The sequence below is a fragment of the Eucyclogobius newberryi genome, unplaced genomic scaffold (assembly GCF_026437365.1).
Source record: "Eucyclogobius newberryi isolate DKJ021-1_F unplaced genomic scaffold, fEucNew1.0.hap1 SCAF_7, whole genome shotgun sequence".
Lineage (NCBI taxonomy): Eukaryota > Metazoa > Chordata > Actinopteri > Gobiiformes > Gobiidae > Eucyclogobius > Eucyclogobius newberryi.
Window position 1 is genome coordinate 25,049,417 of NW_027316389.1, and position 140,612 is coordinate 25,190,028.

The following is a 140,612-nucleotide window of genomic DNA, read 5'->3' on the forward strand; positions in this document are numbered from 1 at the left end:
AACATCAGCCGCGTGTCCATGGAAACTCTGCAGCAGCTGCCCACTCTCCACGTCCCACAATGCACAGGTTCCATCCCCGCTGGACGTCAAGATCTTTAACACAGGCAAGAGGAAATGGAATGCTCTTAACTAAAGGTAAACGTCAATACGGCTTTAAATTGAACGCGGATGTGTAAATGTCATGTGACCAGAGTCTGCACCGTAGAGAAAGTTACAGTTAAGGTAGAGACTACCAGGCTGTGATGTTTACATAGACATATGTAATTTAAGCCTAAAGAGAACAATTATTTGGGTTAGGGTTGTTCCAAAAATAGGCTAGTAAAATATTTAGAAAAATCACCGCCAGGAGATACTGTACATACAAGTATATTCTTTATGCCTGCCCCAAGCCAAAACAAACAAATCATGTTAGGGAAGGCATCTGGCCAAAAAGAAGAAGAAAAAACAAAAACAATTTAACAAAAGAAGTAACCTAGTGTAAGCCTATGATGTACAAAATGTATAGGCTAAATACTATCCCTGTTTATGGGTTATGGGTTAATTATTCCCCCCCTTGAATTGAACTAATTTTATACATATTTTTCCATCATCTAATTTTCCTGCTCCTAAACTTACCTGCATGTCAGAGTTGGTAAAGCTGCAGGCTGACAAATAGTTTGTGTGCATTGCCACGGATTTCTTCTTTGCAGCCAGGTTTTCATTTTTATCCAGGGAGAGAGGATACACGGAGCATTTGTTATCCAGGCCGCTGTATTAACACAGAAGCTCGTTATCTTAACAAACAGGAAGAAAGACAAACCAACACATTTAGGTGAGAATAGTATCACTCACCCACAAGCTACAGCACAGCCAGATGGGGCGTAGGCACAGGCCATCACCCATGTGCAGGGCATTGTCACCGCATGCTCCTAATAAACATCAAACAGAAATAAACAGGGCATTACAATGGATCATTAGGCAAAATTATACATTACAGTGAGATATCAACAGGAAACATGTAGGGTTTATCAAGTAAACAAAGAAACTATTTTATACATTATGTCCGCCGTGTAGCCTACAACTCAAACATTTAGTGTCAACCTATGAAAGTTCTTGTTTTCTTTGAGGGTATTGTAAATATACATTAATTTCAGTTTGCATTTTTAATAGTGTTAGTAAAAGCGTCTGTCTGCAGTCTCTGGTATTTTAAGAGTGTTGTTATTTGCATGGAAACAAATAGACTAAATCATATCACATAAAGGTTAGAGCAACAAAATGTTTCTCTGCAGTGCACATAAAGTTGTCCAAAGCAGCATATAATTACCTTGTTTGTGGTAAAAGCATCCCATACAATGACTTTTCCATCCTGTAGAAGAGACAATTGCATATAAAGTTTTTATGTGAAGGGCTACATTTAAAAAGTGCCTTTACTGCATTATAAATCTATGGAGGAGATACCTGAGAGGAGCTGACAATCCTCCTCTTGTCCTTACACCAGTCCATACACAGCACTTTGTTTCCATGTCCCTTCAGCGTCCTCCTGGTCTTCATCACAAACTGACCCAGACCATCAACTTTTTCAGCCACCTGATGTACTGCACACACAACATTTACATTATAATCTCCCTCTTGGTTATCATTCCAACATCATTAAGGATTAATCTGCAGGAGGGTCTATATAAACATGTTTAACTAATCTTCTACAAATCTGCCATGTCCTCAAGCAAACCCGAGACAGACTAAAGTTCAGGCCAGTTTACGTAATTTCTAAACATCTCCTACGACTGCTGCTCTGCTGAGATGTGATTGGCTGAAACAACTATCGAGGTAGAAGGATGGTGGCAGTGGGCTGTAAAATCCGAAGGCAAAAACACACACAACACAGGCGAAGACGAGAGTACATGAGTATCAAAACGTCACGCGTCACGTAAAATAGATCATTTACAGTCCAAGAAAGGTGAGCGTATTAGAAATGTGACGTGATTCGTCCCGCGATCGTAAGGCAGGGGCAAGCGAGGCCCTCTCCATTTTCAGCACTCACACTCGACATCGTGCAGCTTGGCTCTTTCCTCCTCCAGCTTCGACTTGAGCGTCTCCGACTCGCTTTTGAGGTGGGCCAGGGTCTCATTCACCTCATGTACCTCCTGTGTCGCCATTTCAGGGATTAGAGGGGATTTCATATATTTCCTTTGTGCAGACAGCGATCGGCAGCGAAAAGGCTTAAAGTGCAGCTAACAGCTGATGCTGCTGTCATGACGTCAGAGGGAGAGGATGCTGAGCGCGAGAGGGGCGGGGCCTGCATCAGCAGCAGCATCCCTCGTGCTCAGACTGCACCTGCTAATTATAGTCTTCTATAAACACACCGTGTGTGGCACGGAAACAAACAGCAACACTGACTGTGCGGGATCACATCGATGTGTTTGTAGTTTTACTCAATACAATCACAATATTTATTAAGAATTACAAAGCCAGAAATGTCAATAAAACTTGAATATTATGATAACCATTTTGTTGCCACAAATTGTTATTTATTTAAATACAATTCTTTCCAAAACTAAAACAACACACTTCCCCCTCAAATTGAAAAGAAAGCAAATATAATAGCACATTATTGCCACAGATAAAATTTTACATTAATACAATTTGGTATAGTGAGTTAGTTAATTAGCATCAGTCAATGTCAGTGTAGTGGCTGCTACATTTCACATAGTAAACAATTAGCAAAACACAATTTATTAGTAAGAAGCTTAATTAAAATGTGAGTGTACCTTTCTGTAAAATAGAACACAGTATTGTATTGTTCAAGATGTAAACATAAATGATAAAATATTTTCTAACATCCACTTTTGACAGGTCCAGAAGTTCCGTTCAGTCTCCGCCATTTTCTTTAACCATTTTACCAATTGTAGTGTAACAAATAAATAAGCTATATAAAATGTAAAATTGCTGTTGTAGTAAAAAGTTAAATGCGTGTTAAAAATCCCAAATGAAGGCTTTGTGGGACTTGCAGCAGCTCCAGAGCCTGTGTGGACGGGCAGAAAGGAAATGTGACCTGGAAACGGTAATCTGCATCCATCATCAGATGAGTCGAGCCCTCACAACGATCCTGGAGCAGAGACTAAAACAAAAAACAATTAACTTTCTCACTAAATACAAAACTAATATTATGCTTAACTTACTTGAACTTTTTTAACAAAAGATGGAGTAAGCCTTTTTTCAAAATCATCTATAGGTGTATAGGAATTTAAAATCTTCACAATCTACAGCAAGAAAAGAAAAAGAAAAAAAAGTCAAATTAAAAACTACCAAGAAGCAAATCATGCTAAGTTTGTAACCGTCTGTCCTAGTAAGACCAAAGATGTGAAGCAGAAGACAAAAAACTAGCATGTTTGAGAATGAGTTACCTGGACAGAGTTGAGCTCAGTGCATTTCTGAGAGATTTCACTAGCATCTTCATCTGTGGATTTGTTGACCTGCAGTAGCCACGCAGCCTGTGACAACGGCTTTAGAGTGTCCATAGCATTTGTGCTTTGGAGGTCTTTCTCCTTCAACCACTCTTCCAGATAGCTGATGTTACATCTAAGATATATACATATTTAAATTTAACAGCCTTCTTATTCAAAAATGTCTGCAGTGATGAGCTACGGATGGCACAATGCTATTTATATGACTGTAACATGGGAGGGAATAAACTTTTTTTTTTAAACTTGAGACATGCTGTTAATTAAATTAATTGAAGTGTTGAGGCCAACACACACTGGAGTCCACTGACCAGCCTGTTTGAAATAGGTTTAAAAAGCTTTCTTTACAGATTACAGGAAAAAGGAGAGAGAGCAAGGCTATGTGAGGAGAGGACATTCTCAGAGCAGAGACCTGTCAGCACTTACTGCAAAAGTACCAAAAGCATGTGTTTTCAGTTGCCAAATATTCAAGTTTCAATTATGGCGTAGGGTCAAGCGCTGCTGCCAGAAGGTAAGTTTGTGCATTATAGAAAATAATGGAGGTGTTTTTTATGCCATGCATCAAACATCTTGTCATGTATACCTTAAAAGGAAACACACACTAAGTAGCCCAGTGCATTTTACTAGATGCTCTGACCATTAATATTGAGGTCTGATTTTCACACCTGATTTGCATCCCTTTTCTGCAGGAGCACAAATCCTTCCGTAGCATCATGTTGTTGAGCGTAGCTGCTCCGATGATGAAGAACAGTTGTTTTGTGACCTGTCTGACAAGGTCCTGCTCCATGCCATGCTGTGTCATGGTGCTGTGGAAGTGATTGAGCTGTTGTATTATGGATGAGATGGTGTAGCTCTCAGTGTCCTCCTCGTACACACTGTTAGACCTCTTTCTCAGACCTGTCGGCTTCATGCTGGAAATGCCCTGTAAGCTCTCGTGCTCCAACATCCCGGGAACTGAGAGGAAAACAATACATTATAATTGCCTTTAAATTATTCTGAACTAGACAAGTAATAGAGAAATAGAACTCCAGCAGACACAGGCATCCCAGCAGTAGTACTATTGAAACATCATACTATTGTGTCAGTGATCCACACATGGGTCCAGCATAATATTTGACCCTTTGATGCCACATTGCTTTGTATTGGGTAATATAATTGTGTGTTTTATGCTATCTAGTACATACCAATAGTGGGAGCAAGAGCCATCTCCATGACAGAGATAAATTGATGGTAAATGTGAATTGCCAGGTCGCTGATGATCTGTCGATGCTCGGACAGGTCAAAATTCTGCAAGCAGTTCTTCGTCTGACGAGGAGTATTGTGTTTCATGAACTCCTGGATGAGATTATGAGGAAGCATGAGCTCTACTTAAAATATCAGGTAGAACAAAAGCAGAGTGGTGTGGTTATGCTGAGGTGATGGACACCTTTTCTCCGCTGTACTGCTTCAGACAGTTGAGCAGCAGATGTGTGTTGGAGAGCCAAAACGACATCAAGTCCAAATCCTTGTGGTAAGTCTGAAAGAGCAAAAAGATTTCAACATATAAATCACGCAAAAAGTGGTTGATACGTTTCCCTCTGTCCATTTCAGGCATTCAAATACACAAACAACATAAGTCCACTTCATCGTTAAATGATTTAGATGCAGTATATCCATTTATTGTTATTTACTGTACCAACAACTATACTATACTATAAATGCAGTGAAGCAGAAAGTTCTTACCATTATGACCTTCTTGACCCCACTGATGACCGAGTTCATTAAAGACTTGAGCTTTTCGTCATCGTTCAGGTAATCAGCGTAACGGACACACATGAACAAGATGAAGGCCGGCAGAGTGGGCAGCATGTTCACCACAACACCTTTAGGCTTCAGATCTATTTTATATCATGTCAAACAACAAACCAATAGTATGTGGTATCGGAAGTGAATTCTAAAACAAATGAACAGGAATCGAGATGAAACGTTACCTAAAATTATGTTTTGAATGAGTTTGGCTTCATGCTCCCTTTTGTATTCCAACATTCCCAAGTATTCTTTAGGAATAATTTGGAAAGATGCTTGCTTGGCTGTGAAAAAAACAGAAATACAATAAAGGAGGATTAATTTACAGCGCAAATTAAAATTTATAATCTACAAAATGTACCTTTTTGCATCAGTTCAAGGCTTTTTATTTGATTCCTTAGTTTCTTTATAAGTCTGTCCTTTTGGTCCAATTGCTCCTCATAATCCTGGAAAAAAGAGGGAATAAAAACCTCAATTACACTTTAGCACAAGTGCAAATACCGTAATAACATTTTACACATGAAAAGAAAAGATACGTCAGTAATAAAAAGAAACTTCTGACCAAAAACACACCATATTTTTAACAGTCAACCGGGTCGTCTCGTATCTCAGTCTGGTCTTGGCTTCGCTCTCCATCTGATGCAGCCTCTTCAAGTGATCATTTTCCTCTTTCAGCTCTTCAATTCTGTCCTCAAGGAACATCTTCGACTCTTCCACTTTCTCAGCTTTTTCTTCCAAAACCCTGAGAAATAAAAGCGATTGATTTAAACACGATCTCGATGAAAACAGAGGTGACGTGAAAGGTACCTGCACTTTGAACTTTCCTCCTGAATTTTCTTCTGAAATGCAACTGAAATTTCCTGGGTTTTGTCTTGCACATGACAAAAGAATACATTTACCATTAGTCACACAAAATCACCAAAATGATCTAAAGTATTACCACACCTTCCAAATCTCTACTCTTCTCTTCTACTTGTGCTTCAAGACCCTGCTTTTGCCTCTGTAGCTCGGATACTTGCAGTTTCAGCTCAGGGATAATCTAAAATAAAACAAAACAAATACAAGTAAAACAAAATACATGAAACCGCATTTCACATTCAGACTCACAAAGTTTTCGCTGCTGAGCCTGGACACTTCTTGGCAAATACTGTCATTGATGTTACTCTTTTCCTGAAACAGATTTTGCAACTTGCTGTTTTCATTTTGAAGATGATCCACTTTTAGCGTCAATCCCTCAACTTGTGTCTCATAGCTCTCCTTTTGCTCCCTCTGGTGGTTCTTATGAATCCTACACAAATAAAACAAGTTGACAGGAGAGTGCTGTTATGTTTACAAGAAAGAGGGGTCAAAGCTGTTATTGAACCTCGTAGCTTTCTGCAGGCCATCAAATGCTGTGATCAAGTCCTCGATTTCATAGATTTTTTCTGAATCATTGAGTGTCAGCCTGTGAAGAAATAATCATACAGGTTCAAATAATATTTATACAGTTTAAATGATATGAGTCGTACTCTTGTAACGTCGCCTCTTCCACCACTTCCCCGAGGAGCTGTCTTGTAAACTCATTCATTTTTCCTGCAAAAATTAAAGGGTTAGTAACTTACATCGAAGTACCTGCTGTGGTACATTTTTTTTTAACTAATAATGTTGAAGCTCGTTTATATTTAACAGGTTTTATGTAGTGGGGGGAAGTGGAATTCAAAGGTTTTGATTATGACATGGTTGTTGAGCTCGTCTGAGTATTTCAAAAAACAATTCTGTATAAACTCATAAATAAGGTTTTACACAGAACGGTTCAAAAGGAGACAACATATACAGTGATCAGCGGTTTGGTGGTTAAACAGTTCTGTGAATATGAAAGGCTCAGGGGACAAAGTACAGAGTGGTTTAAGGTGATGTATATGGAAGTGATAAAGAACTAACAGGCAAGCAAAGTCGGTCCTACCAGGTTCTAACGTGGTTAAAGTGTTTTACCTCGTGCTTGCTCAGACTGCTCCTTGATCTTTCGGTCCAGAGTGTTCCTCTGGTTCTGCAGACTGCTGACCTCACGACGGAGCTCAGGGATTATTTTGACGTGTTTGCTGAGCTGGACCACCTGCTCCTGGAGGTCAGCGTTTACCTGCAAACCCTCCTCCACCTTTCTCTCCAGCGCTGCTTTTTCCTCTCTCAATCTTCTCAATTCTTCTTTGAGCACTTCGACCTCTTTCTCATGATCCTGCTTCAAGAGCTCAGTAAAGTTTTCTGCAATTCTGGAAAGAACGATACCACAATGTTGAACACACTGCGCACATGGGATGAACTAGTATTACTTACTTTTTGAGTCTAGCTTCATTTTCTTTCTTTTCAAGGAGATTCCTTTTTATTTGATCAAAATGATCTGAAAATCAATTATATATTATATTATATTATATGTGTGTTTAGTGTTTTATAAAAAGTTGATAGCAGTGACAACAGTCAACTTTACCTTGAGCCTCTTTGGTGGAAATTTCAAATTCTTTTTCCAGCTTCTGTTTGTCAAGTGTTAATGTCTCTATTTTTACTTGTAACTCTGCAAAGGCCTGCAGCGAAAAAAATAAAAATTACCTTGGATATCAAGTAGCCTCTGTAATGCAGCTGTGACTTTCTAACAACAAAAAGCACTAACCTGGCGAACATCTTCTTTGGCTTTCTTTTCTTTTGCTTCCAGTGATGCCCTCTGGTTGTTGGACTTTTCCAGCTGAACCTCAATACTTTGAAGCCGATTCGTAGTCTGAGAATGTGTATTTGCCAAGGAAGTCAATTTCTCCACCAATCCATGGTTTTCTTTGTTCTGCACATTTAGAAATCAATTATACATGAAACTTAAACGAATTAACATTTACAATAAATTGTATCTTCACCTGTTCTTCCACTTTCTTCCTGAGTTGCTGCACTCTGTAGGAGAGCTGGACATTTTGCACCAGCCGACGCATGGTTTGAAAGCGTCTCCGTGCCAACCATGCTCTAGCATACTTCTGCAGAACCTGTGCTTTTTTGTCCTGCAACATCTGCAAGTAAAAGAGTATAATGACAATATAATTTGTGGTACAAAACACTCAAGTATAATAATAGTAAAAAGGGACAAACAGTCAAATACATTTCAGTTTCAAACTATCTACAGAAAGCAAACTTTAGAAAATGGAAAATAAATACTTAACTAAATAATTTATTACATGAATGAGTACACACTGGTGTCACAATACTAAAATCTCAAACTCAATTCTAATACTGAAGAATTCTTGATACCAAGGTTTTACAAAATAGACTATTTTTTTATACAAATTACCAGTAGTAATAGTTCTTTCCTTTTTAAACATTGTCTTATTCCATTTCTGATAAAACTCAGGAAATGTCACATTTTATATTGTTCATGTCATTTTGTTTTAGTATCGATACAGATTTTTTATACTTTTGACAACCTTAGTACACACCTTCTTGTAGCGCCTGCGAGCCAGCCAGCCACGAGTGAAGGCTTGAATAGTGACAGTGGCCAGTCGGATTAAATTAAAGATCTGCCTCACTCTGAAGCCTCTCCAGTGTCTCTGGATCACCATCACTGCCCAGCCCTGCTTCAGTGTCACAGCACTCACTGTTTTACTAAAAAAATATATTTTCAGACTCACCATGATCAATGCTTACATAATGTAGACGTTTAAATTCTTAATATAAACTGTCTCTAACCGTATTTTCCTCTGCCCTCTGAGATACTGCTGGAGGATAATGGCTGCCCCTCTCCAGCGCAAGTATTTCTGCCTCTGAATCCAGCCTCGGACATGTTTTTGGATCACAATGCATGATCCTCTCAGATGGTCCAGACGCAGCTTCTCCAAATAAGCCACTTGACCAGCTCTAAAGAAGATCTTAGTACGACCAAACTTGTATTGGTTTGAATCCTAAAGTGAAAACATTAATGTATCTCAATTTTTTTGTACTTGAATGTTGAGCACCTTTTGTTTTGTTTTTGACCAAACCACAATAAATAAAATCCTGAAGTGAAAAGAAAAGTTCCAAAATATATGTTTAAAATAATGGGATTTGTGTGAGAAAGTTACACAAAATCAAAAATAGAAACAAGTTCCATTTTTACACATTTTAAAGTAAGAAGACTGGTTCCCTAGAAATCCTACATTATGCACCACATTATGACGCACCACATTATGTAGCGCTCTGCCTAGAAATCTAATATGCAAAAAATATAAAGTTGACAAACCTGAATCAGTCGCTGTAAAACATTGATACAAGTTTGTTTTTTGTCACCAAGGCCTGTGTCCTGATGGCTCCTGAGAATACTATAGCGACTGTAAAACTCGATGTATGTCCACCTGGAAAAAGATATTGGCAACATGTCTGCAATTAGCAGGTTTCAATAGTTTATACAATGGTTAAGTATAAAATACAGTAAATACCTCGATGGGTAGCTTTGTGCACTAATGCGGATCGTTTCCAGGACTCCGCAGGCTCGCAGCTGCTGCACCACCCTCCCGCTGTCATATCTTGAAAAAGGTGCAAACTAATGCTAAATACAAGAAATGCCATTGTAACAACTGTAAGCAAATGACAGTAGTTACTTACTCAAAGGGAAGTTTTTCATCATTTGGCTTGATGCAGCGCACATAGTGCGGCGTTGTGGCATTGAGGGTTTCCATTAGTAATGAAAGAGAGCTACGGAACTGTATTGAAAACATATATTAATAGTTTTTTATAATAAGGAAACAGGATAAGACACACTTGGATACTTCAATGTGGTTTGTGATCAGAAGTAAAACACCATGTGTACCTAGTATTTGTGGCAACTGGTGTTGGTAAGAATATTCTGTAAATGTAATTACAGAAAACTGAACCTGTATTAAAAATGTATTTTGTAAAGTATTCAGTTACTTGGGCTGTCAAAAAACTAACTGTATTCTGAATACTTAAAATACTTTCCCATTGAATTGCATTACCTGGTATATTATGTGTGAAAACATTTGTTTCATCATTTGTTATGCATTTATAAGACAGGAGAACATGCACTCACTGTAAGAGCAGCATTTTCCATTTATCTTGCTAATTAAGTTGATGATCAAATGCCACATTCTTTTCCTCTCATTGTACAAAATTAACTGTATTTTGAATACCTGAGCTACTCAAAATTAGTATTCTGATTCCGTATTTTCGGTTCATGTAGTCGGTTACTTCCCAAAACTGGTGGCAACTGTGTAATACTGTACAGTACAAAATACATTCTCATTGGCCAGCGGTGGTAGAAGTGTTATCTGTTCAGCCTAAAAAGTATATTTGCTTACCTTATCTCCCACTGAGGTCCTGAGCTGTTTATTCATCGGTTTGACTCCAGGTCGAGCAGGACGCACTTTTACACCTTTATTGTTCACAGTGGCTTGATCCGTCTCTTGGAAAAAGGTGGCCAGAAAAGGAAACTGTTTGAAATGGACAAAAACATACTTGATATAGCGTGACATTTTTTTTATTTTTTTATTTTTAAGAGAATGTGTGGTTACCTTGCTATTTCTCACAATGTCAACGAGTTCTTCATACAAAGCATCTCTGTTCTTCTCAAGAAACCCACTACATTGGTATTCCACCTGGTACATGAGTCAGATGTGAACATTGTATCAAGGTTATGTAGATTTCTATGGCAAAAATAGGTCTCTAGCTCAGCATAATTGTGTATTCGGTTTGTTGCATGTGGTTATGTCATGTGTGATTAGTGCATAACTAAACAACATTGATTCACTATACCTTGTCTGCAAAATGTTGTATTATAAATGCTTCATTTCTGAACTTGGGCCTCTCAAACAGTGGGCTATGGTTTAAGTAGTTGTACAGCTTTTGGAGCCAGCTTTGGTCGGTGCCTTGAGGAAACTGCAAAATAGGCCATAACACTAAAGGATGTTGTTCAAACAAAACATAAATAGTAAAGCAAATTATTAAATATCTAACCAAGCATTCTTCATCAAGCAAATCAAGGATCCCCAATTTAGCTTCAATGAGGTCAATGACTGGCTGATTATCATAAAAATCTATTAATGTCCAAGGGATGTCCTCTTTCATGTACTCCTCCTGCTCCAGCTTGAACACGTGCTGTTGGAAAAAGATGAAATATTGACACATAGAATTTAATACAAATATTAATTCTAATGCAAAAAAAAGGAAATGTGTAATTACCAAGTTAAATTGCTGTTGAAGCTTCTCATTGGCGTAGTTGATACAAAATTGTTCAAAGCTGTTCATTTCGAATGTTTCAAATCTAAAAGGACAGAGTTTATGATTCAAATTGGACTACCCTACAAGGATGACTCTATTGTTTTACATACCCATAAATGTCCAAGACACCAACAAAAGCATGTTGTTTTCCGGGCACTTTCAGAGCTGTGTTGATTTTATTTATAATGCAGTCAAACAAATGAGCATAGATCTGCTTAGCGAGGGCATCCCTGGCATTTATGACACGTTTCTTTGGCAACGGCTTCACCACCGTCTCGGCCGCAAGAATGATCCTCCGATGGCACAACCAGCGAACCAGATCCACTGCGTTGACCTCCAGCAGCTCGCAAAACGCAGACAGGTGTGGGTCACTGGGCTGGGACAGGGAGGCATGAAAAGCACATTTTTAAAACAGCTTTGTACTTGTACAAAATCGTTGGACTAAAAGCGTTTACCAAATTGTATTGCCAGAATAAATATGTGTAAAGTGTGTAAAGACTTGTGTTAAATGTTTAGTACTATAGTGGAATTACTACAAAACTATATGTTAAACTAACTTTTTAAAATGGGAAAATGTATAACTAACACTGGGCAAAAGACAAAAAGACTCACAGGTATGGACGATTTGTCCTCTTCTGAGCCTCTTATTTCAACATTTCCCAAGTGTAAAATAGCTGCCAAAACTTTGAACACTTCTAACTGGAAATCTTCCTTCAATCCTGGACAGCCCAAAACACATTGGTGGAATTAAAGATGAAAGATTACAGTATTGTTACAGAATGATGCTTTATACCCAGCAAAGAGAATGTTCGACGGGTCTCCTCCATGTCCTTTTTATCATCCACTCCTTCAATACTGATGTCTCCGCCAATACACGTGTACTGGAACTCATCAGCACTCACTGTACAAGAGGGACCACTGTTACTACAAGGTACAAATATGCACATTATACACTGCAGATACAAAAGAGGCAAACGTACACAGCCTTAGGTGTTTGAAGTCCGGTAGCTTGGCACAGGAGCACAACTGGTAGAAAATGTGATAATTCCTCTCATTGTGTGCCTGAATTTTTTTTTAAAAATAAGAACATTTTGTTTGCACATCGCATTAAAATGTATAAAATGTCTACATTCAAGCACCTTGCAATACCTGAAAGACAACTCTGGATTTCTCAAGGAGATAGGTCCTCATATTCGCTCCAATGATGCGATACTTCCTGTCAAAACCAATCTCCGTGTATTTCCCAAAGCGGCTGCTGTTGTCATTCCTGGTTGTTTTGGCATTTCCTATTGCCTGAAAAAAACAAAACCAAACATATAACATTGTGCCGGTGACTGTGAAATAAACGCTCTAGAACACTCTCACCTCTGTTATTGGGTTAGAAGCCAGAACTTTGTCTTCAACTCGCGAATTACTGCCCGATTTACTCACAACTGCAAAGTACCTCATCGCAAATCGAGCAGACACAGTTTTACCTGCTCCTGACTCGCCACTGACAATTATAGACTGGTTCTTGTGATTTCTGAAACCAAAAAAACAATACAATAATTGTGTCAATCATTTCAGATACTACATGCCATTTGAACACACTTTTACCTGGCCATTTGCTTGTAGGCTTCTTCTGCTACAGCAAATATATGAGGGTCCATATCTCCCATGTTTTTGCCAGAGTACGCATGAATTATTGCATCTCTATAAACAGGAAGTTGTTTATAGGGATTTACAGCCACCAATATGATACCTGGCAACAAAGAAAACATCAGTCCTAAAAGTTCGACATAAGTAAATAGGCGTTAGGGTGTGGTTTATTTAATGTACCACAGTAGGTATAGATGATTTTGGATTCCACAAAGCGCACTTTGAGGTTGTGCAGGACAGCTGGCTCATGCAGGTAGCTGAGAGCTGTGAGGTCATTCTCTCCCACCAAGATGTCTGGGTTACGGAGAGGAGGGAGCTGAGGAGTGGATGGGTCCACTGCATAGTGAAGCTCCTGTCAAAGGAGTACACTATATTACAGCCCTCACATTTGTATTGCATTCAGAGGTGGTCAGTACTCAATTACATTTACAGAACTTTAAAAAAATATAATAATTCCTGAGCAGTTTCAAACACAATAATCTTTTGTGGCTCTTTCACCGCTCCTTCAGATATGACAAGTTGGTTTTTCACATGTTTTTGCCTGTCTTTTGAAAAGATATTGTTTATTGTTTTGTCCTTCATTAAATTGCATTCATGTTATAAATATAATTGTCTAAAAAAACTGTTTAAACTTATTAAAATGATATGATTTAATTGATTACACAACTGCTCAAATCATATTTAGGGCATCACAAACCTCTCTTCGCTTAACATTAAACATCCGTTTTAAGATAGAGATGCTCTTCACCAATTCACACTATGGAGGTATCCACAAACTATATCAGCCAGAACCAATTAAAAATCCATGTGTATACAAGTACGGTGGTTATGTTGTGGAATGGGTTAAGTTAGAACATGAACATTTGTTTGAATCTTATACAGTTTAAACAACTGTATAAGATTCAAAACTAATTTTCTTTTCCAGTACTTTAAAAAGTACTGTGAGGAGAGCGAGTGGATGAGGAGAGCGAGTGGATGAGGAGAGCGAGTGGATGAGGAGAGCGAGTGGATGAGGAGAGCGAGTAGAGGTTAGTGAGGGTCCGGGCCTGGCCTTGACTTGTGTTGATGTTTTGTTGTTGTATGTTGTTTTATGCTGTGGGTATTGTACAATACTACTGCTGTAGGTATAACTGCTGGAAATATGTGTTGTAAACTAAGTCATATGCAAGTTTGAACTAACTAACTAACAAAGTTACTCTTACAGTTAAAAGTGGCTTCCAAAAGTAATTTTCTGAACAACTACTGTACTCTGCATTTGACTTGAGTAATATTACTTTTACTCTCACACAAGTACATTTCTTGGCTCTCTAAAGCACCAAACGGAAAAAAATATTGACATACTGTGCCATCGTCAAGAAGCAACTCAAGTACTCTCTCTCCAAGATGAAAGTCCTTTCTGATTTCAGCTGACTTCCAAATCTCCTCTTCATTTGGGATCCAGACCCTGTTGTACTGAAAACATCACATGTAATACAACTGAGAATAAAGTTAGTTTTTTTTCCTACAATTTCAATGGCATAATCCTCGGTACAATAAATGTTTAAAGCATTCATATGGATCCAGCCAGTCCACATTCAGACACCTGTCGCTTCTCACAAAAGTTCCCATATGTTTCTGAAACTTTTCTCGCAACTTTCCCCTCAAACGCACATCGCTCTTACCTTCGTGTACAGTTCCAACAGGGACATGTTTGTGCATTTTAAGAGCGAGACTGTAGCCTACATTTGTCTGCTCACTATTTTCCAGGTCACTAACAATTTCGTGTACAAAAGTATCCAAACAAGGCCTGTCAAGTAACAAACTACCACAGGTGCACTTCCGCTTACTAAATCCCAAAATAGAAAGAGTAGAAAAATAAACTGGGAAACTATTCTTTGTGGGAGCTTTTATCAATATTTCAACTTATAACAGTCATGGTATAGTTCTTGTAAGACTTTTTTACAGATTGATTTGAGCTAAACTGCTGGTTCAGGAGACGCGATAATTGTCACGCTTTTGTTTTGAAAGAAATGAGTCTTTGTTTTGGTTTGTACTTCCGTGTATTTCGTTCACCTGTGCGGACTTTGTCGAAGCCCCGCCTCTACGTCTTGTGACAGCAGCTTGACTCAGAGTGCGTTTGATCAAGGCTCGTGTCGCCGATAGAAACCGGATGCAAACTTTCCTGTTATGTCTCAAGTGCTCTGGAAATGGGACCATCACATATACGGCTTTATTATGTAAACAGGAGGAATCACAGATGCATTAGTAGGTTTTATTGGCCCTATTTTTTAATAAATGCCTCATTGGAATAATAATAATAATAATAATAAATTTAGGGTAGTAAAACACATTTATAAACTGCCCGGTATTCCAACTAGACACTTCTTCAAACTTTATAAATGTTAATGTTTTAATAAATGAGTAACTTTACTTGAGGGAGATTCCAGACGTAATAAAACAGAACACACAAACAAATATCACAAATATCATTCCGTTTCATTACAAAATCTCATTTGAAAATGTAGCAATAAAACAGAATTCTTAAAATAATACAAGTGAAAAATAGACACCACACTACTATCAACAGTACACCGTTACACTACCCCTACTGTACAAACAGCAAAGCATCATAAAACAAAACTCAAATAAAGAGAAGACAAATTATCAGCAGTTGAATTGAAATTAAGGTAGTTTTGTTTCAGACACATTTCTAAAGTAACAGTCTAGATGCGTGTGAGAAAGCCCAGGTTGAGACTGGTGGGGATCTGAATAGCGTCAAAGGCCACAGAGGAAGCAGTGAATTGGATAGTAACGTTGAAAATCTTCTTTGTGTCCATCATCAAAGTGGGTGACTTGTCTCTGTCTTTCAGTAAATCCTACGGATAAAATAAAAATAAGTTATTCGGCTGGTGAAAATACATAAGAAACACAAACTCTTGGTACTTACTTTCATTTTGTCTATAAAGGAAGTTGACACTCGCTCTTCAAATTCAATAATTGGTGTGTACAATGTCAAAATCTTCACAATCTATGAAAAAAATAAAAAATAAAAGAAACACTGTTCAACCTCTTCAAAATAATAAATGTAAAAAATACATAACAAAACAGGTGAGGTAAAGTACAGCAAAAGCACAATTACTACTGCAGACCTGAGCTGGTGTGAGTTCAGTACACGTGTTGTAAACAGTCTGTGCGTCCTCTTCTGTCTTCTTATTGATCTGTAAAAGCTGTGCAGCCTGAACGAGGGGCTCCATCATCTCTTTTGCACCGCTGTCAGCCATATCCTTCTCAGCCAGCCACTCCTCCAGCTGCCAGACATTGTACCTGGAAACACCGAAAGTTGCATAGCCCTGTGATTTGATGGGCTAATACAGTATACAAGTTGAATTGACAGTACACCCTACATATAGGGCGCATATCAGGCAAGATTTATGATGTTGAGCACAAACGCTTTTTTCAATTTGTAAATATTGTGGCCCTGTCCATACAATGTTTCGTGTGCACTAACAGACCACGTAAAAATGGAGACTTAATTGGGATTAAACCTGAAAGTAAACCAGGACAAGACAGGTCTGTAGCGGGACCAAACCAAGTCTACACCAGGATTAAGATTGGCTCAAACCAGGAAAAATGTGATGATGTCATTGCTTTAATTCTATAGCAATTTTAGTGTCAAATTACCAAGGACATTTTCTGCTATTCTATCCTAATCACTGTTAGTCCCTGTAAATGTAATTTTTGACAACAAATTACATACTTCATACGCTGCCCTGTATGAAGCAGAAGCCACTTATGACACGATGCATGCAACAGGAGGCCTATTGCACGTTTTTGCAAAGCTGTTGTTGTAAAGACCTGACTTACATTTCAGTCATAACCATTTTAATCCCATAAACAATAAAGTGAAGTTTCACATTTCTGTATACCTGATCTGCAGTCCTTTACTCCAGGAGCACATGTCTTTGCGCAGCAGCAGGTGGTTGAGTGTGATGGCGCAGATGATGTAGAACTGCTGTCGGACCACCTGTTTGATGAGCGGTAGGTCCATGCCGTGCTGACTCATCGTGGAGAAGAAAAGGCTGAGTCGCTGTAGCAGAGCCTCCATTGAAGCCGTTCCATCTGTAGCACAACTAGTGCTCTTTTTCCTAAAACCAGTTGGTTTGGACCCGAGCACGCCCTGGACGTTCTCATGCTCCAGCATACCAGCAACTGTGTAAAAACATTTTTTTAAATTTACAGTACGCTTACCTGATCAGGTGCTATGTAATGCACCGTAACAACCTGTAATAGCATGTAACCAAGCTAACCAAAAGTTAAAGGTGGTATGGACAATTTTTTTCAGCAAATTTCTTTATCATATTTCCTCGTGGCGTGGATAAATCAATTGTCCTGCCACGTATCAATCATAAAACGCACCTATCGCTCACCTGCAGCCGCGTCAGGCTCGTCCCCACGTTTCCGCGTGCCTAAGCGCATGGATCTATCATAATATAGTTCCCTCAGTGTACGGGGCAAAATGAAGACAGAGAAAGACAGTTCGAGCTGATGCAGAAGTGGACAGAAATCTACGGGAGACGAGCAATGCGATGCGCTCCGTTGCGCTAATAAACAAACGCACGTGTGTGTTGTATCGGTCCGCACGGGGGAGTGCACATGCGCACTTCCGCCTGCGTTCTCAAATTGCCGAAAAATCGTCCACACTGCCTTTAATGTTTTAAAGTTGATTAAATTGTACTTAATGAGGTAGGGAAGATACAAACCAATAAGAGACTGCATTATATCCTCCATGCATTTGATGAGCTGGCGGTAGATCTGGATGGCGAGGTCCTCAAAAACCTGCTGGTACCCTGTCAGCTCGAAGTTACTCAGGCCGTGGTCGTTCTGTTTGGGTGTGTTTTGCTCAGTGTAGATCTAAACAGGAATCATAATTTAATCATAACAATTAAGAACTAGGATTCAAACCTTACGTGCAGAATACTGTGCAGAGTTGACGAAATGAATAAGTGCATCAATCAGAAAGTTATAAATATGCAGCAGGAGCAAACAAAAATGTCCCATGTCCTCTTTACAGACAAACTGGTTCATTCTAATATCAGTATGCATTTACACTTGCACAAGGACTAAAACCTGAACCATACCAGGACTAAGCCATGACTTGAACCGGGCCACAGTAAGTCTCCATTAGAAATAAACTGGGCTAAAAACCAGGACCAATGTTTACCACCCTAAAATACAATAATGAGCATTTTACCTTTTCTCCACTGTATTGCTTTAAACAGTGCAATAATCGACAGGTGTTTGACAGCCAGAAAGAAACTACTTCAAAGTCACATCTTCTTTTCTGAAATAGAGCAAAAGTTAATAATAAATAATACACTGAAAATGAAGTTGTCGTTTGTTTTTCATTCTAATCACCTTGATAACGGATTTGATGCTGCTGATTGTGGTATTGAGCAGTGCTGCGACCCTCTGATCATTGTTGACATTGTCCGCATATCGAAGGCACATGAAAATAATATAGGCGGGAAGACCAGGAATAAGACTGACCGCAACACCACGAGGCTTCAGATCTGAAGAGATAAAAGCATACCACTCATGCAAATAGTTTAATATAATATCATAATAGCATTATATATGCTTTTCAGCCGTACCAGTGACTAAGTTCTTTAGCAGCCGTGTCTCATCCCCCTGCTTGTACTTCAACATGCCCTGGTATTCTTTCTCTTTGCGAGTGATAGTTACGTTTAAGGCTGGAGGAGTTATTGCTGAAGTCCTCTCCTTTAGCTGAATACTAGCTACAGAATAAAAAAATCAATTTTTTCAATGCAATAACATTTTCCAATTAACATTATTTATGTGTGCATACAGTTACTTTACCTTCATGTTCTTCCACTTTATTCATGTAAAATTTAAGTTGTTTCATTAACTTTTGAAGTAATTTGTCCTGCCTTTCTTGCGCCTCCATAAGTTCCTAAATAAATACAAAAAAGTTTAATTTACATCACATTACAACACAATTGCATAAACATAGATTTGACTCTGACTTAGCCACAAAAACTTTAAGTATTTGTTGTTCCAGGTCCCCCACATGACCTGGACACACCCTTCGAAAGAGTTGTTGTTTTTTTGTGAGTGACAATTATCACATTACAGTATAATCACATCCAAACAGAAAAGGGTATTTTCAAATAAAATAAAAAGCAACTTACCAGGTTTTCATTGGTAAGCTGAGCAAGCTCATGCTTGAGACCTGCATCAATCCGAGCAGCCTCAGGAAGTTGAAGGCTTTGAGCTAAAAACTTCTGCTGTTCGGCCCTGTCCTCCTTCAGTTGGCTCAGCTCCTCTCGGAGACGCCTACACTCTCCAGCGTGTGTGCGCTCCTTCTCATGCAATTGCCTCTCCAACAGCCTGAAATATCAAATCACATGTTGAGCTTAGCCTTTTTATCCACAAATGTGCTATGTGCTTTTTACCTGTTAGTTTCCTTTAAACCTTCATAGGCTAACCATAGTTCTCCATCTTCATTTAGTGTATGGATATTTTTAGACCTGTGTACCATAATGGTATCACTTATACATACATACTACTGTATATTAGTCATTAGAAATGGACAGAGGAAGGAAGTTTTACCTGCCAGTTTCTTGATGGGAAGGCACCTCAGTCAGATTTAGTCTAACACTATCACCCAGGTCAGAATCCTAAAAAAATAAAAATATATATTCGAATCAAGACTGTCCAGTGGGTTGCACAGGCTACACCTTTGCTCTTTTTACAACTTTTTATTTTTTTAAATAAACATGAATGTCAATGATTGTTTTAGTAAATCAATGTAGGAATATTAGTTTTGTGAATGTCATTGTCCAGGGTGCATCCCCCCAAAACCCCATATTTCCAACTTCATGCAGCCACAATTCAAAAATACAAACAAATGTATTTGTACCCTGTGTTTAAGAGCCTCTTGGCGAACCATATGTGACCGGAGAAGCAGCACTTCCTCTTTCCTCATCTCCAGCTCCTCGGAAGATGTAGAGAGCTGATCCAAAAGAACATTATATGTCTTGGATCCCGGCGCCGGAGGCATCAAATCAAGGTTTTCACCAGACAGAGATTTACGCAAGTCCTTCAAATCCAGTTTCAGCTTCTTATTTTCATACTCAAGTTCCTGTCTCTGTTTAGTAAATATAAAGAATATAAAGTCTGATACAATTTTTCATATATACAAGTAACTCAAGTATCAATATATACCTTCAATGTTTCTAAATCCAGCTCTGTCCTGCCTGCAGTTCTTTCCTCTTCTACCAGCTTTAAAAACATCAAGCACACATGTGTTGTGAGTTTTTATGTTGTACTAAATGTGTTTAAAATATTGTGTTTTGACGTACATGTACTGTTTCTTCTCTGTTTTCAAGTTGATATGAAAGAGACTGTTTCTCAAGTTCTAACTCTTTTACTCTCCTTTGCAGCTTGAGCATAAGTGGCAGGTCTACTGTTGACTCTCGCTAGCAAAATGAACAAAAAGCAGAGATTCATAGTAAATGTAGCTGCAGAATACAAAGACACACAAGTAAAATATAATACCTGACTTTGGCTTGAGTTATCCTCAGCATCAGTGGACCCCACACTTTGACTAAACTCTGATGAATTACTGCTATAGTTGGAGTCACTTCTTTTGTGGATGGATTTTGCCCCCTTCTGACACAGGATACAAACGTTATGCCACAAAAGAAAAAGTTTAAATGTGTGGGTAAAGTTAAATTCCTAACCATGATTTGTATCTTCTCTTTCAAATCTCTGTGTTGCCCCTCCAGCTCCAAGTGATCGGACAGAAGACTCTGGTAACGGGAGCGCTCCTCACTCAAATCCATCTCCAATTGCTTTTTGTCCCCAAAATTGGAATTAACCTCTAAAACGGACAAATAAAAAACATAGAAGATGGCACCATGAATAGTTAATGGAAACTTAAGTCTTACCTGCTAACTTTTGGGCTTGTTCCGAGATCAGCTTCTGCATGTCAGTGTTCTCTTTAGTTATGTCATAATTTTTCATATTCAGATCCTCAACCAGCTGGTAAAATAGTTTAAAAAAAGAAATGTATTAATCTTGCAGGGATCTTGCATCAACTGAAAAAAGTAGTGAGAGCCTGACCTTTTGAGTTTTGTCCACATAGAGTTTTGCCCGTTCTTCTAACAGCTCGTTCTCCTTTTGTGTGTCCTCCAACTTCTCCTGAAGGAAGGAGAGTCTCTCCAACAGTGATGGGACAGCTTCAGCTTTAGCTCGAGCCTCCTCTTCTGATCTTTGCAGGCTTTCCCAGTTCTTGTTTTGTTTTTCTCTTTCAAAAGTCTGTGTCCTCTCTGCTGCACTAAACCTCTCACTGAGCATTCTGTTCTCCTTTTGCTGCAGGGCAGACATGCAGTTCATGTGATATGACAACTCCCAATGACCCAATCATTTCCAGAATAACATAGAACAGGATGTGAGGGATTCACAGAGAAGGCTCTAAAACTCACCTGCTGATTGATCTTGAGCTGGAGATTCATTATTTTGTTCTCCATGCCAAAGTTCAGTTTCTTAAAGTGGTCCACAGAGCGAGCCTCTGCTTTCAGCGTCTTTAGCGCTCTCTTGGCCTTCATGCGCCGCACACAGCTCTGTAGCAGGATAACTGCTCTCACAGTGTGTTTATACTGTTTCCTCACCAGCCAGCCTCTCACCCACCTCTGTATGGTGATGGCTGATCGCTCATAGATCAGCTGTGGAAAAAGAAAGCAGTTTAAGAAATTGAGCTAACAGAGGGTAATCAGATTTAAAATACATTTAAATATTCAAACTAAGCAAATTTCACAATAAACATAACTGATTAACCAAATGATTCTAGGCATATCAGTTACACATTACCTTGGTGTATTTCATTCGGGCCATATATGCTCTCAGGTTGCACTGGATGGTGATGGCAGCCGAGCGAATCCGCAGGTATCGCCTCCTCTGTAGCCACATTCGCACATTTCGCTGGAGAACCAAACTGGCCAGAGTGTGTCGAAGGAACATGACATAACTGACAGGGGAGATACAGTATGTGGGTTACATTTTCTACATCTAAAATCCCCCATGCTTTCTGTTACTCCACTGACCAGCGCTCTTGGTACCCCCGCACATGTTTTTGAATGACGATAGCAGCCGCTCGCATCCTCAGGTACTTGGTGCGAGCGAGCCAGCAGCGGATCGTCTTCTGGATGCACACACAGGACTGCCGTAATTTATCAGAGCGAAGCTTTTCCAGGAGAGCAACCTGACCAGCTCTGAAGAAGATCTTATTCTTGCCAAACTGATATTCATTCTTATCCTGTCAAAGAATGAACCGATAGAAAACTTCATATAGCCGTAAATTTGCTTTAAATTTCAGTTTAAACATACCTGAATGCATTTCTCTAAAAGATTTTTGCAAGTCTGTTTCCAATCGGGAAGGACATCTTTCTGCTTCAACAGGACCCGGTACCGAACAAAAAATTCTTGATAAGTCCATCTACAATATGGATACATGTTGAACTTAACACGCCTTGTACTATAAATGCGTACTCATGTGTGTCAAATTTGTACTCATGTGTGAAGAGTGAGAGATGAATGTGTGTGAAATGAAGAGCTTGAACGTTCTGGTGTGTAAATGGAGGGCAGGTCTTAACCGTTTTATAAATGGCTGGTCCAATGTGGGAAGCTTTGACATGAAATTGTTTGTACATTAAGAGTGATAATGTATGGCGATGTGGTCATGTATCTATATACTTTTATATTTGTTACATCAAACTACCCAGTGACTACAGGTGGTTTCCCTACAAACTGGTACAATGCATCTTTTCTTTTGGCCACTGTCTATTGTACAGTGTCCCTGTATAAATAAATACCATACCATTGTTTATAGGTTATTGTACCTTGATGGAAAACCTGTAGCCGAGATCCGGACAGTTTCCAGGATGCCACAAGCTCGCAGCTGCTGAACTGCTCTAAAGGGGTCCAGTCTTTACAACGGCAAACAGAAAGTTAGTTGCTGAAGCAGGATGTGCATTTATATACCGTAGGCTTATTATAAACACAGTGGTTGTTCTTACGTAAATGGAGCTCTATGGTCATTTGGCTTGATGCACCGCACATAATGAGGACTAGTATGATTTAATGTGTCCACCAGTAAATGCAGAGACTGGCGAAACTGCACAAATGCAAGAAAAATAAGATTAATAATAATGTATTGTTATGAAAATTCTTTATGTTCTTACTTGCTGTCCAACGGTTTTCTTAGTCACGTTGGGACTTTGTCTAGATTGCTTCTTGTTTGTGTCTGCTGCTTTCGCATCATATTCAAATAGTTTCAGCAAAACTCCAAACTACAATTAGAAAAATACATTTTAAAAAAGCAGCATCAGAAATATCCAGTAGATGGCACTGCTCTTGTTTCCCATATTGTGTTTCATTTCCTTTGATAGTTGAAGCTGAACAATTGTAACCTGTATTTGGCTGGCACAGGAAGTTACAGCACAAATCAAAGTTAATGTTTCCTTCACCTGACTCTTTTTCAAGACGTCTATCTGCTCCTCATTTACTGTGTCCTTGTTTTTCTCCAAGAATCCATTGCAGTTGTACTCCACCTGAGAAAAATCAGAGGCAACATTCTAAACAGACATACCATTACTATATATTAAGTATTTTACTAATCAAGGAAAAGCATGTCACTTTTAGTCTTCTCATTTTGAACAATATGACATCATTTACAGCGTGAACACAAAACTTTCTAGTGTTGTTCTCCTTTTGCCTTTGGATGGAATGTATGAGTCAAGCACCTATTTATTCATTTTCCAGCTTAGAGAGAAAAGCTGGAAACACCCACCACACATGAGCACAGAAACTTCCTGACCTCAAATTCTATACAGATTTCATACTCGGTACATTCAATTGTGTTTAAGTACCTTGTCTGCAAAATGGTGAATGATGAATGCACTGTTGGACAATCGAGGTTTCTCAAAGTGTGGGTTTATATTCTGGAAATTGTTGAACATTTTCTGGGCCCAAGTGTAGTCAGAGCCTTTTGGCATCTATGAAGAGGGAAAAATGCTGACACATCAGTTAGTCATGGACAGATGTGTAACCTCTAAACATAGCTCTCTTCCAGTGGAAAGCAAACCAAGAAATATAAATTATTTTTCTTTACTTTGCACTCTTCATCCAGAAGGTCCAGGATGCCCAGTTTGGCTTCAATCAGGTTTATACAGGGCTGATTGTCATAGAACTCAATGATTGTCCATGGAATTTCCTCCTTCATGTACTCGGCCTGCTCCAGTTTGAAGACATGCTAAAAATGGCCAATTCCAAATATTAACGTAATGGCACAGATATGAGCACATTGTTGAGCAAGAAACGACATATACCTGATTGAACTGTTGCTGGAGTGTTTCATTTGCATAGTTAATGCAAAATTGCTCAAAATTGTTCATGTCAAATGTTTCAAACCTACATAAAACAACATAATTTAAACCATTGTCCATCAAACAGTGCTCTGAAACTAAACCGATGTGGCAAAACATTAAGACCGCTGATAATAAATACCCATAAATATCCAACACTCCAATGAAGTAATATTTAGCTGTAGATTCCAGCATGTTGTTAACTTTGTCCACAATCCATTTAAAGAGTCTGGTGTAGATGTGTTTGGCCAGAGCATCTCGGCCGTTGGTTGCACTTATTTTAGAGAGAGATTTGACGAAGGTTTCTGCTGTGGTTTTGATTTTTCTGTGGCACAACCAGTGGGTCATCTCTTCACAGGACACTCCCAGCAACTCGGAAAATATGTGTAGATGTGCATTTGGCTGGGGAGAAGAGGAAGCCCTCAGTAACGTGGGTACAGTTTAATCACTTTATTTGCTAATATTTACCACAATGATGCTGCTGTCTGTGGACTCTTCTTTTATTTCAACATTACTGAGATGAAGAAGTGCCGCTAGAATTTGGTAAATGGCCATTTGGTGCGCTACATCAATTCCTGCAATAATAATTGAGAAGTTATACAGAAAACCATTGTTATTAAATAGAAACAAAGGCATTTTGAACTCACCCAGTAACAAGAATGCTTTCCTAGTGTTCATCATCTCCTTGGCATCATCCACTCCGGCAATGACTGGATTTTGACCTTGGTTTGTATAGTGAAAGTCATCTGCATCACCTAAAACCAGGACTATTATTAAACACATATACTAGGGCTGCAAGGATTAATCAACCAATGTGACTAGTCAACTCCAAAAATAGTGTAGTCTTATCTTGATAATCATACGTGGACAGTGCAGCCTCTAAATGCATGTAAAATACTTTTTTATAACAAAGATAGTGGCATCACATACAAATATTATAATCAATATTTATTAATAATGCCTCAATGTATGATGAAAATAATCTTTAAAAAATCACTGATTAGTCGACTGAAAAGGCAATCTTACCTAATTTGAAGTTTTTGAATTCTGGTAAATGTGATGAGGCACACAGCTGATAGAAGACGTGATAGTTTCTTTCTTCTTGAGACTACATACATACAGTGTCGGTAAAATAAAATGATTCATTATATTGTAAACATATAAAATGAATGAAAAATATTGTATACCTGAAACACAACTCTAGACTTTTCCAATAAATAGGTTCTCATGTTGGCTCCTGTTATGCGGCGCTTTATGTCAAATCCAATCTCAATATACTTCCCAAAGCGGCTGCTGTTGTCATTCCTTGTTGTCTTGGCATTTCCAAAAGCCTGAATTACAAGAAGAATTACAAGGGATAAAATGTATAAATAGTAAAAATTCCGTGTCTGATTTTTCTTCATATTATTTGAATAATTTTACCTCCATGATGGGGTTAGATGCCAGAACTTTTTCCTCCACATTGGTCTTTCCAGTTGAAGAGCTTACAGTGGCAAAGTAACGCATGGTGTATTTAGCCGAGACAGTTTTCCCAGCACCGGACTCACCACTCACTATGATGGACTGGTTTCTTTCCTCTCTAAAAAATCCAAAACATGGATCAGAGACTTACTGCAACTTCATTTACTTATGTTTGTGATAAAATGATACCTGGCCATTTGCTTGAAAGCTTCCTCTGCTACAGCAAAAACATGAGGGTCCATGTCCCCCATGTTCTGTCCACTGTACGCATTGATGATATCAGCTTCATAGATGGGTAAGCTCTCGAAAGGATTGATAGCAACCAGAACAATACCTAAACATAATTAAGGGAACAAGTGGTGAGAAGGGCAGGTTTCATTCATTCATTCATTTCATTTTTTGGCTCATAGGCTTTATTCAACATGACAGCATGAAACAGGAGTATTTATAACAGTACATTGTCATATATTAGACAGTGTACATTTGAACTGTAGAATTCAGTAACATTGTTTATTCTAAATGGTTAATGAAGTAATAGAGTATTGTTTTAACCCTTTCCTTTTATTCAGATGATAGTGACTTGTAGCCTCCTAAGAAGGAGACTCCAACATAAGACTCATACAAATAGTTGTAGGAATCACTTTAAGTGCAGCAAAAGGCCACATCATTTAGATTATGTCAACGCGAACACTAAGTACTGCTCCAAAGTCTACAGTGACTGATAGTGTGAGTCAGAGATGAGGCTTGTTACCGCAGTAAGTGTAGATCAACTTGGAGTCGACAAAGCGCACTTTCAGATTGTGGAGGACCGCCGGCTCATGAAGGTAGCTCAGACAAGTCAGGTCATTTTCTCCCACCAGGATATCGGGATTTCTGAGTGGTGGCAGGTCCATAGTTTCAGGTCCAAGTATATATTCCAATAACTGCAAAGACATTAACATTAACCTATGACCTGTGGCCCTACTACATTGAGAATGAGCTCAAAGTTAAGCAGGGTTGGGTCTTCACACTTCACCCACCCCTTATGTTTGAACAAGGGGTGTGAGGGAGTGAATGGTGGTGGTTGCACGAGCCGATGGCGCAGATTGACGGCCTTACTTTCATCAGATTGCCCCAGGCAGATGTGACTACAGTAAAAGCTTATCCACCACGAGTATGGACTGAATGAATAATACATTGTAAAGCACATTGAGCCAATATAAATTACATCTTATTCGAATAAGTTTCTGCCTAATCAGAATCAGAAAAGGTTTATTGCCATTGTCAGTGAACAACATTGAGAACATTTAATAGATGTAGTTGGCCTGGCTGATTTATACAATGGCAGATATACCCCAAAGCAAACAAACTGAATATGATTAGAGAAATACCTTAGGTAAAATACTTGAGCTCTCTTGGAGAACCTGCACTACATGCCCAAACTCGACAGCTCTCTTACAGGCAGCAACAACCCAGGGTAAAACGCTTTAACACTGTATATTGTGGACCAGTCACTAACTACTTCAAGTGCACACTTGTAGAAATTAGACGTGGGTTTATGCACTGTGCGTGCATGAAAAACAGGGAGCTTTCTATGGCAGACCACAACATAACAGTACTGTAGAGGACACTGTTGCAAATGAAGTATGTGCGTGACACATTCATTTCTGCCTCAGTTGCTCTGTGACTGTGTGTGCGAGTCTCACTGTGCCATCTTCCAGTTGCAGGGAGAGTGTTTCGTCGCCTGGGGTGTAGTGCCTCAAAATCTCCGCTGGCTTCCACACTTCTGCGGCATCGGGCAGCCAGACACGGGCAAACTGTTTAACACAAAAGGGGGATATGTCAGAGGCAGAGCTGTCAGCCACGACAAGAAAAGTAAGAGAAGAATGACAGAGAAGTGGAGAAGGGTCCAGGAGCAACGCTTCACAGTCACACAGATGTCATGTGCGTGTAATATCTGGATGGACATGGGTATTTGGGTCAGCCTGAATACGTCAAAACATATTAATAAGCCTAAATATCATCTGATAATTGTCGTGACTTGTCAGTTAAGCTAAATGTGAACACCGCAATTACAACATTTGTAACAAGCAGACAGTTGCAAAGAAAACCACAAAATGGTGCAATAAACTGTCCTACCTTGGAGTAAAGTTCAGATGCTGCCATGACAGTCGTTTCTCTCTGTAAAAAACATCAAAAACCTCTGCAATTTAATGAATCAACACTATGATCCTTTCTGGAATGAGATGACAACAAAAGCTTCACTGAAGTTCTCTGCACCCAGAGCGCAACTGGAGGACGCGGCTGTTTCAAACGGTTGCCAGATCCAAGTTGCGAATTTCAGCGAGTTGAACTTTGCATCTGGAGAATATTGATGGTTTATGCGGCTTTCATGAACTCTTTTAGCGGACCAAATATGCACAAGTTAAAAAAAACTTTTCTCAAACTTTTTCTAATGCACCCCCCTTAGGAGATAAAGTATGCCCCCCACAGCCTCTGGGACAGCGCAGAACTGCTTTCACTTGTGTAAGTGCACTAACTTTACCAGGCTTGCAAAACAAAATAATATTCTTAATAAATTCAATAAGACTGTAACAAAACTTTGAACTATGTACGTGGCGTTTCCTGTCAATTCTAAAGTAAAAGAAATGCACAACAAAATAATGAATAATGTCTACCCTTCCAGTGAATTACTTTAGATACGATTCAAAATTCGAGAAAACACTTGTACTTTCTGTGAGGAAGACGTTGAAAGCGCTGATCATCTATTTTTCTATTGTGCTGCAGTCCATTTTTTCAGGTTGGAAATAAAACACTGGATAATTTCCATTTCCATTCTCATCAATCTCATTAACAAGGGATGGCATAATCTTTGGTATATTAATTAAATATTAAAAAGAGGAACTCTGTACAAACTCAATTTTGTGTCATGCTAGTTTTTTTTATCCACAAATACAAAATACAAAAGTGTGCCCCCAAACTTTGCCTTCTTTAAAAAAATAGCTAAAATGATATATAAAATCTTTGAAATGTATGAATGGGCCTAAAGCCCAAACAATGTATGTGTGAAATCCCCTTGGACTTTCTGAACTCGAGCTGAATATGAACCCCCTGCTCTCTCTGCACTTTTTTATGGATATGATGTATTCATTTACATTTATTGTTTGATTTCCTCAACCAAACAGTTGTAAGATTATTCAGCCATGTTTTTTATTTTGCTCTTACAGTGTGTGATGTTAAAACAACAACAAAAACAACAACAACAACAAAAAACTGGCGCTTCACTGCTGTAAATATGGCGCTTCAAGGAGAAGACTCACTTGGGTTCCTTCTCGTCACTGTGGATTACTTTTAACACTGCAGGTTCACGACTGGTTGCTCTTATTGTTGTTGTTGTTGTTGTTGTTGTTGTTGTTGTTGCTGCTGCTGCTGCTGCTGCTGCTGCTGCTGCTTTTAATGACGGCTGGCAGCCAAAGGTGCATTTACCGACTACTACTTTCTTCTTAAGACTCTTTAGACAGTTGTTTTTGTTGTTGTTGCTTTTAATGGTGGCTGGCAGCGAACTGCAAAGGTGCATTTACCGCCATCTACTTTATTCTTTAGACTTTAGACAGACACAACAACCGGCGCTGACTCGTACCACTGCGTTCATCTTTCATTGTCTTCAAAGCCCATTAGTTTAAAGCAGAAAGGAATCTAATGCACAATCATTCTTTTCGTGGATGCTTCATGACGTCATGTTGCGGGGGGGGTCATGTTGCGGGGGAGTCTAAAGAATAAAGTCTCAGCCTAAGCCACAAAGGCTGAGGCCTTGGGCCAAGAGGTCTAAAGTCTAACGTCTGAAGATACCGTAGCAGGCCTGGGCCAAAGGCCTAAGCCGCATGGGCAAAGACGTTTAACATCTACCGTCTAACGTCTAATGTAAAGTCTACGTCTAAAGTCTCAGGTCTAACGTCTAACATCTAAAGTCTGAGGTCTAACGTCTAACATCTAAAGTCTGAGGTCTAACGTCTAACATCTAAAGTCTGAGGTCTAACGTCTAACATCTAAAGTCTGAGGTCTAACGTCTAACATCTAAAGTCTGAGGTCTAACGTCTAACATCTAAAGTCTGAGGTCTAACGTCTAACATCTAAAGTCTAAGGTCTAACGTCTAACATCTAAAGTCTGAGGTCTAACCTCTAACATCTAAAGTCTGAGGTCTAACGTCTAACATCTAAAGTCTGAGGTCTAATGTCTAACATCTAAAGTCTGAGGTCTAACGTCTAACATCTAAAGTCTAAGGTCTAACGTCTAACATCTAAAGTCTGAGGTCTAACGTCTAACATCTAAAGTCTAAGGTCTAACGTCTAACATCTAAAGTCTAAGGTCTAACGTCTAACATCTAAAGTCTGAGGTCTAACGTCTAACATCTAAAGTCTAAGGTCTAACGTCTAACATCTAAAGTCTAAGGTCTAACGTCTAACATCTAAAGTCTGAGGTCTAACCTCTAACATCTAAAGTCTGAGGTCTAACGTCTAACATCTAAAGTCTGAGGTCTAATGTCTAACATCTAAAGTCTGAGGTCTAACGTCTAACATCTAAAGTCTAAGGTCTAACGTCTAACATCTAAAGTCTGAGGTCTAACGTCTAACATCTAAAGTCTGTGGTCTAACATCTAAAGTCTGAAGAGACCGCAGGTCTGGGCCGAGGCCTAAGCTGCACGGGCCGAGGCCTTGGGCCGAGAGGTGTAACGCCTAACGTCTAAGATGTACAACTACAGTAGGTGGCGATAATGTAACACTTGGACACCAACTGCCATAAAACACAAAAAAAGAAGACGTCATGTTGCATGGCATCTCAATTTAAGTGTCCATGTTTAGCTCTGAAACTTCCTAAATGGTCCCATATCATGCTATAGTTTCGTAGTCTACCCTAAGGGCATATTTGATAATAAGTGTTGTGCAACACCCCTAGCATAATAGTAATATCACCTTATCTTGGACCCCGCTCACAAACCTGGAAATACAGACTGCTTAGTTTGAGATTCGCCCCCACCCAATAATGAAATAGATCCAAGCAAGCGGAATTTTACATTTTACACAACGAATCGTGCAATAACACGGAGACATGAAGCACTGCACTGCTCTCAAGAGGGAAGCGGGCTCTTTGAGAGTAGAGGACATCTTTGGACACGATTTGTCCCGGACTAAGAGAATGTTTTTGGAATCCCAGCGGCGATGTATGGCAACCAATGTTATGCTACCGACATTTCACAGAAGACAGTTTCCAAAACCTTGTGAAGTATCGACTTGGATATACGAACAAATGCGAACACTGGGCTCTTTCGCAGCGCGCCGCGCTGGTCCGGTGTTGGCCGAGCGCGGTGGATATTCCGGTGCAAGCGCGGACTCCATCATCCACATCGGTGAGCAGCAGCACACACGGGCACTTTAGATAATGCTACAATCGGACTTGTGACGTGGAAGAGTTTGACTAGTAATTTTATCATTCTCATCCGCTCTATTTTCATTATCCGACGAGGCGTCAGGCTCAAGTATGAGGCAGCAGCGGCTGGACCTGTTCTTCAACTGGATGCTGTTCGTCATCCGTTGAAATCCTCTCAATTTTGATCACTATCGCTGTCCACTTCAGTGTAAATATCCTCAGTGTTGGCTGGACAATGTCCCGGTGTGACAACACATTTCCGGGTTAGGTGTTAGGTTAGCGTAATTCTTTTAAATAATAGTAAATCTTTTTATCAATAGCATCCGAATTTATTAAGACTTGGATACTAACGGCCAAGACAGAGGAGGAACAGAAGAGAGACAGAGGAGAGACAGAGGAGGGACAGAGGAGAGACGGAGAAGAGAGAGAGGGGAGACAGAGGGGAGACAGAGAAGGGACAGAGGAGAGACAGAGAAGAGACAGAGGGGAGACAGAGGAAAGACAGAGAAGAGACAGAGGGGAGACAGAGAAGAGACAGAGGGGAGACAGAGGGGGGGACGAAGGAGAGACAGAGAATAGACAGAGGGGAGACAGAGGAAAGACAGAGAAGAGACAGAGGGGAGACAGAGGGGGGGACGAAGGAGAGACAGAGAAGACAGAGAATAGACAGAGGAAAGACAGAGAAGAGACAGAGGGGAGACAGAGAAGAGACAGAGGGGAGACAGATGAGAAACAGAGGAGGGACAGAGGCAAACATGATGGGCACAGAGGGAGGGAGGCTGCTCTCTTGTATTTAGAAATAAGATAAGATAAGATATTCCTTAACCACATGTTGGCACTGACCATTTTTCTGTTGCTCAAAACACTCAACAATTTCTTGGCACGGCTCTGCGCCTCTCAAACGGGCGCGCCCCACACTTTGAGAAGCTCTATGGTAAGTAGAACTGTGATAGGGCCAACTGTAAAAACACAAAAAACACAAAGAACCCAAAAGAACAAACAAAACAGTGTGCTATGAAATCCAAGCCTATTTGTTTAGTTTTTGTTTCCTTAAATAGACTTACAATTGAAAAAGAAAATAGTCTCTATTTTTAGGTTTGTGTATAGCCTCAGAAGTATCTGAAGTATTTTTGTGTGTACCACTTCATCTACTGACCATGTGAAAAATGTAAGCTATCATTTGTTTCCCTTGCATGGACTTTGTCTCGCCTCAAGAGGGCAATGTAACACTGCAGTACAATAACGACTGAGGTCTTGTTAACATCAAACGAACCATTAGCTGGAAAAAAGTATATATATACCTGGTACGTTTGGGTTGATAGGGAGCAATAAATATACAACATGCATCCTACATTAAATTGCCTTCTTTTGTGTATGTTTGGAACAAGAGTGGACAAGACTGCCTTTATAGATCCATGACATGGAGCTATTAAAATAACGGACCCGTGACCTGTGGGGACAGGCAATATTTTGCCTCCTCACACTTATGTATGTTTGCAAAGTTAAATAGCATTGCACCCTCTAAAGGAAATAAAATGTATATGATTGATACGCCAAAGACATCTTGACAATACATTTTTTTTGCAACAGTTTGAAGAGTCCCCATTAAAGTCATGCTTTTTCAACTTTTTCTTAGTTATTCTCTTACAATCATTTTTATGTGTGTTTACACATGTGGTGAGTCTTAATTTAATGTAATTCATGTAATTCAGAACATGTGTAACCACAGAATATAAAAACTCCATTAGAGAAAATCTTATTTAAAAAATGGTTGGAGAAGTGTTTGATTGTGGGTACTTTGTTTGAACTCCTCCCATGCAGCCAGTTGTACGACTCGCTCATAGATCTACGAACTCACTCTATTTAAATCATTGTTTTTATGTCACGTAGAATCACTGTCAACTTTGTTCATATGTCAAAAGCAATGAACACACAAAACACACACAGGAAGCGATTAAGATATTCCTATCTCAGATTGGACCAAAAGACATTTTACTATTCATAACCCACGTAGGCACATCATAAAACAAGTGGAACAGAGGCTGCATTTGAAAATGTATTATTGTGTTTATTGTTTAGTACAGTACAGCACTCATGTTAGGACTTGAACTCAGAATTCAGATATGATTTAAGTACATGACATGTTGGTCTATTGAGTGTTTTTTCCCCCGTCCAAAGTTCAATGCCAATTCCAATACCATTGCTAAACAAAGTTATGAGTAATCCCTCAGCTGAATTCTGTCTATTGGACAAAAGTAAGTACTTATTACCAGAACCCTGTCAGAACTGAAGAAACTACTTGGATGAATGGCAAAACTGAAACTTTATTAAGTCTTAAAAACCTTTTGTCATGTTGACAGAATTGATTTAAATTTAATAAAGTTAAACAAAACACAAAACAAAAGACTCTTGATATTAAATACATTATATCAATTTCAATGCAGTTTGTAGGTTCACTCGGGGCCTTTCCTGTTGGCTAAAAAAACACAATATGCTAGTTTTCCCTCTTTTTAAAATGTTATGTTTTATCTTAAGTACCAACTGTTACCGTACCGAGTTAGTACAACTTAATGTGGTGCGCTTCTGGACTATGTCATCCGTATATCATAATCCTACTGTTGGGCAAACGCTTGTTTATCTAAGATTTAGTGCCAAATTACTGTGAGCAGCTAATTACAGTCAACAAAATCAAGCTTAGTTCTGAATCTGAGGGTCTTTTAAGTCATTATTATGAAGTTGACTATGAACTGTTGTCTGTGACTTCAGGCATTCTCCTGAGATATCCTCTTCCAAAAAATATTATGTTCATTTCTGCTGATAATGTGTGATTTGTGTCTCTAGTCTAATGTATGGATTGACTACATCTGGACCCATCGCTGAGGTGCTGAGTAGATAGGTGTAGTATGTGCTGTGCAAAGACACGGCCTGATGCCTAAGGGACCATCAAAGGGGCTTCATGTTTGATGAGGACTAGAAACCACAAGATGCCTCCTTAAGTCTGTGTTGGCGTCATTGTTTGTGTTTGTGTTCGCGAGGAACAGCCCCTGCACCTGTGTGCAGAGGGGCTTTTGAAGTGCGTAATTGTCTCCAGAACAGAGATTTTGAAATGTTGGATACTATAAAGTCATGCACAACTGCACGGGAGACAGCATTGGAAATAGTACAAATACAAGATTTTGATTTATTCTGTTTTCACAGTGCCGTTGGAGGAATTGGGGAGTTGTTAGAAAGAAGCAAAACATTAACAAGAGTTTTAAAGCGGACAGAGGGGAGATCTCCTGCTATTCAGGAACACAGGTCGAGATGGGAGAGGTGCCAGAGAGGCTTAAATCATCAAATGGGAGCTCCGCTGGTGGAAAAAGTTCTGGGTTTGGTGTCCTGAATAGTCCTGGATAAACGTGGTGCCTGGTATAGTAAACAGAGGCTGGGAGGGTCAGAGTAACCTAGTGTCTGATCATTCATCCATGTTAGATTAGAAGATTCAAGATTGGACGGAGCAACTGAAAGTGATTCATTTATCATTTGATCATAACACTTTGAGAGATTGGATAATGTATTGAGACCGTTACTCAAAAAAAAACAGAAATTGTATCTACCATAATACCTACAGTGCCTCTTTTTTCTCAAGCTCTTTTCTATAGATACATGGCAAAGTAAATCTAAAATAGGAAAGGGTCAACTCTGTACAGTCAGTGTGATTAATTAGCAGTCTCGTCATGTGGCTGAGTTCAGGCGCCCATCAGAGGTCTCCATGTTGGAATTCAAATGGGTGAAATGAATGGGAGGACCCTCTTGTGTGGACAGAGCAGAGCAGTGGGGGGTCTGGGCACTCAGTCAAGGGCTAAGTGCTCCAGTGTATTTCTCTTCACTCTTAACTCTCTATACAGGGATTTAGGCAGACTGTTTAAAGAAGACATACTATGCTTTGTTCAGGTATTTAGTATTAAACTATAGATCATTTATTTTACATTTTGTGTAAACCCCATTATTGATCTAAAATGGCTTAATGATTGTTCAAAACGGCAGAACTGAGGCCCAGCTGAGGCCCCACCTCTTCATAGTGGCATCTTAATGTGTAACAAGCAGCAGATTTTCATAAACATGCTTTTATTGTTTGAAAAACTGCTATGTGACATTTTGTACCTTGTTTGACCCGGAGTCTCATTTGGTTGAATTGCAAGTAAGTGCAGTGGGCAGGGATAGGAAGCAGGTGAAAACATCAAATATTTTCAGAGCACTCAAGCCTTGAGAGGACAATACAGAGGTACTCAAACATGCATGGATCAAAATACAATATTGTTGAAGGAACACAGTAGCAGGATTGAATGCTCATAAAATAATCTTTTACATAATATGTCATCACGTTACATTACATTATACAAAGGAGTGTAGTAGCCATATGATCACATAGAGGGCAGCAAACACTCTTACTTTGCACAATGCCTAGGAATATGCTGCAAAGATGAAAATTTAACACACCTTTACATGTAATAAACTACATTTTATGTTATTTTACAAATTCATAGATAAATGTCCAATACTATGAAATGTGTAAATATTGTATGTGTGATGTTTCTTCATCTCAGTCTGTATTGTACCCAAGGTGTTTGTCTAGTCAAATATGCTGAACACTAGCGAGATAAAACCGTGTATTGTATTATATTTAGTTCAAATGTATTCAATCAACAACTAAACATGTTTGCAACCAGAGAGAATACTTTAAAATAAGATTTAAAAACTGAACACTGTACACACTAATGCTCAATATGGCAAACTAGACTTGAAATGTTTATAATTTAGGCCTTTAATTGTTCCCTCATTTCTCTTCTCTGGTCTGCTTCACATCACTACCATATTTTCTGCAGCTGGTTGTCTTTCTAGTACTTGTTTTTTCACTTTGAATCAGGGCTCATCAGGGAGTTTCTCTGTAGAACTGATCTGATGCCTCTGGAGTGGCTTGTCGCCGTCGTGTTGCACTTGAGTGCTCACTGACACTGGCTGATTGCAGGAGGTTGCCCTCTCATATTTCCTCCTAAAGGAAAAAAAAATTGGCTTCAATCCCGAATGATCTGTCCAGCCGGGCGCAGCAGCATGAGAAGGAAAAGCACTGGCATCTCCCCTGCCTGAAGACGTACTTGTTAGTTGGGTTTATTCTGGGATGTCTGGCAAAGGGCCATGAAGCTCGCAAAGCAAAAGCATTCACTGGATGAAGTTTACTGGGTAGGACACATGGGCACAAAGTCATGGGTATAGAAATCCAAAATATGGAGAACTTTCATTTTAATGAAGGGTGACAGTCCAGGACATTGGCAGAGGTTCAGCCTCCTCAGGTGAACCTGCTTTGAGATTATAGGGCCTTTGTATATTGTATCATTCATCAGGTTGGATCTACAAAGGCTTATGGGTTTTTTCCTCAGATGCCATTTCTTCTATATATTGACTATTAATAAATGTAATCCAAGTCATTTTGACAGGGTAATTATGTAAAGATGCGTTTGTCGAACGGCCATGAAGAAGTTTTTTTTTACTCATCCAAACAGTGAATCCTATTGGATGTTGGCAAGACTTTTTTTTTTTTTACAATTTTACAATTTACACTCAAATTTAAACTGAAAACATGTGCTGTACCAAGGTCTTCATTATGAATATTTGTCATTATTGAATGGACAATCAGTTATTGTGTCGCAAACATCATGACCTTGCCAAGTGCTGCAGTGGGTCAGTAGTGACCATTCACACTCAAAAGACTTATGTGCCTATCTTCAGACCGAGGAGTGTTATCCCTGGCTCAGATGCTTGGGGTGAGGGTGAAGGCAGTGAGCATGGCCCTTTGACATCGCAGCAGGACTCCAGTAATCCATCGCTCTTCTGCACTAATCCACAGCTTCAAATGGCACAGAAAAATACTGCAACTGTTGAGCATTCAAACATGACCCAGAAATGATGTCCAAAAACTTGAAATCTAAGAAGTGAATCCAGGCTTTTAATGGCTCTTAAAGGGCCTGTACCTGATTTTTAAGTCAGTCAGGAACATGCTTTAATTTGAACTGTTAGCCCCGCCCACCCTTTCTGACAGTCTGTCTGAGATAGTCTCATGCAGTTGTAACTGACTACTGTTAGCTTTTTCGTCTACGATAGATTCATGCGGTTGTTTTCCCATGATTCTTAGTGAACAATGTGCCAGAGTGGATGGAAAGAGATGACCCTGTTAGTAGCTTCTCTATGATTTATATCCAACACGGTGCTTTGTAAAATCCATAGATTCTATTTTGCAGTCCCTTTTTTGATGTAAAGAGGATTCATCTTGACTAGAATAAATAAAAATCAGGTACTGGCCCTTTAAGACAGCAACTTAAATGTAAAGTCCATAATTCTTCATAAATCTGTTTCCTCTCCTTGTCACTCTTGAATCTTTTTTTTTTTTTTGTACTATAGTGAGAGTTTGAACTACAGGTGGGCATGCAAGCTAATCTCCCTCTGTCTCCACTCACAAAAACGGTTTCTAATCATTTGCAAGACTCTAATTTGTTTGACTGTTTCCTGATCTTTCTTTCTTTAGGTTTTCCCCTTCTATTGTTGTCAAGTAATACTGGTCTTTAGATGGATAAATAACCCATGGCGGCTCGGCACAGTGGTTTGGGTATGTCACATTGAGACTTCAAAGCCATAGACTTCAGCTTTAGGGCCATGAGAAGATGCTTAACCCGGAGAGGACAAAAGACAGCCACAGGTGGGTTGTTCTTTAAAATATAAAACAATACTCAACCAGATTTGTTCTGCGGTGCGTCGTCAAAATCTGTTGGGGCATGTTGATGAATGTGGCTAAGGGGAAACAAGTAGCTAAAGAAGAAAAGGATAGTTTTAAGAGCTTTAAGTGTAACCTTTCCTTCGATCCAGATGAGTGTGGGTTTTTACTGCTGAGCTATAAAAACACGAACACGTCAAAGTAATCTTGGTTTGGATTTGTCATAGGATAAAATCATTGCAACAAAGACAATAATATCTTTCCCTTGCCTGTCCTACTTTAAAAATAGCATACCAGTATTTAAAAAACAAAGCTCAAGCAGATTTGTCTCATTTCCATCAGGCAAAAAGGTGGTTGTTTCCCATGGTTGGCGGACTGTGAAATGGGAACATAATGGCGGATGTGGATGATATGGAGGCTTGAGCATATCCACTGCAGTCTTAGTCTATTAACTATTGATGTTCAGTTCTTCATTGTGTGTGTGTGAAAGGAAAAGGAATCCATGTTTTCTTATAATTCTACGACAACAATACATTGGATTATAGCAAGGAAGTCGCGCACTTTTCCTGTTCAACTATTCTCAGATGTCACATGGCACAAAAGAGGAGTAAATATGCTGCATTGATAGTGAACTTTGAACAATGTTTTGTACAGTTTTGTGCTTGTGGCTTTTAGCATGTATGTTTGATTCTCAGCTTAACTGGATTAAGAGACATTAATCTATTAAAAAACAGATGTTTCACACCAGATGAGTGCTAAATAGCTGGTGCGGTATGATAAAATGTAATTACACCCAGTAAACAATAAGAACAATTCACAATGTCCAAGCTCTGACCCAAACACACTCACACAACATCACACATGTACAACACAACCACTCATCTCCATTAGCAATGAGCATTAAGCATTCGCACATTTCTCTTAAAAATACACATTTACCGCATTTCACTATTACATCAGTCCATAGATTACATATCACGATTACATAGCATACTAAATAATCACGTGAAAAGGAATAAATATAAATATATACAGTTACACATAGTGTAATACTACCGTTACTTAAGTCTACCCAAAAAATATTTAAACCAAATGTCAACCAGGCCTTAAAAAAAGCTTGACCAAAGCCAATCGTCACACTGTGAATGAATGATGATGTGAACAGTCTGTTGTCTGTCATAATAGTTTGTATAATATTGGTAAAATACATTTGATTGAAGATAGAAGAAAAAATCTGTACTTAACCATAGCTTAAATAATGCAAGCTGCAATAAATACATTGACACACAATTTACAATCAAAATTAAACGTTATTTATATGTTCTACAGCTATATTGACTAGGCATCTAGGCAACAATGAGCCCAAAAATATTGTAGTAACAGTAATTATTGTGACAGGACTAGTGCTGAACAGTGTTTTGGCACAATCAGAGAAAAGAGAAGAAACACTGTTGAAATAGCATGGCTGAGGAGAGTGTCAAAGCATGAAACCCTTTAACTTGAGTCACAGTGCTGAGGATGTGCTGATGATTGCAACACGGTGTAATTGCAGAGTAGATCAAACGCTGGAGGCAGTGGCACTTGCTGAAGACAAGTGTACGTCCAAGACTTTGGCAGTGTTGGGAAACTCAAATGAAAGGCCTGGGGTTATTATTGTTGCTGTCTTTAGTAGAAATTGACCCACAGTAAACTGACCTCACCGGCTCCTGGCAGTAATGAATGCTGCACCAGTTGTCTGTGCATAATTAGTGTCTGTAGTGTCTGTCTATGATCATTGTGAACTAAACCAAGGAGAATTTAAGAAATCTACTGTAAATTTCTTAATCTTTAAATTATTAGCTGACAGAGTTGATAGAATGTATTGAACACATGCATGCCATTGACAGGTAGAATGCTGAGGTACACAGAGAAATACACAGAGAGGACCTGACTTCCTCTTGACAATTGATGTGCTAAACCACCCACATCATATAATTTGTAACATTGTTTGTTGGTAATGTGGATTTTTATTTCAACCAGCAAGTCATTTGAAGGGTAAATTCTAATGTACTACTCCTTTGTCCCATTCATAAAAAGTTACTTCGTCCGGTCTACCCATTTTGTGATAAAACCCTCTATCAGTGTTTGTCTGACTGGTCACCTGACTGGCTCCACGTGTCCACCTGGAGTCTACGCCCGTGTGTCATTGATGGAGTTCAGATCCTATCACAAACACACGCTGCTAGCTTTCCACAGGGCTGGATAAGACTGTTTGCACACTTAAGGCCGCCCGTCACCTACTTCTCTGCGGCCTTTAAAACCACAAAAGGAAAAGAAAGACGAGACCCAGATCAGACTAGATAGCTTTATGTTTGGGAATTGGAGAATAGCATGATAAATCCAAATAAAAAGGAGGCATTGGTGATGGTAAAATTATCCAATAGAAGACAGATTTGGGTATGTGAGACAAATGTCAATGAAACTGACGAAGTGGGAAACTAGCCAGAGGTTTGGATGCAGGGAGGGGTCTAGCATCTGTTTCTTTAAGCCAGACTTGAGTGGCTGGCTTCTGTGGGCTGTGTGGTATGTGAGGACTAAGGATAACAGAGCAGCTTTTTCTCTTGAACAGTCATTACCTTTAATGCCCTGTACACGCTCAGGACTATGGCAAAGGCCAGAAACCGGCATAATGTCAGAGTAAAGCCAGGATAACATGGGCCACAGATTTTGAAGGAAATGTTGCAAGTTAGGGTCTTCTTTGTGCTAGTCACAGACATAGATTTATTGAGTATAATCATATAATGGTGCACAGTATAAAGCTACTTTACCCATTTTTTTAACCACATCTGTCTTACTAGTTCTCTCTAACTCTTTGGCACATTGTTAGAATATTCAGATAAGTGACGCAGCGCTCCTAACAGCTTTTTCCAGGGTTGTGATTGCTAAAGTACTTAAATATTAGATGCAGACCGCATGCAGTGGTTTAATTTTGAGTGTTGATGAAGAATGAAGTCAAGTAACCCAGTTTTAAGAAACAGTATGAAGAGTTTGTTTGTGTCGGTAGGTTTATGCCATTTATGCAAGAAGTATAGGAATTCTAGAAAGGACGAGCTAAATCTTCTAAAATAATTTCAAAAATATGTGTTCCTCTTTATAACGGTGAACAAACCATTATTACATCTTACTTACTAATTTGGTCATTTGGGTGCTCAAGTCACTGAAGACTTGATGTACTTGATATGATTTTGATGAGACTGTTGCCTTGCGGATGTATCACTATTGTAAGTATGTCTAAGCCTTATATATTCCAGAAACATGGTGCCCTTAAGCTGACCCTGTGTACAGCCTGCAGGCCTTGCAGCACTGTACCAACATGCATTTTTCCATTGTTGGAAGTGTGATTACAAGAATGATGTAATGCAACCATGCCTGGGGCTGCACTGGAGCTGCTGCTGCTGCTGCTGCTGCTGTTGCTGCTGGAATAATGTGCAATCTCCTGTTTTGTTTGTTTTACCTCACATCGGATGGAAATCCCCCTTATCTAAATCCAATAATTACTCAAAGCTGGATGTCAAAACATTTTCCATTATCATCAGAGCCCCTTTTACCCTCTTCACCCTTTGATGCCACAGTCTGGGGGTCATTTTTAGCTCAGGCGACTTGTCAGGCCCATAACCTTTGAGTCAGAGCTGTCTCCGGGATACACAGGGGATATTACTGTGTAGACTGTGGAGATTAAGACCACACAATGCCAACAGAAATGTTCATTTATAGACGTTATGCAGAACAATGAAGTTAGTTACATATATATCTATATCTTTATCTTTCTCTCTCATAACTGGAAAAAAAGAATCAGATGGCTCTGTGTGGTCGTTGTTAGCTTTGAACACCTCACTGGTTGAATACACTTGAAGTGCGTTATGATATGTGTTAAGATAATCCCCTTCCAGAAATGCTTTTTAAACGCATGCTTCTAACAGAAACTTTAACTATTTACATTTGAACATGCAGTCATTTCCCCCTGTAAACACTAATGTGTATGGTCTGGTGTAACTTTACTCCAGTCTCAGCCACAGAGAGTAATTAAGACTAGGTTTGTGTGATTAATGGCAATAGTGTCTAAAACAAAAGGTCAAAGGGCTTCAGTGACTCTGGACATAAAAGTATCTCTAAATCTTTTCATGTCAACAGACACGACAGGCTTGTCATTTAGTATTTTTCTCCAAGTAACAACCAATCGTAGACTTTGACGCAGAAAAATCCATAGAAGAATAGATTGCACACATATAAAATAACAGTTAAACAGTGTAATGGTTGTTAAATATTAGATTAAATGCTTGTATATATCCCAGAAAAGTGCCCATCTCTCCATGTATGTTATGAAAACGGTAGGCACCTATGACATTTCTGGGATCAAAATACTGGATGCAGATAAAAGTAGAAGAGGCAGGTGTTTGTTTTGAAAGAAATACCACATAGGGAAGCAGTAATGGGTTTTATAATTAAAAATCAAGCATGCTGTGGTCTCAACAATTAGCAGAAAACAGAGCTTATTCCTCTTCAGTGATTCTTACATCACTTGTGTGATTTTAAGATGTATGTGAATGAGGAAGCTGAGCTGCAAGCAGCTGGACGCCTCGGCAGTGAATAGTCTCCAGTCTGGAGATTTGCTGTATATTGTAATGCGATGTTTTGGACACACTTTAGAGAACTGAAGGCAATCTGGTGTGAGTGAATAGAACCAGAGGTCCCATTCTGAGATAGATTCTGCTGATTTACTGGGACAAAAAGAAAAGAAGGAAAAAACATTTTTCTCCCATGAATGCAATTCAATCGCCTTATGCCTCTGACAAAGATGAATGAGCAGCCTATGTTTAATCAAGCCTTAAAACTGAAGAAAGAAGGAAGAAAATGTGAATAAAGATCACAGACATTTCCTTTAATTTTTATAACTCTTGGCCACTGAATACTGAAGTACCGGTAGTTAATTTTTACCATATGTTCTTTGAGTATCAATATTGCGCCCGTCATGTCAGAGACACACTTTAGACTGTACTGATGTGTCGCTGTCACCCTGCCTGTCACTGCCCGGCCTCCTCCTTTGGCAGGACCAGGAGTCCCTGCGTGGGGCCACCCTCTGACATCAGCGGGCCCCGTAGCCCTGGGAAGTGTAGCATGTGAGCTTCCCCAGGTCATTAGAGAGAGGCTTGAAAAGACTGTCACCAGGAAGGAGATAAGCCGCGAGGGGCGCAGTAATAAGGCCTTGAATAATGGCCCCTCTGTAGAGAACCACTGAGGACACAGACTCTGGATTAAAGGGAGACTGAAAAGGAGAAAGTCAATGGACAAAATATGAAGCAGTGTTCACCAATCAGGACCAAGCCTTCTCTGGGATGTGTTGAACTTAAAGAGCAGCAAGCTTTCTTTTTGAAAATACAATGAACCTTGTAACCTAGAACCTAGAATTAGATTGAAGATTGTCTTTTAAGAAGTGTAGTTTCCCACTCAACCCACATTAACCTAGTTTCCCATAAAAGTGGCTGCTACAATCCTTCCTCATTAAGATTCCCATAAATTAAGACTTCCTGAAAATAAGCCCTGATCTCTGTTTATATCCTATTAGTTTAAATGCATCCAGACGGTTCCGTGATGCCAAGTCATGACAATAAGAATACCATGTGTCCAGGGGCGAACTCTTTGGATCAGGTAATTCTTTAGGTTGAATAGCATACCATACTTTTTATGATTGGGCTTTTGGGGCAGTTTTAAAGCTTTCAGCATTCTAAATGTTTATTTGTTCTTTAATGTCTATCAGAGAAAAGAATGACAGCAAGATCAACATTTAAACTGGCAATATGAGATTGAGAGAAGTGCTTTATAACACCTTGAAAGACCTTGAGAGGTCATCTAGGCTTAAACAGAACAAAAATGTGAATCAAGACTAAATACTGGGCAGACCATTGAAATTTTCATTGAAATGCAAAACATTGAAACTGTTTTTCTTTCTTTTCTTCTGTCTCAACTTTTTTCCGACCATGAAATCTAAGACATTCAAGTCAACTTGCAGCTCCCAGGTGGAAAGCTGTACTATTTTAAATTTGCTCATTTTAATGCTAACCTGTCCCTCAAATGGCAGCTATATAGTTTAGAAAGTACACTACCCGTTGCTTTTCCTGTGTCACGTGTAAGTCCCAGAAGTTTGTCACTGTCACCCCCCAAGCCGCAGCCTGCAGTCTCATTGTCCTCTCATCATTGTCAATGTCAGTGTCAGCTCTATGCACAATACTCCATGGCCACCCCACCGCTAACACCGCTAAACCTTCCCCTGAGCGGGCCTGGCCTCCCGAGTTTCAGCTGTCAGTTCTCCAGTGAGCTCTACTACAGCTGGCGTATCAGTTTTAACCTTTTCCAGATTTTTCATTTTTGGGAGGCTTGCATCAAAGATTAGCCCGCACTGAGCTATGAGACTGGTAGGAATGAAAAAGAGAATTTGAATGGGCATTTTCATTCACACACACTAATGGGTGGTCTCTCTACTTCAGCAGCAGCGTATCGAAAAGAGCTTTATGCAATGTCATGCCCGACAATAATGTGCAGAAACGCTCCGGAGTCGGGACTTCCTGGAAAGACATTTACTTTGACTCACTCCTTTTTTTGTTAAAGGGATTTTTAAAGGCTGAGCGGGGAAGCTGTCATGAACCCAGCCCCCCAAAGCTTTTCACTCCACTCTCCTTCCTCTTTCCTTTTTTTTTCTTTGCTTTGTTTGCTTAAGAGGTGTCAAGGATAGCCGTGTCTTTAACCCACAAAGCTCTACCTGTAGATTTGTCCATCACTCAAGCACCACTTGTCCGGTTTGCTGAGGCCAAGTCATTTGTTCATTCAAAAGCAGGCATTGGCGTGTTTCTCTGAGTTGTCAGCTTTTCTTTGTCCATTTGGAAATTTGCACACAGCGTCCCGGGACATCAGGAGGGGCTGAGGTGAGGTGTTGTGTGAGGTGGGCAGGTGAGGCTGCTTTGCCTGCCTGGTGTTGTGCAAACACAGGCTGTGGAAATGAAGTCTATAGGAAACCACAGCAGACACATCACTGTCAGTCCACTCACTATGGGATAGATACACACAGAGGAAAAGATGGGACTGACAGTGGCTGCACGCAAAAGACGCTTTGATCAGTTTCTTTCAGATCTTCTACAACTTCCCTGTTATTTAGTGCTGTTTACACAACTTTAGTTCAACCTAGCACAATACCTGGAACACTCATCTATCAGCCTACACAAAATGTATGGAGGGTAGATCTTATTGTTCCTCTACCACGCAAGACTTTTTATTATCACGCACTTCCAGATGGCCTTTCATCAGCATAAGCTTGTCTATTACATCATTCTATTTCAGATCATGCTCGTTATTGTGTGAAATATTTTAGCTAATGTATAAGACGAGATTTGGTCCATTTTATTTTGATCATATGGTTTTCTATTGAAAGATTTCTGAAAAGTTGAAAGTACTAAACTTGGCACGCATAAATAATCTATCTCCGATATTATTCTGCGTTGATAAAAAGGGCAGTGGTTTCATTCCTCTATAGGGTCAGTCCCAGGTCTGGATACATGGAGGAACAACATCTGGTATTTCTAGTGACCCCTGAGTGAAATTAGCTGTTATGAAGGACTGATGAAGATTTGTTTGGCCTTTAGGCTTTATTAGACAGGAAAGGACAGCGTGTGAAATGGGGATGAGAGTTATATGACATAGTTTTATGACGAGTGTCTTTTGCCCATCAGTATCTTCACACAAAAGCCAGAAAGTTCTCCATGAAATTAATTATAACTTGAAACATCTCAAGCGTTTTGTGAACGAGTGCATATCTGAACCGCTGTAGGCTGAGGTCATTGGTTTCTGTTGGGGGTAGCTCTAAATGAGGACCACCTGGACTACAGCTAATCCTCCTCCTTCAGCCCTGTCTCCACTTCATGCACCCATGCCACAGGATTTACACAGTCTCGATTCGAAACAGGCCATCAAGTTTATCTCTGTGCTTGGTTTAGTGCAAAATATAACAAAAAGCTGTTCCTTTTTCAGCATCAAAAGTCCAACTTGGCTCGCAGACATAGCTCAGGGACAGTGCAAGTGTGTGTTGTCATGTGGTGCGATGAGTCTGCCGTTAGTTTAAAATGTTTTCATATTTGGAATTTTTCATAACTGCGTGTCTTAGAATGGTCCGGACAGTCCAGTGTGGAGGACATTTGGTTCCTATTAAGGCCTAAAGCCGAGGAAACGTTCATTGCGTATCATCAAGCCAGTCACTTTGCCTTCATCAGATAGGACTTTGCTGCTCTAGGCTGATGTTGAATTAGTCATAGTGAACACACACTTATTCATAGATTACAAGACTTAATTTATGTTGGACAAGGTCTGAACCAAATAAACAGCAGTGTTGTACCTACAGTGTCTCTTGTTAGAAGCGTGAACAGAACAGCACTCCAGTATTACTTTGTACATACATTTTTGGTAGATATTTACGTATAAGTTGCATAATAGTAGGTCAATATTGTTCCACAGTAGAGAGATGCTTGTGCTGATGTCCTATAGTAGATACTGAACAAAGTGGCCACTAGTGTGCAGTGTGAAATCTCTCGTAGTTTTATCTGGAGGAATTTGGAGAAGACTAATTTTAGACACCCAACTATCTTTAAATATAGGCTATCTGTGCCTTCGAGTTTTCTGGGGCCAGTTCAAGTGGAAGAACAAGGTCTTTATCAAGGCACACATTCACACATCGGAAAGAAACTATGGGAAATCCACCGCAGAGCTTCATTTGATCCTGGTGTGTGTTTAGAGTTTGTAGGGTTTTATTTTAGCTTCAGGGTAAAATCATGTGAAATGAAAAACAGAAGTGAAAGGGATTTAGGTATAACGGTCTTGTCATTTATATCTCAGACAAAACATATGTCAAAACAGAAGTTTTATCTCAGTCTGGTCTATGTTCTACTGCAGTGAAAGACCAAGATAGTTACATTTAGTAGACACTTTATTTTCTCCAATGACACAAACGGTCTTAAAGGTGTATACGTTTTCTGGTAGAGGGTCTTCCGCTTATTTAATTACAAGTTATTGCTAAGAAAGAAAAAAATTAGACAAAAAGTAAATCATGCATTCTACTGTGGATGGGGTCGCCTTTCCACAGATTTGACTTGTAACATGGCCTGTTGGTACCTTCTGGTTGTCGTCATGGAGATAGACAAGTTCATTCAGGATAAAGCAATTACATGGAGACAAGCTGGTGGCAGAACCTCCATCAGAAAAGTTGGTTGACCTTTAAAGTTGTGACAGTGAAATGTAAAAAAACAAAACAATCCAACAGTTTACACACGTAACAATTATTGTTTACACCAATCGGGGTTTATAGAGCATCTTAAACCGTTTTTAAAGCGCCAACTGTGCAGCAAACGTGAGAAAAAGGTATTTAACGCTGTAATATTTATTCAGCCAGTCAATTAAGTTCAACATAGCATAGAACTAACTTCTGTACAGTTATAGATTAGTGCTACTGCAATTTCAACTATTTGATTAGTGCCACTCGGTGACTGAGTGGATAGCACACATGCCAGGCTCCACATGTAGCCCGTCGAATTTCCCACATGTCCTGTGTCCAGTCTCATCTCCAGTTCACACTACTCTGCCCAATCTAATAAAGCCAAAAAAATCCTTAAAATAACATTTAAAAAACATTAAAACAAAGCACATAACTGATTATTGTGATATCACACTGTTTAATGTAGAAATATCCACATTAGCCAAGGGGAAATAACGCTGATTGGAGCGGACAGTATGGGCCGTTGATTCCGGTTAGAGAATCAGGGGAAACTGGATTGAATTGAGAATGTCCTTTAATTTGTAATATGGGTGTGTGATTTTTATAGTAATTACGCACACAATATGTGGTGCTGCTGAATAGTTAGCTTGAATAGTAACAGTAAAAGAGGGCGGTCCAGAAACACGGAACTAAACTTTGGTTCCCCCTTAGTCTTTCTGACACACTGTACTCCTGCTCCACAGAGATCCTCCTCAGGGAAGCATACATGGTCACTTCTTCATTGCATTTTTTCTTGAGGGACCTGTAATTTCAAAGTCAATAAACTGCTCTAAAAATTAAGTGTGTCAGATATACTTACCATTTGTATTGGAATATGACTATTATGAGCATGACCAGGCTCAGGCAAAGGGAAACACCAGTGATGGTCCAGGGTACAGTTTGAGCTGCACAATATATTGTAGATGTCAATGGTTAATGCAATATAATTTTTTCCTATAGTATTGTTTTTGTGTCTTTATGATAGTTTAAGTCATAAGGTGTTGATATGCAATTGAAAAGCACTGAAAAAATACAAACTTACCGTTGCTGTTCAACTTATTTGCAGATTTGAAACTGCTTGTCAGGTTTTGAGCATGGAAAGTGTTGGTATCATTACCCAAGTAGTTGCTGCTGACACATATTATGGTGGAGTTGTGGTTGTAAGACCCTCGCAGATGCACAACTTCCTCTACAGTTTGGCTGTCATTGGAGCTATATTTTGTGGGGTAGAGCTCACTGAAGATGAACAAGCGTGTTGTTGGCAGAGGGTTTCCATGACTCACACATTTACAAACTTGTTCTTTTTTTATATGAACACACTTGGAAGAACTCAATATTTTAGGTGGATCTAAAAAGAAAAAAAGTCAGTTTGATTTTGAAGCGAATAAGTTTGGTACAGGATACTTACATTGCACTTTCAAGGTGACCGTTTTTTCCGTCAGCATGTTGTATCTGAAATGCAGCTGACATGTGATGTTGGTGTTATGGTGATCTGCTCTGGGGATGATCTGGACTGCACTAGTGGCACTGAACCGCATTCTGTGGTCATTTTGTGAGATGGGGCTCTCACTTGCTCCTCTCCATGATATTCCCGCAGTTTCCCGGTTGCAGAGCGTAGGAGCAGCGCATCGCAGTGTGGCTGGTCGTCCTTCGATAAGTGTGTCCATTGTAACAACTGGGCTTTTGGTTATAGCTGAAATTGAATGCATTTCTTGAAATATGTTACAGATACAGTATGTTAATGTTGTAATGAAAATGGACTAAGGTCTTTGTACTCACCAGACACGGACACTCGAACAGTCTTTGGATATGTGTATGTCTCGTTGGTTCCCCATTCAAGTCTCAAACCAAACTCGTGCTCTCCTGGTTGCAGCTGATTTAGTCTTAAAATACCCTTTTTTAGAGACGATACTCTTTGTTTAAATTCATTATTTTCACTAAACCAAACTTGTGTATAAGGCAATGATACATTCTTCAATGGGAACGTATAGTCATAAGGTACACTTAAGCAGTCTCTGTACATCCCTTGAATGTGCTTTGTGACATTGATGGGAAATACATTATCTAGAAAATAAAGTTATAAATATTTTATACATTGAATCAATTTCTTTAATTGTTTGGATATAACCTGCAGAATATACAGTACCTGTGTATTTTTGACATAATGTGGTCCTCACAAATACATATAGAATTATGTGATACATTAAAATCATGTTTTCAATCCTGGGAGAAAAAAAAAATCACAGCTGTCAATTAGTTAAACTTTTTTCATTTTTTTTACATTTGGATTAAACCAAATTATTGTTAGATTTCCAATATTCTAAATAATACATCATTATATTATTTAAAAAATAACCGTTTTATTTGTAATTGATTAAATTGTAACCAATAAATGCCAAATACATGATTATAACAATAATAAACATAACTATGCTATTGAAACAGCCTGAAAAATATTGTTCCTGATTAAATGATTCAATTTGTGCTCACCATTCAGAAGCTGAGGTCTAGACGCGACAAACTCAAGCAGCAGCTTTTTCTCTATTGAGAGTCAGGAAGTGGTCAATACGTCCTGATTCTCAATACTAGTTTGGCATTATTATTATTTTCAGCCAGAGAGCCACTTTATTTCACCAAAGGCAGATTATTCATATTAGAACGTAAAACCTTTCCTTACATATTAAGAAGAAATAAAAATCAAAAAATGAAAGATGATTTTTCTTGAAGTTGGTTATTTTTGCTATATAATGTCAAGCTGTTTATATGAAGAGTGTGTGAACTGCTTTACGTCAATAGCCCCTAAAGTCACAAGTGCTTTTATTAGTGTGTGTCTGTTGCAAATAGTCCGTTTATCACGAGATCATCTTACTGAGCAGGTCTAAGAATCTCCTCTCAGTTATTCAAGACAGATGAAGTCAGAGGCCAAATATTGCATTATTTATTTCACCAGGGCACAAACAGCTTGAAAGTCAAGTCAATAAATCCTTCAGTTACATTTAGTTATGAACAGCTAAATCACACTAAACCTCCTGATTTTACAATGATGCAAAAAGGGCAGTGCTGAATATAATTGTGTGATTCACCCTTTTGAGAAAACTACCGTAGTAGGTTCCTCAGCTGCTAATATTTCCACTGCTCCAGACAGCTGCCTATGGAATGGGCCGCTCCACTTATCGCTGGACAGGATTAGTCCACAGTGTGACACGAGGAAACGCACAGTGAAATGCTCTCCGTCTTCAGCGCTGGTGTTGATGAGCTGACTGGCCTCAGGTTATCAGAGCGGTGTCCAGTGGCAGATTCAAGCTGCCGCGGAATCCCAAGCAGTTCTGTCCGAACGTCTGTCAACTTAAACAGATGATGAATACTGTAATGCAGCGTTCACACTCGCTCACACAGCGAACCTAGAACTAATCAGTCTACATGACACGTCAACATCAGGACCGGAATCAAAACCACTCCCCAAACCCGATACACTGCTTAAAACATACTGGATAGTACTCAGTTACACCATACATTTACTTCTACTTGAGTAGTATTTAGTTTGAAGTAGATTTTCAAGTGACAAAATCGTGTCTGTTGTCTGTTGACCAAATGTTGATAATATGAAATTATTTGACCATTTGTGCTTCTTACAGCTTAATTTGTTTGTGTGTTTTTAAAAAATAAATAAATCTGTGCTTATTTAAAGTTTTGTTAATTTTTTTACTCAGTAGCTTTCCAATTACTTTTTAAATCTTACTTGAATTATTTTGCTTTATACTACTTGAGTATTACATTACTTTTACTTGAGTACACATTGTGGGCTTGCTACCCACTTCTGACTTACAGTTGTAGAATATGACTCAAGTTTGTTACTCATTTCAAAGACCATTGATAAAAAAATACTTTAAGCTTTGTGCTATACATATGGAGTGAAACATATTATAATAATTGATACATTTTTACTATATATTTTGCACTTTAGGGACATCATAATAAACCAGCGCCCTATTTCTAAAGCTCCAGACAGAGTTGAGGAGGGAGAGGTCTTTCTGAGTGAAATCCAATCAGTTTCACGGTCAGTGGGGGCAGCAGAGCAGGACTATCACTGGAGTCAGATTTGAACATAGCAGCCATTTATATGATGCGTGCCCAAGTCATTTATAGTTTACTTACTGTCATTTTTGTCTCAGTTCATATGACAATTTTAAACATGACCCCAATCCACTTTTATACAGTCATGTGGGATCTTATTTTATCTTTTATGACATAAGATAAACTGGAATGCCACTGGTGGTTTCTTTGGGTGGTCTTATTCTTTCAAGGTGATCGTTAAATCCCTGTTTAGACCTGATTAAATAATGGTTTTAGTCATGGTTCAGATATGGATTCCCTGGACCTGGTTTATTCCTGGTGTTGTCCTTGTCATAAGGAAACACGATCTTATTCTGTCACAGTATCACAAGTTGTAAAACCCTGCTTAGGTGGTGAGATTTGGGTGTAAGAGAGTGATCCAGTTCGCTTCACACTGGCGTCCCGTGGAGTTTTATAGAGCATTAGAAGTTCAATGGACCTAAAGTAACACGGGGTTTGAGCTGGTTGCATATAACTGGTAGAGCTGACACATATGGTATGAATTGGAGCCAGAAAAAGCAGCAGACTCGCTATTTAACACTTCTGTGCTTGTAAGGTATTTTAAATGGTACAAATGCACAAACTGTTTTCCTGATGTAACCTTACAGTATAATGAGATGACTATAGATGTAGATATTGATAATAACATGATTAAGATAGCCTGTACTTTCACTATGTATCTGAACTGAACATTTCAATGAGACATGCTGAGCTGGACAAAACAATATTGACACATCTTTTGATAAAAATTAAGAAAGTCTCAAGGTCTCAAGTTTGTTGGTTAAAAATAACATGATAAACTATATTTTCAAGTGAGTTTCCAACCACTACAAAACACTTGTAGCATTTATCTGCATTGTTATAACATATACAGTTATCTACATTGTTATAACATATTTAACACAATAAATCATGTAATCATTTGTCAGATGGTTTAATTCCGGTGTGTGAATTCAAGACCACTACTCTGTAGTACTCCGTACACTGCAGCATTGCGGCTGAACCACAATATTGCTAATAGGTTTTTTGTCCTTCGGCCAGTTTTGGCATGTCATCAGTAAGAAGGCACTCAGGGAAGTGATGAGAAACTGCTTTGACTTTTCACAGGTCTGTCCGCAGTGCTTTGACGGACAATAGATGAAGGCAAACAGGTTGACTTATACCAATAAGTTCAAAAACTGCTTTGTGTTTGGAGCCATATGACGCTCTGTTGTGGCAATGTGGGAGTGGATGTGTCTTCTTCACCCCACGGTCTCAGGCGGCCGAGCTCCTTGATCACTGCAGCATGAGAAGCACCTTAATGGGCTAGTGCCAGGCAGGACAAGGCTGTGGAGTGGAGGAACATGGTAACTCCATCAGTGACAGAGTAACCTGCTGTGCACACCTCACTGACTTTTCATTTATCCTCACATGACTTCAAATGACCAAGTTTAGTTAGCTCTGCCTCAAGAATATATTCTGCTCTGTCATCATCACTATAAACAGTGGCTGTGCTGTGAGGTGCTGAGGATCATCTGATTTGAAAACAAGGATTTATTTTAGGGAATGTAAAAAAAAGTCAACTAGCTTATTTTCAAAATTTTCTTTAGCTCCCAATTTCCTCATTTTACTGTCACTTTTTACACTGTATACAACATGTCTCAAAGAGCTGAAAGAACAACACCAATGTTCTTTTGGAGCTAGTGTAAATGTCTTAGTTAAAAAAGGTCTATAAAAAGTTAAATAAATAATAAATACATTTCTCAGAAAAACATCTTACTTTAAGCTGTCTTGCTTTTCCGCAGACCTCAGCAGGTCAGGTCACCTGCGTGTGTCCATGGAGGTGGATATGTAAGTTTAATGCCATAATGTTGTTATAGTCAGTAAACATATGGAAGTTGTTTGGAGAATAATGAGTATGAGAGCCAATTTGGGTCATTTAGTGATCATCATCGTTAAAATAAGCCCAGAGAAAAGCCACTAACAACCTTGATAAATTACAGTGTGTTTACTGGCATCACACCTGCACCTGTATTCCCTCCAGTGGATGATCTCACCTTGTCTTACCACAACAATGTAACTCATGCACAGTATTTTATATCTAATTTGTTGTGTATATTTAGAAAATTTGAGTATTTTGACTTGGTGTTAGTTGTAAATAGCAGTGACAGTGATGAGGGGGATGAAAAGCTTCATGGGAGGCTCCTAGTCCTAATGAATAACACATCAGGGAGGCAACAGATGAGCTACAGTCAGGAGATTTCAGTCAGTCATGACTTCATGTCTGGACTTTGATGTGGTCTGTACTGATTGTTAAGTTATTCTAGACAATTTAAGATGTTACAGTTTACAGTTTGCTGTATCCCATTTTGGTATCAGAAATGAGGCTTCAATACAGAACGATAATGTGACAAACCAGTTTTGTTCACCACTGACCACAGCTTGTCCCCAAAGCGCTGACTTCCGATGGAAGAGTCTCAATACAGGAAGAATTGAAGCCTTGATGTTTTATATAGAAAAAGGAGTTTACAGAATCCAAATGTGTTTCCGGTGAGCCCACCGAGTCTAATCACTCACAATGCTGTGACATTCGTCCTCAAAAGATGTTAAGAACTAGGCTCTTTTCACACGTCCATCACATTTGTGCTGGACTTTAAAAGAATTAATGATTAACGAGAAGCTGACCAGAGCACAGCCAAAGGAAGCTGATTTTTCCAGAGAACGACCGTGAAGTATTGGGCATAATACACTCAGTATAACACACTCTTGATTATTTCAGGGCCTTTCATGGTCGGATAAAGACCTAATAATTCTTAGATTTATGCTTTTGTTGCACAGTGAATGTATGCAACATGTAAAAATGTGTATCTTTCATTCATCTTCTACTACTTGCTCCCTTGTGCGAGTCGCAGGTGACCCCAGGCACTTGGGCCTTAGGGGGGCACATCCTTGACAGCTAATCACAGCGTTAACAGGATTTATCTTTGTCTTGAAATAAGTCTTATGCTCTTTGTTCATGTCCCTTCCTGACCATATGCTATTTACCCTGCACATGTTACTTTTAGGATTTCACCCTAAATTGACTTTGAAAAAACACGTCTCAATGGTCAGCTTAGTTATTGTATCAGTGTTGCTGCTCATTGCTCCCCCCGGTCTGAACCACACCGTCCATCTCTGCAGCACGGAGAGTGCGGTGGTCGAGCCGCCACTCATCATTGGCTCCGGAGCCCATAGGGGCGTTGCTTTCGCGGTTGGTGAGTGCTCAGGGTGCAACGGGGGTGTTCAAGGGATGGCTAAGAGAAAGCGCACTTGGCACTGATCCCTCCGCTGAGCGCGGACTGTGGTTTACATTAAGCAGAGATTGATTGCAAAGGCGGGGGCAATGGTTCCATCATAAATAGCTCGCGTGGACCAAGGGGCAGTGGATGCACGTTTAGAAATGCGATGAGGCCAGTGCACTTTGCTGGAGTTGCGCCGCGCAGAGCCTCCGCGGATCCCACGACCTGTTGCTGACAAGCCGGGGGGAAGGAGCCAAGGAGCCGGGGAGACGCAAGAGGGTCACCGCCTCGGGAGAGAGCGCGCAGCCGGGAGGAAATCATGCAGTTTGCCATATGGCTGGTTGGACTAATGTGTCATCTGTCAGCGCTTGTCATGGGCACCGTGCAGCACCGATTGCATCCCAAACAAGGTAAGATTGTTGTCTTTTGTTTTTTTTTCTTCTTTTTCTTCTCATCTCATGGTTTCATTTAGCTTTGAAATGCAGTTTGATTTGTGAATGCATGCGCCCAAATTCGCTCTCTTTTGCAGAAGGCTTCATCAAACAGCTGTCAGTGTACGAGATTGTCACCCCGATGCGCGTCAACGACTTCGGAGAGTCATTCCCCCACGCGCTGCACTACAGACGGAGGCGCAGGAGTCTGCACGATGACCTGTCCGGCGGCCGCGTTCACTACCGGATCGATGCTTTCGGGGAGCGCTTTCATCTGAACTTGAGCGCCGATTCGAACTTCATCGCGCCCTCTTACGCCGTCACGCACTTGGGAGTGGAACAGAGCGACGCCGCGGACTCGGACCATAGCAGTGACCACAGAGATATGCGCCACTGCTTTTTCCGCGGACACGTCAACGCCACGAGCCGATACCCGGCCGTCTTCAGCCTGTGCACCGGCCTGGTGAGTGTGCGCCGCGCGTCTTTAGTCATGCGAGCGAGCCTTTCATTCCAGCTGGTCCTAACCATGCGTGTGTGTGTGTGTGTGTGTGTGTGTGTGTGTGTGCGTGTGTGAGAGTCACCTTGCATGACAGGGTGTAGGGAGATGCTACTGTACATGTTTTCTATTGATTGATTGGAGAATGCATTGGAGCAATAGTTTGTGCAATTTGTGCCCATGCAATAACTTTTTTATGCAGTTTTTTCCCAGTTTGTGACCAATTTTGGCAAGGTTATTCATTGTTTTTGTGTTGATTGTGCAATGTTTAATAATCAGTTTAGGGGGGGAGTGTTTATGATGTGATATTTGCAGTCAGACTAGTCACCTGGCACAAGTATTTCTATTGTCTGTCAATAATTGTGGAGTTAGATGTGGTGCTTTTGTATTCTTGCAGAGTAATCACAGATAGATATAAAGTTATAGACATGGACAAGATAAATGCAACACAAAATTCTATGGTGCATGACACAATTTTATCAATAGCAGGGACATTTTTTATAATGTAAATCTAAATTTAATTCCTTAGCCCTTCTTAAACAACCTTCTCAATAGTTAGAAGACTTCCCAACTACTTGGTGACTGGCTGTACTTTGCCACAATGTTTTATGCAGTAAAAAGGCTTCAAAAGGTTCTCTTTTGAGACACTTTTATGGAACACTCCTTGATGACTGAGGGGTTACACCAATAGTGTTTTATGGGTAATAATGCCTTTCCATCCCCTGTTTGAAATGGAGATGGTCTTGTGCCTTGATCTTTGGTTTGCTAACTTCTGTTTGGGAGAATCTGATAAGACCTGAAAGCGATGACTTCATGGGTCACATAAGGTTACCGGCGCAGAGGCAGGGGGTTGACCTCAGTCGCGCCAGTCAAATACGGACCTGGAAGTTGGCCGGACAGTGTGTGCAGTCTCTAGTGTAACCATGTCCATGTCAGTTACAATCTCTATTTTAGATTTGTGCAGTACAAAGATAATGTACTGCATAATCGGCTATAACTATGCTGTGACTCTTCTATTAGCAAAGTGCCATGGTTCGAACTTATTATCTCATTCTGTTGTGGCAAGATACAAAAATAAAAAAAATATGCAATGAAGAGGAAGCCAATAGATTAGACCAATTACTTTTGTTTCATTAGATTTATTGAATTTGATTTAATTAGTAAGGAGAGGTCACTGACTCATAAGTGTTTAATTGGCTCTTGGACCAGCTTTGATGCCTGACTTCCTGATTCAAACATAAGCCTATTTGTGGGTTGGTTATCTGCACCATCACTCAGAAACAATTAGCCTATGGAAATAAACCTCTAGGTGTTGTGTCCTTAAATGATCACTGGGGCTTGAACATTTTGTTGTGATGAGGTCATTAAGGAATAATTTAGCCCAAAACAAAGGGGTCGTTCTAGGGAAAAAACAGGTTTGCATTTGGTCCAGAGTGGCTCAAAGCTGTCCCCAGGAGGGATATTGGGGGTTGTTGATGGTTGTAGGGTTGAGAAGCTTTTGGCCTTTTCAAAGTGAACTGTGACACAGAGATGCTGCCAGAGAAGTTTAGTGAAAAAACAGAGGAAACCGTGGGAAATGTTTGTTCCTGAACGAGCCCAAAGTCCCACATAAAAGAAGCGAAGGATAGACCTGACCACATCTTCCGTCCTATGGGAAGTTACAGAGGAGAAACCGGGTCAGAGTGATTTTTTCTTATTGCACTTTTAACAGTTCTGACACAAACTAACTGTTAAACGGGGTTGATGGAAGAACGGTCATCATTAGCTTACTCACAGTTCTAATTTTATTGATTCATGCACGTTTGAGTAATCCTGTATTGTCCTGCATTTTAGGCTTGAGTGCTCAGAATGTGTATCTGTTTTCACCTACTCCCTATCTCCGCCCACTTCTCTGTACTCATTACAATTATTTAAAAAAGATCTGATTAAAAAAAATGCAAATTGCCATTTTCAACAATAAAACATGTAAATTAAAATCTGCTGCCACTATGAAGAAGCAGGTCTTCTCAGTTATGCGGTTTTCAACTGGAGGTCAAAACTGTTTCTGATCTTATTTTAGTTCAATATTATGGTTTACAGTGAACGAATATAAAATCATGATTCAATTAAATTGTATCATGATTTTTGTAATGCCAAAAATCACAACAGCAGTTGCCTCGAGGGGCAACTGTGAAAAAACAGATTAAACAATGTTCATAGGGACTTGGCAATGTCCCAGCATCCCGTGTCCTTAGGCAAATATCCCAATCTCCCCTGTCCTTAGACCCTCCTTTTCAGCCAGGAAAAAAACACCGAACCTATCTGATCTGCATAAGTCATAATTTAATACTAAATACTCCACAAAAAGCATAATGTCTTCTTTAAACTGAAATCAAATGGAATAAGAGTAATCATACAGTGTATAATTTGCTTTATCAAGTTACTTTTTGACCTCACTGAGCAAGCAGAAAGGGTTTTCCATGTTAGTCATGGTTGTAGCACACATTTTGGGGACTTTGTAATGTCTGACTCTATACCGGTAGTTATTTCATTATGTCACATATCTCAAAATGTATGTAATCTCCAAAATCGCATACATGATAAAAAAGCAATTTGAGACTTGGAAACATAGTCTCACTTTGCTTGCACTTATGTTGTTTTCCTTTGCTAGTCCATACACTTAAGATGTGAACACATGTAGCACTCTGAGCTTTTAGAGAGGTTTTGTATATACATGCCAGCTGACTATAATCCTTCACTCCTCGAAAGATGGAGAGGAAATGTACACAAGCCTGTTTTCCATATCCGATTTCCACTGTCAAACATCTATCACTCCGAGGACACTCATGGAATAATGCTGCCCTAAACATTCCAGGGTCTGATATCCTGTTTAGGTATGTGCAAAATCACCATACAAACAAACAGCCTGTGCCTCATGGCTGACTGAGCTGAGGAGCTTTATTAGAGACCGAACTACCAAATCAATATTAGCATTCTTTAGTCAATGATTTTGTCTCTTTATGATGATGTCTCTTAAGTCAAGTTACAGGGGAAATAGTATGTTTCACTATCATTCACTAGGATGAAGACATCCCTTTTCACTATTATGATTGGTCCCAATTATTTCTAACTAATGCGCTCAAACATATTTTCCAAAACAATACAAACCATTAATAAGTGCCAATTAACACAAACAATTGCAGACTTCTTCCCCCAAAGTCTGAAATCTGCTCCAAACAACACACTTTTACTGATTAAAATAAATCTGCATATCATTGAAATAGGTGAATCCCCTTTTTTGTACACAAAGTTCCATAGTTTTATCTTTTTTCGTATTGTGTATTTCCCTTTGCTTTGGGTGGGTTTTGGTTATACTGTCATACTGTGACAATAACCTGTAACTGATTTTCTTTGACCTTTCTGATACAGCATGTTCTTTCCACACGTTACCTGTCAGCTCCAGATTTGAACCTCATGTGATGCCTGAGGCGAGCACTGAATGACAGCAGACACATTACCAAAACTATGCAAAGATCCCAGTGTGCACATGAACACTATCAATGACAATCCATTTTTTTTCTTTGCTTGTAGATTGGAACTTTTACTACACAACATGGTGAGTACTTCTTGGAGCCTCTGATGCACCTCGAAGGGGAAGAACAAGACGAAGAACACAACAAACTTCATCTTGTCTACCAACGCGAGAGACAGGAAAATACCTACAGGTCTGACCCCAAGACGGAGCCCTGTGGAGCCTCAGGTAACAGACTATGGGCTAACTACACTTTGTTTGTAAGCATTTAGTCTGTCTGATTTCTACCACAGACGCATGATCTGCTCTGTCTGCGAGGCAATTAAAGATATAAACCATAGTTAGTCACGATCATTGGCTTGAAGTTCTCCCTAAAGATTTGATCGAGTGTTATAGAAAAGTGCAGTGTAATTTAGCAAAACTTTCTCGGCTGATTTTCCTTAGAGGGAAGGAATAATTATTTAGGAGTTTGCAGTTGGAAAAAAATTGAGTGTTTCATTAGATTTTTATGGGAGGGGTCTTTGGGGTGGTGAAGAGGCCCTTGAGAAAAAAAGAATGGTTGACCGATGTGAGTTCATCGCAATTGAGGGTCCAAGAGTTGTCTTTGCAAAGAGCGCTGTGGGTGGGCTTTTGTAGTTGATGCTATAAATCTTTTATGTGCGGACTGCTTGATTTTCTTGTTGTCTGAACTCTGCTATTGTTGCACGTTCAGGCCATTGTGCAAGGTCATTTTTTAAAGGACTGGGACTGGCCTGATGGGGCTGCTAAATACAGTCTTGATATGCTTTTTCGTTACCTCACCTGCTAACTATGTGGGTAGTGAGAATTAAAGGTGCAATCGCATTGGAGATCATCCTGAGTTCACTGTTGTGGCAGCATGCTTAAATGAAAGTGTGTTTTTTTTGTTCCATGTGTGAAGCCAAACAAAACTATATTCAACAGTTAATATAAATTCTCCTAATATTGCGAGAATTTTATCAAAAAGAGATGATCATTTAAGGTCATTGAAAACACCACTACACATTAAATTAAATTACACTAATGTGTTTGCGCAAATGAATCTTTAGCAACATGTAACTATGGAGAAAGTAAAAACCAAGCACACAGAAAGCTTGGAAATATGCCATGGCACCTTTCTACTTTTGTTGTCTGATCTTTAATGGTAATATCTAATATTTATTTATTTATCTGCAAATATATATAATTACAAAAATGAATACCGTTAATTATTTGGAATGATTGTTTTCTCTGAATGAGTGGACCTAGTATTTCAAACGTTACCTAACCCTTTTTGCAGTACTGGTGAGGCTGAATCTCTGCTTCAGTTGTACACAGAGACAAGCTTTAGTTTGATCAAAGGGCAGCAGGTAAACACAAGAGGATTCAAAGAAGCTGAGGGCCTGCGTAAGGACTTGGAGGTGTCCTGAGCTGCGGCTGCCTGCACTTATCAGATAGGCTCCCCTCCAGATCCACTGATAAATGATGTCTTTGAAGGCCACACGGAGCCTAGACTAACAGGTCCTCTGCCTTTTTATGGGAAGGAGAGGGCTGCACGCTGCTACTAGCAGGTTAGATATAAACACTGTCATCCTGTCTGCAAAACACTTGTCTCTTCTGCCCCTGCTCTTAAATTTTGAATTCTGCAGCTGTTTGGCAGAGAGTTTCAACCATAGGGTCAAACATTGTTGCATTCTCTTGTATTAAATGTGTTTTTTCCCCCATGTGCTATATTGAGTCAACTTTGAATTTTAGAGTTAGCAGAATGTGTATAGACTAATGTATGTTTTTAGTTTATTCACTGCTGGTAGAATGTGATTTGAGTAATTCTTGTTTCTGAGGCCCCCCACTAAATATATGCTTTTTATTGTACTTTATTTTACTTATAGGTTTTCCATAGCCTTTTTACACTTTCATCTTTAGCTCTTTGAGTCTTTACAAGTGACTCTGAGCCTACAGCACATCGTGAGTTGTGACCTCTAAGGGACAGAAGGTTTTTTGTGCTGTTTTGAAGTCCTTAAATCATCTCAGACTCGTTCAGAGCATTTTTGGCATCAAATCGCATTAATTATAACTGCTTACTTGTTTTAACATATTGAGGTAAGCTAGCTTTTAATTTTTCCTCCTCATGGTATTTCCCTCTGCTGCCAGTAGATGGCATGCTGACACCAAAATCTGATGAGGAAACACCCGGCCTATAGAAAGTAATGTGTGGTTTTCCAGAGACATATTTTAAGGCCTAAAATGAAATACCAAAGCAAAGGTATTCAAGATCATTTTAAAAGGCCAATAACAATACAAATAATGTATGGGAGGATAAAAGCTTTATTGTGCCCTGATACAACATACTTCTGAAGGCTACAAAGATGAATCAAGCTCAATTTGATCAAGGAAATAACAAGCAATGTCTATCAGCTGAAGATATGACTATTGTTGCTGAGATAATCTTTTCCTTTAGATGACTGTGTGGCTCATATTTCCTGACAGGGCAGGAAAAAACAGGAACTCCTGTAGTTAGAGTTTCCAAAGTTTGAACAGTGTCTTCAAAACTTCTTGAGACGTGCTGAAAACAGGAGTTTCCACCTCAGTACATTTCACAAGATGAACTCTTGTTGTCAGGTGCACTTGACATCGTGACACACAAAGACACTTGAGTTTGCATTCATGTGTGGTGTAAGTGCTGGAAACATAAGAGCACAGACAAGGGTCATTGTAATGCTGGTGAAGGGCACATGAGACATTAAACTTTACCCTTTGAGGTATACAAATATTTTATGTTGTATACTTAATCAAGATAGTTACATTGAGACTTGGAACCTCATTTTGTGGGGGAGTCCTAGGCCCTGGGGGGGACCTGGTGCACATTTTGGTGGTAGGGGAAGAGACACAGGGGGAACAAACTCAGAAAAGCCCCACCCAGTCAATAAAGTGAACCCAGTTCCCAGAGCTTAAAAAGTATTTAAGCTCATGTTGACTTGACATCACCCAGGTTCTCATTTACAGGTAGGTAGTTTAATTCACATTTATTTTAGAGCATATATCTTTTAATACAGACTCAAACACTTAGGACAAAAATGGCTTCTGCCCTAGTCACTAAACCTGGGTGGCTTTTATTGTTTGGAATACCTCTATTGTGCCGATTAACATTGAGTGGGCGATTATTATTTCAAAGACACGACTACACCTTGTTGCAGCCCACTAGGATCTGGCTTTTAAAAACACTTACTGCATTGAAATGACAACACAGCTCTTACTGGGTCTCTGTCTCGCTGAGCCTTGCAGGATTCAGATTAGATGAGGGCAGCTGGATAGGGGCTGATTCTTCCCATGGTTTCCCACTCTTTTCCCCGCAATAAATCTCTGTAAAGACACGCTTAAGATGCAACAGGGAAAACTGTACTGTATCTGTTTCCCCCAAAACGCCTGTGACGTCTCACTGTGTCCAGCTTGTAACAACAATTGAGATGATTATGACAAGCGTGACAACAAATATTAGCGGCTAAAGACATTGTTTCTTTCATGCCTTGATGACTAGCTGAGAGCCAAGTGACAGTCTTTGATAGTCTAATACTTGGCACACATGGCTTCAGCGCCCCGTGACCTTCATCATAATCATTGTATAGGATTCCCCCCTTGGTGCCCACTGCGTATACATGGTAGTTGAAATGCTACCATCAGGTTTTTGGTCAATGGGTTCATTTACGTGGAAAAATGCCCTCCCCCTGCTTGTGGTTTGAACTAGCCGACTTGAATGGTTGCCCGCGCTCCCTTTGCTCTTTCATGTATGTGAATGGGAGCACTTGTTGCTTGTGACCTCACTTCCCTCTTTGTTTGGAGTCACTTACTGCACTGGCTGGAGGTGACCTTGAGTTTCTTCAAGAGATGGACCTCTCTTTTTTTCCCTATTCAACACATGTCTCGATCAGTCTCATTGAAATCCTCTGCTCTTGACCGGGGTCAGAAAAGGTGACTGGTTGAGGTGTGATGGATGACCTTTAACCTTGTGTATCCGGCATTAGATGCTCTTTGGTTTTGGAATGTATCCTGGCTCCAAAAGGATTACAAATGCCTCTATGCCTTCTGGATAAGCCAAATCTTCCATTGTTGGTTGGAAATGAGTTTGTTTTGCTTTGCTAAGAAGTTGTTTACGCGTCAACACATTTTGCCTGAATGCAAATGATTCTGTTGTGGTTCGAGTTCTTTTGTGGACGTGACACTCTCACTTGACAAAAACACAAATGGAATTGGAATGATCTGAGGAGATATGTGCAATTAAACTTTGAATATGCAGCTATTTAGATATTGGTAGAAATAGCAATTTATGGAATGGGGATGAGCGAGAAGGCTGGAAATATTAATACTTCTTTAGAAGGCATGCAAGTGGAAGCAGTGAACTATAACTATATAAAAAATGGAACATAAATGTCCAACCAATCAGTGAGGACCTTAGTGGAAAAATATTACCAGTATATAAAATATTCTATAATCGGAATTGTCTGTCTATTTTTTTGCATTGGGCCATTGCTGCTTAACCGGCTTACATTTTATGTTAACAACTATTCTTTTAGTAGTGGTCCTTCATTGTCCAGAAATGAAGCAGACCTCGCCTTGGTGCCACCATCACCCAAATTGCTGCCATGTGTCTGAGGTGTCTGAGAGCCCCATGCCCCCTGTCCCATTAAACTGACTATGTTGTGTTGTCTCATGACTTCCTGTGACATACTCCAGCTGGGGCCACTTCTGCCCCTGTCAACTGTCTAGGCAATTTACTCACTGTTGGTTCATAGGAGCAGCTGAAGTATTTGTCATCCTGGTAACCTGCTAACCACATACTTTAGACATCTACACACATTTTTTCTGCTGTTCATAGTTAAAATCTACTTTTTAATGGATACTGTGGGATGTGTTCCATGTGTAAACTGTGAAATGAAGACTAATTTAAATGGGAAATATTTTAAATACAATAAAAAATAAGTCAGAATTGTGCTAACCAAGTACTGCTGAAGCACTGTTTTTGACTGTGTATTTTCATGTCTGCTGATCCCCACAGATATTTTACATGACCGATGAGCTGTCTTCCATCATAATCTTATCTTTGTCAGAAGCCAAGCCACATCACTTTTTAAAAAGCTTCCTTCAGCATTAACAATTAGCTTAACTTCTCCCTGTCTCGCCACAGAAATGCACTTAATTATGCTTCTGTCTGCAGTGTTATAAATCTTTAGGTTTGCATCAGTTAAAGCCAAGCTGAATTCAAAGTGTTTGGCAGTTAGATGAGGAGAGGGCGGCTGTACCTGGGCTCACATGTAGGGTCTACTGTCCATTTAATTGGCACCCAGGGAACAGGGCTCTGCAGATCTCAGCGGGCCATTGTAAAAGAATGTTAATTAGTTCAACAATGAATTGTGTGTTCCCTATTATTGAGCTCCTCGACATATGATACTTTTGACAGAGACCCAAAGGAGAGTCAAAGAGCAGTTCTTTGATGTACCTTGAAATCCCTATGAGATCATTTTGGAGGGATGTACTAAAAAGAACTCACGCAGGTCACTCACAATGAAACTTGTTACTATAGTGAACCGTTATGATTGCATGTGTAAACACAGGCTGACATGTACTGTGAAAAGGATTTAGTTTACAAGAGCCTGGACTTGATTAAACATGCCACAGCAATAAAAGTGATTTTTGAATAATGTTCATATAGGCTTTATAAACATGGTGGAGAATTATTTTTAACTAGGTTCATCAAACCCTGTATAGCTTGGTTTTATAGCTATACAACACATGTGTACACATAATTAAAGACATGCCAAATAGCATGTTTATTTAACTGCACTTGTTCAGGTACATGCCAGATGTGGATATACTCAAGTCATACTATACTCTACTCTTCTGTCTGCCCTTGATAGATGCAACGTTTGTGTCGGCAAAAGCATCAAACCTAGTGCCTAGTACAGTTGGTCTATTTGTCGTAACCTCTAAAAGTTATCATCTTATTTCTTTTAATGTAAATACTGCATGAAAATACCTGCATTTGTTTAATGAAGCAAGTTTCATACAGATTATGTTTGAAACTGTTGTGACTGATCATACAGTAACTTATTCAAAAGGGGAACAGCCAAGTCCATATTTTCACTTTCAGCTCCTCTTCTCTGTTTCATGTCTCAGAAAATCACACCATTTCTGAGGATGGAGGTACTTGTCTGCGCTCTACTAATCCCTTTGATGTCTGACCGTCTGCAGTGATGAGTCTGTTTAAGGGGTTTAGTGTCAGCTTTTGGCCTCCAACAGATTTTTCCTACAAAATACAAAGCAGTGTTCTGGTCCAGCAGCCCAAACAGGCTGGTTAAGCAGTGATTTGGACACCAGTGCTGGCACGGTGCAGGGGATCACGGTGGCAAAGGCCCTGTGCCACTGTGCCACTGTGCCAGGGTGTCATGGCCCGCTTTGCGTGTTTCCTGGAATCAACACTTCAATATTCTCAGAGCCCTATACCTCTCAGAGTTAAACAATCAGTCCGTTGTATGTAACGAAATACAGATGGTACTAAAGACAACACTTCAGGGTTATCCCAAGCTGAGGAGGTCGACTTGGATCACTGACTTCAAAGTGTGCCCAGGTCATAAACACTGTGAATTAAAAACAGTGTTTATGACAGTTTTTAATTCACTGTGACTGAATCTTGATAAAGATCAAGATTCAGTCACCATAATATGCTTTGGTCTTTTTAATCAAGGGGTAGTCCTGTAATAATATTTAAACTACTTTATGCTACTGACACAGTAACCCTAATGCTGGATAATCCCAAACAAAATCATTCTAAACGTGACAGCTACAATAAATAACAGCGTGAAACACCTTTTTAGTTAGTGTGGGCCAATAATGGTTATGACTTTCTAAGATTCAAATCTTATCCCAAAGAAAAGGTTCCCCAAAGTCCATACAAAACATATTGCTTTTTCATAGATATATATCATATATTGAAGTAAGTATGGTAATTACTGTGACAGACAGAGTTTCAGAGCTAACTCGGTCAGTAAATTCATTTGAATTTGGAGTTTGGAGGAAGAAATGTGACTATGTTTTTTCTGTACCATTCATGTTTGGAAAAACGATATTGAAAGCCAATTTAAGACAAAATAAAAATAAAATGTAATATCTTGATCGATCAGAGGTATAACTAAATTTTCGTTTCCATTTTTTGGTTATAATCTTTTGTAAAAGGTTATGCAGTTATCAGGATTGCTGGACCCTATACAGCAGATTATGTCCAACAGACTTCTTTTCTATCCATATGACAGTTTTTGAGCTGTCACTCTAGAGCGCTGCCCCTGCAGACGATTACTGAATGAGTCATTAACTTAGCCACCTGAACCTTTTGCAAGCACGGACTGCTTTTCCCTCCTTCTGTGAAACTTGCTCTTACACATGTTGCTGCACCATCCTCTGTCTTCCTGTTTTAACGGTACTCTGTCATCGTGCTGGAATCTCCCACTGATGCCAGCTCCACACGTGCACTTCAGCAGAGAGCGGCGTTTCGTTCTTAACAGCTCAGGGCACTTGGAATAACCCTCCTCCTCTCCAGTTGTTGAATAATGGCTAGTCTCTGCATAGTCTCTGCATAGTTCATAGTTGGGTTTTAAATATACGGTATATATATGTATCTTAACTGCATTTTAGTTCAATGTGTAGTCCAACTTGTCATAGGCACTTTGACATTGTCATTATAACGGCAGTTGCAGTCAGATATCCAGTGTGTGTGGAGTACAGTTTGACCTAAAAAAACAAAGCTAGCCAATAAAGCACTGACCTTGTGTCTCTTGCTGCAACTGTTTTCCAGGATTGTGGCATGACACACTTTTCCATACACGTCCAATGTATTTTGTTATGTCATTGGAATTTCCCTAATCTCCAAGCCACTGTTAGCTGCAGATATGCCATAGACCTGTTGTATGTAAATACTTAATGCCCTTTATAACACATTTCTTAAGTTATGTTTGTTTTTGTTCCAACAGGAGATACAAGGAAGCCCGGTAACATGGCTGCGGACCAGGACTACTTTAAAGACATGATCAATGTTTCTGAAATCAAAAATAACAACATGACTGCGGAGAATCCCAAAGGCAGAAGCAGGCGGAAGCGGTTCCTATCCTACCCTCGATATGTGGAGCTGATGGTGACGGCCGATGCTAAAATGGTGCGGCATCATGGACACAACCTGGAGCACTACATCCTCACAATCATGTCAGTAGTAAGTAAAATAATGTTTTTACAATTCACCTCTAACAATGTGTGAATGGATAATCCAGCCCTCTTTTATTAACATTTTGTTGCTGGCATTTTTTATCTTATTACTAGTCACAATCTAGTATTGTTCTAAAATCAAACCAGGATAGGTAGGGCATCCAGTGTAAAGTCTGTTTAATTATATGCAAAACGCTGCATTTTCTTCCTTTTATGGCAACAAGATCTTAATATTTTGTCACATTTTACATGTTTTATGGTTAATGGTCTTCCTGATGTAGCACTTTACTCCAGGCCTGGGGCAGTAACACAACACTTACACATATGCAATATATATATTTGAATGTAACTGGTTTTATACTTGTGTTTAGCATTCCGGTTTCCTGACCATTTTGGTAATAAACCCTGAAATGACCCCAATTCATTGCTGTGCTTTGTCACCAACCAAAGGGATGTTGTAAAGGGGTTCGGGAGTGAGTCGGCTCTTTTTATGACTCTAATATCTACTTGTGTCTGGACCACATATGGTAACACAAAATGGAGTCTAACCAGTCTGCGATACAAAAAGTCCATTACTTATTAATCCGTATAAGTAATGATTGTCACTGCTGTTATGCCCGCAGTAGATAAGGTACAATCTGTGCCACGTTCACCACTGACCACTGTCCAGCCTGCAGCGAACAGACTGGGGTTTTACTAGCTCCCCTCAGGCTTACACGAGCTAAATGTTTATAGTTTGCTAATGAGATCCTGTCAGGAGGGCTCGCATGGCCCCAGGAGACCGCTGACCGAGCAGGACAGTGGAGCTTGAGAAAAACACTCGGAAAACACTGTTTGAATGTCCTCACTGTTTCTGGAGATGTGAGCTCTAAGTTTAGGGGAAAGTAATGTGGCTTGTGACAGGAAGGGCACAGGCGTAAAGAAGATTGTCAGACGAATTGGAGAAGAAAAGATCAGTTCTTTGCTTTTGTACGTATTGGCAACTGAACAAACAATCTTTCCAGTCATCTTTGTTGAGGCTGTGTCATAGGGCAAATGTCATGAAGACGATGGCTTCCCAAATGCTTTTTAACACAAGTTTGCATTGTGAACCATTATCAAAGTAAATGTACTTTAAAATGTTGGTTAAAATGTGTATGTATAGTGGATTTTACTGTGTTTAATATTTATTTGTGTGTTGTTTATGATAAGAGCACGGAATATGATGGCTAATAAGCTATAACCTTCACGAATTGTTAATTCCTGGGGCCAATGTGCATATAATTACTGCCATATTCAATATGCATTCAAATTGTCCCTTTATTGTCCCTTTATTGCCATGTACATTCTTGTGTCAATCTTTTTCTTTTTTTTCCCAGCCTCCATTCCTCTCACACACTGTAATGTCTAACTTATAATTTAAACCATAGCATAAATTGGAAATTAAGGTCTAAATCAGATGAATCTTTCAATCTACAATATCCTTTCAAATACTGTATTCTTATAACTTATATCTGTGTTTAAAGAATTAATGTTTTGTCCTGCAATGTGACAGTTACATAAATCATAATTAAGTGTAACACCTAATGCACGATCTGATGTTATAGTGGCGATTTGCATTTTTCTCTTTGCTTTCTGTCTTTGTTACAGGTCGCAGCAGTGTACCGAGACCCGAGCGTAGGAAACCTTATTAACGTCATGATCATCAGACTGATCGTGGTCCACAATGAGCAGGTGAGCCCCGGTGCGGAGGTCCAGGAGCGAGCGCAGGTGTGTGCCGGACACTGTCGGCCTTGTGTCAGTCTCAACTCACAGGAGAGGCTTCATTAAGAAAAAAACACAAATGAAACTATAGTAACTCAGTAAGCCACCTGCAAAAGTTGTGTGACCCAGGAGAATAGTAAGGCACTGATTCAGAACAATATATTATTACAGGCTGAAAAGAACACAAATAGAGAACACAAATAACTGATTGTTTTATGTGTAATGAAGCTGATGTTGAAAGATAATCTACATTGCTGAAATGTGCGTTATAACTGAACTAGTGTTTACAGGAATGCAAAATACATATGGTTATGCTGAATAAGAGAAGATTAAGTAGGTGGCCATCCAATATGAGGACTTTAATAGTGAATAACTCTATCAGCACATATGTGTAAGTGCTGAAAGCTAAAGCGCTGCAATAGTAATAGCCAATAAAGGAGTAAAATATGTTTGCATGTTTCTTTCTTTTTTCCCCCTCTTGTAACATACTGGCTGTGACACGCCTAATAGACTAACAAAGTGGTAGTTTCAAACACATTGTTGTTCTTATGTATTTCTACTTCAGGAAGGCCCCACTGTGAGCTTTAATGCTGCCACAACGCTCCACAACTTCTGTGTTTGGCAGCAAAGTCAAAATTTGCCGGACGACAGTCACCCTTTACACCATGACACTGCTCTCCTCATTACCAGGTACAACCACAGTCTTTCACTGAGAAAATGTGTAAAATGGCAAGAAAATAATAGCTTTTCTTTTTGCTATTTTGCAGAGAAGATATCTGCCGTGCAAAAGATAAATGTGACACATTAGGTAAACTTATACTTTTCATTTCTCACCAAGTCTCTTTCGATTAACTTTCCACTCTGTTTAGCACAGCTCATAAACTGAGCCCTAATGAGTTTATGGCAAGCTGTCAGCTAATAATATTATAGTGACAGAGCAGAGTGGTAGAAAGGGGAGGAGGGCAGTGAGATGGAGGGTGCTAATCTGCCTTATGGAACTGAAGTTTTGATGGTTTAATCTCCTTTAACACATTGTTATTTGGCGGCATGTGTTTGTGCCTGTGTGTGTACGTGACGGTGCAGGGCTGGCCGAGCTGGGGACCATGTGCGACCCATATCGGAGCTGCTCCATCAGCGAGGAGAATGGCATCAGTGCCTCTTTCACCATCGCCCATGAGCTGGGACACGTGTAGGTTACATTCATTTAAACTATACACACATGCAATGTATTGACATCATCGTTATAGTAATACAAAAAAAATTCGAATCAAAATATGCATGGAAATCCGATTATCTATTGCACTATGACCAATTATTAGATAGGTATACTGTATTTTTGTTTTGGATACGTTTAGCTCATTATGTCAAACTATTTTATTAAAAGAGTGTAGACATTGTTTGGTCACATTATTCAACATAGTAATCTTTCTATATTTCGCAGTGCTAATGTATTGTCAAGGCTCTCACAGTCAGTAACAAAAGGGCTCTTATGCAGTTTTCTCTTCAGCCGACACAGGTGCATAATGGGAAAGAATTGACTTTTAATAACTGGCCTTACTCTAATACCTCTCTGTACTGCTCAGTTCAGCAGTTAACCCTGTACGCCTGCGGTTTAAGGAAAGAAAATGCATAGTTCACAGTGAACACACATCATTGACTAGTTATTGATATCTGCTGCATTCAATTTACACATATTGTAAAACTTAATTAATAATACAAATATTTAATCTATCAAAAGGAGTGTTTGTGCCTATGCGTGAAGAAAAAAACACACACGCAATGGGATCTTTGTCTGGCTGTATATTTGACTGTAAAACTTGTTTGGCCTTGTTAAGTTTTCATAACTAAAGCTAGGAGTATCCCTCACTATTCCAATGGAAAGTCTGACAAGTTCTTTTTTTATCCTGCGCAAACATAGCTTAAATCTGCTTGCCAGACAGTTTTCCTCTCAATTATATAACAATATATTTAGTTTAGTTTAAGGAGTACGACATCAAACACTAAAGACACTAAAATGTTGAATCTTAATAGGTGAAGAAATGTAATTTATTAAATGAGATTAAGGAGATTATCAGGCAACACATGTGCCACTGGAAAGAGATCACATATGCACTTGGAGAATGGACAATCTACTGTCTTTTTAAGTCATGTAGTTGTATAGATTAGGGCTGTTGTCCTCGTTTATTAGTTGGTTAATAGCGGGTTATAGGGATCATAAAGGATATATAATGGACCACAGCAGAACGGAGAAGGCATGGAGTGAGTTAGATGGAGTTTTGGGAATTAATTGTGAATTTAATCTTCCTTTTTTCATACAAATATGTAATGTACTTCTTGTGGTCAGAGCAGTTTAAGTCAAAAATACGTAATTTTGACCTTTTGCTAATTCCACACCACTCTCAGTCGACTAATTGATGCACAGATTAAATTTTTAGTTGAGCGTGGTTTTGTGTAAGTAGATTATTGCACACATTTTCCAACATCATATCTAATAAAGTAAATATTTCGTTATGGGCTAATTCATTTGGATTACAAAAGTGACAAATAGAAGAATGATCCATCTGAGTTTACAGGGGAAAAGAGCACAGTTTTGAATGATGTGTTGACATCCTGAGTTATGTGTTGTTTTTGAGAGCAAACAATAGAGGGTTTATTTGGGTTCTTTTGATGTTTGACATCTTTGGTTTACAACTTAATGACACTAAAAGGATTTGGTTTGTCCCAATTTGCCCTGAGTGCATTTCAATCCACATAATCTAATAATTAGTGTATACACCAAACAGTAGTGGAGGAAGTCAAAATACTGGCTGAAACTTTACTAACTTACAGCCACAACAAAAAGCATGTTTTGGCCCTTGTATACACATTACTGTATTTATTATCCAAACCACATCGCGGCACATTGGTGATGTCCTGCACGGCCTGATTACTCTGGGGAGCTCATTTTGTGCTGGAGGCTTCATTATTCAGGGGGTGTTTGCTGTCAGTCTCTTGGCCCATGCTGAGTGGGCCTCATGCCAGCCGTGCCAGGTCTTGTTGTGCACATGTATGAATTGACCCTCAGCAACAGTGCAGCTCTGCCCACATCCTGTAGTAAACATCCCAGGCCTAATGTAGAAATGTGGCTTTCTTTGTGAATGTGCATTTTTGTAAGTGCTTAGTGTACTTATGTATGTAGTGAGTGTTTATTAGGCTCTGGACTATACCATTACGGGCTTGAATAAGACAACATACTTTATTAGACTGCCAACTGCGGCTCACTAAATCCATCAGTCCATTAAAAGGCAGATGTTACGTTACAGGCTTAATTTGTTGCAGCTGTTTTCTTTGTGCTAAAAATGTGTCTTTGTTTTATCATTAGTTATGTGTTTTTGTCTGACTTTTTCAGAATCCGAAATCTGAAACCAAAAAGGTTTTATCACCACTGAGCAAAATTCACAAACCAGGAATGTGCTTCAGCGAAATGGTGTAACGTAAAAACATGAATAAAAATAAATTGGCTGATAAAGCTTTCAACACATACTATATGCGGTTCTTATCACCTCGATGTTGTGTGTTCTCTTCCTGGCCGAATGTCTCTCTCTCTCTTCATGCTACTGCAATTTAAAGGAATCAATAAATTAAATTAAAAAAAGAAGCTGACTTGTGATCATAACACATGTTTAATTAACCTTTTTACCCATTACTATTTATATTAATGGATAAACCAGAACGAAATATACAGTAGTTTAGAGAAACTTTTTTGGAGTCTTGGCGAGTGTGCTCTTTTTCACACACATATCCATAACGGCGTTGGTGTGTGGCGCTCATTAAGATGTGGGGTAAAAATGGCTGAATGTAAATCTTTTGACACTGATCCTTCTTGATTTGGGCTGAGCCACTAAGCAGCTGATAATCACTTTGTGTGTGTTCCTTCATGCCCCGCCCTTCATCCTTAACCTTCTTTTTTCCTTTCTTTCTGCCAGGTTCAACATGCCGCACGATGACAACCCAAAGTGTCGGGAATCGGGTCTCAAACACCAGTATCATGTCATGGCGCCCACGCTGAACTACGACACAAGTCCCTGGTCGTGGTCCAAGTGCAGCCGCAAGTACATCACAGAGTTCTTAGAGTAGGTATACATTTAAATATACTCAGTCAAAATATTAGGACCATTGTCAGGTGGATTATGGTGTGGTTGTTATTTCAGTGATACAGTTTAACACTACTGTATTTTCCAGACTATAAGTTGCACCGGGGTATAAATCGCACCAGCCAAAAAAAATGCATAATAGAGAAGAAAAAAACATATATAAGTTGCACTGGAGTATGAAATGCAGTTGCAAGTGTGAAAATAACAAATAATATCACATATAAGTTGCTCCGGAGTATATAAGTATAAATGTAAGGATAAGTCGCACCCCAGCCAAAACTATGAAAAAAAGGTGCAACTTATAGTCCAGAAAATACGGTAATATCTATGCCAGATCATGCCCAAAACATCTCTTATCAGAATCTTCTAAAATGGAGTCAAGTATGAAACGTATGTAAAGTGAACAGGTTAATGGTTGATGTATGTCAGAAGTGAAGACTGATGTAAGTGGTCCTGTTCACGTACACTGTCGCAATTCAGTATTAGTTCTAAGCAGCATTATGCAGGTGTTTTGAAATGTTAGCCATGATTGGTGTATAATTAATAATATTATTTAAAAGGACTACCTAAACAAAATTCACTATCCCTTGCCGCGCTTTGTAGACAAAGTAAACTGTGAACGTGTGTTGTTGAAAGAGAATTTCCTGTTTGAATTTGCCTCAGCTGACCTGACCAAGGAGCTCGTAATATTTCTTCTCCATCTTACTTACGTCTTGTTGAATAACATTATGTCATCTCTGAGCACCGCAGTCCGAACTCATCGTTTACAGCCTGGGCACTGGACACATCTCGAAGGCTTCCATTGAAGAGCTCATTTATAATTACATCCTGCTTGAATTTGACCCTCGATTCTTCGTCTCATTTTGTGTGTTAAATGTCGAGGCATTCACAAAGACTGCGTTGTTGATTATCTTCGGGTGCGTGGTTCTTCAATGGCTCTCGTGTCTCTGCTTACATAGTTTCCAGCCACCATTGACCTTATCATAGACCAGATTGGAAAATTCATATCAGAATAATTCGAAACACCAAATATTCCTTTGTTTAGGCAGTAAATGATTGTAGATGTGGTTACAGAGTGTGGAGACTGCCTGTGGGAGTCGATCTCTCCTTCACTGTTGCTCTCTTCATGGTTTCTCTTTTTGTCTGAGGACAGGTGAGGACAGTTATCATTTCTGACTGTTTCTGTTGGTTAAATATAACATTTTTGGAAGCTACACAAAAATAAACTGAATTGAACTGCAAAACATTAGTTCTTTAACAATTAAGTAAAGATAATGGGAGATATAGTGGTGGGAAAGACCCTTGAAAATACAGACCCAAGTGCTTTTGAAGTCTGTTTTAAGCCAACAATGAGGAGCATTGATTCAAAGTACCACTTGTTCCTCCTCTGCTTAGCTCCCTGGTCAAGTCTGTCAGACTGTCCATTCACATTCAATATATAATTCATTCTGGACCACTCCAGCACGGAGCTCTTACAGTGACGACCATTCTACAAATTATCACTTTTGGTTCTTCAAATTTGCAAATTTGGCACAACATTTTATTTTTTATTTTGTACATTTGAGACCAACTCTATTCTAAATATAATCATGCACAGCCATTTTCCTGTAATAGCTCCACGATGTCCAAGATTTAGCTGCCCACTCTGTATATTTATTACTGCTTGATCAGACGTTATACTGTCTTTGTCATTCAAGATTCAGCAAAATTACCATCCTATAACATATGAGTAGGTTTCAAAGAGCATCTTTTTTCATTGAAAGCGTTGTTTACTCCTCACAAGATAATTGGACAAATGAACTTGTTCTTTAATGTCTACAAACTAAGTGCTGAATATTGACTGAAAGGACACTGACCTTTTCTTCCTCTCTTCTACCTGTCTTCGTTTCAGTATGGTTTTCAGTCATTTTGAAGTCATAATTACTCAGATGACCAACTGTTGAAAGATTTCTCCATGTGCTCGAACTGTGGTTTTTATAGAGCCCCTCCCTTGTTATCCACCAGATTTACATCACTGGTGAAATGGAAGCAAAACACTGGTACATTTTGTGTAGTATTATTGCCCTGTGACATCAGCCTGTAGCTGTATGGAGCAGGTGTGCGAGTGGCTTAACATGGGATAATGGTTGTCAATGGTGTCATACAATGTAGTAAAGAGCTTTTTGAACAGGTCTGCTTGTCTTACTTCGGGTCTGTGTGATCTCCACCTGTGCTTTTGTTGTTTCACAGACAGTATACACAAGGTTTCTTCTAGTTATGAAGTTCAAATTGTTGGCAGTAGTTCAGAAAGCATAGAGAGGTAGTATATTGTTCATGTCCAGCTTCCCGTGTGCATAGTGATGTGTCAATCAAGATACTTTCATCTCTAGTGCTAATATCAAGTGTGATGGACACTTGTGTTATCTAACTTAACATACACGCAAAGATGACCATTTTATGTTTTTTAGTATTGATTCAATGCTTAATCATGCATTATGAAGATGATTTCTTTGCCTGGAATGTTCCACAGTGTGACATTAAGGATTTGCGATACAGTGGCTGAGTGGCTTGGCACTTTTGTGGCACATTTCGGTGTGAAGTTGACATGTTTCTTCCCGTGTCTGGGTGGGCTTTCTATTTACTGGCTCTGATTTCTCCCATCAAGGCAAAAAAAAAAAAAAACATGCACTACATGTAAAATCATTCAGCTGAGTTCCGGACCAAGCCTAGCAGAAAATCTCGAGATGGGGCCTCGGGTGACCAGCAGTGACCAATGCTCCTGCATTTAAGGCATTGAAGGATGGGCCAAATGCAGTGGATACATTTCCATACAAAGACAATCAAATCTAAATAAACCTTGAACTTATTTAATTACAGGTTCTACTGTTACTTTGAATGAAGTCGCCTCTCTACAGATCTGACCCTTTATTTGGCTTGGTGGCATCACTTGCTTATCTCCATGGATACGGATAAGCTTAATGCCATACTGTAAAACATTCGTCGTGGAGACATGCTGGTGTTAGATACTTTGCTTATGTTGTTAGTGTTAAGCTAAAAAGCATTGACAAATGTTGTCGGTTCTATGCAAATAATCATTATACAGAGACAGTTTAGACAATTTAACTTATTTTACATCGTTCTCTTTTGTTGTAGCACTGGCTATGGAGAGTGCCTATTGGACGAGCCTGTGGGGAGGATTTACGAGTTACCCACTCTACTTCCTGGTCAAATCTACAATGCCAATAGACAGTGCGAGCTTATGTTCGGACCTGGATCGCAAATTTGCCCATATATGGTATGTCGACCTGCAACTAAACCCTCATAAAAACAGTCAATGTCTAAATACAAATTAAACCCTTATTGTGGACTACTGAAACTGGATTGCACTCCTTTCTGGAAAGCAGTGAAGTAGTATTTAACATGTCAGTCTGGTACTGAAAGTGAATGAACATAACAATGCAACAGTAAATAGCTGTTTGGTTCTCATTTGTAGATACAGATGTGTTTTAGCAGGTAATTAAAGTCAAAGACAATTTGCTGATTTGTCATTTCAGAAACAGTGTAAGAGACTGTGGTGCACAAGTGCAGAGGGGGACCATAAAGGATGCCGCACACAGCACATGCCCTGGGCAGATGGGACTGCGTGTGGGAATGGGATGGTAAGTTGTTCAGAGTCAAGTTTACAATGAAATCTATAAAGAATGTATTTGTTCTTGAGATTGAATCTGTTGTTTATACTTTGATGATAGGTAGAAAAAAATGTGCTGCTCCATGCATCTCCATCTCCATGCATCATTGAATTAATTTCTTCATTTTGGAGATGCAATGATGTTGACATGTTGAATCTGGGTAATATAATTAAGACCACCCATGTGAAACCTGACCCGGCTTATGAAAAAATATACATTCTTCCATGTATTCAATATAGGATGAAATGTACTTCCAGCTGTTCTCAGTCTGTTTTAATCACATACTGTACCTAGTTACCTAGTTACCTGTTCTTGTTTGGTTCTGTTTTAGCCTAGTTTTATTATTCAGTATAAATGCAGTTAAAAGTTTTAAAATATAAACAGTAAAACACAGAAAAGGAAATCTGACTGCAATTTCTAATGCCTGCCTATCAACAAGACTCATCCCCACTTTAAACATAGCTGGCACACACACAAAAAAATCACATTAAGTGATTCGAATCTTGATGCTGGTTCTTTTCTGGTTTGCGTCCTTTCACTGAGCTGGAATAATTAATCATGAATTACGTTCTGGGGCTGTTTTATGCTTATAGAAGCACATGTAAATGTGGTCAGGTGACGGCCCTGGTTCGAAACTTGAAGCTTTACCCTCAGTGTTGTTACGGGCCCCAACCCCCATTAGCCTTCATGTTCTCCTCGCCCTGGGATGCTATGCTAATTAGGGGCAAAGACAGCGGGTCAGTTGCTCAGGATGCATGGAGAGTAGGGCTTTAGCAGAGGGGGCAGGAGGAAAAATAGGATAGAAGAGAAACAAATAGTGTCTTGAGAAGGGAAAGGTGCCGACTTTCGGGCTTTGAAAGAAGATGCCTGCTGTTCACAGTTGAGTCCCCTTGTTTTGAACTTTTGACCCCAAAACCTCTTAAAAAGGTGGGTGAGTGGGTTAGTGGACTGGCCGTAACAGAGCCAGCGTCCAAACCAGACAACTACTTCGTTCACAAAAGAGCTCCCATCAGTGATTCTGCAAGAGGAGGGAGGGCCCCAAAGAGGTGTACTGGAGGTGAGGTTCTGACCTAGGCTGTGTTCATACATTGACAGAAAGAATTTGGGAACCCTTTTCAATTCTTTTATTATACCCATTCATCTGGAGTGCACTTGGACGCTACGCAGCCCTTTTTACATCTATCAATTTTTACTAACTCAAAAGGACAAATGATGAACAAAGACAGCATAGTGAGTAAAATTGCTCTATAGTAACAGTAACAATTAATGATTGGAAATGATTAAATCAAACCAAGACAGAACCAGATCTCTGTCATTCCTTCATTCATTTTCTACTGTTTGTTCCTGTTTGGAGTTGCTGTCTCAGTCATAGTATTAATTCAACAAAAGCCCCGAGAGGACTGAGCCCCGAGAGGACTGAGCCCAGAGAGGACTGAGCCCAGAGAGGACTGAGCCCCGAGAGGACTGAGTCCCGAGAGGACTGAGCCCTGAGAGGACTGAGTCCCGAGAGGACTGAGTCCCGAGAGGACTGAGTCCCGAGAGGACTGAGCCCAGAGAGGACTGAGCCCCGAGAGGACTGAGTCCCGAGAGGACTGAGTCCCGAGAGGACTGAGCCCAGAGAGGACTGAGCCCAGAGAGGACTGAGCCCCGAGAGGACTGAGCCCCGAGAGGACTGAGTCCCGAGAGGACTGAGTCCCGAGAGGATTGAGTCCCGAGAGGACTGAGCCCTGAGAGGACTGAGCCACGAGAGGACTGAGCCTCGAGAGGACTGAGCCCTGAGAGCCCTGAGATGACTGACTGAGCCCCGAGAGGACTGAGCTCCGAGAGGACTGAGCCCCGAGAGGACTGAGCCCCGAGAGGACTGAGCCCCGAGAGGACTGAGCCCCGAGAGGACTGAGTCCCGAGAGGACTGAGTCCCGAGAGGACTGAGTCCCGAGAGGACTGAGCCCTGAGAGGACTGAGTCCCGAGAGGACTGAGTCCCGAGAGGACTGAGCCCTGAGAGGACTGAGCCACGAGAGGACTGAGCCTCGAGAGGACTGAGCCCCGAGAGGACTGAGCCCTGAGAGGACTGAGCCCTGAGAGGACTGAGCCACGAGAGGACTGAGCCTCGAGAGGACTGAGCCCTGAGAGGACTGAGCCACGAGAGGACTGAGCCTCGAGAGGACTGAGCCCTGAGAGCCCTGAGATGACTGACTGAGCCCCGAGAGGACTGAGCTCCGAGAGGACTGAGCCCCGAGAGGACTGAGCCCCGAGAGGACTGAGCCCCGAGAGGACTGAGCCCCGAGAGGACTGAGCCCCGAGAGGACTGAGTCCCGAGAGGACTGAGTCCCAAGAGGACTGAGCCCTGAGGAGACGCTGTGAGTTTGATCCCATCAAGTTCCTTTTATATGCTGAAGTGGAGCATGCCTTGGGCCAATTGCTCTGTAACCCTAGTGTATGTGTGGTCTTTACTGGGCTCCTAAACAGTGGTTTGGGATCTGGAAGACAAACTTATTGTATGGATTGTAGCCGCATAGCAATTTCAATGAAGCAACAAAGAAATGTATTTGAGACACCGACAGCTTTGTTTGTGGTGTCAGAAGCCTGTTTAATGTGCACTGTTTGAAGTTGAAAGAGAAAAGGACTACAGCAACAGTCACCTGCCCACACAAGTGTCTTTTATGTGGTCCTTTCAATTTGGCAAGTTTGTGTTTGTATTTAGCTCCTTCTCATAACATCCTCTGATAAACTCTACAGCCTGACATGTGACCCTAGGGCACACACATCTGAATGTGTGTGTAGCTTCAGCCTTTATAGCAACTATGTGCCTTAGAAGGTGAATGCTGCCTGAAGAACTATGACAGACAAGGCAAACACTGAGACAAACAGACAAATAAGCAATATTTCTATTTATAATGCATTCACAACTCACCAAACACTTGAGTTCCGTAATAACACGAGAAGAATATACAGACTGGCCTTTTACGAAGTGTACGAAGAGGATCTATTCTTCTATTGTATAAAGTAATGACCGCATGGGACAAATTGAGGTCACTGACTAATGTCTTTAAATGAAGAGTGAATCAAATAGTTTGTTTACGTACAGTTAATTGAAGCAAGGAATGGTCCTTTTTGGCTCAAGTCGCCCCAGTCCCTCTCTCTCCCTGCGATGATCGTCCTCTCACTGGGCGCCAGAGTGAGTAATGCAGTCACATGACCTCTTCTTGGCGGCGTGTCTGTCATCTGGCTCAGTGGTCCGTGCACTAACCAGGGCATCCCATCACTTGTTGCCTATAAATACCGCCACCACCCTCCCTCTCCCCACTCTCTTCCATCCTCCCGCGGTCCCCCGTTTCTGATGGTTCCGCTTCAAAAGGTCCCGCCTGGGTGTCCCTTTGTATTCGCTTGACATGAATGTGAATGACTTTGGTGTTGTGTTTTGTTTCCATATGCTTGTATAAGTATTCATATTTGCAAGAAGTGCAAATAGCCATGTCAAGCCTGTGCAGTGTGTAACTTAAAAGCTAACTAGTGTGAACATTCGGACAATAACAACAATTACAACAATAACAATTTTGTGTACGGGCCAAATTCAAGATATAGGTTAGGGTTACACTTACTGGTGTATTTGAATAGTGAGGAGAGGTGAAGTTTAATCAAGAGTTTTCTTCTCAAATTACGAAAAAGTATTCATTTTAAGATAATATTCAAAGCCTACATTTTTAAGAAAAAAAATTAGTGGCGGCTGATGTGAAAAAACAACTACAAAAAGCCCTCCCAGTTTTTTCTCCTACTAATGGGATCTTAATTAAGTGGTTTAGTGTAAACGGGAAGTTGTTTGTGATTTTCCAGAACATTCCTTGGAAAAACAGAACGAAGACCTGCTTTGGGTTCAGCCAATCACAGTGAGATAGTGAGGTCATGAGTGTGTGGCCAAACTAGTGAGTGTTGGCTGGACACTCCTGGCAAAAGGCACACTTGTTATTCTGCTTTAGTAACTTTGATAGTGGTGGGTTGATCGAGGTCCAAACATTGAGCTAGTCTAAATGGACTGTGTGTTACATTGTAGTTTTTAAAATATAAAAAAAAACATATGTTCAGTTTTATAAACCAAGTACTTGCATTTCATAACAAAGCAGATTAGTGTGGAATGTCTACTGATCTATGCTGTTCTTGCATTTTAATTGACTCACATTGCTAAATGTGAAAGTAATATGTTGTATTGTAAGGCATGTGCTTTTTCTGTTCACTACAATGAAAACATCGCTAAAGCACAAACAAACAAACAAACAAACAAACAAACAAACAAACAAACCCTAATCTCAAATGAACTGCAATTCAATCTGTATCTTGTTTTCAGTCAACAGCAGTTTGTTGTAGAAAAACAGTGTGTTCAAGTTGTGTGAATGGAACAGCTTCCAGAGCCAAAGCTACTAATTCATTGTAATGACAGCCTTCATACGGAAAAGTGTTGAGTATACAGAGGTGTAGGAAAAAAACTAGGAGAGCAGTGTACAGGAGCGTGGGGAGGTTGGCTGGGGTCATGGTTGCATCATGTTACCTCCTTTGCACCCTTTTCACACCCGTGCTTCTGTCAACTCTCTCCCCCATTATGTAAACTAAAGAGGAAAAAAGAAACACAGAAAAATGCATGCCCTGTCAAAAGTGTGTAAATCACTCTGTAATAACAACTGTCATTTTACCTATTTCCATTTCCTGAGTCCGCCTCGAAACTATTCTATAAAGTTACTTTTATTGCTGTTCTCTAGAGTATTATTATTATGATATAAAGTAGGTGTGGATGATGCCTTTGTGTGCTGGCCTGTGTGGTCCTTTATATTGACAAGCACAACCAGATGTTTCTGATTCTACAAATTAAAGTCATGATTTGGTATTGTGGTTTAGACAGGAGTCTTGCTGCAGGGTGTTAGAGATAAAGTCACTAAGCCCTGCAGAGGTCAAGGCCAAAGGGAACTTTGAACCCAGAGCCATGAGAAAAAAGGGAGTAAAACATTAAAGGTGATGCCTATTGGAAATGGCTGTGTCAAAATGAAAGAGCGGTGTCTTTTTAAACCTGTACCTTCTCATTCATGCAGTGATGTATGGCTTGGGTTCAGAAATGAGGTGCTCTCTGCTACAGTTTCCTTACAATTACAGGGCGCTATCTTCCAAATTTTCAGTGAAATAGTTTTCAGCAGATGCTGAAATCATTTTCACATAGTATTCACAAGTTATCATAAAACAGTAATAGTGTTATACTGAAGAGATTACACCTTTTGCTAATAAGGGTAGTCTGTGTGTTTGTTTTAACTGTAGTAAAACGTATAATCCTCTAAAGCAACAGCAGGGGGAGATGTGTGCAGAAAGATACAACTGGTTCAGCACATATATTGTGAGTTTCAATTTCAAAACTTTACCTTGGTTCACACTTGAAATAGAACATTGTAACTAATCACAAAATAGCTACTTGTTTGTAATTCTTATGGTCATTAAGTGTCATCCCTGCTTCGACAGTAGTCACAGCCCACATAACAGTCTGTAACAAAATACCACCAAGTGATGCACAGAGCAGCTTTATTTGTAAAGTTTATAGCTGATTTATGGCAGAACGTTGTAGTATTGACATCTCAATAACAGTGAAGCTTTTGATCAAAACCAATATCTCTTATTTACATTATAAAATTAGCACATTCTAGTTGACACTGGCTAGATTGGATGCAACCTTCTCTACATGACTGGGCTTCAGAATGGCTTGAAGAGGGCTTAACTTTCGTGAATTGTCCTTTCATTAAGCATATTATTTAAAAAGTTTCCATCGATCTGTATTTGTATCACAGTATGTTGCTGTGGGTAAAAACTCTCAAATGTGATATATGTAAGCAGATCTGCACCTCTGTACTCGAGGGTGAGTCAGCGTGTGCCTTTGTGAAATACCTAATTTGAAACACATACTAGTCACAGCTGGACAGGTTTCTCTCACAAGACCTTCAAATGTCTCACCACAATCCAAATTGAGTGCAAATTTTGAAAACATGTCTTCGAATGGGGACCAGTTCCGCTGCACTTACTCGCTCTTACTACATTAGCTTTGCCAACACTGCCTTTCACCTCGCCTTGTGTTTGTGCACTTCGGAAAGGAGCGACTAATTGGAATTCAGAGTGGCCCCCAGATGCCTCCAGAGCATAATCATTCTCACACTTTTGCACACTTTTGGACACACACACACACACACACATACACACACACACACATATATATCATTTAGCACAGATGTTTTTTTTCTCTGACACACCCACTCCCCCTGCTCCAAGTCCTTCTTTCTTCTTTTCACCCACATCACCTTTTCAGGGCAAACAAAACTATTGTAAACACAGGGTGCCAGTGGAGGGAGTGGAATGCCTTTGGGACTTACTCAGGCTTTTGGTGCTCCCTGACAGACACTTCGCCTTGTGCTTGACAGTTCCTCAGGTCCTGCCGCCTGGTCGCACTGCGGTGGTCCTCCTCTCATAGCCCTTAAACTTTCTCATAAGAGGATAAGGGGGATGGGTGGCAGAGACGTATAGAAAAAAAAGAGGTATAGATGAGATGCTCAGGTCTGGTGTGACCGCAAGATAGAGGGGGAAGGGACTGTTTTAAGAATGTTTAAGTGGCACTTTCTTATGAAACATTTTTTTATAATTTCTAAGCATTGAACTATTACTAAACTTTGACCAAGTGGTTTTATTACAGGACATATGATGTGCACACGGTCTTAAGTCTATAACCTGCTCATTACATTTTGAACATTGTATCCACACTCCTTATCCCACTTTAGGCTTTGCTGTCTTTTTAAATATGGCCTAAAGAAAACAAAACTGACTGAAAAAACTGTAGTGCTTAAATCCTATGCCAAGCTAATTTGCAGATTTGCCAATGGATCAGGCTACCAGGCTATTACTTAAAGTGTATAAGAGTGCATTATCTAAATGTTTCTGACTTGTTTAGTCTGTGCCCCGCAGCTGTTAACACCTGTCTGTCATTGTGAGCACATTATACACTTTATCATTAGACCAGTGTGTAAACTAGGCCAGGGCAATAGAGCCAGCCATGCCAAACTCTGTCTGCTTACATGTGTTTGTTGTTAGAATGACTCTGCGCTTTTAGAGGTATATTTTCTTAAAATATTGAATTCACTATGATCCATTGTTTATAGAATTTTTAAAATAAATCTTCCAATAAAGGTTGTTGTTTTAGTATTTTGTCTTTTAGTGCTGGGGTGCTCAGTTAGCATAGCCATAGGGGATCACAAACTATTGTGTTCTTGTTGTTGTACATGCCTGAATAAATGGAGAGGGCTGAATCAGGAAAAGTGAAATATAATATAACGTGAAAAATTTAAATCAGGGATAAAAAGGGTTGTCATCTGTCTATGCATTTATGTATTTTTAACTACACACTCGATGACACTATAAATATTATGTATAATAGCATACAACACACATTTGTATTGTTAAAAATACACAAAATTCAGTATATGTTTGATGACAATGTAATGGAGCCAGTCGGAAATATTGTCGTGTTATCACAGGTCTAGAGTTTCCTTATCAGAGTGCTATTGCTCCTTGTGCAAGTGCTGCCTTCCCAGACAGACGCCGGCTTGTCCTGCATTCTTTCAATCAACAGAACCCCCATATCTCCCTTTGTAAGATTTGGTTTCTCTGTAAAGGAAATGATCCTGTGCTGCTTCAGTTATGAAAGAGTTTGCTCTTTTTGGCAAAAGTTATAGTTTGTGGTTGCAGTATTGGCATACAGTATTTCTGCAAAAAGGATTTAGGAATTTTAGGATTTTAGTTAGGAAGTCTCACTTGTAACTGTGTGTAAATGTGTGCTATGCTACTACTAGCAAGGATAAGGATTTTGTGTCAAGTACATACTTTCACTGACATCCTTTTTCACATTTTAACACGTCTATTTGTGTCTGTATCAGTGTCCCTCCCTAACTATCCTGTTTCTCTTTGGACAGCTGGAGGAGTTGGACTCTTTCCCCAAAGGCAAACAATGGCTGAATTAGGATGTCTTCTTAAAATATATCCTGAGCTGTAAACAGAGGATTAGGAAGGCAAAGGGGAACACTGCTCCCAGCTGCTGTTGCACCACCACTGCACAACTACAATCTGTGTCTTCCATGGCACAGTGCCACCCTTGCCTAATGAATACATTTGTGTGTTCACAGTACTGCCGCCATGGGATGTGTATCAACAAGGAGTTGGACCTGCAGCCTGTCCATGGGGAGTGGGGCCCCTGGGGGCCATACAATGTCTGCTCAAGGTCCTGTGGAGGGGGTACACGAAGTACCATGAGAGAATGCAACAAGCCTGAGTAAGAACCAAATACAAAAACATTTCACAACATAAAATTTGAAGCTTTCATCATCTTGTACATCTCACTTGTTTTAGGCCGAGAAATGGTGGTAAATTCTGTGTGGGACGCAGAATGAAGTTTCGCTCCTGCAACACTGAGCCGTGTCCACGAGGACGCAAAGACTTCCGTGAAGAGCAGTGTTCTCTATTTGATGGAAAGCACTTCAATATCAACGGCCTACCTCCTACTGTGCGCTGGGTGCCCAAGTACAGTGGCAGTGAGTATTTCAGGGCTGTTCTGATAGTTAGGAGTCAGACTTGAGCAAAAGAGGGGAAAAATCTCGTTGGCATGACAGAAATATTTGAACGTTTAAAATGCGGTAAATATTTAAAAGTCTTAACCAAGGTTTCAACCCTTTTTGAATGTGTTCATGCAATGTACAGAATGTATAAAAAATGTTGAATAGATTAAATGCACACATTTGCTCTCACGCACGTTCCTCTCATTTTATTAAACATGCTTTGGATTTATGCACATTAATCTGAACAACACTCTGAACTTCTTGGCAATTTCTCCACTCAATGTAATATCTCAGTAGTTTCTGTGATGATTTGCCCAGACCCAAATCTATGCAACTCCAAGTGCTGCAGTCATTTATTTGATACTGTATAAGCAAACAGGACAACCCCTGCAGCAAGTACGATGCAGTCTTTCCAACAAGAAATTAGGCTTTTTTACTTTTGTGAAACATGTGATAATATTAAACTCGAGAAGTGTTATTTATCTAATCCACTTTTGTACATGAATCATATTGCCAAAACTCAAACTCTGATTGTTTTCATGTGTTTCTTTCTACTTAGTTTTAATGAAGGATCGGTGTAAGCTGTTTTGCCGTGTTGCCGGGACAATGGCGTACTATCAACTGAAAGACCGGGTCATCGATGGCACCCCTTGTGGACCAGATACATATGACATCTGTGTACAAGGCCTCTGCAGGGTAAATATTAGTACAGATATAGGGGTCTAAGGATCATGTAACATTGTCTTTAGAATTATATTTCCTGGATAGCAAAAGGTAAAATGGTTTGTTACCAGATTGCAAAAGAAAAGCAATTTTTGATACCTTAAAAGAACTGGATTTTTATATATATTTAGAAATAAGGACTTTTTTGAACCAGGGAATTTGACAGCAACACCGACCATTATAACCTTTTAATTCAACTTTTTATAAACGCATGTAAATCAGAACTCTCAATGGGAATACTATCTAAGTAAATAAATGAATTACACATTTTACCAGCCTCTCAGTAAGTAGTGAAAACAACGTATAGTTTAGTTAAAACTGATGAAGAGTGGGAAAATGTTACACATATCTGTGGTGGAGCACAAAAGCTCATGTTTGGAAAGAATTCTGTCAGAAAAAAGGATCATAGTATTTTATAACACCATGGCAAAGTGCACATGACTATTCACATGGAAAATGTGGCTTCCAGGGAGCTCATCACTATCATCGCATGTGTTTTGGAATCGTCCAGCTGTTCAAAAATGTTGGCCAGAGATTAATACAGCACTGTAAATTCTTTAACATTAACATGCCACTTGACTTTTTCTTGGGGATCAGACTCCTGCAATGGAAACAATAGATGGGGACCTTAGGAGTGTATTTTGCAGCAGGAAAAAGCTATAAAAAAGATCAGATTAGCACTGACAGCATGTTGTTTAGTCACAAGTTGTGTGTTCAAAATGATGTATGTAAATGTACAATTTAATGTTCAAACTTGCCCAAAATGCCAATTAGATTCTCAGCGCCTGATTTGTCCAAATTTGCCAAAGCTGTTTTGTACAACTTCTAAGTGTGTACACCTTTCTAAACCCTCTGTTTCTACTGTGTTTCATCTCTAGCAAGCAGGCTGTGATCATGTGCTCAACTCCAAAGCCCGAAATGATAAGTGTGGGGTGTGTGGAGGAGACAACTCATCATGTAAAACTATGGCTGGGACTTTCAACGACGCTCAGTACGGTACGTCATCTCACATATCACTTGCTATAATGTACAGGGAGGGAGAATCTTCATTTTAAGGAGCAATAATATGACTCCTAAAGCTCAAGTGGAAGAGTAATGTAGCCATCAAAGTAGTAAATGTATTCGACATAAAATCTTCACAGGTTAGGACTATTGTATATAAAGTCTGGTTTGTTTTATTGGATTTCCAAAAATAATTCATAGAAAGCGAGAGATTATAGAGAGCCCTTAAAAGTACAATAATAGGCTACGGACAACTCACTGCTCCACACTGGCCACAAAAATCTAAAATCTGCTCTCATAAAACGTACTGCATTACAGCAATGTCATAATCTTTTGATATATGTGACACCCTGTAAACACCAAAGACTTCACGTGGACCCATTGCTCCCATACCTTTCATATTAGGGGCTGATGTCACGTCTGATAATGTTTAAAAACTTTCAAGAATAACTTCCACTCCACTTCTACCACTGTCAAATGAGAGGAACGTTACCAATGATTTTTTTAAGGACGATTCTTTCAAATATCTCCACAAAACTGACATCACCTCCTTCAGCGCTTCTCCCTAATGGATCTTGTCAGCGAGTGCCAAAAGCTGATTGCGTCCGACCCTTTTAAAGCGGCCAAATTCAGAAGAATTAGCATAAAAGCCCTGGGTGTGGTCCCTCTTTATTTTGTTGTTTTGGCACCGAGTCGAGCGTCCTGTCCCCATCCATCTGTTTTCTCTCACATGCATTTTTACTATCAAGGACTGGAAGACTGTTTTAAGCCAAAGCAAGCGCCCACATCTTGAATAGAGATGGTGTAATCCTAATGAAGATGACTTGGAGGATATCCCTGTGCTTCTGGGATCGGTTTTATGAGCTATTTGCCAGATTCAAAATGTTTCTATAAAGTTCAAAGCGAGAGGCATGATTATAGATAATGAATTTAATAAGTCAACACAATTGTCTGCAAATCTATGCAGTGTTTCTCTAATTGGTGCTGTATGTTTGTACCAAATGTGACTTGGATGCGGTTCGGGACCAGCCAGAATACATTAAAAAAGTAATTAAATCAATGCATGCTGGCGTTTTGCAGAAAAAAACAGCAACTGCAAGTATTCCTGGGTTAGTTAAGTTAGTTAGTTTATATTCGCATTATTTCATGTTAGTTAGAGGGTATTTTTGTGAATTGAGACCATTACTCTCAAGCATAGAGCCAACTAAATTAGAGTATAAATTTGGCCGGTGCCACACAATGCAGCTTATTGACGCGCTCTCTCGTGCACAGCAGTTTGAGGTGAACCCCAGCGTTCCTGAAGTGCAGCTTTTGGTGTGTGTTCTTTGTTTGTGGTGTTTACTATTCATTCCCGGGTCAGTGTGTGGTGGCGGAGGATTGCGTGTGTGGTCAGTGGCTAAGCTCCAGGGATCTCACAGGGCTCTGACGGCTTGTGGACACTTTTCCCAAAGACGGAGGTTTAGTAGTTTGTTTCAAATGTGTTTCTTTGTTTTTTTATCGACTTGTTTTGTCCGTAGTGTTTAGCTCGTTGAGACTTTTAAATTTAATTTCACAACACTAAAATATGTAGAAGATATATAGTAAAAATGTACCACTATAAAAATTGAAATATTTGTTGTGTAGGTCTATTTAGTAACATACAAACTAGATAGCCATGAAAGTTTGGATGATTACAGAACAAACAGTAGTTCTAAATGTATAAAATCTGATTTATTTGCTAATAGCTGACACTTCCAAACTCTGCAGTAGCAAACTAAGTGCTGCCCCCGAGTGGCTCAAGGTGTCGAGCTGCTAATCTTATCGTGCTAACTTTCCCCCCTGTCCACAGTGGAAAGCTAAATTCAGCACAAAATAATTACAGTGTTCCAAGTGAGTCCCAAGATATTTTTGGTTTCACCTTTTGGCTTTCCCGTGTTCCCTTTGCCACTCACCATTGCTCTCCCTGTCAATCTTCATCTACAGGCTCACTTGTTTTCTTTGTGTTTCGTTTATCATGGGACAACAGAGCCAGTGTAGTAATTACAGGCCAAAGATAAGTCCAGGGAATAATTACATATCATTTGACAGTCGCTGCTCTGAGGTTAAAACATGTTTCTCAGCGGGATATTTGAGATCACTGAAGCTTTTTTGTCTTTTGTGAATCCCCAGTATCAGATTATTTTATTATATTTTACTATATTCTTTGTAAGGGTTCAAATGAAAATGTCTTTATGTACACTTTGATTCCACTATTTCTTGTTATTACAAAATGTGTTTCATTCCCTGGAAGATATTTCTTGAATTCTTGACATTGATTTGCTCAAGTTTGCAATGAATATTTCCGCACATGTATTCACTTTGCCCATAGTCTTTTGCACAGTATTTAATGTGCATCTTCACTTTCTTTAGGTTATAACACAGTTGTGCGGATCCCGGCCGGTGCCACCAACATTGATATCAAACAAGTCAGCTACTCCGGAAAACCAGAAGATGACAACTACCTCGGTGAGTTCACTTTGTCATTTCAAGGATGTGGTTTGAAGCGGCAAATTACATGTTTGCTCAAGACAAGCCATCCTTAGACTGAAGCAGGAACAGCTCATAAGGCATAGTATATATCACTATCCTTCACTTCTCATTTCAGGTCAATGCCACTATCTCATATACTCTAAACCACCCAGGGTTGGTGACCCAGACATGTTAAAACGTTTTTGTAGTTTTTTTTTTAATAAAGAAAAGGAAATGTTTTGAAGAAAACCACGAGGGGCGTTGGTGCATATGGTTATGGCAGAGAGGTTTGGTTGGGAAAGCAAATCGAGTGTCAACTTCTAGGAAAGATAAATGAGGCAGCAATAGGTGCTAATTAGACCCATGTGGAGGCCAGGCTGCATGAACGTAGATATAGACGTCCAGGATGAGACAGGGTACCAAGTATAAGTGTGTTTGGGTGTTTTCCATTGGAGAGAAAGTGCCTACAGGGGCTTTAGACTGGCTCGTGTCAGCTATCAAGGTGTTCTCAACTCCGAAACACATCTGGTCTTATTACCACCCTGGTCTGAGAACGTCTGATGTGATTGAACCTTACCATGTCAGCCTGGTATGAATTTGTGAGGCTTCTTCAAATATGATTTTGGGAAGTGGCAGGTGATGTCTACGTGAGCAAAAAATGTTGAGAATGAAGTATTAAAAACATACACATCTGTAAAATAGGGGCTGAATGTATTCTTAATGTGTGGTATGACTTGTCGAGTCCATGAATAATGTCAGTTCCAAGAGTGGATTACAGTTTTTTTTTGTGTTCATTTTAAATTTACATTGTTCCACTAAAAAAACATGTACAATGGGCTCCTCCCCTGAAAAAGAGAAATCAGTGGGACTTAATAACATCAGCCTGTCCAGGGACTATGGGTGTAAATTATTATTTAAATTAATAAATAAACTAACTGTCAACGTTGGGATGAATGACAATAATGTGATTAATGCCTTATTGCAGCCCATTTAAGGGTATAAATAAATATGCTAGTGCTTTTGTAACTCCGTAGTACTTCATAAGGTCAATGATATATAGCAGGATCACACTGTGAGATCTTTAAACCCTTTATAAGAAATGTTTCTCCATTAACAGCTATTATTAACCATCATTTGTTTAAAATGTGGTTGTAACTTAAATGATAAACAAGCTACACTTGGTCCCATACTATTGAAACACACACCGTCCACTGTCAGATCTTCCCAGCAACAGACCTTATGTAAACAGCACTGTGTCTAGGGAACTAATCACATACATTGTTTTGGTATGCTTTCAAAGAATTTAATTAAGTGGAATTTTCTAAGAAGCGTATGTTTTGAGGCATTGAAAATATGGTCATTATTTTCTGTATGCAGTGGACCGTGTCTGTGTGTTTCTGTACTTGTTTGCATTTGCACCAGTGAATGACATTTGCTTACAGTTCAGTGTCAGTCACACAGGCTTAGTCCAGATTAGTTTATCAGCACATCCCCTCTAACAATTGTACAATATGGTAACGCTGATCATGTTTATTCAATTCTGATGTATTCCACATTGTTTAGACAATAAAGCTTGACATTCTTAACTGTCATCACTTATGCAGACATTTTATTTGTGTATTTGTGGTTACAGCTTTATCTGATAGCAAGTCCAACTCTCTTCTGAATGGAAACTTTGTAGTGGCCATGTTCAAAAGGGAAATCACCTTCAAGGGAACAGTTATTGAATACAGTGGATCAGACACCAAAGTCGAACGAATCAACTGCACAGACCGCATAGAAGAGGAGCTCATCTTGCAGGTGATCTTCTTGCATTCACCCAAATCTTCGTTTTAAACATTTTTGACAACCTAGACAAAACAGGTACACATAGACAAAACAGGTAAGTCCTTTTAACTCATCTGACCTTGCTTTCCATTTCCTAGGTTCTGTGTGTGGGAAACCTTTACAACCCAGATGTGCGCTACTCCTTCAATATTCCCATTGAGCAGCACAGGGAGCAGTTTCTGTGGGACCCATCCGGCTCCTGGCTCGAGTGCAATCGCATTTGTCAAGGTATGGACCAGATTCTTATGACTGTTAAAGGAGTAGTAACATTGCACAGCTGTAATATAGACAATATGTAACAAAGCAAAAAGGTGAGATGTTTTCAAAATGATTTAATGAAATAAACTGCTCAGGAGTAATTATTTGAGTTATCAGTGATTTAGTGTAGGAGACAAAAATGTAAATTGTCTATTGTAGGGGTGCACTAAACATCATGTAATATACGTATTGATACAGTATCGATATCGTGGGCTGCTGTATCAATATATCATCATGAGTAAATTATGGTTTAATTTTAAGAATAATTTTGTGACAGCGCTACAATTTTGTTGCTTGTTTAGGCAAAACGTTTGACTTGTTTTGATTATTAAAATGGTTGTATTTCATATTAAGTTTGTGCAGATCATGGTTTAACAAAGACAAATGTTTGTGAAATGTATTGGATTCTTTACAATAAAAAGATTATATTGTAGCATATCATGACCAATCGAATCGCATGGCAGCCCTGGTCTACAGTCCAGTTACTATTTTAATATATTCTCTTAGATCTCAGGGCTAAGTTTGATTATATCTAAAAATATGCAGAATGTTGTGTGTATTGTTTGAATATTGTGATGCTTATGGTGTGTTCCTGCCTTGGCTGGGACTCATTTGAAAAACAAAAAAACACACAAAATATTTGTAATCTCAATGGAACATTCCTGAATATACAAAAACAATTATGTATGGCTTTTATTCACAATGTATTCCTTCATTCATTCAGGCTTTGTCTTAAAATGTCCCCGCTCCCTCTAAGTCATCCTGCTGCTCACATCACACCATGCAACACCTTCACATTGGCCCTGTCACCCCGTTAAGCCCCTCCGATTTCTTTACTCCAACTTAGTCAGTCACCCAAGCAGCGGCTGGTCAAGCCCTGTGGGTCAGAGTGCACCATGTGAGCTGGTAAACAGACCACCAAACGCCTGCTGATGATAGACTAGCTGCAGTAATGTCGGTTAAACGGGGTCTCATTTTTCCCTGTGTTTTTTCACACAGGTGAGAGGAGACGAAAGGCTGTGTGTGTGCGAAAGAGTGATCACCTGGAGGTATCAGACCAGCGATGTGAGCATTTACCACGACCGGCCGCTATTACTGAGCCCTGCAACACCGACTGTGAACTCAGGTGGCAATTCATTATTTCACAGCAAATACATCTTTGTTCAGTTAATCAAATTGTAATTGAGATTCAGTCATTTCTAATTATCGATGAAAGGTCTACAACCAATCCTCTGTCAGTAAAAGCATGTGGGTTTTTTTCCAAAGAAATTTGACTTTTTTTTGCGTTCAATGAAGTTTGCGTTTATGTTCAGAAAATTAAGATTTTTTGTTTTCAAATATATTTGTTGTTGTTGTATTGCCCAATAATGTTTGTGTGTTTGTTGTTAGGGTATTTGTGGGGCACTCTAGTGGTCCTTACAGTCTAGTTCAAGGAACCGTGCGTACATTTAACTCTTTAAATTTCATTTTAGGTGGCTTGTAGCTGGCAAAAGTGAATGCTCAGCTAAATGTGGCCCAGGTTACCGCACGTTGGATGTCCATTGTATGAAGTACAGTGAAATGAAGAGGCAGGCTCAGAGAGCGGAGGCCAGTGCCTGTGCAGAAGTGTCCAAACCTCAGACCAGAGAGCCCTGCCACGGGGACTGTCTTCTCAAGAGCTGGCAGTACAGCGCCTGGTCACAGGTACTATCATTACACACATTACACTGTTGTTCATGACTTTGATACCTTACATCTGCTTATACAGTGCTCTAAGACATGTGGCCGTGGGACTAGGAGCAGAGAGTCTTATTGTATGAACAACCTGGGTCGCCGACTCGTGGATAGAGACTGCAATGAGTACCAAAGAGTGGTCACTGAAATCTGTAACGATCAGCCGTGCCCTAAATGGAGTGTCAGCGAATGGAGCGAGGTAAAAGACACACATATGACATAATAGTAGACACAACGTGCTAAACAGTGCAAGCTTTCATCTTCTACAAATAAATACTAAGAAGATGGCAATAGTAAACCCTTCTGTTTCTCTGTGCTTCTTTTACCACATGGCTACTCTGTTAATATTAGATTTATATTGTTACTTTATGGATCCATCACAAAATTCACATTTAAATACAAACGCCTTACTCTATATACATCTCTGGCTCTAGTGTTTGGTGACTTGTGGCAAAGGGATGAGACACCGGCAAGTCTCCTGCCTAATGCCGACTGGAGGAGAGAAGCTAAGTGAGCACCTCTGTGACCAGTCCAGCAAGCCTCCGTCTGTGGGGAGCTGCGAGCTGCCAGAGTGCGCGTCTTGGCAGGTCGGCGTCTGGGGAGCGGTGAGTCCCACAAATTACACATTTTACAATATTATTCCTCTGACACACCAAGGTTTGGGTTAAGGCGACTTGATGCAGGGTTTGACAGAGCAAATGGGTTTCATGTGTGGCGCATGTCTGCATCGCTTACTGTGTGCATTTGTGGTGCGTATGTGTGCGGTGGGACAGATAGTGTATATTTCACATCTGTGTGTATTTGTAACTCAATATAGCTCGTAAGGCGAGTGTGCTCTAGCTCCAGCTGCTATTTCCTCCGCGGCGCTTTCACTTTGGCCTCATATCCTGTCAGACTAAACCTGACCCAAAGCTTAAACACATAGCTTCCTATGGTTTCCAAGTGTGCAGGTTTGACACTGTTAGCCTAGCTGTGTCTCAATGACTTAAACAGATATGAATGGGTGTCCTTTCATTCATAGTTTATACTCACAGACTCAATGCCCTCCCACACGTTTGCATTGAGACGCATAGTTTTATTTGCAAAGCTGGCGCATATATTCGCTTGTTAATGCCTGTGTGATTATAAATTGCTGCTCAAATAAACCTTTCTCTTCTCGTGCTCTCAAATGTGGCTGGGCTTAAGTGTATGTGTGTGTGTGTGTGTGTGTGTGTGTGTGCGTGTGTGTGTGTGTGTGTGTGTGTGTGCGTGCGTGCGTGCGTGCGTGCGTGCGTGCGTGCGTGTGTGTGTGTGCGTGCGTGCGTGCGTGCGTGCGTGTGTGTGTGTGTGTGTGTGTGCGTGCGTGCGTGCGTGCGTGCGTGCGTGCGTGCGTGCGTGCGTGTGTGTGTGTGTGTGTGTGTGTGTGTGCGTGCGTGCGTGCGTGTGTGTGTGTGTGTGTGTGTGTGTGTGTGTGTGTGTGTGTGTGTGTGTGCGTGCGTGCGTGTGTGTGTGCCTAACATGGTTCTCACTTCCTTAAGACTGGATAAATGAGGCAGATCTGTACACTTTATTAACCCGTAGACACTTGAATTAGGTAAACCCCAAAAAACAAATAAAAAGTTTTGATGTTTGACTAATTTTCTCAATTTCTTTCTCAACTAATAGTGTAGTACCGGTACTTAATGTAACATTCTTCCTTGTAGTGTGCAGTGACATGTGGCCACGGCTATCAGATGAGAGCGGTCCGCTGCGTTTCAGGAAACTACGGGGACACAGTGGATGACCGGGAGTGCAACGCTGCTGCCAGACCAAGAGACAGTCAGGTACAACTGCTCCTTGTCAAATGTCTACATTCAATGTTTGATGTGGGGAAAGCATTTGAACTCTGAAAATATATTAAAATGCATCACATCAATTAATCTTTCTACTGGACCCGCGATGACTCCTCTTTTCCTCCTTCCATTCGACTGGTATCTGTATATATTTAGAGCACTAAAGCTTCAATCGAGTTGTTTAATCTATCACAGATGTGTGGATTAGGATTATTTGAATAAACCTCCCATATATTTCAGCACTGGTTTTTAGTCATATCTACATGTTAAACTCATACTATGGGAAAACTGATCAATATGAATTTGAAACATCAAACTTCATGATAATAACTTGATGATTGTACATAGGATTGTGAGATGCCAGCGTGTCCATGGGCCACCCCCCTTCAGAGCACCCCACGTCCAGACAACTCAGTCCAGCTCTCGACCCAGTGGAGATATGGCTCCTGGACCGCTGTAAGAACACATGACAGATTCACCAACACATGCTGTAGGTTTAGCTTGAATAACATCTGTACATACAATACTGTAAGGCTGTAGTCGACTTAAAACTATTTTGGTCAACTAAATATGTTCGGTATATATACATATATCGGTTAGTTGTCTCAAAGGTGTCTGGTGTGCATGAGTACAGATAAAGTACATACTAGTAACATTATTTTAATATGTAAACTCATAATGACTCGATAACCATATAAAACCTTTATAATCTAAATGAAATAATAATTTGTTGACATTCTCGGTCTATTAAAGGCACAACTCAAGCTACAATGTGCCTTTATTATCAGTTTATGCTATTGATTATTGATGTGAATCGCTTTATAGAATAATTGCATTCTGGTTTCTGGCCGAGCTCCGTTTTAAAAGAACAAAATGTCAAAATGTGTGTATATTTTTCTATGTCTGCATTTCATAAATCACTGGTCCTGCAACCATTAGCTGTGTTCACCAGTATAAAGCTGGCATACAACATTTATATTGTTTATATCCTAGCATTTCTTCCCGAGCGGACATTTTATACTGAGCCTTGATCCTGTCTGGCATTGTCTCTTCTTCTGCATTTGAACATTTATACCCACATACACTGGCCCTGCTGTCTGCTGCTCTGAGGCCCCTGTGTCTCCCTCGTACTTTTGCATTGTCACTCGCTGCAAATCAAAACCAGATTTCATCCAAACACAAGTCTACAGTTTCTAAGATTGAATCCCTGTCTGTCAATCTGAAAGTCGGTGTGAGCTCACATGTCAAAGAGGCCAGCGCCGGTGTGGTCCAAAAACACACATGTACTGTACACTACTGTTTGTGCGAAACCAGGATCTGGAGCCATTTTATTGCATTTGATATTCATCCAGTCACAAATGTTTGTTCTCTACTCTGTATTGGTGAAAGTGTGATCAGAAAGTCAACTGAAGACAACACTGGTAAGACAAAATCCCTTGAAAGGAATCAGAGTGTACACCTTTGAAAGATCTGTATTTAAATGATAAAAGCAATTGTTAAAACAAATACACAGAGCGGAAATTACAAACAGACAAGGTAACATTAAGCTGTGATGAAAGTTGGTTTAGATTAAATTACATCCAGATCTCATCCAATCACTCAATTCTATAATAATGAAATAACTAGTGTTTTGGAGCTACATTACTGGTATATATGTTTATGTCACAGTGTGTTGTGAATGTATGAAGTAAAGGTTTCATAATTGTCATTGATACCAGGAGACGAAAGATCAAAACAAATCAAATCCTTTAGAATGCTCTGCCAAGAGACTGACTTTATCTGACCAGGTCATGATACATTTGCCACAGCTGGACACAACGTCAGTTCATTTCAGGGACAGTTGTTTGTTTTCCATTATGTCACGAAACAGTCGTGGGATAAAAGAAGTGCTTTATCTGTCATTATACGTACAACGTGTACAAAAAGGATAGATCAGTTGGAGGGGTTGCCACTGTGCCAAAAACTGACCCTCATCTGTTTGGAGATCGCGGTCATTGGAGAAGCAGTCACCAAAGCAAACCAAAGGTCCACATCTTAAGAAGAAGCTGTATGTGTCCTTAAGCAAAAAACACAAATACATTGCTTAGTTGTCTCTTTAAATATACAAGTTGCAAAATACACATTATTGCAACCCTCTAACACATTTTCAAGAAGCTTAAGTTCCCGAACCTTTGTTGTCCCCAGTGCTCGGTGTCCTGTGGCAAAGGGAAGCGTGCCCGTTACGTCAGTTGTCGGGATGCCCAGGGAGGCGTGGCGGACGAATCGCTCTGTGCTCACATGCCACGCCCCCCGGAGAGCTCCTCGTGCTTCAGTCCCTGTGGACAGTGGCGTGCTGGGGAGTGGTCCACTGTGAGTAACAAGCACAACACTGTGTCCAATTAATACACACCTTTTTGGTTTTATTTTTTGACACAAGTAGACCACTTTTCCTGGAACGTAATAGCTGTTTGGTGCAGCTGTTTAACAGTGAAGACCAGACTTGCACTGATTAGCCTGCAAGAGAAGTGGAGCAGTTTTAAGGACCCAGAAACAATTCACATGGATATACGTGTTAAATTATTTTAATTATGGTTAAAAATTTGAAACTTCTCTGAGGACAAAAGGCATGTGACTCATGGCTTTGGGAGGAATGTGTGGTTTAAATGTAATAAATACACCACTTACATCACTCAAATTTATAACTTACTTGATAGGTTTAAAGCATGTATTATTGTAATATATTTATAAATTGAACTTACCAAAACACCTTTTTTGACCTCTGCAGACAGCTCTGGGCCACTACACTACCCTCCGCTCTCTGGCAAGCTGGCAAGAATGTACTACAATGTACTGCTGTGCATTTTAAGTCCAGTCACATCAAAAGTTTTTTTGAAATCAGTTATTAGTTAGCAAACAAGTCACAAGAGGTTACAAACCAACAACCAAATTTGAGCTCCAAGCCCAGAGGAACCATTGATCAATGGACCCAGGAAGACGAGCTGATCGCATAGCTTGGGACTACTAATGGGATCAACTTTGTCTATCTTTGGTTGTAGTGTTCGGTGACCTGTGGAACTGGTAAAACCAGCAGGCAGGTGGTGTGCTCCAACTACCATCGTCCAGTGGATCAGTCTCTCTGTGACCCAGATGAGAAGCCCTCCTCAGAACAGGACTGCACTGCTGCCCCTTGCCCCTCTGTTTACCAGCGCCAGCGCATTGACCAGCCTGACGGCTACCCCCACGACCCGGGACGCCATCCTGGTCACAACAGCTGGAACGTGCCCTCGGCAGACAACCAATGGAGGACAGGGCCGTGGGGAGCAGTAAGTTATTGTAAATGTCTGCAATGAACATCAAGATTTCAACTGAGAGCATAATGAATGCAGTTTTCTTCACCATATGTAGGACACTGTGCATGCTTTCGTGATGGCCTACATTGTTCCCTATGTGTAAACACATTCTTGTGAACACTTGCACTTTTTGAGGCCATACATGGTAATACATTTTAGGAACAGCGCCAAATGATAGTCTGCACGGTGTACAAAGAGTACAAAAGTACAAAAGTATGTATACAGATATTAGCTGTTAGTGTTAGTTTGTGCATACTTGAAGTGACTGGATTAAATAATTTGTTTTATTATTTTAAGTAACTTCCTAGTATGTAGAAGTCATTGACATGGCTGCCGGATAAGCTTTAGTCTTCCTCTGAAGTTCATAAGAGGACCATTGTTCTGATGTGATCCCTGCAGCAGAGGCACTGGTAAATCTCATGTAATGAAGCTGACCAAAGGCAGTGCTGTTACAGCTCAGTCTCCCTCCCTCACACCGGGGCACTCAGTGTGCTCAACCCTACTGACAGTGGAGATGTGTCATGTTAATTGGATGCAGAATGTACCTACTACGATTCTCTGTTCAAGGCTGTAATGCTCAGCCTGAGACTGTCCTTCGTGCCTGATGTTTTCCATCTCACGAGATAATGTTTAGCAGCACAACTAAGCATTGCCTTGGGATGAGACTTAAAACTTTTACAGTGCTGCAGATCAGTAATTAAAAACAAAAAAACTTTTATTATTGTTGTTTGAAAGTGAGACAAATCTGCAACAAGACATTTGACTTGAGTTATACATAAGTTTGTCTCATCATTATTACAAGCAAATGGCTTTTATAATGCCAATGTCTTTTTTTTTATATCTCCAGTGCTCAAGTACATGTGAAGGAGGCTTTCAGAGGCGAGTGGTGGTGTGTCAGGATGCAGATGGGCGAAGCAACAGCTACTGTGATGAAAGGGTTAAGCCTGCAGAGTCCAAAAGCTGTGACTCTGGACCCTGCCCACTCTGGAACTATGGCAGCTGGGGAGAGGTAAGGCTCACTTTCATATAAGAAATAACCCCCAAAATAATAACGCTGACATAACATGGTAATATTCTTTACCCATCAGTGCACCCAAACCTGTGGCAGCGGGAGGAAAACGCGCCAGGTTGTGTGCCAAAGGCCCAATGGTCAAAGGCTGAATGAATACAACTGTGATGTCCTGGACAAGCCTCCAGACATGGAGCAGTGCAACCTGCAGCCCTGCCCAGGCTCTGCCTCCTGGCACCGCAGACCATGGAAGCCGGTACGATAGTACTACCTTACCTTTATACTGTTTCTCATAGATGCCATTGTTGGCCCTGGGTCTAAATGTGCTCAGTGCCTCTAGTCTGCTGGTGTCTATACTGCCCAAAATTGTAGCTGGGCTGAACACTGGGTTTACTGTAAAATGCCACTAGCAGGCCTTGGTTAGCCAATGTCGACTCCCATGAAAGGTGCTAAAACGCTGCTTCTCAAATATGTAGGGTTATTACAAACACATTTGGGCCGCAGTCTGCATTGGCAATCAGGCATCCTATACATTCTGGACATTGTTGTCCACCACTGTGACTTATCTCAAAAGGCAAAACTTAACAAATATTTATTTCATATGTTTAGTGAAGTAAATGTTTTAATGTTATTGCTGTCAATCCCTTGTATCAGAAGTACACAATTGTACATTTGTGTATAAGAGTTAATATTATGACGTTTATTGATCATTTGTGTATCTTTGTACAGTTATGAGGTTATTTTTGAAGTAGGCAGTTCTTATATGGTATTTAATATTTGTGTTGGTGCTCTCTCCGACATACCTCTCGTTTGTTAAAAATAATTTCTCATATACCGGACTGTTTTCTAAATTTGAAACAGATGCATTTTCGTACAACTTAAACAGTTTTTACCATTCATTCTTGAAAACAATACTCATCACTCAAAGTGACATCTTAGAACTTGTTTATCATATTGTTATAATCTGTGCGTAAAGCCATAGCATGTCAACCATAATGCACAAACATCACCAACCTCATATCTGTGAAACATCCCTTTCAGGTGCTATTTTACCAATATACTAGTTACAGTGAGGAACCTATTCAAACGTATCTGTATCATATATTTTAAGTCTGCAGCAATTATCTTGTGAATAAGGCACATTTCTGTTCAACCATCCTCCATCAGCTCATGGCCATAAACAAAGCACACTGATACCTCCTCCACTTTCATTCCTTTGGCCAGTTTGTGTACTTTTTGAAGGATTTATACAGGACATAACTTTTATTTATTTGTTTACAACTTGTTTCCTTGATGCAGCTTTAACAGGCCAGTCTAAAGTAACATATGTTTTCATAATTATCAAACCAAAAGTAATGGCCTTTTGCCCATTATAAGTAACCACTATGGCTCCAACGCCAATCACTGTTCGTGTACGTGGATTTGAAAAGAAACTTTCCCAAATACTTAGCACTTCACCCACTTACACGGTTACGTAACAGGAGAGTTTTCATGATGCTTTGACATTTTTACTCTTAACGGGTTTGTAAAAGCAACATAACTTCTATTTAAGTCGACATGTGCTTAGCTCGCTTAACTGAATATATACTATACTTTATGGAGTGATTAGACTGTGACCATTTGCATCAAAAGAATATTTTTTGAAATTGTTACCACAATAAAAATGGCAGACATTCTGACGTCTCAGACAGGGCAGTCTGTCACTTGCAAAACAGTCCAATGTTGCACAACTGCAAGATCTCAATATTGCCTTATCTTTTTATATGTTGTTGTTATCAATGTTTTAATTTGCTATTTATTTTTTAGAACAAAAACAAAAAAATCCTACCTGTTGATTTAGCCTTGTTGTTGTAAATATGATTAAAGAAACCTTAATGTGACATTTGTGTTGTTTTTGCAATGCATGCTCTTTATTTGTTCAGATGAAATAAATGACAACAATAGACATGGGGTACTTCCATATTATATTTATTAACTAGTAATAACTTTCCAGCACAGGGGTTTGCATTAGTTCACCAACAGAAGTCTAAACATCTAGAGACCTTCATTATGAGTATTTTAACCTTACATTGACATCCTCTCCACACATAGCTGTATTCATTAAGGCGTAAAATAACTTTTCAAAAGCTTGTGACAAATAAAACACTAGCCCAGTTTGGAACATCTGTTTACCATTGTGATAATGGAGCTCTCAGTAATGTTTGGCAAGAGCGTCACACATTTTTACTGCGCAGCAATTTGGAGTTCATTTAGACAATCAAGAATTATATTCAAACTATTTACTAAATATATTCAAACTATTTAACATTACAAACCCAGAAACATAACACGATATTTTATAGTTTCCTTTCATGTTCAAACACTATGAGATTTCAAAGTATCACTGAACATCACATCATTTCGTCATCATGTGCATTGGTCAACAAATAAATAGATTATCCATATTTTCCATAACATTTATTTTACATATGAAAACGTCATACTGAACCTTATATAAAACTATTACATAACTAAACAGTTATCAGGTTTAATACATCTTAGTCTTAGTTACATAAAATTGTCATCATTAGTTTGATAGTTGGACAGACCTTACCTTATGCAACAGCCTTATCCAATGGCAGCATTCCCAAACCCCCAAACCCCGAATCATACTGCTTCTATTTAATCTTTCTGAAATATTGTGTTTATCTTGACAAAAAATATAGTGTGTTTTTTATTTGTATTTATTTGACAACATTTAAAAGAAAAGACACAAGACAATATCCACATTTATTTGACATACATTACAACATGAAGAGCGCAATCGAACATTATATCACTATTTGGAGTACAAATATCATTAAGTAATTGAAACTTCCTCTAAAACACATTTTAAATATCAACAACAAGACTGTGATTAATTACTGCTCCATTATTGGAATTTATGCCTGTTTGTGGCTAAGAAAAACATACCATTTCCTGTTGGGAGCGGGTTTCCCATACTGCGGATGCGGGGGGTGCAGCGGTGTGTCTGTGGACCAATCGGCCTCTAAATGAGACCCACATGCCCCGACTTTTACATACTTGACTCGGGCCCGGGGCAGCCCTGTCGCCCTGGGGTCACTCGTGGTGGCACATGTGTTTCTTGATGCTGCCTCCCAAAAGCGTGGATCTGGTCATGGTTTTAGTTTGAATCTGAGACGGAAGATAGTGTTTCATTTGAGCCTTTGAGAGAAAGCAAAGTTGGTGATTTGCTGAGAAAAAGTCAAGCTTAAGGCAAACAATGAAGGATTAGGAAGAAGACAAGATGTTGCAAGCTGTTATGTGACAAATTTAACCTCGGTCAAGCATTCGAAACTGCGCCTTCTTTAACTCTCATTCGGAATTTCACTGAAAGACAGTAACAAAGACTATCATTTCTATTGTACATTGAGACATTGTATTTTTTGGCCCAAAGGCTTTAATAGACAGGACAGTTTTAGCTTGAAATGGGGAGGAGAGAAGGAACGACATGCAGCAAATTTGTCGAAGCCGGGACTCGCACTCACAACGTTGCGGTCTGCTACACATGGATCCTGGCATATGTGCTGCCGCCTTAACCACTTGACTTAGCACTTAAAGCACATTTTTAACCAAACAATGGTTAAATACGGCGACTGAAAGCTTCAAGATACAGAATATTTACAATAAAATGCATTATTGATGAAAATTGTTAAGTCTTTTTTCACATTTTTATTTACCGTAATAATGCAACTGTATTTGTTATATCTGTATAGCGCTGATTATGATTACGATTAATATGACTTTGTATCATCAATTGCATCACGAATAGTCAATTAAACGTCGCAGCCAAAGCTATAATCACCCATTACTCAATGTTCTATCATATTAAAACAGAAAACACACAAACATTGAACTACTAAATGACATTTATCACACATGTTAACAACTAGCTTAAAACCATAGCGTTACATAGCACAGAGGGATCAGTTAAAGCAGCGTGTATCTCCTGGTTGTTGTTTAGTGGGTGGCAAACAGATGCAGCGGGACAAAATGAGAGACGACAGGGCGTGAAAGCCTGGAAACGTTTAGGCTGGTCTAGCCCAGGTCTCCGCGGTGATAGTGAGCACAGCTGTACTCTGACACTGCCGCTGCGTCTGCTTTGCCTCAGCTCTGTCAGTGAAGCCTTGCAGAGCGCTTCTTGGGCTTAAATGGAGATTCATAATGTGACCTACACAGACTCAGTGGGGCCCTTGTCATTGTTATCGAGGTGATGGAGTGAAATGGAGACGGCGAGCCTGAGGAAAAGTGTGTTTTTGTTATTCTGAGTGGCAGTGATAAATGTCAGAATAATCACTTAAGTCTCTGTTGTTTTTTTATAAATGTACCTGTTGATTCAAGTTTAATATTCTGAAAAAGTAAAACAAAACACTTTATATCACTTTATTCGTAATTTATTGACTTCTGGCCCATTGATGACGCGTGATATGTAGTTTTTGGTTGTTATTTATTTCACATTTTCTTGGTCCATACTAGTGTTGCTTTGAAATTGTATGTGAAAATGCATGTTTCAAACCTTGTAGCATTTGGTGAAATCATTTGGCAGTGACATATGCATCCTCCATGAACTGGCTGTTGAATTACTTTTGTTTGCCTTATCCCCATTTTAAAGTCTTTCTTGAGATTTGACCATTTCCTTTGGGAGTCTGAGCACACACTATTTTCTCTTTTAGACAAATTTCAGCACACTTTTATGTCTCTATTTAATGCTTGGTTCTCCTTTTGAAGCAAACGCAGGGTCAAGAACTTGTATTCCTCTGAGCTTTCCCAAACTCTCTGGTGATGTCTGATTACAAACACAGCTGGGTAACATTATGAAACAAACTGACAACTGGACGTTTTACCTTTTTTTTTAAGTTTAAGTAGTGAAAAATCTCCTTAACATTCACTATAGTTAACCTAGTTTTTTTTAGAGTGTTGCTATGAGCCAGGCCTGGAGTTTAGTTGAAAAGTTTTGGAGCTGTTTTGTCATTCGTTGACGTATGGTTGCTGGATGTATCCTTTCTGAGTGGTGTTGACTTAAAAGGAAACACGGCTGAGGAAACTGTATGTCTACTCAGCAGCATGTTTATTTAACACTATGGTAATGGTAAAGTCAAGCGTTGGCATCCAAGCATATGGTTTTCTTTTTTTTTACACATTATTCATGCATGCTAAAGGTTTTGTGAGTTTTGTCAATCATTTACAGCGAGGAAACTAGTCCCACTGATGCTCTGAATAGTAATAACATTTGATCACATGCACTGGTTCCAATTGTGACTTTGTTCATGTCAAAGGTAATGTTTTTAATCAGGCTCGGACCACTTCAAGATGTTTCTCTTCTAATCAGAATCAGATATTTTAAGATTGTGAACATGGAATCCACTCGCAGGAGTACAAGCCTTTGTCGGTTCTAAGCCTGAACAAACAGAGAAATGTGTCAGCAAAGTGGAAAACCAAATTATATCATAAATGAACAGTTGAATTGCATAAAGAATTAAAACCATGTGTTGTTTTATTCTGTGGCATCTCTAATTACAGTCGTCGCGATTGCCAAATTTAAATTTTCCACTGTCTTTAGACATGAGACTGTAACTCTGAACACAAAATAGTTGTAGTTTCTTTAATTTTACCATAGGGTTCTGTCTGGTAAGTTCTGGTACTGATCAAAACCAGTCTAAAACTATTCAGGAAATGTCCAATGTTGTCCTAATGATATGATTTTGTTCAGTATTGATACCTGCACAAATAAGTCTATTGTTTCTATGTTAGTTTCAGTATAATTGTTTTGACAACCCTATCCTCAATTTGAATAAACCAGTGTTGCAAATGTTATATTATTGCTGAAAATGTTCTGCCCTTTGACGTTGTTCTTACCAGCTCTTGATGTTTTGACTCGTGGATGTTCAGTCTCCACCACACTGACTCATGTCCTGTTCAAGGAAACATTGTAGAACACCGTGATCCTGATAACCTCACTGCTTACCTCTGCCTCCGATACCAACCAGATCAGTGACGTTTCAGCCTTCAGCCCTGATAAAACACAACGCACACGGTTTAGACTCTTCTCTGTGTCGGCTGCAGTTTGTGAATTTGTTCTTGCTCCAGGTCAGTGCTCTGTTTCTTTGAAGAGTCACTGTAGCTGCAGAGTCAGACACCATATGCCTCGTATTACCCTGCATTTGCTTTGTCATCGTCGGAATTTAACCCTAGTCCTCTCTAAGCCTTTACGTTAATAGTAGTTCAATGAGCTATTATGTTTTGGTTGTTGGCAGAAACAGTATAATGTTGCCATAAGTGATTTGTAATGAGCCCAGTAACTTAAGTGTTTTATTGAATTCACCAATCGTTTTTTTAAAGCATCAATTATCATTAAAACAATCACACACTGTTGCTACAATAGTACAGTTTTGTACATTTGCCAACTTTTTTATCATGTTGGTTGAATAGTTCTTTATTTATTCATTTATTTGGTGGTTTTACATTTCATTTTTTTACAGACACAGCTAGAGACAGGTAAACAGCTCAGCGTTAAGCTAAAAGGGGGCCCGATTCCAATTCTGCTGCCTTGCGCTACGCCCCTGGTGGTGGGGCAAATGCTTCGTGCTCCTCTAATGAAAACGACCCGCTTGTTAATGTAACGTTATTTTAGCTTGGCTTTGTATTGTTTTTATAGCTTCATCATAAAGTAAGGTAACCCCAGCTTTTATGTCCATCCAAACATTTTACAAGCTCAATTATAGCACTGTGTCTTAACCGGTTTCATGCGCTCTCCATAAAACACATTTAAACCTGTTCGGAGACTGCTGCTTATGGGAAGGCACATTGCAATAAGTGCTTGCTCTGATTGCCATGTCGGCTCAACTATAGATATTTAAACTCAGCTCTTGGATGCCTAACACTTTCCATGTGTGGTGTTGGCTTACCTGTTGGCGGAGGGATGGGTCACGCTGAGGTTGTCGTCTGTCACTCCTGTAGAAAGATATGGATCTCAAAAAAGTATACGATAACAGAGGGATTATGTCCTTACATGTATCAACCTTTCATTCATCATAACTCCCAGGGATATTAGTACCGAGTTTGTACAAGCAATTATTACTTCTCGCATATTTAATACCGTCATTGTGTATGGAAATTGTTTGACAAAAGGTTTTATTTGGCTGGAGTTCAACTTTGTGCCAAACGGAAAGAACTTATGTCTTGCCATTTAATAGTAATCCATTTAATGTCCAGGGTTTAAGACGTTTAAGCCCCCTAATCATGTGAAATTAATTGCAATGTCGACGTGGGAGATCGAATGTATGTCAATTCCAAAGTGATCTCTTGATTTTAATCCATTTTATACTGTACATACAGTGTTTCAAGCCTAGATGAGAGTGGCGTGTAACAATCTGAGGTTTCAAATACTTTCTACTCAAAAATAAACACAGCAAATCCTCTCCCTCCTTGTGTGTTTTACAAAATGTGTTTATTGTATTCTACTCGTGCCCTTCCTGATGTCTCAATTGATCTAGGTTTATTGGCACAAGAAATACACCTGCTTTTGACCCCAAATTACACAAAAATGCTATACTTTAGCTGTTTCTAAACACGTTTTCTGAATTATTTCATTTTCATTTCAAAAAGGTTGTCTAAAATATAAGTTAATACTTGCAGACAAACCTAAATTAGCTGTAGAGAAATGCGTCTTAGCTGTCAGAAGTAAGTGAGAAGTCTTACCTGAGTGCGTGGTGTTGATTAAAGTGCTTTGGGCTGTGACGAAGCAACTCGGGTCCTGCGTTTTTGCCCTCTTTCTCCCTCAAAGCCAGACCTGTCCCATGCACCCTGTCCCACACGATGCCAGTCCTCCGCTCTCCTGCCCCAGCCTTGATTAACTAATGGCTGACAGATGATCTTAGCCAGGCTGGTAGGAGGAGCACTTCAACGTATAGCCTTTTTCTCATGGATACAGTTCAGCTGCAGAGCGCGGCACGTATGGCTGCGATTTCCTTTTTTCCTGTCTGTTTTTTTTCCCCTCTCTCTTCTACTTTTACAGCAGAGAGGAGGGGCCAACCCGTCTCACCCCCCTCTATACAAGAGTGTGTCTCTGGTCTTGTCCATAGTGGAGTTATCATTTCTTTGCCTGTGCACTGCGGGTATGTGAATCTGCCTGCTCACTCAGCTCAAGGGTTGCTTTGATGTCTGTCGTCAGCTGAGCCGTCCCTATGTTTAAAATACCTGGGTAATTACAAAGTCCATGGAGCGTGTGTGTGTGTGTCAACCTGTGGCCGAACAACACTTAACATGCTGTGTGGAAGTGCCTTTAATGGATTTTGTAAAGATAACAGGAAAACAAGAAAGGACTCAAATGTTCTCAGAAGTTGAAACAGCTACAATTCAGTGTGTTCAGTGCATAATACATTTTGTTCAGTGCTAAATTGGAGTGGGATGAGACAGACGTGACGAGACACGATATTGCGTCCACAAGAACAAGACAAGACTAAATTTCGACATACTTTGCATGAATTGTGCAGTTTGGTACAGACAGAATTCTGGTCTATCTTATATCTGGGTGTCATTGTAGTTTATAACAACTACTACTACTACATAATTAGTTGTAACTTAACCCCCTTTTTTTCAAATGAAATATAATAATTTGTCATTTAGGTTTGTATTATGACTTTTCAACTGGGTTAGCTTTAGGGTATGGGTTAAAGCAGGGGTGTCAAGGTGTGTATGTGTGTGTGTGTGTGTGTGTGTGTGTGTGTGCGTGCGTGTGTGTGTGCGTGTGTGTCACAGTATTGGCTGTATAGAACAAGTTTTATAACCCAAACATTATTGTGTGACCACAGCCATTAGCACGTACGAGCAGCAAACATACTGTGTCACTGTTACGCAACACACGGCTATCCTAATTAATGGACAATGAAATATTATGTTTATTATTTGGACTGGAAAATATGCGAAAATACGTCTTGTGTATTGCATTCAGCACTCATTTGGTATTGGGGTGCACAATCACAGAAATAGCATACGCCCTAGTTACTATCTGACCTCATGCAAATGTTTTTCATATTTTTTTCCCCATCACCAGCCATTTTTTAAGTTTTCATTTGAACATTGTTTCTCATTTATTATACTTTCCAGCTTCCGTTATTGGTGACATATTTGGTCAATCTGCATTTTTGTCTCTGTAATCACAAACACAACCATGCAAAAGGTTATTGCAGTTTTTGCAGATTCGTTGAAACATCTTTGGGTGAGATGCACTGTACATAAATTATTTCAGTTTAGTCTCAGGTTAAAATGCTAGTAATTCACCCAAATGTGCTCGGCAGCGTCCCACCGTGAAATGCTCTATGAAGATTAGAGTCTGATTTATGCTGAATGTAATATTGAAAGTCGGCTCTGCTTAATGATTTATTTTTACTTTCCAGTGTTCAGTGAGTTGTGGACGTGGCACCAAGCAACGGGAAGTTGTCTGTGTCTATCAAAACCAAACCAAGATGGAGGACGATCAGTGCAAGCACCTTCTACGGCCCCGCACTCAGAAGTCATGTCGGTTGCGGCGATGCCCCATTTGGAAGGCCAACAAGTGGACAGAGGTATGTACATTTTGGGACCAGTAACTACATCAGTGCTGCCCAAACATCTCAAACGGGATGTCCCAGAGGCTGCATATGTAGGACATGTACACACAAGACCACCTGTCCAATCATGTTGCAGTTTATTTTAGCGATATGTCATTTCCTCTGCTGTGAGTGAAACACCATAGGCCAGATTTAGGAAAGTGTTAATGTAGACGTTTGACAGGTGGGTGAAGATTTAAAACACGTCTGACAATATTAAGAAAATAGAGAGTTCAGAGGCAGGAGTGGAAATAAAAACTTGGAATTGTATTAAAAACAAAAAAAAAATACCAAACCAATACAAGCTCCACCATTTTTTTTTTTTTACGAGGGTTATTTTCGCCAAAATATTTGTTGCACAAGACGCATTTTGTTTCACTCTTAAGCAGTGGCTCTAGTGAAAATTACACCACCAAGTGTGGAGTGAGGAAAAGTTTGGGTGACTTGAAAGACGGTATAGAAATCCAATGATTAATTAACGTTCTCATGTTTTTGTAATTATGACATTGTTTAGTAAGATAGTCCCTGTGGTAAATAATTATCATATATTTTTAATCAGGCAAGTTGCAGCTTGTACAGAAACAAACGAATTTGACAACTAAAAGTTCTACAAAAGAGTTACTTCCACCTATGTCATCAAAAAGTGCCATTCCATCAAAAATGCAGCGTTGACAATGTTCACACAATTTACACCATCATTTAACAAAATCAAGGTGTAATTATTTGTCATGTCACAACTATTGTATGATTTCCATTGATTTGTTTACAATCTGGTTGCTAAGTAATTGTTGTGAATTCCAACCTATGTCATATTTGCTGGCCAGGTCAAACCAGGAAGTGACATTATAAACGTCACCAAAAATTGCCAAATTAGTTGACAAGTTCATTCTCACCACCAAACACTAAAACATGTATAAATTAATCTGAATTATTGAATGATAGCCTTTCTTCCTGAATCATCTCCTTTGACCAGGCTTGGGGCCAACATGGCTACACCTGTTCCACACATCATCTATCTGGAATGGCTTTAGCTGAAAGAAATCTGGAAAAGGCAGAACATTACTTAATGTTGATTGGACAAAGCATCACAACAGTGGGACAAGCTGAGCGATAAAACGTTTGATAAATCTAGTTGAGAGAATAGCCTGGACACATCCACAATGCCACTCTGTTTGTTAGGTTTGTTGGGGCACTTCACCTTTGGCTTCTGATCAGACACAAAACGTAACCGGTCCAGTCTCTGGTCGGCCAGGCTCAGCTGCAACAGCAAAAGCATGACAAGGATTTTATGAGAAATAATCTTGCTGCGAAAGGTTATATTAGAATGATGTCCATCATAATGTCCATCCCAGAGGTCCCCAAGGACCAGGCCATGGTTACCCCCGTCCACAGACCCCTGTCCCTCCCCACTCTTTGAGAGGGTCCTCCTCCCTTCTCTTTGTACGTCTGGAAACAATCATCTTTCCCTCCATACCACAAGCAACCATGAAATCCTCAACTAGAGCATAAAGTCATGTTTTATATCTTAATACCCGTGCATGTGACAGCTCCGAGACCTCAGAGCCCCCACTGTGTGTTATCCATCTGATAGCTGGGCCCTGCAGGTCACCTCTGACTGCAGGGAGCAGGATGATAGACAATACAAGACTTTTAGCATGTGGATCATATGGAGCAGCATTTGCACAGCAGTGCAGCAGAATGTTACAGAACACTGACCTACAAGCGTTCAAATACAATCTCAACAGCTATTGTAAACCGTTTGTGAGTATGAGTAAGCGAGACAGTAATAGAGATGATTTGATACTGTGTTGGGCCTGAGGCATCTTCGGACCAAGTTGGTGAGCAAATACTTTACATTTAAACACTGACAGACATCCTTTTGTTTTCCAATCTCACATTTATTCAATTGAATAATTGGGATGGACTCTGCTTTTCAAATCATAGCAAACATCCAGAACAGAATCATTATAAACATAAAAAACATGCAATACATTCTACTTGTTCTTTATTTCCACTCTGTCTTATCATTGTAGGCCATATAGTATTTTTGAAGGTTGTTCAGTGTCCAGACAATAGAATCGTTTTCTACAATGGAACACTCCTGGACAACCCCTTCAAACATTGTCTAATTACAAATAATCATATGTTTTGGTTAAGGGGGTCATATGGCCTGTGGTGTAGGTAAGTAAAACACTTGAACTTTGACACTGAGCAGCTCTCTTTCCTCTCAAAAATGTCATGTGATTGGACTGAGAAATTGCACCACAACTCCAGGGGGATATTTGATAGGCGCTGTATTTTCTAACTGTGTGAAATTGTTTTGGCCTGACACAGTCCTTTGTAGGAGAGTGGAGTGCTTCCTCAGTATGCAGGTATGCCTCTCAGAGGAACTTCAAAGAGATGCTTCAGATAGACCCCAGTGTGACCCCGGCCATACACTGCACTGAGGGAAGCGACAAACGGCCTTTTGATTTACTGTGCACATTGTTCAAAGCATCATTATCTCTGGTACAGCAGACCAAACAAACATGTTACATCTGCTGCCTTTAACTGCACCGTAGAAAGGAAGAAACGGAGAACTTGCTGAAGTGGTGGCTGGCTCCAAGAATCTTGGCTTACACTGAAGTAGCACACACCATAAAACAACAGTCTGCCCTGGATTCAATTTTTCCGTATCTATCTTATTTATATATTTATCTATATCTGTCTATTTTATGAATTTTCTGACCCAGGCACAGCTTTAGAACAGCTTCTTTCAGAAGAGAAGCAGAGATGGCCCCCCAGCGCTCAGTCAATCATAGCCATGCTTGTGGCTCTCACCTCCGGCTTAGCAATCGATAAAACATAGTTTACTATTGACTTATAAGATATGATTTAAGAGGCATGCATAAAAAATGAAATATAATAGTCAGACTAAAAACTTTGAATTTATACCGGTACACAGAATCTACAGAATGGCCAAAACAATAGTGCAAAACTATCAGTGCAAATGTAAAAGTATTGTTAAGGTGAGTTGTTTAAAGTGGCAGTTGTTATAAAGTGTTCATCAGTCCAACAACAAAGGGGAAGAAACTGTTCTTGTTCTGGACTGTAGCCTCCCGCCTGAGAGGAGTGGCTCAAATTGTCCATGTTCAGTGTGAGAAGGGTCAGCTGTGATTCGACCTGCTCATCGTCCTGGAGACGTACGCTCTGTGTCTGTCCCTGGCAGTGGCTCCGGCTGAGGATGAACTCCATTGCTCCTAATTTTTGCGTTTGAACGATAGAGCTGCCTCATTAAGTGTTTTATCAGCTCTTTCAAAGTGAGTGGGCATCAGAGCTGTGTGTAACACCTGAGGGCCGCCCAGTGTTCAAGACGCACCACACACGTTTAGTTTCATGTTCATAAGTGTATAAATGTGAATTGTGTCATTTATTAGAGAGTGAGGTGCTGTGATAAATGAAAGAGAAAACTAGACACACTGATTTTATTTGCTGTGGGGAAACTCCTTTGTTGTGTTTGACACGTAACATTACATTACATTTTTTTTTACAAGCAGCTTTTAACTAATAAAGATAATAATATTACTCTGCAATAGTATTTTAACTTGTTAATTTATTTTGAATGTATTCATAATTCTCTTGATTTGTATTGCATGCACACTTTATCACTTCTCAGCATGTTGTATTATTTTTTTACCACCTGAATTCAACAAAGCAAATTCTCCTATGCATGGGTGATTGTCTTTCTGCTGCAACACGGTATTTAAACTCAACCGATGCAGTGAGTGGCTTCTCATTTCTGAAACAACCATGTGGAAAGACAAATCCCGTGGTCATGGAAAAGATGTCAGTGTGTTTGAGAAGGGTTCAATTATTGGCATAAGGAGAAGCAGAAACTGATGTACTACAGCTCTGAACTCCAGTGAGAGTGTTTGGGACGAGCTGGAGAAGGCTTTGGTCACTCTCTCATCATCAATACAAGATCTGTGTGAGGAATAATGACACACTGGATCTGGATCTCAGATGTTTACTGAAACTATGCCACAGTGAATGTCTGCTGTAATCAAAGCGGTCCTACCAAATATGAGAGCATTTGACCCTTTTTTCTGTGGCGAAGGCAGTGCATGATATATATTAAGAACAGACATAATGGTTACGTTTCTCCACTGAGATCAAAATATTATGTATTATCTTATCTAAACTTTGCTATTTACGTCAGTTGTGGGCTGAAATGTCAAGGTAAAGTGGTGTGTCACGCCAAAGCTCCGAGTGCTCTAATTAAGGACCTCCATTAAGCTGTGAAGGTTCCTTCGGTGAGAAAAGGGAACTGGAACTGGTTTCGGAAAGGGCCAAAGATGGCCGTGTAGAACTGTCCCATCATCTGCGCTGGCAGCTTGGTTTCCTTAGCTGCTGCAGGATGTGCATCCTCTGCTGGGCCCGACTGATGAGAAGCTGAGGAGGAGCTGATGGTCAGCGCCCACTTGAAAATATCCTGTTAGTTTGTTTTTTTCTGCTTATATGATATACAATATGAAGTTACAATAGCATAGTTGGGTACCCCACATTTAATCATACTGTATAAAAGTTAGACGTTTTCTCATTTCTTGCCAGTAATAGTTTATTTCCCCCTCAGTGCTCTGTGACGTGTGGTGTTGGGACCCAGAAGAGAAGTGTGTACTGCAGACTCAAAAGCACGGGACATGTCCTCGAGGACCTGTGTGATGCCCGTTCTCGTCCTGCTGTTGTTCAGCCGTGCCAAGCCCCAGAATGCACTCCTTACATTTGGGTCGCCGCTGAATGGGAACAAGTAAGTCTTTCTTTTTTCCCTCCCTGTCCTCAGCTCCCATTTCCCAGCACGATACAGAGTTACAGATGTTCGAGCATCCTATTAAGGCTTTTATTGGCTGAGATCTCCTCCAGCCTCCTCGGTGTGTACCATTAAACAGATGACCTGCAGGTAAACCTGTCCCATTGCACCGGTCTTAGCTGAGAGATAAGCATCAGATGCTAAATCAAATTAAACTTCAAAGCTTCAGTGGACATGTGACTTCAAGTATACTACTCTCCATTATACACCTTTGGATATGCCTACTACTTTGCTTTTGAAAATATATTGCCTCCTGCACCAGCAATGTTTGTAATACACTGATTCCTTTTCCTGTTGCTTTGAGATCAAGCAGCTATTTTCTTTTTTTCCTCTCTGGTCTTTAATCTCTTCCGTTTCTATAAAAGTGCACATGTAAGCGAGCAGAATCACATGAACTAATCTTAGGGTTACCATTGCTGTAAATGCTACAATAAACTTTTACAAGGCGCAAGATAAATCACTACAGCTAACGTAATGAAAATAAGCCATATGTGTCACTTGTGTGAAAATGTTTACAGCCTTTTTTATGTAGAATTCACAACAACCAACAAAACAGTTTCACATTTTCAATTTGACAAAATCTGGAAATTTGTCAGTATAAAGTTCTCGTCCGTCACTTATCTGAATTTATATGTTATTTTATAGTGTAACACAAACTGTGGTGATGGGGTCAGGAGCCGGAAGGTGCACTGCATTGGTCCAGGGAGTGCACCAGTCAGTGATGATTACTGTGAACAAGCATCACAACCAGCAACACAAGAGCAATGCTTGAGAGCCCCCTGCCAATATGTGTGGTCTACTGGCGAGTGGTCCCAGGTAAGAACTTCACTCTGTATGGTGACTGAAAGGTTTAGACAATTAGATATAAATACATGCGCAAGACAATAGCGCTATAACATACTGTTTATTGAATTATATGCCTATTATTGTACCCAAAGTGCTACCATACCAAAGTTACCTAAAATAAATAAAATAAATAAAATAAATGAAATAAATAAAATAAATAAAATAAATAAAATAAATAAAATAAATAAAATAAATAAAATAAATAAAATAAATAAAATAAATAAAATAAATAAAATAAATAATGTTATTATTTCAAATGCACCAGGGGAAATCCTAACACATCTAGACTTTTGAGATTTTTTAGGCATATTACCATTTGTGTTGTAGAATGCAATGTTCTTATGTAAAAAGTGTACATTTGGCTGTCTTTATGCAGTGCTCTACCATTTGCGGTGAGGGCTTTCAGCAGCGGTTTGTGTCCTGCTCTGTGGTGCCCACCTCTCCGTCCCGTCGCTCGTATGGGTCCCATTTGTCCGACAGCAGTGGCACCCTCTGCCCTGAGCCCCGCCCCCCTGGCACCCGATCGTGTCTCCTCAGGGACTGTCCACACACAGCCTATTGGAAAATTGGCCCCTGGAGCAAGGTGACAAAATAAACTCAATAGCATCCACAGCCAGGTCTTCATCGTTGCCCCGTTTTCCATTATGCATGCAATTGAATATAATTGTTTTCATACTTTCCCTTTATTGTTCTCAGTGCTCTCAGACTTGTGGGGCTGGAGTGATGGAGCGCAGAGTGGAGTGTCAAACGTCCAAAGGTCAGCAGTCCAAGCAGTGCCGTCCAGCAGAAAAACCGGACTCCCAGGCTGCATGTAAAGAGCAAGAATGTAGGTGCTGTTTTACTTTCCGTCTTTCCATTATAGCGCACGTACTAGCCAAGAAGGAATTTGTATAAAGTAATGGTATTAAATTGACTGTGCCGTGTGTAGCAGCCAAGAGCGTATCTGATTGTATTTGGACTAACCCAGCGTTTTGCTTTGTTTTAACACATTAGGCAGAAACTTCTTGAAGAGATTTCTCTGGAATAATAAATACTCAGCAGTTTTCAGCACATTCTGCCATCGATAGTGTGCTGTAATGCCTTAGGGATTTGATATATTTTACAGAGATCTTGCAAGTGAAGAAAGAAAAAAAGTTGTCAGCTGGCCAGACTTTGCACATGGCCCCACACACACTCAGATCTCAAAGCTGACGCACTTGGTAACTAATTTCTGACTCGGTTTCTGCCAAGTCAGGCACGAGAGGATTGAAATTACATGCACCGGTGACAGTCCTAGCTCGTTGATCAGTTAATCAGCCTTTTGTTGCTGTGTAAGTGAGAAACTAATCACGCAATTACACCTGCTACTATTAGAGGAAAACGGCCAAGTTTTTGCTTGTTTTACAAATATGTATGCAAACATTATGTTAAAAAATATATATTTCTAATAGGAGGAGAGTAGTTATATATTTTAGATTGAGAGTACAAATCATGTTATTTGTTTCTGTGCAACAATATTTAAATACACATTTGGCAGATACATTTCAAGTAGCTTTTTGACTAATATGATATGGTAATTAATCAGTCAAATGAGCACTGTCCCTATATTGGTTAACATTAAGCATAAGATACATAGAGAAAAGCAAAGCAAAAGTGAATAAAATCCCAAAAGGCACATCTGGTTTTCATCTAGCATGCAAATCCCTTTTGATGATAGCAAATGTTTTTTTGTACATACCTTATTTGCATCACTTTAATATCCAGTAAGGTGATGGATTATGTAGTTGAATTATTGAAATATTTGGAAGTGAGGTAAGAATAAATAAGTGCACATGTTCTCCCAGGTCAGCTGTTCAGTTCCTGCAGAGAGATCCAGATGCGTCAGGGCACGAGGATGGATGGAGAATACTACCTCAAAGTCAAAGCCCGGATCCTACAGGTGAGTCTCTGTCCCACACACGTTATAACTAACCATCCACAGCTCGCAGCAGTTTCTTACTCTCTGTCTTTGTGTGCAGATTTACTGTGCGGAGATGCAGACCGACTTCCCCAAGGAGTACGTGACCCTGCGCAGCGGTCAAACGGATAACTACTCCGAGGTGTACGGACACAGGCACGTAATCCACTGATGATTGATGTTCACTGGGCCAGCACTGCACTGCTCTCAAATAGGATTACCTAATATAACCAGGACTCTAAAGTACTGTGCTGTACATTTGAAGGAATTAAGGCTCATATATCTGTTCCTTATATTGATTTGATTTGCCTACCTAAAAGTTGAGACGTTTCCATTTGTTTTTAATTATCTAAATGCAGTTCTTGTTGAGAAATTTTAATGTTATTGAAAAAACTGATATTTTGGCATGAAACTGTTGGGTCAGCAGAAGTAGTAATTTAGTATATTGAGTATATTGTAGAACTTCTTTGTATCTGTTATTAATAGAGGTTCATAATCAAAAGGTAAAAATGAGAATTGTGGCAGACTTTATGAAATATTGCTTTTATCTAATCATTTATTCACACTGTAACATTTCCCTTCAAACCCAGATTACTAAACCCATTCGAGTGCCCGTACAATGGCAGCCGCAGACAGGACTGTGAGTGCAGAAACGACTACTCGACAGCGGGCTACACATTGTTCAACAAAGTGCGCCTGGATCTGAGTTCCCTGCGGATAATAAGTGAGTCATTACTGTGATTGCCTTACAATGTCTACTGTAAAAAGACCACACACCGCTATTGTTTTACCTTTCAGACGCCTGCTCCCTATATGCACAAATCTATTCCACACAGGCTATTATTTCTTATCTTTCCTCACTCTAAATTACAAGTTAAGAGTTTTCAGTTGTGCAACGTCGTGAATGGAGGAGCCAAAAACGTAGTGTACTTTCAGTAGCAAACAGTGTTAAAGTTGTAAACCTCTTGTTCCTATTTAAGTTATGATCATTGTAACAAATTATATTATTTCAAAAGTAAAGAACAAAACACAATTCCATCCAAATATTTACATCACTCCAAGTTTATTTTACACATTACAGTAGGTTGCCATAAGATTACTCTACTCTTGTGAATGTACTGTAGCTCATTACCCCATCACTAACTAGTTACACCACATTTGATGTTTTTTTATTTTATTTTTTGGGTCCAACACGTGAGTTTGGGAATAAAAGAATGACTACTACAGCAAAAGCAGGCTGTATATAAGAAGATACATGTTGTGTTGATTCAAATGTACATAGACTTCTTCCGCCCACTCTCTGCTCATTACTACAATATGCTTTTGATTAAAGTGTGTGTATTTGTGTGTGTTGGGATAGAGGGGAAGTCAGGATTATCCCATACGCACTCATCCTCCATGGTGCTTGTTCCCACTCTCGACATGGTACACATTTGGCTTTCAGGCGACTAAAGTAGAGATAATAAGTTCAACATGAGCTTAAGAAAGAGTGTGTGTCTAAGGATTCGGATAATACCTTTGCGATGAATTGAGATGTATTAAATTGTTATATTACAAAAAGTAATTTTGTCATTGTTATGTGAATCCCGAAACATTAAGTTGATCTTTTATTGCACAAAAGACATTCTGATGAGAGATGAGCTACTTCTGTAACTCATCACACCCTCTAGTGACCAACATGTAAATGTTTCTGTAAGCACATCAACAATTACATCGATTTAAGCATCTATTCCATATAATAATCCTATTAAAATAGCTCTTGAAAGACTAAAGTTGTTATAATTGAAGAGTAATGTATCCTATACTTAATGTATTTTGTGTACAGTTGGGTCTGAACATTGCATCTAACACTTTACTGGGTGCATAAAGATACCTGCAGACAAGAACAACGCTGGTAATAATTAATGACACTGGTGCATTTCGGATTTTGTTAACTAAACGTTTTGCCAATAGGTCCATTTTGCCTGACTGAACGTCTGCAAATCCCCCTCGGAGCACTCTTTCTCTCATGTTTACACTACTGCAGCTGTCTGTGCTCTTTATTTACTTCTCCTGGAGCACACAGTGACAGCGGATTTGTATCCTCTTCTTGTTTACCAGTCACAGATCTGCAGTTTTCCCAGACCCCTCTTGGTCGACCAGTGCCTTTTGCTACTGCAGGAGATTGTTACAGTGCGGCCAAATGTCCACAGGTTGGTGGCAAATTACCAGTTATTTTCTTGAAACAAAGTACATACTAAAAATGTCTTGCATCTTAATTCACTTTAGAAACGTCCACGCACTAGAGATGATTGATTGACTTTTGCTTGTCATTTGTGTTCATGTGTTACCCTCACATATGCTTCTAGGGCCAGTTCAGCATGAATCTGATCGGCACAGGACTCAAAGTGTCTGAGGCGACAAAGTGGACATCACTGGGCAACTATGTTTCAGTCAAAGTTCACAGATCAGAGGTAAGATGCTAATCAACAATAGAAAGAGTCTGATGTTGGCATATTTATTTATTTTTTCGTGACAATTTGTTGCTCCTACTATAATTTGATAACAATGCATCTTAAAACGTTGCAAAAATGCTACTGTAAATATGACATAAACTGCTTTATTAAACAATAACATGATAAGCGTTTCAATCTGATTCACCAAAGAGGAATTTCTATTGACATTTATTAGTCTTGTTCTGAGTGTAAAAGCTTGGCCTTTGCCCACTCCTTTTCTCTCTGTGCCTCTGTCTGTAGGACGGGACAAGAATCTACGGTCGCTGTGGTGGATTTTGTGGGAAGTGCATTCCCCAGGCACACAATGGCTTACTCCTTCAAGTCCAGTGAAGGGCTGCGCTTGGATCTGACTCCCTCATGGCCGCAGTGATTTGTTGGACTTTGTTGGTGGTTTGCTGTAGCGAGGTTCATGTAGAAACATCCCATCTACTAAATATTATCCAAAATCAGTTCCTGTATGGCAGCTAAAATACACTCAAGATGTCTGAGAAGTACAGCAGAGCCACTGTTACCAGAAGCATATTGTTCAAACTGCTGTGGAGGCCTCAACTGGCTTTTCTGGGCCGCCATGCCTTTTTTAAACACTAGATTGTTTTAAGATCAAAATCAACAAAGGGACAGAAAAGGAGAAACTCAAATCAAAATGCATGTTTTTGGTTTATCCATTGGAATTGTCACACCCATTTACCTGACTCCTATCACAACACTGACTTTACTTGGGACTTGAAGAGTGATGTACACTGGAATGTCATGGGGCAAATGTTCAGCAACTAAACGAGAATGTTTAAAATGGTCCAAATCAGGCCAAACTGTTTAGTCTTTTGTATTTCTGTTACTGTGCAGAGGTTTGCTTTAAGTGTAGCTACTGATATCCCTCTAACCCGTCTGATGTCAAAGGTTAAAGGGTGCATTAGTAAAACAACTGCAAAATGTCCATAAGTCCTTTGTGGTTTGACATCCCTTTAGTCTGTTTAAACTTATGTGACTTTCTAATGCACGTCTGAGATCCATAGTATGGAACTGGCAGAGTTCATGGCTTCTGACCCTTCATGACTGGATAAGACAAAGTGCTATGAATCTAAGCTTGTATTCAGTTAGTTCCTCTTAGCGTCCCAGAGTATCAGGTGTGGCTTTACTATCACACCATTGGGCCTAACATAGGTTCTTACAAACCCCTACCTCTCACATGCACCTGATACTACCCGTTCTAATATATTTATGTTGGACCATGTTTATTCTCTGTGCACATAGATTACTGCTAAGAGACCTTTGTTTTTATCCACCTCATGGTACTACTGCAATTCATTGGTGGTCACAAATAACTGGAATTACCTCTATTTAAAACACTGGATTTTGGAGGCTGCTTGCTTCTAATGGACAGGGTTTCGCTATCGTTATTTTAATGTAGCATGTTTCTTGTTAAAAAATATTGAAAACAATAGTTGTTGTTTTTTTTTAAGTCCTACGTCCTAACATACTGTAAATATAAAGCTTTAACCAAAGTTAGACAAAGATTTTTTAAATTGAGTTTGTCCTAATGAGACAATGCAGTTATGTTGATTTGTGATTGGCTGCCTATAAATGAAAGTCAATGAGCAGCTAGGAATCATTTGGCTATCCAGAGTTTAATGATGGTCAATGTGCTATTATATCTGTATCAGAAATATAATACTTGATGCACTATGTGCCATACTTTTTTTTTTGTAGAAAATGTAATCCTGTTTTGTTTCAGATTAACAGTTATGGATTATAATTTATGATACATGTGTTTTTTAATATTGATACTTGAAATGTAAAGAGTGCTAAATAATTAAATGGGCATTTTAGTGAGTGTTTGTTTGCCATGCTTTATCCAAAGATGTCTTTAAAAATGGTGTATGTATCTTGTTGAAAAGTGTGAATGATGCAACCTGGTGCTATTACACTAATCATGCCCTTACTGTATTCAATGTTACTATACTAACGCATAACGGTAATAAATAATATGAAACGAGTGTCTGATCACTCTTTATTAATGAACTAGTAATGTCTCTTCAAAGTTTATGGGCAAAGAGATGTTACTGAGGATTTCCGGTTATGACAGGATAGAGACACACGCACAAACATTACAATTACAAATCCTTAGATTACCACTGTATGTATAATAACTATAGTATAGTGAACCATCCATGCCATATACGTCTACTAGATGCAAAGATTTCCAGCATAAACCACCTCGCCATTTATCCGAGTTTAGGAATTGATGAACAAGTCCACATCCTTATGCGCTCTGTGTGTGTGCAGCCTTCTGTGTGACACACTATAGTCCACACAGCTGCTGCTCTTATATCACAATACACATCCATCGCAGTGAAATCTGAGACGCCTTATGATATGAGTCAAATATGAATGCCTCGTTAGGAAGGTTGTAATTCATGTTTCAGAAGACTGCATCTCTTTTTATTCCGACAGTCTGTTCTCACCATTGCAAGTTTTCCCAAACCTACAGCGAGGCCGATTGGATAATAAAAAGGTGAAAGGTCAGAGCGGGGCTGGGTGCTGGTTCTTTCCAATCCCCAGGCCATGTGGATTCACTTAGCTGGGGCAGGTTGTATTTCCACAACATGCGTCTCTGGAGCTCAGTTCCACTTAAGGGACAGATAAACAGAGTAAATACCTGAAATCTATTTCTCACCATATCTCAAAGTTCTGGAAACAGCTGCCACATGTCTTATGAGTTATCAAAGCACTATGTCAAATCAAAAGCATGACGTAAGAGGCTAAAAGTTGTTTCAAAGTATCGGAAAGTACCGTCCCCAAAGCGTTATAAGTAATTAGAGCACAGGTACAGTCAAAATAAAACAGCATATGTGTTCAAGTCACGTCTGCGGGGTTCATTGCTTTTTATGTTAAGTGAAAACAGATATTTTGGTGCGTGAAGAACTGGTTTGATTGGTCGCCAAAAGCATGCCTCAGTTCCTAAAATCTAATCCAAGGTTTTCAGAGAGACTTAATGCACGACAACAACTGGCCTAAGAAGCAGTTTTCCAGGACACAGACACAACACAGTGCCAAAAAGAGCAGACAAGTCAGCAAAAGCAGACCAGAGTAATGAGCAAGCTGAAAAGCACAAACCTGCAGAGGAGGAGAGTCATAAAAGACACTGGTGATGGATGTTTGCCATGAAGACTGTCTGCTCAGAGCAAACCCAGGCATTCCTGCAATCATCATCTGAAAACACTTCAAACAATGCGTCAGCACAAAGCCTATTCACTTCGAGCCAATTGAAAACAGTTGGAAAGAGGCATACGAAAGTAGATGAAATTGTGACAAAAGAAAAAAATAGATCATTTAGAAGATAATACCACTTATTTTAATTATTCTCATACTCCCAAATTGTAAACAGCAAATTGATCACACAGCACTATTTTACTATTGAGAAAACCATTGTGATTGTGAATAATGTTTTGCAAAAAGACACAACACTTACTGGGCTGAACAAGAGTGATCCTCCAACCTATATCTACTCTTAGTTTTACAGTTAATCTTATTGTTGCATTGCATTTTTCTTATTCTTATTAGGCAAGTCTTAATCAGCAGGCTATTGCTCTGGGATGTGCCCTACATGCTTATTCTTCTCTCTACCATTCTCTCACATTGACAGCCTGTCCTGTTCATTATGGAGAAGATAATAATGAAAACAATGATGGTTCTTCCTTCAAGTGAACAAAGAGCGGCCTCTAGAGCCTCAAACTTGAAATTACACCAAGTGGAGGATTCTGGGCTTGGCAGGAGTCAGGATAATTACTTTTGAAAAATTGACAACTACATTTGTACTGGTATGAGCTTAATTCTTTGCATCAATGCTGGTAAAGAATGTAGGAACTAGAGCAGTAGTAACTGTGTGGCCCGAAGTAGAGAGTACTAATGTATGTCCCCCCATTATCTTCTTTATTGTGAACAAAATATAACTATGCAGATGCTTAACCTACCAGGAAGTTGTCTATACTGGCAGATGTTAGGGTCAATTGTTGCTTTAGGTGATCAGTAACTAAGTGTAATATATGATATTATTGAACCTTTTTTTATTTTATTTTTTATTTGCATGCATTTGGGGAATTGGTATTTTGATATTAATTTGAGTCTTTGTTTATATTGTGTTGTACTTTCAGTACATTGATTTATCCTGCTACATATGGTTCCTCTTTGAGTTGTTTCAGTACAACACATTTAATCAGCGCACAGAGAGAAAGCGCGGGAAACGTGAAAATAAAGAAAGACACTCTTGAACACTGTCCTGCTGTGTTAGTGTATTTTATCAAGAAGGACGACAGCGGAAAACACATAACATCTAAATCTGTAACTCTAAGGGCTACATAAGTCAAATTTAGGATACTTACTGCACTTAAACTAGTGTTTGTGAGGATCTGTACTAGTCATATTTTCTACTTATTACTATTGAAAGACAAGCTGTCTCCACTATGGCCTATTCTCCAGCTAAAGTATAAAGTACAGTACTTAAAGCCTCATTCCAGAGACTTGATCTGTGCAGATGCTGGCACAGAATCACAACAGAGGGTTTATCTTATACTGGTGTCACCGCTCTCTGCTCTCATCGATTTTATGGATCGTAAATAATATAAATAACTGCAGCTCTAACGACCTTTGAGTTGGCTTATTTTTCTTTGGTTTTGGAAGTAGTTCTATTTAACAATATTAGGGATGCACCGATATATCGTCTCTGTATCGGCCGATATTAACATCATTGCATAATCGATATCAGTCAAAAGTCCCGATATCAGTCCGCCGGTAATGAAAGAATTAACGGCCAAGCTCCCAGACAGAACTTTCTGCTGCTTTATTCTAACAGAACATGCTGAGTCAAAAGACCTAGAAATGACAAAGTTGCAAACTTTTAAAATCTCTAGAAAAGTTTTAGACAAAAATATCATTAAATATAAGCGCAAGGCATTCGCTCCGACTCGCAATGAGATTACATTATTTGACTGGTTTTCCTCCCAAACAATGAGTTTAGACATGTTTACACCATATAACTTTAGTGTGAGAGGTTTAAAGAAGAATACAGAATGCTGAGAGTCTGAGGAGGAGAGACGCTGCTGCTGCTGTTACAAGAGGCAACACTATGATACGACTGGACTACACGGACTGGACAGATACACACAGAGACTTTCAAATATGTGACTTGGTGTATTTTACTCAAGTAATGAAAAACAGCACTTTTATTTTTATTATTTATTTTATTAACCTAATAAATAAAATAGTTAACATTAAAATAAAATAAGACTCTACATTTAAAAGCACTGACATTTTTTAAAGGATTCTTTTTTTTGTCACTCGAAAACCCCTAAGTGAGACCAGTTCTTCCAAGCTGCAGGAGCAGCATAGGAAAGCGCTCCCCATTTCCCCAGTCGGTTCTTACACAGGGTCATAAGCTATGACCCTAACATATTGAGTGAGCACAAGGCTTAATGACCCTCTGGTCTCTGCACAAGGGCGTACAAGTTGGAAGGTGCACATTTACATAATTAATTTGACCTCTGACCCTTCATTGCCTTTTTAATGCTAAGCTAAAAAATACAATTCATATTTTCTGCATTTACAGCTCCCACCAGAAGATAGCGATATAGAGTTGTGAATTGCTCCATCATCCTGAAGCAGGTACCCTCTTTATGAAGTGTGCCTTAGTATTTTTGTCACATTATCTGACCAAAAAGGTTAAAAGCCAACATAGTATCATCCATTTTTAGAGCAAACGTTTCTGATTCTGATTCCCCATTGTTCACACTGAGCCCAACAATTGGAGGCAGAAAATTAAAATACTGATCACATCAAAATTGCAGAATATTGAGCATGTATAGTCAATATTGAAATGGGAAAATTACCCCTCAAAAAGGGCTTATTAAATTAAAAGAAACTTGCATTGCAATCTTCTAAATGTATTTTAAAGAGATAGCTCTGTTTATATGTACAGACATATATGTTGATATATATGAATATATATTTAACTCATTATTGTGAAATTAATTTTGTTCAGTTGTATATCATTTTTAGACTGAAATGATTCGCTGCCTGGGCTTGTCTCTGTACGCTGTGGGGTTAGAAACATCACCCAAATAAACCCACATGTTTACATTACACTCAATGTTTGTCCATTGAGCCTCACATTGTGGGTGGTGGTAAACCCCAACCACATTATTCTTTTGCCATATAAATCTTTAGATTGTTTTGTCCCTCTTATTAAATATCCCATTGGGGATGGAAATTGGAAGAGTCTGGAATAGAGAGAGAAGTCTGGGTAGAACAATCATTTTTATATTTCAATACTTTGACTTAAAAACGTTTTTTATTGTGGCAAAAAGAGGGCTGTAGTTTTGTGTGCTATGAACTAAACCTATATATTTATTCTGTTTACCCTTTAAATGTTCATGGAAGATTGCCATTGTTTTGTATATTCAACTTATATTTAGATATTGGACCACTTTTATGAGGGAAATGCATCACATCAGAGAAGTTTCTGGTTTGGTCATAAATAATTGCAATTTTATGTTCCATCCCATGAATTGTAACACAATTGATTTATTATGTCTAATTGGTCTCTTCTTTTGTTCTCTTTATACTTTGAACCATTGACCCAAGCAAAATCCTGCCTCACTCCTCTTCCCAGAGTCAGTGGGTCTGTCAAGGGAATTTTAATTCTAAATGTTGGACGAGTATTCTTTATTATTGTGGCCAGCTAACAGAATCAAAGTTTCCAAACTAATAATGATAATATTAACATCTGTGTTTGGTAAAAAAGCCTTTTCTTTTTTACTTCTTGTGAGGTCAGGTTTTGACTGCATTCTCATCAAGGACCACTAGATGGCACTACATTATCATCAATTAAACACACAAGAGTTTGCCAGACTGGTTCGTTTATTATGGCATTGTATTAGAACAATTATTCATATATTTACACAAATTACTGTGGTGACTTTATGTTAATATTTTGTTATCGCCTTTTCTCCCCTGTGTTGTTGTTTTGTATGCCAGTTCTTTTCCTCTTTTCACTTCCAGAATATCACTTCTTTAATTTTTAAAGAGTCAAATTGATCTGTTTCATAATACAAAATACAGAGATATCATTCTGGATTTTCCAGGCAGGTTTTCACTAGCCTCCTGCAGTGGTTAATGTCGTGGGTAGAAATAATCTGTAAAGCTGTTAAAAATATTGAAATACATATATGTATTTTTGTCTAGTATGCCTACTCCTAACCAACAAATGCCAATAACCAATATCGGCTGATATGATACTGTTCTAATTCATGATAAATATCAGCTTTTGATCTTGCGTGTGTGATAATACAAAATCAAAAAGCTGCTTATACTATACAGCAGTGTTCCCCATCCAGGAGTACTTTGGTTTTCTGGGATGATTAGACATCAATATCATTAAAACAAGAAACTTATTATTGAGGACATACTAGTAAACATATTTATACACATAAAAGTGTCACCAATACGCAAGTTAGTAGGTCCTTGGAGTGTGGGACAAAATTGCTGTTCAGTATAGTAATCAGTATTGACACTAGTTGCTGTAATACTTCAGCAGCAACAGTAATTGTGTAAATGTGCTCTTTTTGGTCGATTACATCAGTGAGCCATATTGTCGTGTACAGGTCCTGACATGGATTTTATCTTGTGGACCTGATACCGATGCTGACATTAAAGGACTCAGAAATGCTGATTTATTTGGCATTACTTGGCATTTCTGAGTCCTTTATCATCAGCATGAACTTTAGGACAAAGTACCACATTAATGTCACCGGCTGGTCATTTTAATTTTTGGGTTAATCATTATGCATGTTAATGCTGTTCTTTCTTATCCTGGTAAAAAAAAAAAAAAGGTTTGTCTTTTATACATTTTATACAGTAACTTTAACAGCAAACTATTTAACTAATAAACCAAAAAGGATTCTTCATGATCAAATACAGTAAATACACTGTCTCCAAATATAAGTTATGTGAGTGTGATTCTTCTGCTGTGGCCTTGTAGCCCCACAACACTGATACAAGTTGCCTCTATTAGCTTTTGCTGAAGATTCTAAAGTTTTATTTTGTGTAGCAATCAAAATGTATGGATGTAAAACATGTGTTGGTGGCTGAATGGGGCCAGAGGCCTACTAGTACAAATCATTTGAGCAAATCGGTGAAAGTTTGCCCAATGTCTCAACAAACCGATTAATGGGCCGCATTTTGAAGCTTATACAGAGCAGAGGGCCACAAACAACCCGACAATGAAGTAAACCATTCCAAATGTTGCATTTGACATAGTTTCGATGAGCCTCCACACCTTTAATAAGACTTAGAACAATCATATTAGGTTAACATAACATAAACATGTTTGAATTTGTCAACAACTTTTTGTTGTTTGGGCCAACTTAGCAGGAAGCCGGAGGGCCAACACCATTGGTCTGAGGGCCGCATTTGGCCCCCGTGCCTCAGTTTGGACATAGAATAATCAGTCAGGTCCTGGTCATATTGCTCTCATTCAGCTGTCCATTAGTTTAAGAGGACATTGTTGCAGTAAAAAGTTAAGTCTAAAAGTCCTAAATATTTCACACATAACCGCTTCAGTTCTGGCTCCACGAGGTATCAGTTTCATCTTTTGTAGGAACATATCAGGTTGTAAATCCAAACCAACCTCACACCATTACAGCCATATCTCCGACAGCCAGCCGGACCCTGCACGTTTGGCATGTCAACTGTAGGACATGGTTCACTATCAACCACTCTGCCAGCACTTTGAAGGAAGTCATCTTAGTTTGGACTTTCTTTGGCTCCAACTGAATTCTGTTTTTTTCTGCTATTGTGTTTCAAATTTGAAGCATTCAGTTTAACAGCTGCAAATATGACACTTGGCGTGATGCAAGTGGAAGACGTGGAAGGGCAAAAGTGTTGGGCCCTGAGGGGTTTACTGCGGCAGAATGTGATAGAAACACATCTATTCAAGGGCTTTGTTGAATTTTGGCAAATTGTTTGATCTGCAACATATTAAAAAGAAACATACACAATTTAGAGTCACTGAGCAGGTTCAGAGCTCTACCAAGGCACTGGACTCAAACCAGAAAATCCTCTAGAGTAAATAAATGCTCTGCTCTTTAAATTAAGCCAAACAACAATCGTCATAAATATTCTTAAACAATTTCAGCATTTGTGTTTTATATCTCTAGAATAGTGGCATGACTATGTGTGTTAGACTTCATTGGAACATCATTAGCTACACAACCAAGTCTCGATATGGACATGGAACGTTTCACTTGTTAATATCAGATGTAATGTATTAATCCACTGCGTATTTTCTAGTCATTATGTCAGCGTGGAAATGATATCATTGCAAATGGAGCAAGCAGGCATAAAAATCCCCCTGCTGGCAATTTAACAAATGTTGTTGATTATGAACAGAGGTTTTGATGTGGAAAATAGTTAGCTGGAAACAGTTAAGTGGCCTGGAAAGTGTAGCACCTTGTCAGCATATCAAAAAGGCCAGACTGGGCAGGGCATACGGGGCCGACTGCGCACACTATCAGGTGAGAGAGGGGAGAAAAGCTAATTATTTTTAACAGCTTAACACTCCAATCATATGAGTTTGTAGGAGATTTTTACACACTGTAGCCCACGTCACAGGGCATTTTAAAGCTCTCTGCAGAAAGCTGCCTTTGTTCTCAACTGTTTTACGGCAGCTTTACCACTGCAGTTACATGGCAGTGGTGTGATCGCACAGACAACACAGGGCCCAATAAGACTGCGTGAGAGAAGACAGGCTGTGACTGTGAGGAGTGGAAAAGCTGATGTGCTGGTCATGAGGGTTTTAACAATGATGTCATGTTTATTTTCACGGCACATTGTTTCTCAAGAATTCAAACTGGAATGTAGCATGGTTATAGATGGCAATAATGATTGAGCAAACACTGAAATGGGAAGAACTCTTGAAAGTGGTGTCTTTCTCTGACAAATCTCATAAGAGCTTTTCTTTACCTTACGGAAGAAACAGCGCACCCAATTTTTATGCTAGTTGCCAACAATATATACCGTATTTTCCGGACTATAAGTCGCACCAGCCAAAAAATGCGTTATAGAGAAGAAAAAAACATATATAGGTTGCACTGGAGTATGAAATGCGGTGTGTGAAAATAACAAATAATATCACATATAAGTCGCTCCGGAGTATAAGTATATAAGTATAATTATAAGTATAAGTCGCACCCCCAAAAGTCGCAAAACTATGAAAAAAGGTGCGACTTATAGTACGGAAAATACGGTATATTTGTTTAAAATGACAAATGACCCAAACAACTGATCCCACGACTGCGCTTAGCAAGGAGCGTTCTTGGGGAGCCAAATGGTATTGGCGCCGCCCGACTGTTGCCTTTTGTCTTGATATACTTCTTTTCCCATTATGTCAATGAAGTCTTTATCCTGTACTGACTGCATTGGTTTGTCACCATCTTTTATTCTGTCAATAGCTGTTGGTGGTCGGTGGTCTGCATGTCTGTTTACATGTCTATTTGAAGGTTTAGTGGTGGAGTGGTGTAAGATTGACAACTGTGCACTTGGTGACTCTTTGATTTGAAAAGTGTTTAGCCATAACCTCAGGTAAGAAGCGTGAGGACATGTATTTTCATAATAAAACTCACCTTATGATGAGTTCAACCCAGGCAGGCTTCACCCACAACCCACCCTAAGTCTAAGCACTGTGCATAGGCCATACTGTGGGGGCCATTGATATTCTCTCTGACCTTGTGAACCTGTATCATGTCCCTTCCCAAGACCAGTTGCACAGGAATGATCTCTTCTACAGGAGGTACTTTGTCAGCAACCTTTTCTAGGTTTGGGAACTGCATTGCATCGTGTGAGACGGATTCTCTTTCCTGTTGTCTGGAATCATGTCTCCCTCTGTCAGGTTTGGCAGTAGGAGTTTGTCTTTGCCATTTGCTGACTCAATCATAAAGTTTACTGTTGTTCTGCTGATATTTTCTGTCCTGAATATCAAGTTTCTGAGAGATTGAAAAAAACAAAACTGTGACTTAACCAGTAACTGTTCATCGAGAACAACTCACACCTTCATTCTGGCATGTTCTCTTTTCCCAGTGGAGCTAACACTAGACTAATCTTAGAGCATGAGTGTGGGCTGTCTGCATCACCACCACTACAGAGACACTTGTACTATCAAGTCATCTTTGTCAGGCTCAGCGCTCTGATCCGGAGCAGGGGATGGACTTGTCAAATGTCATTACCATAGTACGTGTATTTTATTTGTACTAAAAGTGCACAGTGCAGTGTTTTGCTCTATATTGATATATGCGCAGATTTTGTCGTCTTTTAGAAATGACTTGCGCTCATCCATTGGTTTTGCTCTAAAACGGTGGCACTTGAGGTTTTGTGTGCTTTGGACAGAGCTTATCAGGGCTTTCTGTCAGCTTACTGTTACAGTTTTGTGCTGGATTGGGATTTCTGTTTTGTGCAAATTATCCTTTGTCTCTTACCTCTGAAGCCTCTCTCTTTCTTGTAGCGTGTGCTGGCACTGACAGGAGGTGTGATGTCTTATTTTTGCCTGTTGTCTCGTGTAGCTGGAGAAGATGCTGAAAGGTGGAAAAGCTAGTTTGTGTTCTTCTTTACCTGGTTCCTTTTGCGTGAGGCCCGACTGATATCCTCCATCTTTTTCACATTCTATTTTCTGTATGAAAATGTCGCCTAGCTCTCTTATCTTCACGTTGTTGTGTCAGGTACCCGGTGATGTCTTGTGCACCCTCGATCTCTGGAGGTGAATGTGTGTTGTTTTCATTTCACATTGTTCTTGGCTTGAGGATCTACTATGATTGCAAACCCCTCAAAGCAGTGATGGTTTTGTGTTGCACATACTCTCAAGTGTGTTGATTGGCAGGTGGAACCACAAATGTGTGACTTCAGTTCTAGCAGGTTCCTCTTCATATGCAGCAATCTCTGTTTCAGCAACTGCAGCCTCCTTTTCACAGCTCAAGATGTCTAGATTAGCCCCAAGATCAGCTTTCAATTTCATTATGGATGTTCTTTTACAGATAGAGGATGGTTCCCTGGATACATGGAAACATGTCTTAAACAAGGCTTGACATCCTTTAAATGCAATGGAGCCACCCAATGTTTGTTTCTCTAAAATAAAACGTTAGAAATAAACTCTAATGTTATTTTAATTTACAATGCAGTCCTCGTCCCCGGCTACTGTCTTGTAAGGCTTGACTGTGATTTATTGGCTTAAGTGCTTTTTGCTGATTTATTGAAGAATGGCTATTGTGATTTGATACATGTCCTGATACATGGACACCTTTAAAACAGGTGTTACGGTTGAATACTTAATCATTAGTCAGCAGGTCATGTGCATGACTCAGCAATTTAGAATGGATTTATGTTGTGTAAAAGTATCATGATCCATGTCTCTGTATTAATGCGCATATTGCCTTTATGTGATCGCTGCCAATGACGGAGCATAAATCATCGCTGTGGACACTGGTGATCGAGCATGTTGCAGTGATGGATGCTTTTTGCTCTGGTCTACAGGCTGTTTGTGACAGGTTTAAGTCTCATCAGTCACAGAATCACAACTATTTCTCAGGACAAAATAACCGCTTGTAGCGACGAGACATTACACTGATGCTATCTCCTGGAAGAATGCCTTGGCTGGACAGGCTGATGTTGTGGAGAGATTTATTATTCTCTAACAATGTTCTTAATTAAGTCTTATTCAGCAACAGCTGGAAAAAATAATAATAATTTTGTTCTAAAAATCTAAATTGAGTTTAAAAATGTAATATTATGACAACACTAGTAAACTGTTATGATAAACGATAAACGGTGAACTCATTTTTCATTAAGATTTATGTGTGCGCTTTACAATTAAGTTTCTTTATATACAAAGAATTACATCTGTTTATTGCCTCTATCTCCAGATGCAGACTAAGCAAGATATGTCCTATTCAAATGTTCAAGAAGGGCTTAATATGGGAGGAAATATATTTCTTCTGTGGTTTCTTTTTCTGCGTCATATGCAGCGCTTATGGCCCATATCTCATTGAAACAATCCTGTCTCAGTGAATGGACCATAAAGTGACCATACGTTAGACCAAGATTGGCATCATAGAGTTTGTGGTTAATTTTTAGCACTCCATATGGTGAACTCAGCATGACCACTGTGACCAGATTGTGTGCCAGTCGACATAAGGACAAGGCATGACTTTGATAAATCATCCCTGAAAACTTGACAGACAGAGATCCCAATTAGAAAGCCACAGTATCCAACTGTAGTTTGTATATTTCTGTTTTGTTTTATATTTTCATCTCTGACTAAGATTACAATTCCCTCCTCATATTCAATCAATCAATCAGGATTTTTTTTTTCCAAGTAAATATGCCTTTTTTAATGAACATATCAAGGACATACTTTAAGTCATTGCCATTTAACACACACAATTGTCAATTTATTCCCCCAAAATGCCCCAAAAGTTTGCTTTATCTCTCATCTAAAAAGTACAAAGCATTTCATTGACAACATTTGGATCTCAATTTGATTGAAATTTGATTAATTGCACTGCTCAACATGCAATTATTATCCACAAATAATTTACACTTAATAAATTACATCAGTGAAACCCTTGCACTTCAACTTCTTTTTTTAAATATGTGCTACAACTTCTTATATCTATTTTTTGCTACAATGTCCTTTTCTTTCTTATCACTGACTTGGCTGTTTTATTTTTGGACTCTTCTGACTGCACAGGAGGATAAAAATACACTTGAAGCACAGTTATAGCCTCAATTGTCCCAGTAAAAGTCAATCAAACACACAGACATCAATAACACTCATCATTTGTTTTCATCTATTTTAGTGATAAAAGACTTTGTAATGGGGCCACTTGGAATCAAAAAATGAAACTACAGCAGATGCACTGCAGCCAATCGGGGTTTAGTCTGTCTATGCCAGGCACTTTGTCAGCCCCAGTGTCATAATTCAGTTGTTAAATGTCTTCCTTACTCTTTACTCCCTTTAACATTTACATCTCTTTTCCAAAGTAATAAACAACAACCAAACCATGACTGCTTAATGCTTGGTACAATAGAAACAGCCCAAAGTCCAAGCAGCACCAGTCTCCTTATTTCCACTCACACTCTCCACATCTCATTGTTCAGTGGCACTTGTTTTTACAAAATGATTTAAAATAGCTCCAAAACACAGACAGGGCAAAAGAAAAGATTCAAACATGATCTCCTCTGGCTCTTCCTCAAAAGGAATGATTTTTTCTATTTGCTCTACATTTGCTCTTATACTGTGTAAAATCATAAACCAGGTTGTAATTTTATGTTGACAGTCACTCAGTCGTACACATACATTTTACAGACATGTTTGAAGTGGTGAACACTAGATGCTTATTACAGCACGAGTTGGAATTCACCCCCATCTGATTTATAACAGGTTCAAGGCCATACATGGGGAATTTGGCGCACTCAAGGAGTATTATTATACAGGTGAGTGTGTCGAGAAATGATAGACCTTCTGCAGGTTTTTAGGTTTGTTGACCAAAGTTGATCTGCTCTTTGTGTCTACAGCTGATTCAGCAAGAATGTTTGTTTAGACTCATCCTATTTGAAGATTGGGATACTTGATACTTGCACATGATGGGCCAACATGATGGATTTTATATTGGGATTAAAGAGGATTTGCTTTTGCTGGCACTTACCAGTATAAGTGTGAAGAGTATAACCAGGTTGGATATTTAAAGAAGCATTTACATTTCATGATTAGCTCAAATCATATTTATTTGGATATAACTAACAATGCTATACAAAGAACTGAATATATTGCTCATTTCTGCTGGGGAAGCATCACTTCTCATTGGGAAACAGTGAGTCTTCTGACCGTTGCTGACCATGCTTTTCCAAGACCTTTTATACACACACACACGCTCACACACACACATACATACACACACATACACGCTCACACACGCACACACACTCGCTAACACACTCACACACACGCGCTCACACACACACACACATACACGCTCACACGCTCACACACACGCGCTCACACACACACATACATACACACACATACACGCTCACACGCTCACACACGCACACACACGCGCTCACACACACACATACATACACACACATACACGCTCACACGCTCACACACGCACACACACGCGCTCACACACACACATACATACACACACATACACGCTCACTCGCTCACACACTCACACACACGCGCTCACACACACACATACATACACACACATACACGCTCACTCGCTCACACACTCACACACACGCGCTCACACACACACATACATACACACACATACACGCTCACACGCTCACACACGCACACACGCTCACACACGCACACACACACACGCTCACACACTCACACACACGCGCTCACACACACACATACATACACACACGCACACACGCTCACACGCACGCACACACACACACGCACATGCTCACACACACGCACATGCTCACACACACGCATGCTCACACGCACGCTCACACGCACACACGCTCACACGCACGCACACACACACACGCACATGCACATGCTCACACACACGCACATGCTCACACACACGCACGCTCACACGCACGCACACACACACACACGCACACACACACACGCACACACACACACACACTCACTTGCTCACACACACACACACAAACATACACGCTCACACACACACACACATACACGCTCACACACACACACACGCGCTCACACACACACACGCTCATACACACACACACACGCTCACACACACGCTCATACACACACATACACGCACGCACGCTCATACACACACACACACACATACACGCTCACACACACACACACGCACACACACACACACACACGCACGCACACACACACACACGCACACACACACACGCTCACACACACACGCTCATACACACACACACACGCACACACACACACGCTCACACACGCTCACACACGCTCACACACACACACACATACACACACGCACACACACACACGCTCACACACACACATGCACACGCACACGCACATACACACACACGCTCACACACGCTCACACACGCTCACACACGCTCACACACGCTCACACACGCTCACACACACACACACACAAAATGCTTAAATTATTTCTCCTAATGGCGCCTAAGTCCACTAACTCTTTTTGCTTAGAAAGAACAAAAGCTTAAACAAGCCATTAACATGTCTGCGGTTTAAACAAATCAGATGAAACAGCCATTTTCATTTCCTTGTGTTTAGCATTGCATGTCCAGCAAAAGCTGAAATACTGTGGTTTCCATAAGTAATTGACCCTTTTTAACATCAAAAGCATACATTATTAAGGCTCCGAAGGCCACGTTCCAAACACATTTCTCAACTATTTCCTCTCCACTTCCTGGTAAGTCAGGTGGTGGTGTCCAGTCTGTGTTGCCTGAAGCTGTGTTTGCTGTCTCACTGTACACTTCAAACCACTGTCTCTCTGAAGCTTTGAGGGTGTGCCGTGGCCTGTTGCCAGCCAAGACTTTCCGTTTTGATAGAGGACAAGAATAACGTTGTCCCAGCTGCAGCCGGGAACAGCTTCTCTTTAAATGTCGGCTGGAGCAGATCTGAGCTGTGTTGAAGAACAGGCTGCACAAAAGATGACATTGGTTTGTAAGTTTTAGTGGATGGCATGGTGGGGGACCCCATTATGTGGCTGTCACACAGTATTAGTCTGAACTGCAAACACTTTCATGTGTGGATTACCACTCACCATCACAGATAATGGATATTTGTCTTGGGTAATCTAGTCCTCCATTCTTTCTCCCCATATAAAGTTCTTGCAAGCATGCACATTTTAGCACCGGAATGCTGACATGTATTCTGTATTGGAACGTGCCACACATATGGAAGAAAATATTTAGATTACAAGAGAAAAACACTGCTCATGTAAAGTAGGACTCAGTATTCATTACAGTGAAACTTGAAACATACATTGGATTAATTTCACTCATTTCAGATTGAAGCTTTATTAAGTAACATTCTAATGTACAACAAAAGACAAACTGTGTCAAGCCTTATATCATTCACATTTTCAATACACATCGTGAATATATTTGCAATTAAAATGTAACCTCACCACACTATCTTCTTAAACAGCCTTTTGATGCCTCTTCATATAATAAAAACACTGCAAATCAAAAGTTCAAACACATGTCGCTGTTACAGGTTCCACGTCCGTCTCAGATGTCGGGTGTGTGGGGTCTCTTGGTCCTTGGTTTGGGCACTGGGGAGGGGTCCTGTCCCTGAGTTGGCAGGGCCGGCTGCAGACAAACTCCTGCAGCTTCGGGTTCAGGTATAGTTTTGCGGTCGTCAGCGCTGGGAGAAGGCTTTGGACTTGGCTCTTGAGAACTTTCTGGTACATGCATTGTTTCATAATCCGTTTCTGTCTCTCTCTGGGTTAAATACAGCATTCTGGGCTCTTCTTTCTCCCTGCGCTCGGGCGACTTGTTACGTCTTCTGCAGCAACATAATGCGACGATGACAATGACCAAAACAATGACAACAGCTCCTGCTCCTGTGACCACCGCCAGGACAGTTTTTGGTTGAAAACACAGCAGATTTTGTGATGAAGGTGGTTGACTTTTGCAGACGGGAGACACAATGTCACTTATCTCGTTGCTGACCTGGTTGGACACACTACAAGAAAAACTCGTCTTTGATTGCAGTTTGCTTGAAGCTACAGTCAATGCCGAGCTTTCCTCTCCTTTTAGAATCTTCCCGTCCATTGTCCAAGAATAGCGCAAATCTTGAGCTTTTACCGTGTGGCAATAGATGCGAACAGATTTCGGGTCGCAGTTGTAAGTTAATGTGGGCTTGGGTACTTTTTCCATCACGCACAGAAAACTATTGAACGTCTTCATCAGAGCACCAGTCATGTTGAAGACTTGAGCTTGGTAGACTCCTGCGCTTGTGAGTTTAGGGTTTGTCAGCACCAGAGATCCGCTGGCGGTGATGTCGTCCGGTTTGCCATCCGACACCTTACCTTTGTCCCGTTGGTAAATAACAGTGTGATTGTGCCGCCACACCAGTTTTTCAGTGTTGGCAAGTTTTTCATAGACAAACGGCAGAGTCATGCGTATCCCAATGGCAGCATGAAGGTCGCACGTCTCTTTTTTTGCGGCGGAGATGACAAAAAGAGTTGGTAAAATGGCCAAGGTGATCAAATAAGCCATGGTAAGTTCGCTCTGAGAATCCAAATGAAATCCGTTGCATGTGTAGAGTAAAATCATAAGCTTTTGAGGGGAAGTGGGTATTCATCGGGAAGGAAATACAATTAGTCAACATCGGTGTTTCACTTCTCATTGGCCATAAAGACTTGCATAATAGCATTGCCACTGTAGACTCACATGATGTGGTCACAAGAACAGTTAAGACATGTAATAAGTGTTTTACAGATCATTGAGGCTAAAAGGGAATCATTTTTCCATTGTTTATGTGTAAGAAGACTTCAGTTATGTTCATGCAATTTAGATTTTTTGCATGACAGAAAAAAACTTTATAATTTTGTAGGGGAATGGAGATGGACATTCCACGGCCAGATAACAGAAAATCTCTCTTTGAACATTGGGGGTTTTTCGTTTTCCCTGTCTCCCTCACCGCAGGGGAGCCGCTGTGACTTTTTGATAACAGATCTTCTTCTCCCCACAGTCTTACAGGAAGACGCCCCGATGAAAACTGTTTTATGTGATTATGCCATGAATGTTTGTCCGAATCAACTCCCTACACCGCATGTTTCACCTTGTGTTACGTATTTTTCCACTGTTTAAGGTTTTATATTCCCAATGCTTTAACTCGAGCGCCCATCACAGGTGAAAGAAGATGTAAAATGTGTCTACCTCAAGAAATAATGTGCACAAACTGCCAAAAGTGTTTAACGTGTAAATGTTAAAACAGGGTTCAATGTTTTTGCCATTATTATTAACGTTACTCCAGTTTTATTTTCTCGGTCAGGAAAATGTTAAACAGGAAGTTTTCGCAGTAGCGCCCGCCCCTTTCGCTCCCAGCATGCCCTGCGGGCCAGGTATCAAAAGGACGCTCCAAGCTAGAAACGCTCTCTTGTTCTCTTCTCTTGTTCTCTTCTTCTCTTCTCTCTTGAAGCCGTCTCCACGGACGAGCTTTCACTTTTCCTTTGTCTCAGCAAAATCCGTCCGTCACGTGGTCGACAAGGCCATGCCAGCCCAGGACTCTGAAACCACCTGAAACCACCTGGAACTACCTGGAACTACCTGGAACTACGCTTAAGCGCTAAACCGGACAGAGACTTTCTTTGCTACTTCGTTTCTTTTCTTTTTGAAGTAATCTACGCCGTTTACGTGGATCAGCGCTACGTCCTCATCTGAGTAAAGGCCGCGTGAGGAGCTAATACACAGCTAAAGCGTTCTACCGCTAAGGAACGCACAGCACGTCGCAGCCCACCGCTCCACGCGACGCCTCGCTCCTCGACCGCCGCCCGCTTCAAGGACCTCGCAGCACACCGCTCCACGGCCAGCACACAGCTCCACGGCCGCCGCCCGCTTCACGAACCTTCGCCGCCACACCGCTCCACGCGACGCCTCGCTACGGACTTCGTCCGCGGACAAGGACCAGTCGGACCGAGTCTCTACAGAACCGTAAGCCGAATTCAGAGTGCGGTTTCTTTTGTGGCGTGATTTGGGTAGAGCTCAGCTGTTCCTCCTCCCTTTAGCTTCTCACTTTCCCTCTTTTTGATATAGATTAGCATAGACACGTTTGGTTATCAAAGGCAAAACCCTGGTTTAACATTATCTGCATGAAATCTGCTGTTAAATCTGATATAACATCACCTGTGATTTACCTGTGCGCATTTCTGCTCCGGTGTTTTTGATTACCCTTTTGATAAATAAACTACACGAAAGAGTTATTGACTATTGTTTGTTTGATTAGACTATGTGTAAGTCCCTGAATCGTGAAACACCCTTCAGACCTTTTTAACGAGCGCGATTAAGGACCGTATCTTAGCTCTTTGGGTTTAACCCTGGTGCCCCGTCTTGTCTCGTTTCTGCTAAGAAACCTCCCTTAATCATAAACTGAATACATGTAGTTTGAGACCCTACAATTTGTTGTGTGAAGTTAATGCAATTGTTCCAGAAGAGAAACAAACGTAAAACACAAAACATGTTTTGATTGTTTAAAAAGAGAGAAAACTGTGCTCCATTGCTTCTGATCCCCACCACCATAATATTTATAAATGCATTTTCATCTTGGCATATAACATTCAATAGAATAATATTAATCTTGCCATTATTTCTTACTGTCAGATACAACTCACCAATATGTTACCGTTTAGAGGACAGAACATGGGTTTGGCTTGACTTAATTGAGACCAGACGTGCTCACCTTAACTTAAATATCATATAAATTACCGGTAGATTGATTTGTGCACCAACAAGTCAACCAAATATGTTCACAAGAGGCCAGCTCTGCAAGTGAAAAGCAGATGAGGATCTTGTCTGTCATAGTCACCTTGTCCTGTTGCATCCCAAAGACCAGAGTAGTTTTCACCATTAGATTTGCAGAGTAGTTTTCAGATATTTTCTGATTTTAGATCGTTATATTAAAGCAGATCTCATTTACTCCAATGTCTGTGATTGACTGCTGCAAAAATGTCCTTCCTTGTGGTTATCTCTGGACTCCTTTGCTTAACTTGCTTTTGAACTTGCTTTGCTCAGAAACTTTGAACCTGTTTGAGTTGAAATACTTCCTAGCAGTGTTCCTGTACTTCAGAGAGCGGGTCGGATGGGTCTCTGCTTCTTTACTACTCCTTTTAAAGTCTTTTATTTAACATGGTAAGCATACAACAACCCCAAGTCCCAGTCCTTGCCCCTTGCAGTAACCATAATTACACAACACTAAAACATTATATTACTTTCTACTTTACAATTAGCCATGAATCACAAACTTCTCATA

General features: G+C 39.8%; 5 protein-coding genes and 1 long non-coding RNA gene across 7 annotated transcripts in view; 1 reads left to right on the top strand and 5 right to left on the bottom strand.

The window, feature by feature from the left end:
- The window catches only part of gnb5a (guanine nucleotide binding protein (G protein), beta 5a), a 4,347-nt gene extending 2,092 nt beyond the window's left edge, over positions 1-2,255 (bottom strand). Inside the window, exons 1-6 of the mRNA XM_072435026.1 lie at positions 2,021-2,255; positions 1,438-1,574; positions 1,304-1,345; positions 832-908; positions 616-748; positions 1-93 (exon numbers count right to left, since the gene is read on the bottom strand). The exon at positions 1-93 is cut by the window's left edge and continues 51 nt beyond it. Coding sequence (XP_072291127.1) covers positions 1-93; positions 616-748; positions 832-908; positions 1,304-1,345; positions 1,438-1,574; positions 2,021-2,159 — 621 coding nt within the window. The 5' untranslated portion in view covers positions 2,160-2,255. The remainder of the gene's footprint in view (positions 94-615; positions 749-831; positions 909-1,303; positions 1,346-1,437; positions 1,575-2,020) is intronic.
- Positions 2,256-2,647: 392 nt separating this feature from the next.
- On the bottom strand, positions 2,648-14,878 carry myo5c (myosin VC). The gene is made up of 40 exons (XM_072435857.1): positions 14,744-14,878; positions 14,424-14,534; positions 13,263-13,434; positions 13,041-13,185; positions 12,810-12,966; positions 12,594-12,737; positions 12,425-12,506; positions 12,238-12,345; positions 12,057-12,163; positions 11,555-11,820; positions 11,406-11,487; positions 11,181-11,321; positions 10,980-11,102; positions 10,739-10,822; positions 10,526-10,657; positions 9,813-9,910; positions 9,647-9,733; positions 9,451-9,562; positions 8,922-9,133; positions 8,672-8,837; positions 8,102-8,248; positions 7,867-8,031; positions 7,687-7,780; positions 7,536-7,599; positions 7,197-7,471; positions 6,734-6,797; positions 6,589-6,669; positions 6,333-6,513; positions 6,171-6,264; positions 6,033-6,096; positions 5,799-5,967; positions 5,587-5,671; positions 5,411-5,509; positions 5,163-5,317; positions 4,867-4,956; positions 4,625-4,775; positions 4,106-4,394; positions 3,384-3,558; positions 3,159-3,239; positions 2,648-3,097 (listed from the first exon to the last, which is right to left on the bottom strand). The coding sequence occupies exons 1-40, from the start codon at positions 14,768-14,770 to the stop codon at positions 2,942-2,944; spliced, it is 5,235 nt and encodes a 1,744-aa protein (XP_072291958.1). The 5' UTR covers positions 14,771-14,878; the 3' UTR covers positions 2,648-2,941.
- Positions 14,879-15,649: 771 nt separating this feature from the next.
- Positions 15,650-28,225, bottom strand: LOC140349500 (unconventional myosin-Va-like). Its single transcript, XM_072435858.1, is given in 40 exon segments — positions 15,650-15,937; positions 16,009-16,089; positions 16,211-16,385; positions 16,988-17,270; positions 17,822-17,972; positions 18,313-18,402; positions 18,477-18,631; positions 18,713-18,856; positions 18,939-19,032; positions 19,271-19,469; positions 19,535-19,609; positions 19,692-19,759; positions 20,002-20,229; positions 20,307-20,363; positions 20,444-20,560; positions 20,640-20,753; positions 20,825-20,964; positions 21,032-21,125; positions 21,207-21,455; positions 21,569-21,808; positions 21,954-22,110; positions 22,187-22,398; positions 22,470-22,578; positions 22,982-23,068; positions 23,159-23,256; positions 23,324-23,431; positions 23,609-23,692; positions 24,011-24,136; positions 24,253-24,393; positions 24,470-24,551; positions 24,648-25,080; positions 25,153-25,260; positions 25,532-25,613; positions 25,693-25,836; positions 25,928-26,084; positions 26,156-26,300; positions 26,718-26,889; positions 27,652-27,762; positions 28,085-28,124; positions 28,211-28,225. Coding segments are annotated over 39 exon segments (5,490 nt in total). The 5' UTR covers positions 28,112-28,124; positions 28,211-28,225; the 3' UTR covers positions 15,650-15,784.
- A 26,587-nt stretch (positions 28,226-54,812) lies between these two features.
- LOC140349331 (A disintegrin and metalloproteinase with thrombospondin motifs 20) lies at positions 54,813-121,560 on the top strand. 2 transcript variants are annotated; one of them, XM_072435625.1, is made up of 39 exons: positions 54,813-55,223; positions 55,343-55,707; positions 59,311-59,479; positions 67,264-67,499; positions 69,122-69,205; positions 69,801-69,925; positions 70,003-70,043; positions 70,319-70,424; positions 73,201-73,347; positions 76,501-76,642; positions 76,902-77,006; positions 85,230-85,375; positions 85,453-85,634; positions 86,218-86,354; positions 87,260-87,377; positions 89,772-89,867; positions 91,504-91,670; positions 91,796-91,925; positions 92,955-93,081; positions 93,428-93,638; positions 93,703-93,867; positions 94,103-94,273; positions 95,351-95,470; positions 95,828-95,935; positions 97,664-97,828; positions 98,515-98,781; positions 99,656-99,817; positions 99,897-100,073; positions 109,252-109,419; positions 114,056-114,229; positions 114,935-115,105; positions 115,512-115,718; positions 115,832-115,961; positions 116,959-117,053; positions 117,133-117,227; positions 117,662-117,795; positions 119,172-119,263; positions 119,420-119,524; positions 119,807-121,560. In XM_072435625.1, the coding sequence occupies exons 1-39, from the start codon at positions 55,133-55,135 to the stop codon at positions 119,894-119,896; spliced, it is 5,721 nt and encodes a 1,906-aa protein (XP_072291726.1). In that variant the 5' UTR covers positions 54,813-55,132; the 3' UTR covers positions 119,897-121,560. The 2 variants fall into 2 exon arrangements, with proteins under 2 accessions (XP_072291726.1, XP_072291727.1); XM_072435626.1 differs by lacking the exons at positions 54,813-55,223; positions 55,343-55,707; positions 59,311-59,479 and having other exon boundaries at positions 67,373-67,492.
- On the bottom strand, positions 102,489-107,997 carry LOC140349333 (uncharacterized). Its single transcript, XR_011924528.1, has 4 exons — positions 107,555-107,997; positions 106,762-106,807; positions 105,713-105,868; positions 102,489-102,991 (listed from the first exon to the last, which is right to left on the bottom strand). It is a non-coding gene; the product is annotated as an uncharacterized lncRNA (long non-coding RNA).
- A 15,083-nt stretch (positions 121,561-136,643) lies between the features above and the next one.
- Positions 136,644-137,891, bottom strand: LOC140349548 (uncharacterized). Its single transcript, XM_072435926.1, has one exon. The coding sequence runs from the start codon at positions 137,858-137,860 to the stop codon at positions 136,868-136,870; it is 993 nt and encodes a 330-aa protein (XP_072292027.1). The 5' UTR covers positions 137,861-137,891; the 3' UTR covers positions 136,644-136,867.
- Positions 137,892-140,612: the final 2,721 nt, after the last annotated feature.

Bases quoted from the DNA above. Each gene is read 5' to 3' on its own strand.
- myo5c (XM_072435857.1), bottom strand. From the start codon at position 14,770: ATGTCCCTGTTGGAACTGTACACGAAG. The intron at 8,838-8,921 runs GTTAGAGACAGT...ATATTTTTTTAG, and splicing joins AGAGGGCAGAGGAAAATACG to TAAAACAGTGAGTGCTGTGA. The intron at 7,472-7,535 runs GTAAGTAATACT...CGTTCTTTCCAG, and splicing joins AATGAAGCTAGACTCAAAAA to AATTGCAGAAAACTTTACTG.
- LOC140349331 (XM_072435625.1), top strand. From the start codon at position 55,133: ATGCAGTTTGCCATATGGCTGGTTGGACTAATGTGTCATCTGTCAGCG. The intron at 55,224-55,342 runs GTAAGATTGTTG...TCTCTTTTGCAG, and splicing joins CCGATTGCATCCCAAACAAG to AAGGCTTCATCAAACAGCTG. The intron at 91,926-92,954 runs GTATGGACCAGA...TTTTTCACACAG, and splicing joins GTGCAATCGCATTTGTCAAG to GTGAGAGGAGACGAAAGGCT.
- LOC140349548 (XM_072435926.1), bottom strand. From the start codon at position 137,860: ATGGCTTATTTGATCACCTTGGCCATTTTACCAACTCTTTTTGTCATC.